At 34.7% G+C, this 144,179-nt stretch overlaps 2 protein-coding genes across 3 annotated transcripts; one reads left to right on the top strand and one right to left on the bottom strand.

Moving 5' to 3' along the window:
* Positions 1–53,578: 53,578 nt before the first annotated feature.
* On the bottom strand, positions 53,579–65,499 carry LOC124367998 (apolipoprotein D-like). Its single transcript, XM_046825263.1, has 6 exons — positions 65,393–65,499; positions 62,210–62,348; positions 57,946–58,085; positions 56,828–56,919; positions 55,050–55,152; positions 53,579–53,763 (listed from the first exon to the last, which is right to left on the bottom strand). The coding sequence occupies exons 1-6, from the start codon at positions 65,395–65,397 to the stop codon at positions 53,742–53,744; spliced, it is 501 nt and encodes a 166-aa protein (XP_046681219.1). The 5' UTR covers positions 65,398–65,499; the 3' UTR covers positions 53,579–53,741.
* A 4,360-nt stretch (positions 65,500–69,859) lies between these two features.
* LOC124367997 (septin-4) lies at positions 69,860–116,304 on the top strand. 2 transcript variants are annotated; one of them, XM_046825262.1, is made up of 9 exons: positions 69,860–69,964; positions 96,936–97,116; positions 97,215–97,307; positions 99,886–100,051; positions 101,674–101,824; positions 104,266–104,431; positions 109,449–109,602; positions 111,692–111,773; positions 113,636–116,304. In XM_046825262.1, exons 2-9 carry the CDS (start codon positions 97,020–97,022, stop codon positions 113,717–113,719), a joined length of 993 nt encoding a protein of 330 aa, XP_046681218.1. In that variant the 5' UTR covers positions 69,860–69,964; positions 96,936–97,019; the 3' UTR covers positions 113,720–116,304. The 2 variants fall into 2 exon arrangements, with proteins under 2 accessions (XP_046681218.1, XP_046681217.1); XM_046825261.1 differs by having other exon boundaries at positions 69,867–69,964; positions 96,940–97,116.
* Positions 116,305–144,179: the final 27,875 nt, after the last annotated feature.

Below are 144,179 nucleotides of genomic sequence, written 5' to 3'. Positions count from 1 at the left end.
GGGAAAGGTGTGTATGAAAGTTGTAAAATTTGAAGATAAATATTATGAAAAGGAACATTTAATTGATGACACAACAGAGAGATTTGTTATTAGTTTGAATGACTCATCTGACGGCAGCAACAGTGAACAGGATGCCAGCGAAGAATCGGAAACGGGTGGTGAGGATGGAAATAACTCGCCATTGGCAACTCTATTATAGGTAAGATCAGCTTTGTAAACAAAGTAAAATCTAGGGAAAATACTGTTCACCACGCCGATTTTAAAATAACGGATTCTACATTTATGAGTTGAGAATTTAAATTCTTAATTTGTATTGTTAGACGTTTAGTAATTTTACGATTTTTAATCACTAATAGATTTATGACATTTTATTTCTTATCTGTCAGAAAGTCAATTAATATACAATGTATTGCTAGGGTAGTATTCGAATTTTGAATTGAATGCTATAATGTAATACGGTTTAATCCATATATGCCTCTATGTATAGTGTATTCGTAGAAATGCTAACAAAATAATTTATTGTCATGCCACATAATTAATAATTAAGTTTTTCATATTTCATAACAGGATTCTTTATAAAACAGTATTTCGTATTAATTCATCTGTCATAAAATTAGTTTATAAACAATACACCCCAAAACATAATTTCATTAAAGTTTAAAACTTTTAGTTTATCACAGATCACCATTATGGCCTAAAGTGTTTTTTTCTTTTTTTCAGAAATAAACTGTTGCAAAGTGATTCAATGTTAAACTTTAAAATGGTATTGCCTTGTTGCATTTACGTGAATGGGCAATAAACTGTAGGGCAGCGGTGTCGGTGATACATTCCACTTCAGACTAAGTTACGGCTAACCTAAACTATGTATCTGAAAAAAGTTAAATCTAAAATTAACTTCAGTTCATTCAGAAAAACTTTCCCGCTGGTGAAAGTTTCCTGACCAAATAATAAAAAAAATTCTCACATACAAACTTTTTTGTATCACAATTTTGGCACAGTTAATTTTAAAATATATTTAATTGAAGAAAAGTAGTAAGACATTGAAACTTAATACATCCATTAGCATTGGCATAAACAGGAAAATAGATCTGCGAAGTTTCAGAATTTTATTTATACAGGAAGTTGGTCTAACCATAAGTTGATTGTCGAGCGAGAATTAAACATTGCCGTCCGTGACGGATCATTGGAGAGTCAATGTTTTTATTTGGTTAGTAGGGCAACGACAGGGCCGAACCTTCAGCGCGCGTACTGTAGAAGTTGGGATCTGGTTCAATCATCAATGCAAAACAATTAATCAACGATGCATTTAAATGGTGGTTTACTAATAATAATATGCTGTTAAGTGCAGAGAAAACCAAGTACATAAATTTTAATGTAAAGAAGAACATTATTTTTTATATTAATCTGGAATACAAATGTGCTAACTGTCTTATTTACCAGGGAGTTTGTGGGACGGGTAAATGTGCTGTTGTAGAAAGAGCGGAATACGTTAAATATTTAGGAATTCATCTTGACGAAAGAATAAACTGGAAACTCATATTAATAAATTAAAAAACAAGTAAAACAATATTTTGAGATACTTTTATTTTTTACGAGAAATGTGTAATGAGACATTGTTACGAATGTTATATTTTGCTTTGGTCCAAAGTAGATTAGAGTATGGAATAATTTTTTGGGGAGAGACATATTTTTCAAACATTAAGCCATTATACATTCCACAAAAACATTTCATAAGATTAATATCCTCTAAAAATAGAACTGAGTTTTCACGTCCTCTTTTTGAACATTTAAAAATACTTCCATTACAGTATATGTTTGTCTACAGTGTAATGAAACATTTCTATAAAAAGAATGGTAGCATGCCTCGTGATAATAATGCATGCAAGCATAGACTTAGGGATAGAAATGGATTTTCTGTCCCAAAACCTTGTACAACTTTTTTTACAAAATCCTATATTTTTGTTGCACCTAGAATTTATAATAGATTACCAGATTGTATTAAAACTTCTAAAAATGTAAATATATTCGTAAAAAGACTTATAAATTGGTTATTTATTATGAAAGAGATTGAAACACTGCTAGAGATTCCTGGATGAAGTAAATTAAAGTTGTAGTACCAAAAATTGCAGCAGGGTATTCTTAATTAATTGTTTGATTTCTTATATTTCAATATTCGTAGTAGCTGTATTAATATTATTTTATTGTTATATGTATATATGTATGTATGTGTGTATGTATGTACATATGGATATGTGTGTGAATGTATATTTTACAAGGAGTTATTTTATTTTACATTATATGGCACAATTTAACCATATTAAATAAATGCGTGTTTTGTTTTGATTTTTTGACCGAGAAGTTGAATTTAATGTTTTTGTAACTCTAAAGCTGGATTCTTGTAAACCATTTCTCAAAATACATTGAAAAATACATTGATGGAACCTCCAAACAGGCCCTATTATTTCCTCAAACACATTAATACCATATTTTTATTTAGTTTTAAAACTATAAATTAAACTGGAATTTAATTGAATTTAAGTTTATTTTTAAGTAGGACTACATTAGACTACATAGCCTAAAAATCCGGCAACAAGACATTTGAGTTTAGTTTTAATTTTTTCTATGTAAAAATGAATAACTTGTAAATGTTTATATATTAAATGTAATGTTTATGTATAGGAAATAAATACACTCTATTTTATTCTGTTCTAAGAAAAATTGATGATGGTGCATGTCACACTATTGGATTTTGCTGAGCAGTAGAGAATATATTTATTTACATTGGTATCATGATATGAACCATGATGGAACGAAAAAGTAGTAGTATAAATCAAGCTGTAAACAAAATGAGGTCACATGAGACTGTAATATATAACTTCTTATTCGTGGAGCAAAATGTAAAAATAATACAGTAAAATTCGGTGATTATATTTGATTTTAGACCACTTTGGTGTTGTAGTAACCTCGTTAGGTCACCGGAGCAACATTTATTATTACTTTATTGTTATTATTACTGCCATGAAAACTAAATTAATGAACAAAACTGTGAATGTATGACAGGATATTTCAAGAAAGACATCATCTGCAGACGTTAAATTTTCTATGAAACTTCATTTTTACAATTGACAAGAATGGGTTTTATGATGGAGCATGTAAATTGGCTGAGCGTCATTGAAGCCTATTACGCAATAGGCTGACAATTTACGTTTTGTCTGCCGGAGGGATGTGAAAATTTCTTTTCTGTATGATGTTTATCTGTCCGCAGAACAACTCTGGAATTAAATAAGCTATAGTCGTAAGTGTTGCAGCCTCCGGGAAGCCTTTTACGAGACACACGCCATGGCTCTTCTTACCGTGTTAATAATAATATTTATACTTTTTTTGCAAATCAAATACTAAAATTGCTCATTTTAAAGCGAAATAATAACGGTTACATTTTTTGGTAATGTTTTTTCAAACACTGAGTACCTCTGCAATGTGATAAAATTAATTCTCGATTGAGTTAATAGTTTATTAGTCGAATAGTCTATTCGATGTAATATTATTACGAAGTATTACAAGGGAAATAGAATAAAGTTAAGTTGTCTGACCGTAAATTGGTTCGCTTGTTACTTAAACAAGTTACACAATATAATTAACCCAACTATAACGTGTTCATAGTAATATTAAAATTTGATCCTAGAGCTCCACCCTAATTCTCAATGAGCGCAGAAAACCCGTCCTTAGTTCCAATAACAAAACTTATATAGTAGTTCTACTAGTAGAGCTATTTTAGCTATTATTTGCTCTATACAAGGTACCTGTAATTTTTTTGTTAAAATGCATCCAACTACAATATGTGTGTGAGTCCTCCTCCGTAGACTAATGGATATAGTCTCGGCTCTCTAACTGAGAGATCACGGGTTCAAATCCCGGGGAGGGCTAATCAGGAATAGACATGATAACCAGTGTTCAATGAAGCCGTCATAGCTTAGAGCTGAGGCTTAAAAAAGAGGAAAAAATACAATGTGTGTACTCTAACTGTTTATGAAATGTTGTTAACCTGCCCCTAAGCTCTGCCCCTTTTTCTCACATGTGCGATGAAATCCCGTCCTGGATTAACATCTATTACATAGTACGTCCATTCCAATTTTAATTACAAAATATGACCAACCGCAAGGTATCTGGGTAAGTTGTGAAGAAAAAGGTTGTGTTTCTGACTTCGCCCCCATCAGACCAATTGGCGCCAAAAACAAACTTGGCCTTGAACTTACTTATATAACCTCCAAATCAAACTTTGAAGAATTGCGGCCGTAATTAAAATTATAAATTATAAATCTACTTAAAATTGAGTATTATAACTAAAAATATAGATTCATTAATCTGGAAGAGGGTTTTTGCTCTTGGTGTTGAAAGTTCTTGATCAATATAAGAGACACAAAAAGCCAATAAGCGATTAGCGATTAGAGCTAAACGATCCGGCACCCCGCCAGGTTCTGGGTCCTCAATGAATCTGAACCTGATCATAGACAGTAAATAATTATACACAATGAAAAACAGGCCATTGGACAGATATGTGGAGTACGGTATAATATAAGATAACTCGAAAAGGAGAAATCAGGGTTGTATATCGATTAGTACAATCATCGATTCTTAATACTCATTTATCGAATACGCGTTTATAAATCATATCAACATATATAGTCATAATCACAATCACATTTTAAATTAAAATGATTAATATAATCTTATAAATAATTAATGAGCTCTAACAATCAAACAAACAATTATAACTGGAAATAGGAAAAATTCATAAATAATTATAACATGAAAAACATGTATAACAGGAAATACGAAATATTCGTAATTATTTATATGTGTCCTCCTAGATAGCAATGATTAACCGCTTTAGAGAAGTTGTTGCAGCATCCTCTCTGGAAAACTGTACTTCTCTTCTGCACAAATACTCACAGAGATGATCTGCAAGCAGGTCGGCTGATATTCCACTTTTTAAACTTTGTTTCGGGGCCCTCCACGAGCTTACGACTGTATGTTATTATCTTTAAAAGAAAATAATTTTATTATATGAAAACATGTTTATAATTGATACAAGTTAGTTATTGTTCAGAAATCAGAATCTGTTGGTTATATCGAAAGTTATAATTGAGTAATATCGTTTGTCAATATTGATATTAAAAATCAGGTCCGTTTATTGTACCCTACCTCAAATAGTATTAAACTACGTAATAAACTATACCGATATGTTTAATGAAAACTGAGACAATAGTTTTCGTGCTTGGTTAAATGCACTATTGCTTATATAAAATTTAAAATATTTTCTTGAACTCATAGGTAAAGAGATAAATAAATATGACTGCGGTAATTGTTGTGAGGTCTCTAAAAAGCTATCTTTTTCACTTACCTACATGATACATGATACAGCTATGATGGTCATTATGCATTAAATTTTACGAGTATATTAATCTTAATACTTTATTCATCAAACTAAGATTTGATTATTGAACGTTCCAAAATACTATCCTTTTATAATACTTATGAAATTACTCACACAACGGTTGAATATATGTCAAAGCGTATGATTTCCTCAACATAATATAGGCTCTTATTCTTAAACAAATAAGAATTTTTATATAAGAATAAAAACTTTCACATTTTTTTGTATAAGAAATTTGCAATGATATATAGAAATGTTCAATAGTAATAATTGTAAAGTTGGCAGCCTTGCATAATTTTTATTTTGACTGAAAAGTAAGTGAAATTCTCTTTTTACACTTCCCTGTATATTTAGTTGTTTTCAACACTCCCATTGAGACACAGATAAAATGGACACCCTTTATATTCCGTCAGCGATCGTAATAGTACAATGAATAGTTACAGTTATTATTTTTTTAACTTAAACTATTAAATTTCATTCATATTTCCTTTAGAAATGGCTCATTTCCGGAACTTTAAAGAAATACATATAATAATATAATAAGAATATATTATATCTCCTAATACTAAAGTGCTTACTCCGATGTTTACAATGTTTTCTCTTTCAAAGATGTCCATTAAGTCTAGAATATCTCATTAAAACAGAACATATTTAAAAAATAAAGTAAAAGTAAAGTAAATATGTCTTATTTTACCAGGCGAAGTGAGAGCTACGCAGCCCTCTCTAACACTAAATAAATATAAACTTTATACAGTATGCTTATCATTGCTTCTAATTCTATGAACCCTAAACGTATTATTGAACCCGGGACTGAAAGGAAGTAATTGAGCAACTATATAAAGCCCCAGACTGAACACATGAAAGGCGGAATAATTACACTTCTGTGTGGGCTTTGACAATTACAATTACCGACTCTATAGAGAGATTCATTCATCCAATCCATTCAACCACCCTTTCGGCAACGTCAATTTATTACGTCAATTCACTCCGTGAGCAAACTGTTTAATTGGCCACTTATATGTAAAACTCCCTGTTTTGTGTATTTGGTCAATGATCGGCTAGGGGCCACCCCTGTATACCAACTCCGGCTTAGTTTACTCGCGTAAACATTTTTCTGATGTTAAAATTATAAAATTATGTTGGCAAAATGTGGTATGCATATGTACATGAGTATTGAAGAATTATATTTATTTTGCAGATTTATCACTAACTACGTTAATAGTTAGTAAGCAAATAAAACAAAACACAGTCTTTAAAAATATTAATTAATAACATGCAATGATGACTATTCTTGATGTACAGCGGTACATCGAAATGAAGCATAAAACTACCTATTCAGATTTTATTCGCAGTGTTTTAGTAAATATAAGTTTATGTTTTAGTTTAAATGTGCAATGGCCTATATGTTCAGAGGCTTTCTCGAATATGTGCCATATAGGATTGGCAACACTGATTGCCTGAAGAATACAATCATAATTATGTGTCTGAAATTTTATTGATTAAGAGTGGTTTTTTACTCACTGTTGGGTGTTGTATTCGTGCTGTCTGGAACTGGTTATTTATGCACGATCGAAATCTGCTTGAACGTCGATCGGAGGAACTGTGAGTAGTTGGTGCATATTGACTTTGCTGATGGTTGTCTTACGACATTATCATCGATCTGCATGCAGTAGACGGTAGCTGGTCTGTTGATCGGCGAAACTGATCTGTGGCGCATGCGCCGCGGTGAACCACTGCTGCCACGCGCACGGGCCTGACCTGTACCTGCTCATCTCACGGCTGGCGGAACGGAGCATTTACTGCTGCGCCTGCCGCTGACTGAATACGTCCCAGCCTGACATCGCTGCCTGCGCCGTGCATCGCTCCGCATCGGGCGACATGGTGATTCATACCCGTTCAACTTTAGCGCAGCTTTCATTAATTGAGGCTGTTCTAAATGACGCAACGGGTTTTGACGACGCTACTGAGTGCGTGATTACTCGTATATGTACGCAATTAAAAGATTGCGAGTAAATTTTCCCAACGTAGATTTTGATGAGCTCGAAACTGATTTTTGCGAATTATTAAAAAAAGCTGAATGACTCAAATATTTTGAGTCAAACCTTACATTCTGAAAATGAACATTTAAAGTTGCATACTGGTGCCTTGGAAAAAAAACTCCAAGATGAGAAATGTCAAAGACGTTTCTGAGCTGAATGACTCCTTGAACGCTCAAGATGTGATTTTAGATGAAAAGACGCTATTTTAAGTGAAGAACTTAATGTTAAAAACTTAGTTCTAGTAAACTTAGGTCTAAGTTAGATGAACTTATGAATGATTATTCATGTGTAAATGCATTGCAGTCCGAAAAAGATATGTTAATTAAACAACTTAATTGTAACATTGATGAGTTAAACAGGAAAGCACGCAGATTTATCCTCTTTGGTAAATACATTGAAAAATCAACTAAAATCGGCAGAAGCCGGGACGTGGCTAATGAATAGATGGGTAGACGATAGAGTCCTTAGACTCATACTTTGAAACATTTGCAAAAGCCTTTCTGATCTACCTTGTTAAAATCTTATTTTTGGGCCCAACTCTTGTTCAGATGGTAAAATTGGGGGCAGAAGATGATGCTAAGGCGCTTCTGTCGCAGGTGTCCCTTTCATCTTCGCATTATGTTTTCTGTTGTGTTAGTAACAACGTCGCGACCCTGAAAGACGACTCAGGACGCACTGGAGTTTGTTATTTGTGGATGTTGCTGAAGGGAGCAGCTTATCATTTTGATTCCCTAAACCAGTCAAATAATTTATCTGCTAAGTTAACGGCCCCAAAGTTGGGGGTGGAAGAATGTAACTTTACTGAAATTAGCTGTATGCAACAAAAGAACAGTTTTGAATGCGGTATAAAGTGTGCTAGTGAACACTAGACTTGTAACTGAGGGTTTTGTGCTCGGGGGCCCACGTCTCAATGTTCTTTCATGGATGGTACAGGAATACTTCTTTAACGCCGGACTTTACTGCTGACGAGGAGTCTAGTGACAGACTGTCTGATGGTTCTTTAGTGCTACCCCTGCTGAGTGTTGTGCAAGCCCTAGCAAGGTTGAATCATTGCCTGTAAATAATGTAAATAGAACTGTAGATTTAAGTAAAAACACAACCTGAATGTAAAATAGCCAAAACTATGAGTCATACAATTTAGATCCCAGTGAATGGAATGTTGTCAAACGAAAAGCGAAATAAGACTACTAGTCATAAATCCCAAACATACTGTGTAAAAAAGAGGCCTGGGCCGCTATTTAGAAATCGTTTTATCATGTTTTAGATGGTTCAAATAATATAACATGTGGAAAATGATATTAGAGTTATTAAAAAATGTATCAGGTGTATGTAGGAGAGAAAAACCTAAACAGAAATCGCAGTCTAGAAATAGTTTTAAGCGAATAAAACGAATGAGGGCAAATGTAGTAACAGAGTCAGCCGAAAAGCCGGCTTCACCCTATGCATGTTCTGTAATGGGATCAAACGGTGAAACACCAACAATTACTTGTAAGTGAGGGTTGTATTCCTGAGCGGTCGTGGGGTACTGATCGCAGGTTGGCGGTGGGACATTAAAGAATGTCTTGGTCATCGGTGACTCATTGTTTGCGATATGCTGGGAATCTCTGCTTGAAAAATGGGGCCACCTTAGATATCAATCCAGGTGCAAAAATTGAGCATATTAAGCAAAAGCTTTTGAAGTATGTGTGCCCAAACCAGCCAAAAATTATTTATATTCATGTTGGCACCAATAATCTTGGTTGATGGTTATAAAACGGACGACCTGGGTACAATGGGCGGTTGGGGGAAGCGCGCGGCACTTCATAGCATGGCGGACCTGTTGAGTACCGCAAAAAAAACACTTTCCAATTTCTGACATTATGTTGAGTAGTGTTTTAACTAGGCGAGACATTGCACCACTACCACTATTGTAATTTTATGAACAGCTAGAAGTTATGTTGCATTAATTTTAATGTCACTTATGTTGACGCGAACCGCCTGGTGAGGGGGTAATCACCTTGCTCGTGATGGTCGTCACTTAAATAGGGCAGGAAATTTCTGGTTCGGGAATTTTATTTTCAGGTGTTTGCACGAGAAAGGAACTTTTCCGGGTGGATGTTCGCCGGTTTCCGCAGTTCCTGGCGACTTTAGAGCTGTTCCTGAGGTGTCACAGGCTTCTGTTCAGCAACAGGAGTCGGGAAACGGCATCAGAGGGGCGAGTTGTTTTCCAGAGTAGGGCACTTAAATGTGAGATCAATGAACACAGGTTTCCAGGAGCTGTGTTCGGTTATTGATGATTTTCAAATTTGACATTCTTGGTCTCTCGGAGACGTGGTTGACTCCAGATGTTTCCTCAGATTGTTTCATTGTAGATGGCTACTCTTTATGGCGCAAGGACAGACAGGGCGCTGAGGGTCTCCCGGGAGCCGCTGGTGGAGAGTGGCACTCCTGGTTGCAAATCAATCTGCAAATGACGCAGGTTTTATTTGAACAATGTTGATAGTCGCTTAGAATATATCTGTGGCAGTTTAGTTTGAGAAACAAGAAGCTGGTGTGTGCGTGGTATATTAACCACCCTGTGTTATATATTCCACCCTGAGTTCTATTTTGTATTCCTTGTTTATTGATCAGATGTTGGATGTTGATGATGTTGTTTTGTTGGGTGACATTAATGTAAATCTTATGGATACTGGTAAGGCCGATTGTAGATTCCTGAAAAACCTGTATGAATCGTTAGGGTTGGTACAACTCATAACAGAGCCCACTCGTGTCACCGAGAGCTCTTCGACATTGATCGACCATATTGTTTGTGAATAAAGGTCTAGACATAGTCAAAAGTTGGTTTAGTAGATACGTCCAAAATTCTTGATTCAAGACGTAAACAAATTACGGACCACCACCTGGTATATTTGTGATCTCAGGTATGGCAACTATAGGCCAAAGGAGAAAATTTTATAAACTTATCGAAATTTTTCCAATTTTCGATGTGTCTCTTTATGTTTCTTTATTGTCACGTATTGATTGGGATGATATTGAGACAAAGACCTCGGTCGAGGAAGTTAGTCAATTGTTAACTACCTACAACCTGCTTGACACCTGCGTACCGTTAACAAGAAAGCGAGTCACCAAGAAGAAAGCCCCATGGCGGAGTGACGAGATAAGAGAGCTCACAAAAGAAAAAAAATTATTTCAAACACAGACTGCATGATAGTGATGTTTCGGCTGCTAGAACGTTGTACTGTAAGTCACGAAATAAATTGAACTGCGCCATCAGAAGAGCAAAAACGAAATTACTTTCACGACAAGCTGAATAGTAAGGACTCTAAATCATTCTTGGGTGTTTTACGGTCCGCGGTGGAGTGCTGGAAAATGACCGTAATAGTGACGATATAAGATTCTCAGCTGATGACCTCAACAGGTACTTTGCAGGCATGGGTGGTGGAAGCAGGATTAGCCTCGAGAAAACTGAATTTCTACAGAAACAATGTTTGTGAGGATCTAGCGCATGGTTTCAGTTTTGTGCCAGTTACTGAGGGTGAGATCAAATGCATAATGAATAACATTTACGTCAGTGGCTGTGGGGACTGATGGAATATCTATCAGGCTAGTGAAAGCCATGAGCCCATATTTGCTTGGGAGCTATTACGGCATTTGGTTAACCTGTCCCTTGCTTCCTGGGTGTTTTCCATCATGCTGGAAGCAAAGTCTTGTCACGCCCCATACCCAAAATAAAGAATCCAAGTGTGATTTCCCAATTTAGGCCGATATCGATCCTTTCGGCCATGTCAAAAATCCTTGAGAAGGTAGTGGTGAATCAGTTGACAGCTTTCATTGAGGCTGAAAATATTCTTCCTGTACATCAGTCTGGTTTTAGGAAGTCTTTCAGCACTACCTCCGCCTTGATAAACATTATGGATGAGCTGCATGTAGCGAAAGATAAAGGGTTTGGAAGTATTTTGGCGACGCTTGATTTCTCTGAAGCGTTCGACTCAGTGAAATTATGAACTGTTTTTTGCAAAAATTAAATTTCTATAGGTTTAATGAAATCGCTATAAAATATGGTTTGGCTCATATTTGAGCGGACGGAGTCAGGTGACGAAGGTAAAAGAAAACTGCTCTTCCTCGCTGTCGAAAGGATACAGGGGTTCCTCAAGGGTCATGTTTAGGGCCTGTTATGTTCATTTTATATACTGCTGATCTTGAACTTGCATTGTCCTCGTGTTCACTCTACTCCTATGCGGATGACTCTCAGATGCTTCTAACATATCCCCCTCCAGGTGTCCATGAAGCGGTGCAGTGTTTCAATGCTGATCTGCGTAGGGTTAAAGAGTGGTCGGAGGGACATGGCCTAATGTTGAATGCAGATAAGTGTTTCTGTAGTGCATTTTTTGCTCACCATCCATTAAAGCGACCATGAACATGAGTATTCTCTCTGTTTCTGTTGAGGGTATTTGTTTGGAAGATCGTGTTTTTGTTAAAGTCCTGGGAGTTATAATTGACAATCAGCTAAACTTTCTTAAACATGTTGAATTGATTTCTCAACATGCAATGTGTAAATTGAGAGTTTTTGAATAGATACAGAGCGTTAATTCCAATGCTTTCAAAGCTGCATATTGTAAATTCTCTGGTATTTCCATCAATATATTACGCCCTTCCAGTGTTTGGTAGCTGCTTAACTCAAGAGGCAAATGTCATCCTTGCACGGATACAGAACAGTGCGCTGAGGATTTGTTTATAATCTAAAAAAATTTGACCACATCTCACCTTATCGCAAAAGAGAAAATTTACACTCTGTTCAAGATATTTGTAGGCTCCAAAACTGTGACATTGGTGCATAAGGTTTTGGTAACTGGTGAACCCTCTTACCTGAGACAGAAACTAGTGGCGCGAGCGACTCTAAGAGAACGGCTCACTCGGACAGGACGACAAGCTGCAACTGCCGCGTGTGCGGTTGGAGGCTACAAAAAGGTCCTTCTCGTACTTTGGACCCCAGGAGTACAATGCCTTACCACCAGTTATAAAGACTTTGTCTGTTAAAACTTTCAAAAAGGAAGTTAAAACTGTATATGTACCTTAATGATGTATTGTTGTTTAAGTATGAATTTTCTATGTAAATTACCCAGCACGCAATATTTGGGTGTCACAGTTTTAAAATACGAATTGTACTGTTATGATTAGTTTGACGTGAGTCGATTTGTAAAACAGATTGTAAACTGAAATCCGCTCAAGAAATAAAGGCCTTATTTATTTATTTATTTATTTAATATCAGCGCAAATTGCCTTACAAATTTACCCTTACATTATCTAATTTAAACTTATCCAATCTAACCCGGTATATATAGTTTTTGTTTGAGACCTTCAGGCAAGTTAAGGTAGAAAAATAAAGATGGGAACTTACTCTTAATAAATTGAAAATAAAATAACACTAGTAGGTAACTGCTTTTTAACAACAATACATTGGTTTTGGCAACGTTAGGTTTTATAAGCTAATCCTAATTTAAGATCTACATCCATTTATAACTACAAGGATCACAAATACGCACAATCTCTTAATTACGTAAGACACGATATCGGAAATTTGGATGATGTCTTTTTAATACAATATACAGTCTCTCAATAAAATGTTTTATTCCGTTAACTTATTTTATTGCAATTTATTACTCTTTCAATTGATCAGAAAGAGCAAAGATAAAATGAAATGGAAGTATATAAAGCTGCCTTCTTTTCCCTCTAGGATATATTTTCATAGTTTGGTTCCGATAAAGTTTGCGATCAGTTGGTAAACTTTACTCAATGTTTTCCCAGCACGAGATCACCGGCGGGTGTACGAGTACATCTGGGGAGTTCTCACACTTGCGGGGTTCCGTTTTCTTTCGTTCCTCTGTTACAGATTTGTCCTCATCAGACTTAAAATGTTAAAATCTCACCACTCCCTGTTGACTTTCAGCAGAATAGAGCCTCCAAAACATGTTTCCATACACTTGGTCAGCAAATTGGTTTATCTTTCAATTACCAACAGATATTTTCATGATTCTTTATTATTCCATTTAAAAAGGATAAGCCAACTACGTGTCTGTTTTTTCAATACAAACTCGATTACAAAGCCACAGGTAATTACTAGTGTAAATATAAATGCAAAGTATTTCACAGAAGTTCCGATCAAAATTTGGCTTCAGAAAAGGGGAGCAGTAACTTTAATGTTATATGTAGTGACTGGATATAAACGCTTACTTTGAGATTTTTTTACTTTCTTGTAGACACAGAGTAAGAGTAAAGTCCTAACCAGAATTAGAGTCAAAAGTTGTTATTTATCCTTTCTATGGTCCATAAAATCCTCAAAACTTTGAGATAAAAACTTCTGGATTTAAGAAGTTTTGTTAATTGGTCTGGAAATGCGTTAATTAGCACTGAACACATTAACATTAATTTTATTTCTACATATTGATATAATACGGTGATTAAGGCCTTTTAACAAAATAAAATAATATTTCGCTGAACGATTACATCTATTAGTTTGAAACTTACGATTTACAAAAATATATCCGATGATCAGGCAACACCCAGTTATATTAACCGCTACGTTTAAGTGAACACAATTTTCAAGCAAAGGAAATTTACCATCCCTAAAACATAGTATTTTTTCATATTTTAATTTTAATTTTCTTATAGTTTTTAATTTATAAATACAGTTGTAACCTTGTTGTAACATGTTATTTTTGTCACTGACGGTTTGAAAGAAACGTGCAGACCGAACTTGTAATCGTTCATTTATCAACCCCACTCGCTTACCATTGAACATGTCCTCCTCCGTAAGCTAATGTATATGTATAGAGAAAGATTAGAGGGGAGGAGAGAGGGAGAGAGAGAGATAGATAGAGAGAGGGGGGGGTGAGAGATGGAGAGAAACATTTATCTGATATTATCAGGCTAAATATTTTATTAGAAATAAAACAGTGCATTCAAATTCCTAATGCGAAATCAATAATCCATTTCTTATTCATTTATCACGCTATACACAATTTACTACTACAAACCATTTACAGAAACATATCAGAACACTACCAAGAAAATACTTGTTAAGTGAGATTAGAAAGGCCTTGCATTTCTTATGCCAATAATAAAAACATCTCGTTTTATTAGGCTACAGTTTTATAGTAGACAAATTTTGTCATTAAGTATTAGCAATAAGCTGTTCCCAGTTGTGTACGACAGCGATCAGACGAGACGACTACAGAACAAATGACATTTTAACTCAGTTACTGCCACTTCAAATTATTTCCTGACTCTTCTAACGAAACTTTGTTATTAAACTTTGCTGTCCAGACCTATCCATACTGAGTTTAGATTTAAAACGTTAATACCATTGTAGATATATAGGACCTATTCTACTGTCCTTGGTCAGTCTTGTTGAGAAAGAGAGAAAAGTAGTTCCGTCGTGTAATTGTTTGAGAAATACTACTCCGTTTCAGGCGAAGCTTTAGTTCCGTTTTTTATTAGCCCTAACTTTAATATTTTAAAATCTTACTTTAGATTTTATACTTGATTTTTATTTTTTTCAAAATTATTACTGGAACTTCCTAAAAACATGGGAGAACCAATGGCAGAACGGTGTAAGATGTGACTTCGAATCTTGTGAGGGTTTTTTAGAATTAATGATTCCATCATCAGGCATCTTGCCTTGAATGTGAAAGTCCTCACAAGAATAAAATTAATACTGGAAAATGTACTTTTATTTACTAGTTATATCAAATCGTGCAAGGAGTTTACTTATATTTACGTAAATATAGGTTGTAAAATACAAAAAAGACCTCATATCCGGCTTCTGCATAACTAACTGACTCTACGGAATATCCGGCCTACAGTCCGACCGTCCGCTTGTTTCCGGTATCAGGCGATAACGTCAAGCGCTTCTGTATTTTCGGACTTCCTGCATACAGTAGGTATATACTTACATTCTTATCTAAATATTATTTCACTAATACTGCATACATTTCATAAATTACTGCTTGAGTATTGTTTGTCAATTTGTGTCATACTTTGCTTAGAAAAGGGTTGTTTACTTCTCGAGTTATTTAAATTATTTCCGTTCTGACCACGGCCCGGTACCATTAAAAAAAGATATAATCATTTCTTTTGTTGACTTTCAAAAACAGGAATTAGGCAATAATCTTTGGCCACTCTGTAAAACAGATAGTCAGTTACTTTTCGCCAAACCTATAGTACTAGGTAGGATACAGGCGTACAAGTCTCGTCTCTATATTTTGCAGAACAACAGTACCATCATCAAATCATTAAAATATATATAAAACCACCATTAACGTCATCTATTAAAAATTTGATACCGGTATTTTTTTTAGTTTTAAATCTTACATAAGTTTACATTTTAATAAATGAACGTTAATTTTTAAATTATTGCTAATTAGGTTAAGCTTTCAATCAGCCCTGTAAAAGGGGTTTTATTTTCACGCACCAGGAGACCAGAGATGAATAGAGCAACTATTTCACCTCCCGTAGTACTCCGGCACAACCGCCGTTTGTCTGATAAATTCGTGAAATTGGGCCTTTTGTCAGACAACTCGCTATTCACCCGAAACTGTGCGCTCCACTGGCTTCTCTCTGGCTTTTGCTCTCGGCTTTTACTACAGTCTGAGTAATGGTTGATACACTTATACAATCAGAAAGATGTTAGACATGTTCAATTTCATACAATTGCAAGGGATTTTACCTACACATCATTCTACCCGAAAAATCTAGACAACTTTTGTGGCTATTTTTAAATACCATAGTATTAAAATTCTAGTAGGAGAATCTTCTTTACCAATATTAAAAGATTATCACAACCAATTTCTAAAAACTGCGTGCTCTATTATTGGCTATTGCTTGTTTAGTTTTTTGTTTTTTTTGTTTTTTTTTTTTTTTTTTTAATTTTAATAGCAATCCTCTTGAAGTGACTAAAGACGTCGGAACTTTGGTGCAATTTATTGCATTGGAAACCTAAATGACCATCATCTACAGTAAGTTTCACACCTAAATATTTCAAAAACTTCAACGTCCCAATTTTTTCACATGGTATGAACTTAGCACACAACATCGCCGTTAACGCTTGTCATTACGTAACTTGTTAGTTCAATATCGAACTCAGTTTTATTTTATACAGTATCAATGGGTGCTTTCCCGTATAGACAAGACGCTGAAAATTCGGACTCTTGTTATATTCTATAGCGGACACCACCAAGTTTTGTCTCAAAAATCACAGTAACATTATTTGAATGTTGGGTGTCGAAGGAAATAACATTACCTCAATTATATTTGGATACTCTTCCGTTCGATCATCTCGCGTTTTGTGCTTATCAGAATGCTTGAAGTATATAGGGTTGTCACCTACTGCCGCTGAACAAATTTAAATACGAAAAAGTTGCTTGGTGCCAAAGTGGGGTTTAATTTGTTGAAATTTGATGTTTTTAACTATAAGTGGTAGGTGGCTTAAACCACACAATGTCACCTTTGAACTGTGAGATAAATTCATCTAACATCGTTTTATTTATTCATGCTGATAGTTATATTTCAATTACTGATGTATATGAATCTGGTAATAAGTGAATTATTTGCAATATTGTTATGTTATAAGTGCATAATATGAGGGAAATGTCATCATTCGTCAACTTCTACTTTGTTACTACGTACCACTTGATAGAATGGAGTGCTTCTAGTCCAATTCCTTTCAGAAATAATTTCATTACTTAGCTTTGAAAATAAATAGCGACCTAGTAAATGGACAGTAAGTGAAGCAAATGCCAGTAAGAGATACGCATAACAAACTGGTAGTATTGCTAGGATTTTAGAAACCTTTGGTAGTATATTTCCCTCAAGATAAGGCTACTTTTCAGTTTTATTTAAATCTCCAAAAATTTCAGATGTTACATATATTGAAAGGTGAAGTCAGGAGTAGATGTAACAAAATATAAAATACATTAAACAAAAATTTTACGTCGTTTACTTAATATCATAACTTATTTTGTCGAGTAAGGTTGCACTCGACGTAACTCCAAAAGTTACATAATTATAACAACTTACGTTTCCGACTACGTATTGAAATATTTTTAAATTTATAATTTAGGATTTTTACTTTTTTACTCAAACAGCTATTAACCAAGCAACTTAAGATGCTTTTGATGTAAAAACAAACCTTGGAACTAATATTTAATCCGTCAAGCATCAGTTTTTGATAAACATTCAGAATTAAAATATACAGGGTGTCCAGGAACTCCCTACTAACTCTTTAAGGTGTTGTTTCTGAATCAAAGACAAACCAAAATAGCATATTCATAATCCAGTGCACAATCCATGCTACTAGGTGCTGTAACGTTGGCCACAACCACAGCTTGCTGTACCATGCGAGGGTGAAGCCTTCCTTCCTGTTAGTGCAGGAACAGCTTCCTCTGTTTATAATTTCATAATTTATTTTATCCCTTTGTGATCCAGCCCGATTTTGAATAACATTTTAATAAGTGGTTTGTGACGATCCGCTTGAGCCTGGTTTAACTCAGCACATTCATTAATTTGTCAATTTAGCTATTCAAATAGCTCCCAGTATAATGTGTTATAATAATATAATGTGTTTCCAGGTTAAGTGTTAGAGAGGGCTTCTTAGCCCTAACTTCGCCTGGTAAAATAAGACATTCTTTACTGTTTTGTTTTTAATATATTTTAAAGGACATAATTTACTTATTTGTAATACTAGAACTATAAAAGTGTGTTACATGATCTGTGATTTGTTTGAATTAAACATTTACAAGTTTAACGTATTTTCTTTAAATTCAAGTCCTTATTACAGATTAACAATAAATTATTTGAAATTATTAATTATAAAGTTATAGACGTTTTTCCTAAATTCAGATTTACTAAAACATTCTCTGAATAAACTTTTTATTTCTGGGAAACTTTCAAGCAGACCTGCTAATGTTGTCAGACGAGTATAAGCAGTGGCAAAACTAATATGGTCCAGATTGCAGGCCTGGGGCGTACGGCACAAATAAGAAAACATTTTGGGACGACGAATGTCAGTATTAACTTTAAAATGTATTTCTAACATAAAATGTGCATAAAATGATTTCTTTTAAATACTTCTGTTTTAATTTAAAATGTTTCTATTTCCTTTCTACAATTGTTAAAAACACGATCCATTATTGTATTTTCTTTATTAAATAGATAGATATCGTATATGTGAAGTAATTATACTCCATTAGTAAACGTTGAGTTTTTCACACTGACAGGTCTCAGCAGTGTTTAAACTTGGAAATGTAACTTTCCAACATCGGTCGCATTTCGCTAACTGCTAACGTACACTGGTTTTTTTTTAAGGAGAAGCCGATCTCCTTTTTGCCTTATTCTGCCCGTCCTCATGGGCCACTGGCCTGTGCGAGGATCTTATCAAACAGAATAATGGGGAGAGTCGATACAGTACAAGGTCGATGGTACTGATAAAAAGTTCAACGGTCACAGACAGGATTCGAACCTGCGCTATCTCTAACTCAGACTCACAGTCCAGCGTCTTAGACCACTCGGCCATCGGCACTCCCTGGTATGACGTCAGTCACGAGACGTGGTGCACCCGTTTAAACAAGTAGTTTTTAATGACGCAATAGTTAAATCTTAAGCAATTTCTTGCTAGTGCACACGATACATTTTCTGGTATATAGAATTTACAAAAGGTGTAACAATTATATGTTATTTTGTCCATGTAGAAATGAAGGTTTCAAGTCTACAAACTATATCTTTCCCGGAATTCCTTTCCCCATTAACATTTTAGTCCATTAAATTGGGTTTCACATCGGTGCATGGTAAAAGTCTACTACACATCTTCACCATAAAATGGTGTTGGATGTTGTGTTGGCTATTATTAGACTACATATTTCAGTGACGTGTTGAAATCTCTTACGATTATACTGAGTTTGTTTACAGATTTATTTGCAAAACCAATTAAAAAATATTCGATAGCACTCAGCCAAATTCTATGGAGTTACATGCACCATAGTAAACACAATATTCCTCGTATAAATATCAAGGTTCATATAAAAATTCAAGTCTAGGGCAGTATGTTTTCGTAATATCGTGCGGAAAGACTTACAGATGAAAGATATGAAATTTTCAGCCTTACGAGAAATAGGCTTCGCTTACACTCATCCAACAAACCTTAGTTACACATATTTCATTTTTCATTGTACTAAGCTATAAGTCCTAGAAAACTGACTCGCAAGCTTTGATTCGAAGATACTGGAAATTGCTTAGCAACAAAAATGTCAATAACTGTCATATATATACATTTCATATACTTTCTGTGCTTCATAAACATCCATTTGCAGAGAAATATCAGTCAGGTTTACCAAACATATGAATAGTATAATAATAATTCCCCTAAGAACAATCATACTAAAAACAAGTTTTTATTAATTATTTGACGAATCACAGAAAAAATAAAGCATATATGGTATTTTTGAAAATCAGTAAAAAATTTCCTTTCTCTAAGTTGAAGAAAATATGCTCCTTGCATTCAAAAATTAACTTGAACGCTTTATGATCTGCTTACTTGTTTTGAAAAGTTTTCATTAAAGTATTTACAAACTATAAAGTATTGCATACAGGTTCATGAAAAAGTCGTTTTATTTCAGGTACTAATAAGAGAGCTGTGACAGTTTGAATATTTAGACCAAAACAGTTTTTGAGCGTAGCGAGTAATTGACGCAACCAATAATTAATCTAACCACGTTGATTTACTGGTTTTTTATAGTTTCCAAAATCCTTACAGTGTGCATAAAATTTTGAACAAAGTGTATATTGTTTATAAGTTTAAGATTTGATAAGTGCAAAAATCACGAATTTTATTCTTATAAATCTACATGAATATTAAAAAGATATAATCTTTAAAATAAAATTATACATATAAATATCCACCATACACTAAGTAATTTTTTGAATATCAAATTAATACAATCTCCTCTAAGTATACAGAAAAGTAGTTTTTTTACCTATGTACTTGAAATTTTCCAGAAATTTTTTTTATATAGACACCATATGCCCCTCCATGAGATATGTCTGTCCGTAGGATATATCGAGATTGAATTGAGCATGTATACTTTAAGTACTATGCAATTAATACTCATGTGGCTGCCAAATTTATCTTGTCTGTTAGCTCTCTTAGTGTCTCTGCCTTCTGCAGGATATTTCCAGAATCCGTTGAACTATAAAATTTAAATTTATCATAAAACTCCAACGAAGCTTGTTACGCTAAATGTGGTGTACCTTAGTACCCCAGTTTTTTTCTCTCTTAGGACAAGAAGCTTAGAAAATTCCACCTAGTCCTATAAGAACCTTTGCGCTGCTTCCGGAGTGACAGGATATTTTTGATGGGTAAGTTTGGGAGTAGGGGCCAACTCCTATTCATGAGGAAAAGTTTAGGGCACTCATCTTAAGTCATGTCCCCTAGGAAGAATGAAAAGCCAGCTCTGAACCAGCCTCTCCAGTCAAAGCAGGCAGGGGGTGGCACACCCTTATGTCTAGGCTAATAAGAACCTTTGACTCTTATTGAACCCCACCAACTCCAACAGCCTTCTCTCGCAGTAGACTAGACCTATCGAATTGCCCTTGAACCACAGAATCTCGACATTTTCGGTTAGTGATGTACCGGTCCTGGACATCCGTAAGATTTCCCAGATTTAAGTGACATCGGTTTTTACTGTACCCACTGTGGGTCCAACTGGAAGGTATAAACCTGCCAGAAGTGAGCCTTCCTAGGGAATTGGTACCCAAGTTGTACTCGTACAGTGTAACAGTATAGCTGTGACAGACGTCTTAGGGCGTTCTTTTTGAATGTAGTACTCAAGATTACTCAGTATAGACCAGCAGTGGATGTGTAATTCCACTACCTTTGGTTGGTTGACAAAACAACTTTAAAGTTATTCACAACCTTGAAGGCTAAAATGTACGAGTACAATCAACAAATTTCCGCAATTTGAATTTATCTTTAGGTAGTGTAATAATAAAAGAACAGAAAATATAATACAGAAAACAAGTGAGTTATATTTTATGTACTCCAGTAACTCCAACCATATTTAGATATCATTTATCACAGCCTGTTCGGCTGTTATCTGTCAGAGGAAATGGCTCCTTTTACAGCCCATAATCTGCACCTATACTGCTTATCTCTCTCTACCTTAGAGTTTCAGGACTAGACATAATAACAGATAAGAAACTCGTGAAAAGGGTTCGGGTAGTGAGGTTTGTTATTAAATATAATAATTAATTAACAAAATTATTGTAGAAATTTGTGCAGATTGATTGTATGGTTGATGCTTGCAAACTTATCCTAGCAGTTAAGAATTTAGGCAGAAAGAAACTCAACGTATTTATATTATCCTTATACATTCCGAATTCGAAATTTTCCAGACAGTTTGTGTTAGATTGTTTAACGGTAATAAACATGAGACAATACTATGTACTTCTCAATAACACTGTTTTATTGTACATTTATAACATGTAGACCATATTTTCTTAACAATAAATTTTCATAAATATGATAAATAGAAATTATGGTGGGTATTTTTGTAGGTGTGCTTCACCCTCTTAAAGTTTTATAATGATGCCAAGTTTCGGCACATACAAATATATAAATTATATCAAATATTATAACAAATATATCAGGAATTACATACATACAGTAAAATTAAAACTGTTTCAAAATAATTACGTTTACAAGGTTGCCTACAAAAAACGTTTTACTCATATGGCAACGTTTAAAAATGAGAGACGACAAATTTTAAGTTGTTGGTTTTTACAGTGAGGAAAGTGTATTTTTTCGACAATTAAAAAATGTAGATGTCAAAATACTGAGTATCATCGTTTGCGCTATAGTGATGTAGTATTGTAAAATAATCACTGATTCGTTGTTTAAAATATCGCAAATTGGCTAAGATCCAATCTTTAACTAATCAGATCAATCTTTAGAGTGGTTATTGTAAAAATGTTATATCGGCTATATGAAACATTGAGGTTTAACAAAGCCTCAATGTTTTAATAACGTCCCCTTTACAGGTAGTGGGAGTGATAGTGTTAGCAGGGGGGAGGTGAAATATAAATTTCCATAATCGTGCCATGCGAGGTATTATTGGACAGGTCTAATGAGCTCTGTAATTAACACTGATTAGCTAATAATTGGACAAATTAAAACTTTGGGGGTGCCCGAGGAGAGTTGAAAATAAAAATCCCTATCTCGGTTTGTACTGGCATTGTGGCAACTTTCCATGAGCAGATTACAATTTACATATGTATTATTGAATAACAGCCACAATTGAGGGGTAGCTATGGAAAATAGAAATCAATATTTTCAGAATCGCACCTATTAGTGGTTTCGGCTGTCACTAATAGGTCTTTACTGGGTATATTTTTTGCATCGGAAATGGTTGAAAATGAGTCATTGATTTATTTCCCAGGTTATAAAATGATAATTCATAAAATTTCTTATCCTAGTTATTTACTAAATATAAAACATTATAAATAAATATTGTCTACTCAGATAATAGTTGTTCGATGCAAAACTGGTAAAATAAAATAAAATGTTTAAACAATATTTTATCCAGAATGTTTGGGATAAAAATACAACTTTTATTCTTTGTTTGTAAGTTTTTTTGAAGGATGGAAGGATTGTGAAGGAAACATAAGTTCTATTTGGTGGCCGGTGAGTGCAGACAGTTCTTTAGTTCAGTTTTAATAATTATTCTTTACTTTTATTACGTGAGTGTTTTAGAGTTAGTGTGCGTGGAACTGGCACACAACATGATGGTTGTGGTTCCAAACTTACGCGTGCCACAACGCTCTGGTATGTTTTGTTTACTTTAATCTAAGGTTGTAGACATGTATTAATTTAGTTATGCGCCCGAGGAAGAGGTCAGATTACAGACACACATATTATACTGGCCTAGCTTAAAGATGTTGCTTATTATACCAAATAGAAATTGCTATTAAAAAATACACAAACTAAAATATAATATGCTATATATTGCATACCAGTATTGTTTTGTTACCATTATTTTAAGAAACCAAATTTATACATAAATGTCACAGTTTTCAATTGAAAGCAAGATTTCCTAACTTTCATTCATGTCACTTTCATTTCAGTACAAAAATTGCGAAAGTTCTGATGTAAAAAGGTCCCTGCTATTTTCAACTTCCACCACTAGGAAGTTTTATAAATTGTTATATTTAATAGCTGATTTAAATTTTAAAAAATTATTAAATAACAAAAATAAATTAATTATGGTAAACAAAAAAGTTAAGAAAAGCACAAGAAAAATGTATGATAAATATAATTTTGATCTGTATTTTTGTCAGAAAATTAGCTACAAATATTTGTTTTCGTTCAATTCACTTAGTACATAATACAAATTACAATTAGAACACTAAAATTAAATGTAAAATTAAATGAACGTAACTTTAGCAAATTTCCTTATTAAAAATATGCAATGCTAATAAAAATGTACAATAAATAATTACAAAAATGTGTAATAATAAACTAGTGTGTGTCTAATTAGATCTATTAGTTATGTAAAAGCAATGCAAACAACACTTTAGATTGTTACAAACAAGACTTTATATTTTACCAAACCTAATTTAAATCTAACTTTTTATTTGTGTAATGTTAAAAAGTGAGCCTGATTCTCAAACAACATTACTGCGTAAAATATACAGTACAAAACAATTAATGAATAATTCATTTTGTTTTAGTCAATATACTTGCCTCACACATAATAATTCATATTTTAATTAACTTTCAAGTGAACCAATGTTTGATTTAGTAAATTTCTGTCAAATTGGTTTTGTATGTAAATATTTATAACCACGTACTAATATGCAATGTGTCCGAATACAATTATTGGCAATCATATTTATTCTTTTATTTATTTTAACCTTTATTTTACCATATTTTAATTATAAATTATTATAAATAAAAATTGATTCAATGTAAATTAATGCCCATAGTTGACTTAAATTCCATAGTGTATTTTAAAATTCGACCTCGTTACATTTTTAATTGGCTGAGTATTATAGCGAAGCCTATCACACAAGGGGCTAGAAAAATTTCATCTCAGTCTGACGTCTCAAGTCTGCCTAAAGAAACCTAAAAAAAAGTCGGTGGCGTCGACGTTCTCTTTCCATTGTTTCGTCAGCAGATAATAAAAAAGGACTCTGACTGGATTACTCAGCAGTCTTCCAGTGTAATGTGGATGAATCTGCTGAACTGAGTGCATTACGATATTTCAGACCCTGCCTATTTATCCTTACGGAGTTGGACTCCAGATTACAGAAATATGACAGCGTCGGATTTCAGACGCTTCTTTAAGTGGAAGGTGAACTGAACCTAAACTTAACATTCGGAAGAGGTTTATGTTAAGGACTGCGTAATTTTATGTCGTTTTGGTTTTAGTTTATTGCGTACGGTTCTGGTAAACTATTGTAAAACGATTTAAGAAATATGTTTTATTACTAAAATACAAAGGGGTCCAATTCTCTACTAGAGTATTATTTGATTATAATAAAAAAAGTTCTAAGACGCTTATAAAACGAATTTGAGAATAGAGGATGAAAATAATTTAGTAAACAATGGATATTTTAAAAAATCACTGTTACTAGTGTGTTTTAAATTACACATTAAATATATTTTCATTTGAAAAATATACTTCCTAGTAATTTTTAATTATGCGTCTCCATTTATTTACATATATGACTTTGCTTGTGTTAATAATCTACGTCAACCATTCTGTGTTTAGTTATGTAGATCTGATTGTCGGTGTTTGAGAGCAAAAGGCTAAAAAATTAAATAAACAATATTAGGCCAGGTTTAATTTTTTAATTAATAAATAAAAATTAAATTAAAACACACATGTATCTCGCTTTTTTTCCTCCATATGTCTGTTTTTTACCTCAAATTTATTTAGAACTTTAGTTAAATTATTCTGAACTTTCAGAAATAGGGACGGTTTCGTTTTTAATTACGCAAATAATAATACTATACAATTTATTTGTAGTTTTTAACTCTCTGTATTTAATAATAGATATTATGTACACATTTACGTACATTACGTACTAAAACGCATTGTCATTCATGCCTCAGATATACCGGATGTAGGACAAACTTAACTTTACGAGTGACTACTTACTTCCAAGGCGATATTGCCAAAGTTGAAATGAACGCTCTCCACGGCTCGTGCCAAGTGCCAAACACACATGAAACCCAGCCGATATAAACATTCTATATTGACTTGCTGCCAAGCATAAGTACATAAGTAATCCAACAACTTTCTAGCAAGATAATAGCATTAATAAAATTAATATTGGAAAATTTGTATTCATTTACCAGTAATAGTAAATTAAATCTTTTTCCAATACTCAAAGATTCTTCATTCAAGATAATTCCGGTTCACTCTGTACATTTCTAACTTTATGGAGTTTTCCAACACAAATTGGGGAGAGTCAAAAGATTAAGGTTCGGATCTTAAGTTTAACACGGGCACCTAACGTTCATCATAACCGAAAATAAATAACCTTATCGAACTTTGTTATCGTCTGATATACCTGAACCCAAGTTTTCGTGAGTGGAAGCTTTGCCTTAAATATACTTTTTGAAATTTTAAGCAATGGACAACGGAGTCCAGGCACACTCTAAAAATTAATAATCATTCAAGTCAAGACAAATTTTAAGGTCAGATAATGATATTGATCATTTATAACATTAGTCAGAATTAGCAACTGATCAGTAACTGAATAGACGATTATAGCTACTCTGTTATTCCAATCTGTTTTTAAATCTTTTCATTTTTTTCTTTAATATAGTACTTTTAATAATGATTACTAGTTCACCATGTTTACTACACAATTATTTCAACTTCAGTGTTAACGCACGTACAAGAGTAACGTAGGCTTAATCTAAAATAGTCCAGGAACTAAAAGCCATTTTGCATTGAAAAGAACACAAACTAGTTTTCCTTGTAATCGATAACGACATTTTCCATAGAGAAGAAGTTGATCGTGAGTCATCTGTTTTGGTTTTGGTTGAGGCCGAAATTGTAAGGTATCGAAAGGGTTAAAATATGAAATAATGTTTTTAAGTTTAGGTAATGTTTATTTGAAATAATATTTTTCTTGGCACGCTTAAAGGTTATCATTGGACACTTAATTAAGTGTTAAATAAACACTACTAACCATATATAAACCCTAGAGAAAACTTTCAATCTTTTTATTTAATTGTTTGTCAACGGATAATAATTTTTATTGCCTGACGACTCATTTTAAGCGTATCATACTAGGAAAATTATTTCGCTAATTTTAATTACATTTTTAAAATAATACATTTATTTCTTGATAGTATCATTTTCATTCGAAATATAAATTGTATATATGAAAGGCGTGTATTATCCAAAGCATAATGTAAATGAAAAGAGCTTTGTAAATGAGAAAGTTCTGACTTAAACAAGCACGTGAGTCTGAAAAGAGAAATAATTTGTTTCAAATTAGTACCTCCGTCGCTGCAGACAGGATCAAACTTTCTCAATTAAAACTTTTTTGCCTAATCAGGATGCAAGAGTAATCCAGTAAATTTGTGTTCATCATTTATTAATTAATAGACACCCTCACAAGGACATGGTTAACGTAACGACTTAACTTTCATTTATGTCAATCAAGTTTAAAATAAAAAATGGTAGTTAGCTACCTGATTACTAGACTGTATGAATAATTTATTTTAAACGCCGTAGTATTCATAATATGATATTTTAATGCTACGTAAAGTATATATCGATAAATTACGTTACGAAACTGAACAGCTATCTAGTGGTAGCTAATTTGATGAGGAACCACTCTTGGAAATTATCCATATAGGATTCTGTATTTTATGATCTAATGCATACTTCAGTTCGATCGAACGTTTTTATTTATCAACAAGGTAGAAGTACGCCATACCATATGTCCTAGCAGGCTTCGGTGAGATTAAATAAACAATTTCAAATGTATAGTTCATTTCATTCTGTAAATGTCCTGCGGAAAGATAGACAGACATACAATCATAAAACAATTTACACGAAAATGACGCATCATAACACGTTCTCTAAGACTTGCATAGATTGTATAAGACTACATATGAAATCTTTCTCAACACTCCTTGCCATATACCACATTCAAATTTTTAATCGTTGAATTGGGTGTTCAAATAATAAATGTCTATAAGCCTATAAAGTCTACTATACACTTTTTGTATGCATTGGGCTAGTTAGGCTACATGTGTTATTATATCAAATAATATTTTTAAATCTCTTATGGTTGTATTGTTTGTTTACAAATTTATTTATTCTATGATTTTTCCTTTGTCACCATATCCACCCATAATACCAATGCAAAAATATTCAATAACGCTCAGCCAAATCTCGTGGACTGACACGCACCATAATCGAACTCAGAGTTCCTCATAAATAAATGAAGCCTCATGCACAGTTTGGTGTCTATAGGTCAGTTCGTCTTCGAGATATCGTGTGTACAGAACACATACAGACAGATAAACGGACAGAAATGAAAATACAGCCCCACAAGTGATAAGCGTTAGTCAATTCGATAAAGGTCAGCCAATTAGACATTTTTAGTATGAAGCTATTCAGGTACCCGAGTCTCCGTTAAGAGGATCATTATAAGTCGTTGCTGCTGAACTTCCTGTGCGATCAAGGATCGATCATTAAGTCCTAGACATTCTAGGACTCTGAAGGCCTAAAAGCTACAAGATGCTTGTTTAGGAATTGTCTTGTCCTTCAAGTAAGATACTAAGGTAAATCCACCCGCAACTGTACTAGGAGTGTTAGATATCCCGTTACTCTCCTTAGGGTTGAAGGATCTGTTCGTCTGAAACTGAAGAGCGTGTCCTCAACCTCAAGGATCAGTTTAATTCCCGCCATTTTCTGGTTTAACACCGCCGTTATGGCAAGCATCATAGGTTAGTACTTATCATATCCTGTCAAAAATTGATAATCCAAAAACATCTGTCAAAAGTGTATGTTTATAGCCAATATACACGTACATGTACTTTATTTTAAAGTGGCCTAACACTCAAGCTTTAAGTTCAACCAGAAATGTATTTTAAAGACAAATATACATAATAACTTAGCGCCTTCACATAGTGTTTGGCTATTTAATATTCTTAACTGTCGCGTATTTGCAGTTTATAATGTGCAGGTGCTTTGAAAAGTATCTTTTGCAGCGCCGCTTGGTAGTGAGTTACATAGATGGGCATAGTATATAAACCTTATCCGTAAAAAAATACATAAATCAAAATTCAAAATTTTCACAATGATCGGTCTAATAGTTTTTGATTCTATAAAGGACATGCAGAAAAACATTCACTTATATATATATATATATATATATATATATATATATATATATATAAAATCCAATTTAGGTTGAAATTTATGGATCTCTAGGGCATACAGAGTATTTCTGTAACGGTGTTGAATTAAAATCAATCCTAGAAAAATATATAAAACGTATCTTTACTAATATTATTACAATTATAAACCTTATAAATTATAAATTTTTCAAAGTTATTAAATTCGAAGAATTTTATCTTTGTGTCTGAAGAAATTAAAAATGTATTTATATACATAACTCGACGTCTTAAGTAACGTGTTTATTTCTTTTAAATATCCTCTAATATGTCAAAAAAGAAGGTTAAAACAAATTTGGACTGTCCAAATTTGAATATAAAGGTCCATTTGTATATTCCAATATAAGTATAAGGTATAAGTATCTCCAATATTATATTTTCCTAGTAATCTATTTCACTTGTGTGTTTGTAAATCCTCGTCTCTTTCGAAATAAATTTCTGAGATAATTAGATCGTTACAACTTGAAACTTATTGTTACTCTCAAAATAATCAAAAGTAATTAATAATCTCTGCAGTTAATTACAACGTTATTTACCAGCTCCGGCAATTTTAGTAATGCTGAGAACAGGCCCTAAAGAACAAATATCACCAACTAAGTGCCCTCTTAAGTATTTCCGGCCTCTTCAAGCAGAACTTCGTTATTAAACTTCGTTGTCGAGATTGTTCTTTATTGCGCTGACAGTTCTAAACTTAATAACTCTCGAGACATTTCAGATATTGCTGAGTTGGTGGAGTCATTTTGCCGGGAAGAGGTCAATCGTTTTAGAAATACTAACAGTTTTTAGTTGTTGTGTTTTTTAAGTAACTAGCAGTTTATCTGGTGTTGCCCCGGTTACTTCTTAGTAAAGGAGGTAGACCAAAGTGGATCTATACATTGGAATTGCATTGTAGTATTAATTTGATATAAAAAATCCCTAAATATATTTTGAGAAATAATAGTATTAAATAATTTGAGCTCATTTTTCCGGGGTTAGGGATGGGGTTACATCCTGTGCGAAAAGAGGAAGTCAATATATCCAATTGCACTAAACGGTACATACTGAAGTTTTAATGGATTATCTTGTATTTAATATTTCTAAATGATCACTATGTAAGTAAGTAATTTGAGTGTGGGTTCGATTCTCATTCCGTAGATGTAGAAAAAATAAATATGAATAAACAGCAGATTTCAAATGACATAAAACTATTCCAAAGCTAGCTGTTTAATATTCAAAAGTAGGAAAGCATTTGGAATCTACGTTTAGAAACATTTATTAAAAGACCTTCGGAAGACAAAGAACGCATAAGTAAAATAAATAACCTGACACTGACGCAAAACAAATTGTCGGGATCTGCTTAGCTTCCAACGTTGCCCTACTTCGTACAGTTCTCTTGGTGATGTAGTAGATACGTGGTTTATTGTAACTGACACAAATAGCGGAGCTATACAAGAATATTTATTTATTTATTCTTCCAACGGAATTAAACCAGTAGTACAATTAAATAAGTTCAAAAGAATGTAAACGATTAATAACATTAATAATATTTACTTATTTCATTATATAAAAAACCGTGTGAAAAATAAATAATAAAAAAGCAGTGAATAAGTCAGAAATATATGCTAGTTAACAAACAATTAACAAGAAGGTAAAAAAGTTAAACCTGTAATAGCTAGCTAAATATCAAACTAGCGACATTAATAAATTTGTGATGTGATAAGAAACAAAACGAAGTGATACAACAATTTGACAAATAAACATATAAAAAATTACAACATTTAACCTGCAACATGCAAGAAAAAATAAATAGTCAGAAATATGCGTAAACATAACAATTAATTTAAATAAACACGAACCCTTGTGAATACGCTATTACATCCGCTATAGGCATATTACAGAGGTGTTTTGCATTAGTCGTTGAAACAAATGAAATGAAGATTAGAAGGAAATTAATTCATCGCAATAGATTACTTTAATGTTTAATTGTCATTATTACACGCAGGACATAAATAATTAATATGGACAATGTATGTTGAAATCTGGTGGATTAGTTCAGTTAGTTCTGAGGTCCGACGCTAGGTCTGAGCTACGATCCTGCCCTTCATGCCTGGTCGGTCGTCAGTAGCGCTTTACTTGGAAATCCGACCGCAAAAAATCCGAAAAGTAGCATCAGCCCATCATTTGCTAAGCTATCATCTGAGTGAATAACAGAAGCGATAAGTTCACTTAATTGCAGCTAGGGCGCACCACAGCATCACTTCTCACACCACAGAAACTGTCTGAGCAATCACTTTTGCCAAGCTTCAACTTATAGCATTGAATGGGTTATTTCTTGTGTAACTAGTGAAAGTTTAAAATATTTTTGTATTCTCTTGGGTTCTAAGAGTAATATTTAATGTAATATGTAAGTTTGTGTGTGTAGATAATATGTAAACATGTACGTTCTTAATTGTGTACGTCTTGAATGAAAACTAGTCTTTCTAGGTGGTGGGATTTGATAACTATGAGTCCTCTGGTCACAGAAAACTTTGGATGTGATTGGGGGTTAAGTGTAAGCTGAAGTGGTAACTTTCCACGCTGCAAGCAAGTCTTAACTGATCGGTTGTCGCTTTCAAATAAGTAACAAAGAGTATCACTAAAAGGTGTAAACACTCTTCCCTCTTTTTACAATGCTAGTTACCCCTCTTGGAAATTTCCTCTTTAAGTTAATAGACATTTATAAATGCAGAAAAATTTTAGTCATATTTTTCGGTGAGCACACTCTAATAATTTTATACAAAAACTTTCTCTATAAATCGCATGTTCTTGAGATAAATACGTAGTACGTGGAAAGAAAGGTGGGGGTCCATAAATTTCTATTATCCAGCCAATTTGTTTTGCGTCTGCGTTATTTATTTGTTTTACTTAGAGAGACAAAGCTGGTACTCGGAATAGTCATCTCGTATTCTTCAATACAGACAATACATGTATTAGCTGAAATTCTAAAACCTAGCCCATTGTTAAGAATATAATAAACTAAACTTGTTGAAAAACTTTAGATAATTATGTTTAATACATTGTTATTTATCATTATCCTCCACTTTGTAATTCAATATTCTGTATTTTGTTTCCTGCTGTGATAATCTCCAAGTTCCTGCAAGAGGTTTAATATTGCGTTTTTTATTGCAATGTATCGACAATACATTGTTATTTATCGATTATCCTCCACTTTGTAATTCAATATCCTGTATTTTGTTTCCTGCTGTGATGAGCTCCAAGTTCTTGCAGGAGGTTTGATATTGCGTTTTTATTACAATGTATCGACAATACATTGTTATTTATCGATTATTCTCCACTTTGTAATTCAATATCCTGTATTTTGTTTCCTGCTGTGATAATCTCCAAGTTCTTGCAGGAGGTTTAATATTGCGTCCGGTGAATCAGGCAGTATAAATATTGTACATTGATTTTCATAATAAAAAACAAATTATTTTTGTAATTTGAAGGGGGAAATCACTTTTACCACATAACTTCACCCTTATTGATCTAGATTCATGTACAATTCATAATGAATATTCTCTGGATATATACCATTATAAAATACCAAGAGGGTTTACTTCTGATGGTTGATACACTCCAGTAATGGCCTACAGCAAAGACCGATGTGTCTCTTAAATATGGAAAACCATATAGATGTCCAGAAGCAACACTAACCGCAAATGTGTAGATATTACAATAAAAAGGATTAATCGATAGGTATAGTTTACTGTGGAGGATTACTGTTGGAGTTGGAGACCTCCACTAATCTGAAAGGTTTTAAAAAAATCTAAACATGAGAACAATAAGTATTTTTAAAACAATTCTTCTATTCATAAAGTTATTTTCTTTTTGTAACAATATAGTTGTTATAGATTGTTTATTGTTATTCATTGTTTCGACAGTTTTTCTATACAGAAAGAAATGAGGAAACTTGGCTTTGTTCTGACTTGTCTAAAGCACCATTAACTCCTGAAATTTCAGAGAATAAAGGCCAATTGTATCAACAAAGTTTAATGATAAAGTTTCCAAACTTGTAGAAATTGAAAAGAAATTCAGGGGAAACACTTAGTGAAAGTGTTATTTGTTCTTCTTGCCTTGCTTAGAACAATTTCTGTAAATAAATTAAAATATAAAATAATTATCTTTTCAGCTCAATCGTAAAGAAGGTAGATTTCACATGTTGACGTCATCTCTAAATGTCAAATGCATTATTAGTTTAGATGTTAATTATTACAACACTGATAGGACAACAACCAGCCATATCCAAATATTGCCGTTGTATCAAGTTTGGTCTGAATCTATTAGGAACTATGGTAATTAGCGCAATATTATATATTGATTTAAATTTTGTACATCCAATATCTGGAAATCTTAAAAGAAATAAAAAATATATTATTGGAAAATATTAGAATTCGAAAGGAAGATTTACACTAAAACGCATAATAGCTTATACATAACCATTCCTTTTCCAAACTTTGAATGGCCACCATCTTGAAACCTTAGGAGGCATCGGAAATTTCAAGCCACAAATGTTTTTTATAATTACTTAATAAATTTAAAAAAATGTAGCGTTTAGCTCTATGTTAGAATTAGTCGATTTAATATTTTTGATCGAATGTGATTGGCCGAAACATATTAATCTTTGGATAAAGGTGGTTTTAGATTCTGGGTGACACTATCGGAGATAATGCAACAAATCTTCCAAAAATTCTGTTGTGAGGGCGATTGTGATGTGCACATTTCCATGAAATCTACCTAAAAAACCTCTCAGCTACGTGTTGGAAAAGATGTTTTTTATATAAAATGTTTACAATTCAAAACTACGTGTGATTAATTTAAAACTTATCAACAAATGGATTACAAGTTACATAAAATTATCAAAGGAAAGAATGAATATCGAATTACGGATAAAATACATTGAGATTGGTCAACTGCTATACAGACCTTTGTCACACATTTTGAAAATAAATTAGCTGATAAACTGCATTGTAATTAAAAGTTAATCCTGATTACAATAATTTCAATTAGCTGATACTCGCGGCTTGGTTCATAACATTTGTGACAACTAGCTTTTGTTTTTAAATTATTTCATGTTTATTTATGTCTGCTAAATTTAAATAACCAAAGTAACATTATACTGGAAGCCCAAATACAATTAAAACGACTGTCATAACATTTGTATAGGTGTCAACAACATAATATTTTTGGTAAATAAAATTTAAATTATCAATACAATTTAAAATATCAATATCGCCTGCCACATTTTGTATTTACTGATACTAATTTGACTTTTACCACACAATATTAATGTATTTATGTTAAATGAATTCTTAATTTTAAATTCAAGACATTACATTGTGCACTCGTTTAACTTTAAATACAACATGAAGTGTATCTTTTTTATACCTCAATCAATACATAATTATGATTATGTGCAACAAAAAAAACATATATATATATATATATATACAATTTCAATAAACTGTGTATTCAACTGGGAAAGTGTGCTACCACTACACCACAGGGCCCTTACTTGTTACTATTCAATTTCTTTTGTATTTGGGAATTTCTATCACATATATGTTTAAAGACCATTTTTATATTTAAAGACATACTGTTATAAGACCAGTTCTTCTTTGTGGAGCAGAGACATGGATTATAGATAAACAGGCAGAAAAGAAATTGGTTACATTCGAGAATAAAATTTTGAGGAAAATTTTCGGACCTATTAGAGATGGAGATGGATGGAGAATCAGGCACAACCAAGAAATCAGAGAGATGTTTCAATCTCCAGACGTTGTAGGAGAAGCAAAGAGCAGGAGACTTCGGTGGGCAGGCTATGTGATGAGGAGGGAGGATGATAAATTGATTAAAGAGGTTTGGAAACACAATCCAGTTGGAAGAAGACCTCGAGGTAGACCCAAAAATCGCTGGAAGGACCAGGTGGAGAAGGACTTGCGGAAATTGAGAGCGGGTCAGGGGGATTGTGAAGACAGGGAGAGATGGAGGCAGCTGGTTGGCGAGGCCAAATACCACCTAGGGTATCCATGGCCATGGGAGAAAGTAAGTAAGTATATGTTTAAATAACCAAACTAACATATGATCGGAAGCATAAAACATACACCTTGAAGTAGATAAAACACAAAAAAGGACAGACAGAAGAAACAAATTGATATTGCGATGGCAGTAAATTGCTGGCCATTGGATTAATTTCCATGGAGTTGGTACGATGCCTTTCATGTGTTCAGTCTAGGGCTTGATATGATTGCTAAATTACTATTGTAACGCTATATTGATGATTATAGCAGATAAATGTCACCATGTAGGTGGTACAGAGTTTTAATTATTCCATCTTCTATTTCTTCAGTCTTGGAACTGATATAGTCTCTCAATTACTTCCCTATTTCTGTAGCAGTAAATTATTGGATATAGTAAATAAATTTTTCCACGGAGTTAGTACAGAGCTGTTTTTATTTCGTCTTTCAAGTGAACACTTTGGGGCTTGATATAGTTACTCAATTACTCCCTTTCATAACGTTTAAATACACACACATATAATTTTACCTTCTATTTCTAACATAAATAACAGCACAGCAGTTGTAAGACACCAGTGTTGAAGTTGCTAATGAACGTTTCGTGTTACCTTGTTTGTACGCACGTTCCAAAGTTACTAACCGAATGTAAATTTCCCACAAGTAGAGCTCAGTTACATGTTTGCTGGAAGCACCATGATATACTAATTGCTACCCCATGTGAGAATTTCGTTCTCAAGTTAGTTAAATTAATTACGCAACGAATTCCAAGATGTAACTGGATATAAATTACATTACGAAATTTTTCCATTTTACTAAAGTAGTTTTAATATTGCTTTAAATTACAATGTGTTTTGGATATATTTTTTCTCTCTACCTACCTGCGTACTATCAACCCATCTCTATCATCGTATCAACCTAATAACGCAGGGAATTTTCAACCGATGTATATTAAAATTGGCTTAGACATATTACAATTAGATTATAACGTTCGTCATAGGGATCAATCAGACCAAATCCAAATCAGAACACAACTACAACAAGAGTGCATCAAACAAGACACTTGAGAGCGTGGCCCAAAGGTCCTAGGATCTTGAAATCTGAAACAAGGGTTCCTATTGGGGCCACACATGAAGCCTATTTATTTTTAAATAATAAGATCAAAGGGTGTTACGTCTGTCTATATGTCTATCCGTTAACCTGTAAGGTCAATACTTCTTTATAGAAAGATCCTAGGATCTTAAAATCTGAAACAAGGGTTTTCTATTGGTCCACACAAGAAGCCTATTGATGTTGAGGTGAAAAGGTCAAAGGTTTATTCTGTATGTCTCTCTGTGTATCTGTCTACCTGTCTGTGATGATAACTCTGAGAGGACAGTTCTTGGAGGACTTCAAATTTTGTACCATACTCGTGTGTATTTATTGCCCCAAGGGCTCTATTGATTCTAAGAATGAAAATTAAAGGGGACAGTCCCTTCGTTCGTTTGTTCACTGCTCGCTACGTTTTGAATCCTCCCTCGATATTCTGTTGTATCAGTGTTTCCTGACATACAATTCCTTAAATATTTTATTTTATTTTCATCGTCCCCATTTCAGAGGAATAGAATCAATTGCTTTCTATTCTGAATATAATCTGATAAAGAATTAATTTAAGGCTAATCAAAAATAGTTTACGAACAAGATACATAAAGAGTAAAAGTAAGTGGGGTCTGTATATTCCATAGAAAGTTTCACGCTGCAACAGTTTAACCAAGAAAAGTCTCTCAAAGAACGAAATTTCATTTTGTAACAAGGAGATGCAATTGTCTCGCATCTCACATAGCTTGACGTGAGACTGTTTTATTGGATAAAACTGCCACACCAACACACCTCCACTTTGTCTGTCTCCAGTTGCACATGTGAGCCCCTTAATCCGAATATATTAAACTTCTTTGCACATTGAAGACTCTTGGAACAATTGCCTCGCATCTCACATAGCTTGACGTGAGACTGTTTTATTGGATTAAAATGCCACACCGACACACCTCCACTTTGTCTGTCTCCAGTTGCACATGTGAGGCCTTAATCCGAATATATTAAACTTCTTTACATATTGAAGACTCTTTGAACAATTGTCTCGCATCACACATAGCTTGACGTGAGGACTGTTTTATTGGATAAAACTGCCACACCGACACACCTCCACTTTGTCTGTCTCCAGTTGCACATGTAAGGCCCTTAATCGAATATATTAAACTTCTTTACATATTGAAGACTCTTTTGAAACAATTGTCTCGCATCACACATAGCTTGACGTGAGGACTGTTTTATTTGATAAAACTGCCACACCGACACACTCCACTTTTCTGTCTCCAGTTGCACATGTGAGGCCCCTTAATCCGAATATATTAAACTTCTTTACATATTGAAGACTCTTTGAACAATTGTCTCGCATCACACATAGCTTGACGTGAGACTGTTTTATTTGATAAAACTGCCACACCGACACACCTCCACTTTGTCTGTCTCCAGTTGCACATGTGAGGCCCTTAATCCGAATATATTAAACTTCTTTACATATTGATGACTCTTTGAACAATTGTCTCGCATCACACATAGCTTGACGTGAGATGTTTTATTTGATAAAACTGCCACACCGACACACCTCCACTTTGTCTGTCTTCCAGTTGCACATGTGAGGCCCTTAATCCGAATATATTAAACTTCTTTACTATTTGAAGACTCTTTTGAACAATTGTCTCGCATCACACATAGCTTGACGTGAGACTGTTTTATTGGATAAAACTGCCACACCGACACACCTCCACTTTGTCTGTCTTCCAGTTGCACATGTGAGGCCCTTAATCCGAATATATTAAACTTCTTTACATATTGAAGAATCTTTGAACAATTGTCTCGCATCACACATAGCTTGACGTGAGACTGTTTTATTTGATAAAACTGCCACACCGACACACCTCCACTTTGTCTGTCTCCAGTTGCACATGTGAGGCCCTTAATCCGAATATATTAAACTTCTTTACATATTGAAGAATCTTTGAACAATTGTCTCGCATCACACATAGCTTGACGTGAGACTGTTTTATTTTGATAAAAACTTGCCACACCGACACACCTCCACTTTGTCTGTCTCCAGTTGCACATGTGAGGCCCTTAATCCGAATATATTAAACTTCTTTACATATTGAAGACTCTTTGGAACAATTGTCTCGCATCACACATAGCTTGACGTGAGACTGTTTTATTTGATAAAACTGCCACACCGACACACCTCCACTTTGTCTGTCTCCAGTTGCACATGTGAGGCCCTTAATCCGAATATATTAAACTTCTTTACATATTGAAGACTCTTTGAAACAATTGCCTCGCATCTCACATAGCTTGACGTGAGACTGTTTTATTGGATAAAAACTGCCACACCGACACACCTTCACTTTTGTCTGTCTCCAGTTGCACATGTGAGGCCCTTAATCCGAATATATTAAACTTCTTTACATATTGAAGACTCTTTGAACAATTGCCTCGCATCTCACATAGCTTGACGTGAGACTGTTTTTATTGGATAAAACTGCCACCACCGACACACCTTCACTTTGTCTGTCTCCAGTTGCACATGTGAGGCCCTTAATCCGAATATATTAAACTTCTTTTACATATTGAAGACTCTTTGAACAATTGTCTCGCATCACACATAGCTTGACGTGAGGACTGTTTTATTTGATAAAACTGCCACACCGACACACCTCCACTTTGTCTGTCTCCAGTTGCCACATGTGAGGCCCTTAATCCGAATATATTAAACTTCTTTACATATTGAAGACTCTTTGAACAATTGTCTCGCATCACACATAGCTTGACGTGAGACTGTTTATTGGATATAAAACTGCCACACCGACACACCTCCAACTTTTCTGTCTCCAGTTGCACATGTGAGCCCCTTAATCCGAATATATTAAACTTCTTTACATATTGAAGACTCTTTGAACAATTGCCTCGCATCACACATAGCTTGACGTGAGACTGTTTTATTGGATAAAAACTGCCACACCGACACACACTCCACTTTGTCTGTCTCCAGTTGCACGTGTGAGCCCCTTAATCCGAATATATTAAACTTCTTTACATATTGAAGACTCTTGGAGCAATTGTCTCGCAATCACACATAGCTTGACGTAAATCTCCGGTTTTGTTTACGCACTTCGAGCAAATCGGTATTGGACAAGATACTTCGCGAACCTTTTGTAGGCATAATGAATTCCAACCAACCTTCAAAGTTTGCTTTCTATAACAAAGTTTTTCTCTCAGCTTCTCAAAAGGTCTGTGTTGAGTCTATGAAAGAGGCTGTTGAAGAAGCGGTGGATGAAAACGATGGTTGTCGTGACATTGCAGCTGCGTTCGATGGCAGTTGGCAAAGGCGTGGGTTTTCCTCGCTGAATGGTGTTTTGACAGCGACCAGTATATCAACTGGCCAAGTTCTTGATTGTGCTATTTTCTCTAAATATTGTACCTGCAAATTAAGGTTTGAAGGCAAACACAATAAGATCTGTATAGCCAACTACGCAGGAACTAGCCGTGGGATGGAGGTAGAGGGCGTGCGGCAGATCTTCAACCGATCGGAAGAGAACTACAGTATACGCTATAAGTATTACCTCGGGGACGGAGACTCAAAGTGATTTAGTGTTATCTGTGCAGAAAAAACTCTATGGTGACCAGCTTGAAGTCGAAAAGTTGGAATGTTTAGCCCATGTTCAAAAAAGAATTTGTTCACGTCTTCGAGCCTTCAAACAGAAAATTTCGAAGGTCGTGTTGTCCGATGGAAAGACTGTCGGTGGTAAAGGTAGACTAACCCTGGCTGCAATAAATACCATCCAGCTATACTACGGGCTAGCTATAAGAAGAAACAAGGACCAAGGTGTAGAAAAAATGCAAATGTGAAAGCCATATGGACCACTTACTTCCACCTCTGTTCTACAAACGAATAACCGCAACACAATTTGTGTCCCAAAGTAGAAATTACCTGGTGCAAGTATCAGAAGTCGGTCCTGGAAGGTTCTCCATACGATCATGAAGAGCACACTCACCTGCCAGAAGTTTTGATGATGCAATTAAAACACCATTTCAGAGACCTATCGAATATGTTGCTCTTAGCAAAGTGCACGCATGGTGGTACCCAAAACGTTAGTGAATCGCTGAACAATATAATATGGAGCCCAATCCCTAAGAAAGTGTTTGTTCGAGTTGATACTCTGAAAATCGGTGTTTATGAAGCAGTGTCCAGCTACAACAAGGGAAATGTGTCCAAGTGTCTTGTTTAAAAGTGCTAGGCCTAGAACCGGGCCAAAGTTGCGTCACGGCACCAAAGAAAAGTGACGCGGTACGAATTCAAAAAGCCGAAAAAGCCGTCAACGAAATAGCAAAGAAATGCCGAAAAGACTCAACATTGAAAAGGATGCTGTTAGAGGAAGGTGAGGAAGAAGGTGAAGACCCTGACAGCCAATCCTATGCTCCAGGACAGTACTAAAATGTAAAATTCCTACAAACTTCAATTACATTTATTTTCATTAGCGATTTTGAAAATTATGTGTTTTTTCCCTTCAGGTACATTTTTTCGGAAAGTATAATAGATAGAGGCCTGAAACTTTTAAAACATACTTTAAAAAGTACATTGAGTATTTAGATGAGAGATTATTAACAAAGTACTATTAGAACCCTATTTAAAAAAATCAAAAATCTGAAACTTTTAAGTTATGAAAGCTTTTTTTAAAAAAATTATAAAATGGTTGCCAATCTACTTAGAACAAAACAAGCTCATACAAGTGTGTACTAAGTACTGTACAATAAGTATACAAAGTTTCAGCCTTGTATCTCTAAAGGGTTTCGTGTAAAGTGTACCTAAGTTAACATTGAGAAGTATAGGAGGGTGACTCCCCTTAAGAAATTTTTCCATTTTACTAAGTTTTGGATATATTTTTATCTCCATTTAACTGTGTACTATCAACCCATCTCTATCATCGTATCAATCTAATAACGCAGGGAATTTTCAACCGATGTATATGAAAATTGGCTGGGACATATTACAATTAGATTATAACGTTCGTCATAGGGATCAATCAGTCCAAATCCAAATCAGAACAAAATTACAACGAGAGTGCATCAAAGAAGACACTTGAGAGCGTGGCCCAAAGGTCCTAGGATCTTGAAATCTGAAACAAGGGTTCCTATTGGGCCACACATGAAGCCTATTTATTTTTAAATAATAAGGTCAAAGGGTGTTACGTCTGTCTATATGTCTATCCGGTAACCTGTAAGGTCAATATTTCTTTATATAAAGGTCCTAGGATCTTAAAATCTGAAACAAGGGTTTTCTATTGGGCCACACAAGAAGCCTATTGATGTTGAGGTAAAAAGGTCAAAGGTTATTCTGTATGTCTCTCTGTGTATCTGTCTACTTGTCTGTGTGATAACTCTGAGAGACAGTTCTTGGAGACTTCAAATTTTGTACATACTCGTGTGTATTTATTGCCCCAAGGGCTCTATTGATTCTAAGAATGAAAATTAAAGGGACAGTCCCTTCGTTCGCTTGTTCACTGCTCGCTACGTTTTGAATCCTCCCTCGATACTCTGTTGTATTAGTGTTTCCTGACATACAATTCCTTAAATATTTTATTTTATGTTCATCGTCTCCATTTTTAAGATCAATAGAATCAATTGCTTTCTATTCTGAATATTATCTGATAAAGAATTAATTAAGACTAATCAAAAATAGTTTACGAACAAGATACATAAAGAGTAAAAGTAAGCGGGGTGTATATTCCATAGAAAGTTTCACGCTGCAACAGTTTAACCAAGAAAGTCTCTCAAAGAACGAAATTTCATTTGTAACAAGGAGATGCAATTGTCTCGCATCTCACATAGCTTGACGTGAGACTGTTTTATTGAATAAAACTGCCACACGGACACACCTGCACTTTGTCTGTCTCCAGTTGCACATGTGAGCCCCTTAATCCGAATATATTAAACTTCTTTACATATTGAAGACTCTTGGAACAATTGCCTCGCATCTCACATAGCTTGACGTGAGACTGTTTTATTGGATAAAACTGCCACACCGACACACCTCCACTTTGTCTGTCTCCAGTTGTACATGTGAGCCTCTTTAATCCGAATATATTAAACTTCTTTACATATTGAAGACTCTTGGAACAATTGCCTCGCATCTCACATAGCTTGACGTGAGACTGTTTTATTGGATAAAACTGCCACACCGACACACCTTCCACTTTGTCTGTCTCCAGTTGCACATGTGAGCCCCTTAAATCCGAATATATTAAACTTCTTTACATATTGAAGACTCTTGGAACAATTGCCTCGCATCTCACATAGCTTGACGTGAGACTGTTTTTATTGGATAAAACTGCCACACCGACACTTTGTCTGTCTCCAGTTGCACATGTGAGCCCCTTAATCCGAATATATTAAACTTCTTATACATATTGAAGACTCTTGGAGCAATTGCCTCGCATCTCACATAGCTTGACGTGAGACTGTTTTTATTGGATAAAACTGCCACACCGACACACCTCCACTTTGTCTGTCTCCAGTTGCACATGTGAGCCCCTTAATCCGAATATATTAAACTTCTTTACATATTGAAGACTCTTGGAACAATTGCCTCGCATCTCACATAGCTTGACGTGAGACTGTTTTATTGGATAAAACTGCCAAACCGACACTTTGTCTGTCTCCAGTTTGCACATGTGAGCCCCTTAATCCGAATATATTAAACTTCTTTACATATTGAAGACTCTTGGAGCAATTGTCTCGCATCTCACATAGCTTGACGTGAGACTGTTTTATTGGATAAAACTGCCACACCCCCACTTTGTCTGTCTCCAGTTTGCACATGTGAGCCCCTTAATCCGAAATATATTAAACTTCTTTGCATATTGAAGACTCTTGGAGCAATTGTCCTCGCATCTCACATAGCTTGACGTGAGACTGTTTTTATTGGATAAAACTGCCACACCCGACACACCTCCACTTTGTCTGTCTCCAGTTGCACATGTGAGCCACCTTAATCCGAATATATTAAACTTCTTTTGCATATTGAAGACTCTTGTAGCAATTGTCTCGCATCTCACATAGCTTGACGTGAGACTGTTTTATTGTATAGAACTGCCACACTGACACACCTCCACTTTGTCTGTCTAAAGTTGCACATGTGAGCCCCCTTAATCCGAATATATTAAATTTCTTTGCATATTGAAGACTCTTGGAGCAATAGTCTCGCAACTCACATAGCTCGACGTGAGACTGTTTTTATTGGATAAAACTGCCACAAACCTCCACTTTGTCTGTCTCCAGTTGCACGTGTGAGCCCCTTAATCCGAATATATTAAACTTCTTTACATGTTGAAGACCTCTTGGAGCAATTGTCTCGCATCTCCAATAGCTTGACGTGAGGACTGTTTTATTGGATAAAACTGCCACACACCGACACACCTCCACTTTGTCTGTCTCCAGTTGCACATGTGAGCCCCTTAATCCGAACATATTAAACTTCTTTACATATTGAAGACTCTTGGAGCAATTGTCTCGCATCTCCCATAGCTTGACGTGAGACTGTTTTTATTGGATAAAACTGCCACACCGACACACACCTCCACTTTGTCTGTCTCCAGTTGCACATGTGAGCCCCTTAATCCGAATATATTAAACTTCTTTACATATTGAAGACTCTTGGAACAATTGCCTCGCATCTCACATAGCTTGACGTGAGACTGTTTTATTGGATAAAACTGCCATACCGACACACCTCCACTTTGTCTGTCTCCAGTTGCACATGTGAGCCTCTTAATCCGAATATATTAAACTTCTTTACATATTGAAGACTCTTGGGAACAATTGCCTCGCATCTCACATAGCTTGACGTGAGACTGTTTTATTGGATAAAACTGCCAACACCGACACACCTCCACTTTGTCTGTCTCCAGTTGCACATGTGAGCCCCTTAATCCGAATATATTAAACTTCTTTACATATTGAAGACTCTTGGAACAATTGCCTCGCATCTCACATAGCTTGACGTGAGACTGTTTTATTGGATAAAACTGCCACACCGACACTTTGTCTGTCTCCAGTTGCACATGTGAGCCCTTAATCCGAATATATTAAACTTCTTTACATATTGAAGACTCTTGGAGCAATTGTCTCGCATCTCACATAGCTTGACGTGAGACTGTTTTATTGGATAAAACTGCCACACCGACACACCTCCACTTTGTCTGTCTCCAGTTGCACATGTGAGCCCCTTAATCCGAATATATTAAACTTCTTTGCATATTTGAAGACTCTTGGAGCAATTGTCTCGCATCTCACATAGCTTGACGTGAGACTGTTTTATTGGATAAAACTGCCACACCGACACACCTCCACTTTGTCTGTCTCCAGTTGCACATGTAAGCCCCTTAATCCGAATATATTAAACTTCTTTGCATATTGAAGACTCTTGGAGCAATTGTCTCGCATCTCACATAGCTTGACGTGAGACTGTTTTATTGGATAAAACTGCTATACCCGACACACCTCCACTTTGTCTGTCTCCAGTTGCACATGTGAGCCCCTTAATCCGAATATATTAAACTTCTTTGCATATTGAAGACTCTTGTAGCAATTGTCTCGCATCTCACATAGCTTGACGTGAGACTGTTTTATTGTATAGAACTGCCACACTGACACACCTCCACTTTGTCTGTCTAAAGTTTGCACATGTGAGCCCCTTAATCCGAATATATTAAATTATCTTTGCATATTGAAGACTCTTGGAGCAATAGTCTCGCAACTCACATAGCTCGACGTGAGACTGGTTTATTGGATAAAACTGCCACACCTCCACTTTGTCTGTCTCCAGTTGCACATTTGAGCCTCTTAATCCGAATATATTAAACTTCTTTGCATATTGAAGACTCTTGGAGCAATTGTCTCGCATCTCCAATAGCTTGACGTGAGACTGTTTTATTGGATAAAACTGCCACACCGACACACACTCCACTTTGTCTGTCTCCAGTTGCACATGTAAGCCCCTTAATCCGAATATATTAAACTTCTTTACGTATTAAAGACTCTTGGAGCAATTTGTCTCGCATCTCCAATAGCTTGACGTGAGACTGTTTTATTGGATAAAACTGCCACACCGACACACCTCCACTTTGTCTGTCTCCAGTTGCACATGTGAGCCCCTTAATCCGAATATATTAAACTTCTTTACATATTGAAGACTCTTGGAGCAATTGTCTCGCATCTCCCATAGCTTGAACGTGAGACTGTTTATTGGATAAAACTGCCACACCGACACCACCTCCACTTTGTCTGTCTCCAGTTGCACATGTGAGCCCCTTAATCCGAATATATTAAACTTCTTTACGTATTAAAGACTCTTGGAGCAATTGTCTCGCATCTCACATAGCTTGACGTGAGACTGTTTTAATGGATAAAACTGCCACAACCGACACACCTCCACTTTGTCTGTCTCCAGTATTGCACATTTGAGCCCTTAATCCGAATATATTAAACTTCTTTGCATATTGAAGACTCTTGGAGCAATTGTCTCGCATCTCCCATAGCTTGACGTGAGAATGTTTTATTGGATAAAACTGCCACACGCCACACCGAGACACACCTCCACTTTGTCTGTCTCCAGTTGCACATGTGAGCCTCTTAATCCGAATATATTAAATTTCTTTGCATATTGAAGACTCTTGGAGCAATTGTCTCGCATCTCCAATAGCTTGACGTGAGACTGTTTTTATTGGATAAAACTGCCACACCGACACACCTCCACTTTGTCTGCCTCCAGTTGTACATGTGAGGCCCTTAATCCGAATATATTAAACTTCTTTAACATATTGAAGACTCTTGGAACAATTGCCTCGCATCTCACATAGCTTGACGTGAGACTGTTTTATTGGATAAAACTGCCACACACCGACACACCTCCACTTTGTCTGTCTCCAGTTGTACATGTGAGGCCCTTAATCCGAATATATTAAACATCTTTTACATATTGAAGACTCTTTGAACAATTGTCTCGCATCACACATAGCTTGACGTGAGACTGTTTTATTGGATAAAAACTGCCACACCGACACACCTCTACCTTGTCTGTCTCCAGTTGCACATGGTGAGCCCCTTAATCCGAATATATTAAACTTCTTTACATATTGAAGACTCTTGGAGCAATTGTCTCGCATCTCACATAGCTTGACGTGAGACTGTTTTATTGGATAAAACTGCCACACCGACACACCTCCACTTTTGTCTGTCTCCAGTTGTACATGTGAGGCCCTTAATCCGAATATATTAAACTTCTTTACATATTGAAGACTCTTGGAGCAATTGTCTCGCATCTCACATAGCTTGACGTGAGACTGTTTTATTGGATAAAACTGCCACACCGACACACCTCCACTTTGTCTGTCTCCAGTTACACATGTGAGGCCCTTAATCCGATATATTAAACTTCTTTACATATTGAAGACTTTTGGAGCAATTAAAAAAAACTTATAATAATACTAAATGTAAGTAATACAAATCTTGGCGAAAAACATAATTCGCTTACGAAACCGTTTTTAAAACAATGGATTAGAAATATCGTTATTGCAAAAGAAACGATCATAAATTTAATACCGATACTACAAATTGTCTTTATAGTAAATATTAGAACCTACTGTCCTAATATAAGAAGAAAAGTGATGGAAAATCGAATGTAACTGTTAACAAACGTTTCTTACGTGATAATATGAAAAGCAAGTGTGGAAGATGATATGGTCATGGAAATATATGCGGGGAACTATAATTAGTTATAAAGCAGTTGTGATTTAAATAGCTTTTATTTTTTTTAAAGTCGATATTTTTATGGATTATATTATAATGACCTTTAATGGAATCATCCCTTACAAATATTGTATCAATTAAATTAAATTACAGTTTACCATGCTTCTCCACGAATGTGAAATGTAACACAGTATTGTAAAACACGTACTCTTCCCCAAGTATATTTCTGCCCAACGCTAATCGTGTTACACATTCTAGCTGGAACTTAGATAAATGCCCCAGCAAGACAAAACGCAGTCGGCAGCCCTCCAAACGTCGTGTGGGAATGATTTACGCGTCTGCCCCTGACATCGCCAAATTAGGTTTGAGGACTGAGGCACTTTATTTAAATCTTCTATATTTGTCATTGATATTACAGATCAGACCAAAGGGTTACATCTTACGTTATCGCACTTCTAATGTGGTATTCACACGTTTTAATTGGTCAAAGAGTTAATTATTGAACAGTTTTTAATTAATAGTAAAATTTTAATTCTGTTCCCCGTAAGAATTGCTGTAAGTATAATATTTTCACCGTCCTCTAGTCTCGACATAAGGTATAAATTTTAGTAAAATTGCGATAATTTTTATTATTATATTGTGTTTTTAAAGTACTTTGAAATAAAACACATATCTCTTTTTATTTTATAGGACAATTAAAGCCGTAGTACTAAACATGCTCCGAAAAATTATTTTATTTCTGTTGCCGTCCAGAATAAGAAGCTGAGAAATATCACTCAATCCTAAAAGAACCTTTGTGCTGCGTCCGGAGTGAAAATGAAAAATGAAATGAAAAATTGTTTATTTAAACAGGCAAAGTTAGGACCTCATTGCCCTTTCTTACACTTAACCTGCTTCCGGAGTGACAGGATATTCTGGATGGGTAAAGTTGGGGGTAGGAGGCACCTCCTGTCAACATCCACGGGGAAGGATTTTGGACATTAATCTCTGGCGTGTCTCCTCGGAAAAAGATAAATCCATCTGTGTGCCAGCTCCTTAGTTAAATCAGGTAGAGGATAAATTATAATGGATATCCATAAAGTTGCCCATATTTAAGTGACACGTCGGTTTTTGCTGTGCCCTGTGTAGGTTCAACTGGAAGGTATAAACCAGCTAGGAGTGAACCTTCTTGGCTAAAGTTTTTCTCACCCCGGTTGATAACTGTGTGATCGGTTTTCCCCTCTCAAAGGAAGCAATGAAGCTCACTTGGAAAACTCCTACTTTGCAGACCTTTAAAACTGTAATAGTTAGACTAATACTAGACTACTAATAGATTAATACTATAAAAAGACTTAGATCAGTGATATGCTTGTGGTGATTAGTGTTTACATAAACCTCCTTAGAGTTTCCCAACTTGTGTCACTGTTTGCAGATGCCACGTGCTAGATAATGTGAAAGAATTAGTTCAAACAAATTTAATTTAATATTATGTTATTTTTAAATCAATTTCAAGACTTATTTACTTTAAATTATACCATATAAATAAGTATAATTTTCTGGAATCTCTTGCTTGTGTATTCCAAAATATGTCGTTAAATTCAAGATTCAAGATCGTTATTCGTAAATGCAAAATACATTTTTATACTACACGTCAAATACTAAGAAATAAATCTAACCTAACAAATCTTTTGCACAGTAATAGCATTTATCAAGAAAGTGTGTCTTTAGTTTTTGTGTAAATAAACGTAAATTTACTCATTTTTAATATCCAATCGTAATTTATTGTACGCTTTTGCACCCAAGTGGTATGGACCCCTCTCAAATGCGCTGGTACTATGTGCAGCCACAGATATCAGCTCTCTTGATCTGGTCGGATACTGATGGTAGTATCCATTGCTTACAAAAAGCTTTGGATTGGCCTTAAGAAAAGTGCATAGCTCGAATCCCACCAGACCCGCCAGAGTAAGGATTTTCAATTCACCGAAAAGAGGTTTAAAAGTCTCGAACCTCCTACGTCCTGAGATGATTCGCAAACATCACTTCGGGAGGACAAGCACTATTGAAATTGACCACTCTGCATGGATCCCATAACATCAACACGTACCTCAAAATCGATTCAACGTGAGAAAAATACTATATATATATAGAATTCGATATAGTCAAATGTTGGGATTTATTAGATACAAGGAAAGAACAATCGGCAAACACCGCCGATTGAAAATTTTGAGGTCTGTTGAAATTTTTAGAAAATCATTTACATAAATGAGAAATAATACAGGACCGAGAATAGAGCCTTGAGGAACACCACAAGTAATGGCTCTATACGATGAGGAAACTTTATTTTGGCCATCGTGGATTTAGACGGTTTGATTCTATCAGAGAAATACGATTTTATGAATTGAAGAGTGACCTCTAACTCCATATGTATGTAGTTTTTGAAGGAGAATTTGTGATCAACGGAATCAAACGCTTTGCCTCCGTAAATTAAAAAAATACTTTATTTCAAACATATGCTTTATGCAAAGGCTTGCGTCACTGATTTCCAAATTATTTTTTAAGCCAAAATTTATCTTTCCTTTCAAATTAAAATCACTGGCAAGGTTTGTTACAAAGATTTCCCGAATCGGGATCTGCGTAACTTGTATGAGGTAGAGAATTTAGCAAGAGTGAAAGTTTGAAGTAAAGTCAACGGCTGCTTTAGTTTACTGCAGACGGTAAGTACTAAGATAAACTGAACTGAAGTTTACACCCAGCGTCGATAAGGTAAGTACGGGCGTCAAGCATATTCACGTGTGTGTCTTGCAAAACGATGTTTGATTTTGCCCAGGGACGTATCTAGAAACACATTTTGAGGCGGTGGGGGATACCAAAAATCGCAATTGTATATACAGGGGTAGCAAGCAAATTAGGCAAACAAGGCGACAACATGGGGGGTGGTTTAGTGGGGTGACAAAAGAGGGGGAAAATAAAAAATTACTGCACTTTCACCCGACAAAAAATGGAGATAAAACGGGCTTTTCATAGAATAATTTTTTTGTACAGTTTCCGTGTAGAGAGGGTGGGGGAGAAAGTTCCAGTTGGTAGGGAAAGGGGCAAAGGGGTAATTTGTTTGGGGCGCCAGAGTACCTTACGCCGCGCCTGGTTATATAATATGCATTTTTATTATTTATTATTAAGGTGAAGTACTATATAAAAATATTAGTAAGGACCAGAAAGATTCTTAAATTGGTTATCTATCCGGTAAATCTTGATTGAAAGGTCCCAAAGATATACTTGAAAATTTAAACATCAAGAACATCCTCTTGGTCTAAATAACTCTCGATTTTGGGGGTCAAAAGGCGTCATGGTTACGTTGGAAAGACGGTAAATACATATTCCGTGCCATGTTGGTTGACATATTTCGATATAGTTGGAATGTGTGTACTTATGAATGTATGTATGAAATAAAATCGAAAATACATTTATTCTAGCTATAATTATGTTTACAGATGGCGAGTATGTTTACGTTTTTAAAGCCTAATAATGTAAACATTAATTAAATTATGAAACTTATAAAGAATGATAAAAGTTCTATACTTTACAAACACTATAATACCTTAAACATAAAATTGCGTCAATAAATAATGTAGATATAAGTGTTTTTAATATGTGGTTAAAAATGTAACTAAGTACCGATACTGAAGCCATGTATGAATGAGAGAATGAATGTAATTTAATGTGTGTATGTATGTAATAAATGAATCTTTTTAAATTGCAAGCTTTTTAGCTTTATTTATTGACGTTTACAAATGCAATTTATCATTGTTTGAACGCAATAAAAATATGATTATTGATTATTGTGTCACAAATGCTTCGTTTACCGTCTGTTTGTATGTGATATTAAGATTCGGAAACAGATATGTGATTTATTTTAGAAAATAATATAGCAAAACGACAAATTCGGCGCAGTTATTGCTTTTGCAGTCTCAAATCAAAAATTAATACTAATCATGATTCGAGATTTAGAGTTTTTTATGTTTTTAAACCTTAATAACGTAAACATTAAAATGATTATGACACTTATAAGGAGTAATAAAAGTTCTTTGCCTTAAGTCCAAACAATTTGAACCGTTATTTAGTAGTATTTTGGATAATACATGTTTTCGCAGCCCTGCTACTTGTTACTGGTTAGTGTTAGTTACATCCGATGCTTTAGGAACTAAATTCTTGGCGGATTAATAACGAAGAAAATCAAGCGAAGAAAATCAATAATATTTCCAACGCCGATGTAGAGTTTGCCTTATTGCCACGATCAAGAAAACCTGCGTATGTTTATAGCCATTGCATACGTACATATGCTTTATTACAAAGTGGCCTAAAACTTAAGCTTTAAGTTCAACCAGAAATTTATCTAAGACAAATATACATCATAACTTAGCGCCTTCAAATATTGTTTGCCTATTTATGTACGTAACTGTCTCGTAAATGCAGTGTATAGTGTGCAGGCGCTTTTAAATATGTTATCTTTTTCAATGCCGTCTGGTTGCGAGTTACATCTATGGGCATAGTATATAAACCTTCTCCGTGGAAATATATATATATATATATATATATATATATATATATATATATATATATATATTACAAATGTTATTTATTAATGACTGTGTAAATAATTTTTTTTTTCATTGTCACTATATTTCGGTAAAAACTGTCTTCAGGTGCATAAATGGTATAAAATAGCATAATACAAACAAAAGTAAATAAACAGTGAATAAATAATAATAAATACATATGACACGAACTAAATATGTCCATGTGAAGATTTCAAATTTATACGTTTTTTGCTAAGTTACCTGTTGACCCCATGTGGAACTTTGCTCTTTAAATCCAATTAGTGGGCTTGTTCTAATGTTCTGAGGTAAATTGGGTTTGAATTTTGATTTACTTGCCGAATAGGTTTGACAGAATATGTAGGCTATTTTCAAAAGTGTCATTGTGATTTAGTCATGAGTGACGCCAGTTTTCTTTACATCTTGGTGCTTATAAACGAATCGGTATCCTGTCATTCTTGTCCTCAAGGTATTTGTAGTTGAGCCAATATAATCTGCTGGACATTTCTTACATTTAATTTGGTAAATCACATTTTTAGATTCACAAGACAAGTTGCCAATGACAGGATATTCCTTGCTTGTTTTGCTACTAGTGATTTTTGATGAATTTGGCAACACTTTACAAATCTAACATCTTGGTTTGTTACGTGGATATGAATCCTTTTTGTTTTTGTATTGGGTTTTCATTGGCGTTTGTCATTGGTAATTTAGGTTTGACAAAATAAATCTGTTAGAAAAGGAGGATAATATCATTAGTTGAACTGGAATTTTTGTAAGGTACTAAATGCTATTTTAAGAATATTATTAATTTTGTGAAGCCGAGGATGGTATTGAAATATTAATTTTGGATCACTGTTTTCAAATTTAGAATGTAGTATTTTTTTCTTTAGATTAAGTTTGTCTTTGAATAATTTCCTAGGATAACCTATTCTAAGAATGCATTCATTATATCTTCAATGTATTTTTCCAATTCAGTTGTGTTAGTACATAATTTTTGAGCTCTGCAAGTTAAACTTTTCAGTATATTTCTCTTGATGTGCAATGGATGTCATCTGTCGTTAGTTTAAATACTCTGTAGTATTCGTTTGTTTTACGTTTATTTAGCTTTTTAAATTACCATGATTAATAAATACTTCCATGTCTAAACATTTATATAATGTATTATATATTTTCGAAGATCACTATGGCGCAATCTAGCAGATAAACGAAGTAGTAGTACTAGTACAGCCAATGCTATCGTGGCAGAATCTGGAACTATATCTTGCTTACGGAAGAGGAAGATCATTATTGAAGTACTTCCAGTGAGTTATCTCTGTTAATAATAAAATATTGGCTACGTTAAAACGGCCAACCGTTGTTCGAATGTTCGCTGGAAGTTTAAGAACAGAATGCCCAGATCTAGGCTTATTTCTGTTATCCTCCAACATCTGAAACGTTTACTACTAAACTCCAATCAGGTGAACATATTTTTTTATGCTTGAATAACGAATATATACTGTATTGTGCACAGTGCTTCATACCATCACCCCTCTTATCCGATTTACAACGTCTTATTATTTTGTTACTGACAGTAAGATTCAAAATATGTTGTTAAAAGCAAGTATGGAAATAATCTTATTAATTTGACCATTTTAAGCATTGTTTTAATTAATTTAGTGGACTCTCAAAATGTATAGTACGTATTTAGCCTAAAAGTTGTCCGATTGAAATTATAGACTGATGAACTCGTTTCCCCACACACGCTGATGTCCATGTGGGGATAATTTCTTAGAAAGATATTTTTTATTTTCATTACTTTGTATGTAAATTATGGAAATTAATTAATCAATCTAATTTGCATGTTTTAGAACGTATGGCTCACTTAAAATGTTTAAACTGTACAAACTAAGTGTACTTTTTCTGTTCTAAATAAGTAATACTTTTTGCCAGACTTTACTCAATACTTTGATCATCTATTTATTTATCATATATTATTACCTATATTAATTAATCTTTTAGTTTATTTTAGAGAAGTGGTAATCGCCTCAGCCTGCCAACTTAGGGATCCGGGTTCGAATTCCGGTCTCGGACGGAATTTTCACTCTTGAATCACTATCTAACTCTGGCCTAAAATAATTTGATTTACGGTTTCGGTCGAGAAACTTCAAATCGTCCACATAAAAAACATGTAATCTTAAATTTAGATGATAAGGTTTTGTAAGACAGAATAATCTTCTAAATAATTTATTAAAAACGTTATAATTATCATCTTAGATCTATATATTACAGTTCATCTGATTGGAAAGATGCATCATAGAAGGGTCAAAGTTATGTACCTCCAAGACTTGGTTTGCTTTTCTGAAAAAGTCCGCTTGATCTTCGTCCGTAGGGAATATCTGGTATCTACCGAGAAACCAGATTGTATCTGAAAATCCAGAAGTTATTAAAGAAAACATAATTTGGTGCATGATCCAGTAAGTTCTCCTTATTGCATTCTGAATAGTGAGTTAATATCTTCACAATAACAAGTTAGAAAATACTGTGGTATCAAAAGGGGTCTCTTAAGAACATTAAAAAGAGTACTAAAACAAGGTGTGAAGAATAACTAAGAAGTATTTACTTCCAATAAAACCTGAATAAGTTTCTGTTCATTATAAAACTTATAATATGACTTATCAAAGTTGCATTACTAAATATTTTTAATAGACTACATGAATAACTATAGAAATAGGTCTACATAGACAACAGACATATTTACAAATTAAACTTCATAGAAAAAAACTATAAATGACAAAAATGTATAATATATTTTAATTGAGATCTACGTTAGTTAAGAACAATGGTGGTAAATAACTGAAGAATTATCGTAAATTATTTTCCGTATGGATTATGTTTTAGCATTAATAGGATATTTAATAACGACGATTTTTAATTACGTTAGATTTATTTTTAAAAATCGTAAATAATTTTTTATGTAGAAATTACATTTATTAATTTTTAAGACAGATCATGAGATTTCCGTGACTATACATTAATTAGTTACAATTCTTCGTGTAGTTATTAATTGTTTGGTCTTCCTGTCTTCAAAAATGGTATCTAGCGACTGCAACTAATGTGTAAAACATTTTGTATCATCCCAAACCGATTACTAACTGCACTACCTTTAAGTACAATCTACTAAAGTATATACTTGTTGTGTTTCAGATATAGGCTACAATAATTAATAAAAACCATTACCGTAATGCTGAAAATGCACAAAAATGTTATAACCAAACAATAGATTTACTGTAAGTAGTTTATATGTCCGCAGCATTGCATTTGAAAGGATAGTATGATTCCGGACATTGATGCCATCGTTTATTTGTAGTCAGTGTTCCACCTTCGTTAGTGCAGGTGTGACGTGTCTGTGCTGTTGGTTCCTGTGCAACGACATAGTTTGGTTTTTTATAGTCTGGATTTACGTTCGTCTACCACGTTCCACTTACATCTTTAGTACAGTTTACTAAAGTATTAGGGTTTTTTCGTCTGAAGAACTTTACATTCCTTTAAACGCAGGGTTACACTTTTTTGTAACATAACGATAACTAAATTCCAGAATCATACTATCCTTTGTATTCACCCATTATCAGTTACAAACTGTAAACATTTTCGTTTAATTGTAAGAAACCTAGAACTATTTTGGTTCTCACCAAAAATTAATATAATACTTACAGTATCGCCAGAAAGAATAAAAAGTTTTGACAGCTGTATACAACAGTGTAAGTATTGTAGTCGGTTCCTAACACCCAATAGGGTCCCTCCACGTGTCCGAAAACTGCAACACAATATATTTTATTTATTAAATTTAATGTACCTGTAAATTTAGGCTATTTTGGTTTATTGAAACGTTCTCTTCGGTGAACTTCAAAAACTTTTCAAATTCTGTAGTAATTTTAACTTTAAAAATATAAATTATGATTCTTAATACAATACAAACTTTAACATTATATACCAATACGAATTTATAAGGAGTGAATATACAATTTTCTTGACGAACCCTACTTCTACAAGTGCCTTCAAGCGAGTTTTAAAACAACAAAAAATCGTTTTTCTATTAAAATTTAAAAGAGTTAATAACAGCGATTTCAAGCATTTGTACCGAATGACGATAACACATGGGGGTGGTGACTTCTGAGGTCGTAGTAATAAATACTCGAATTGCAAAGTTTACTTATAAGTTAATTTAATCAGTGAAACTTACAAGCACCACTTTTAGTTGGTAAATTAAATGTATGCCTTGCCACGTTGCTGCCAATTAGAGTACAAGAACTAAAAATGTATATCTGATAGGTGGGCCTAAAATATCCAATGTTCTATGGAATTATGCCTACGATGTTTTACTTTATAAAACATTAAGATTTTACTTCCCTTCGCAATGTGTAGACTCACAACCCGGGCGTCGGCGTCTTGGCACGAGACATTGAAGCTGTAGTCTAAGAAGGGTTATTTCTAATCGGTAATTACTAGAAGAGGAGTAGAAGTTGTGAAAGTGGTAGCCATCTACTCAAATAATACGTGAGATACGTGAGCTCGCCTAAAAACAAATTCGCGACGGTATTAGCCATTTAATGAGACAAAAACTTATTACAACAACGTGCTAGTCAGAAGGACGACGCCACAACTTGTATCTATTTCAATCAAGCAAATAAAAGATCTTCAAGGGTAAGTTACTTTACTATTTACAACTTTACTTTACGTTACATTCATTTCTATATGTTTGGCATCAAAGGGCTAATTTAATAATACGGAAAGATAAATTTTACTTACAGACAAGGCGCGCGAGGTCAGATCGGTCACGTAGTTGGGCTGCTACAAAGGTTTAGAATAAAATATTCATACGCGTGCCAATTAGGTAGTTACTCCGTCGATAATTTAGTTCCGGAACATTGGATAAAAGACAATAATATTAAATTATACTGGCTGACTAGGTTGTGAAATTTACATTATATAAAATCTAACTAACTAACGGTACACATTGAATGTAAAATTTCCCAAAACATGGAATCTCCCACATCTCAAAGAAAAATTTGAAAACTTAACCTCTCTTTGCTACACACTATTGGAAAATTAATTTAAATAGAGAGCATTATGTTATAAACTGAAATTAAAATAATGTATTGTATTACATTTTCAAGTTTTAATGGTACATTTTGTACAGATTTTGTTTAATTATGTCTTGATAATTATCTTTCAAAAATATCTTACAATTAACAACATTTGCAATCAGGCTAAGAAAAACAAGACTCTTTAGAGTAAAAGTAAAGTAACTACTTTTAGTGAGTTGCTTTACTAATTAAAAATGTCTTTTATATTAAAACCTGGTGACTTCCATCAAGCATACACAGCAGAAAACAGGCATATAGTCAAAGAGTGCCTTAATTAATTCCCGCCAATTCATGCTTCCAGGAACATTTAAGCATGGTACATAAAAAGATGGGATCTGTACTTACTCCCAACTGGGAAAGAAACGATCAGTTTTCCCTCATTCTTGCTCGGGTCCGCCTCGAACGCCGTACCGTTGATTCCTTCCCATTTGTTTGTTCTGGAAATAAAGTACAATAATAAGTGGTAGACTCTTTACAAACAAAGTACCTTGCAAAGTTCTGGAAATAGTTGTTATTACCTACCGTTTATTATTATTACGATGTTTGGAAAAATGAGGAAAATTCATCTCTAAAAGGCAATTCAATTATGCAGGCAATATTGTATGTATTTACGTTCCTGTCCTATAAAATACATAATTCATTAATTTCTATTCATTAACGCGTGAACATTATATTTTCCACGACTCCACCATCTCTTAAAGATCAAGATGAGAAGGATCCATCTGGAACTGAGTACTGAATTGCATATTTCTCGATCAAAATAATAAGATAAGAATAAGTTGTGTTTTTTAATAAATACAGAGATTCATTTAGGTCCCAGGGAGAATTAATATTATGTTAACCATTACAAATCGAGCTGCAAAACTTTACACATTGTTAGTCTACATTAAAAATATTTTAATACGTGTTCTGTGGATATCTACGCTCCCAGGGGAATTAACCACAGAGTGAGAAAAAAACGTTTTAATGGGAATATAAGGCGAGTAGTACATCAAATTAAAGATAGTGAAAAAATACTGCAAACCCAATCTCAAAAAATGTACTCTAAAAAAAATGGCGGTGGCTTTCAGAAGTTTCAAAACATAGTTGGTGTATTACTTCCATATTATCTGTGTAGAGCAAGTACAACGCTAACAATACATTTTTAAATTCCAAATTAAAGGTTTTATCAGTATAGCATAATTTAATTTTCTGTATTTATATTTAAGACGCCGGAAGGCAAGGTATACTTGCAATAATGTCACATGTCTGGTCTGAAAGATGTCGTTAACAACGGTATAAAAGAGTAAACTTAAAATTTGACTTCTCAGTTTTTCATGCCTAAATTACATTGTATATTTATCTAGAAGGGTTCTTAAAATAAGGCTTTCAACAGCTCATTTATTAAACTTCCTTAAAAGACAGAATGTTCTGACCTCGGCATAGTCATGAATGGAACATTCAGTTTATGAATGAAAACTTACTTTTCCACGATGGCCCGGTTCTCCACCGTCACGACGCCATTGCCAGACGGGGTGAGACTGTATATTGTGTGGACGCACCTCGCTTTGCCTTCCACCCTCTCGTTATTGTAGGCCGCCTGCTCCCACCATTTGCCCTGGTACTGAACAGGAAGTCGTGCTTAATTATTGCATAATTGTAAAAAAAAACACACAAATGTGTGTGTGTGTTGTTTTTCTCTTAGGACAAAAGGCTTATAAATTGCACTTTGTCCTGTAAGAACGTTTGCGCTGCTCCCGGAATGACAGGGTATTCAGGATGGGTAAGGTTAGGGAGTAGGGGCCGCCTCCTATCGAGATCCATGAGGAAGTATTAGGGCACTACATCTCAGAGTCATGTCTCCCCGGAAGAAGGGGAGGCCAGCTCTAAACCAGCCTCTCCAGTCAAAGCAGCAGGGGTGTCACGCCCTTGTTGAGGCTAGCAAGAACCTCTGAGGTTAGGGAACAAACCCCACCAACTCCAACAGTCATCTCCCACAGTAGACTAGACCTATTGAATTTCCCATGAACTCAGAATCTCGACATTTGCGGTTAGTGATGTGCCACTCCTGGACATCCATAAGGTTGCCCAGATTTCAGTGACACGTCTGTTTTTGCTGTGCCCAGTGGTAGGTTCAACTGGAAGGTATAAACCAGCCAGAAGTGATCCCTGCTGGGTAAAACACACTCTATAGTAATATACTAATAATCAATTATAAGTCATTATTATTTTTTTTAATCCATAAAAACTAAATTTTAAATATAGAGAGTTGATAAAATATGAGCCAGAACGTTTTTTACTCTTTATCAAAATGCTCTTTTACTCTTTATCAATTTCTACCTTCTGATCCACAAATAAAGCGAGTAGGCCTAAACATTTTTGGTGCGCCTGAATTGGAAAACATATTGAATCTCTCCGTAAACCAATACAACGGATTATAGAAGGCCCAGACAAACGTCACGAAAGCCTGTACCGAACTGTCCCAGATTTTTGCAACTTTGGTGCCCTTTGAACTTTTAACCCCAATCAATAGATTTCTCCCTTAGACTAGAAGGATTCTATGTACAACATAGTTTCAAGTTTATATCAAGAATTACCGGACAGACGCACATAGAGACGACACGATTTTAAATAGATTAAATCAGACCCGTAATAATTTAAGTCACTTTTTGTTAAGTGACGTGGATGAAATTACAAGAAACAATTAACATCATTCTATGATACAATTTTTTAAGTACAGCCGTGTGTTTAAAGTAGCCAGAATTTATTTTTTTTAATTCTTTGTTCTGGTTATAACAACTTTCTATCAAGACCGCACAGATCTTTTTCCTGAAAAAGTGAAGAGTAGAGGATAGTTTATTACGCCTTTTGAATTTTTTAATTTGATTTGTTCAGATCTATTAAATCGCTTCTAAGTTGTCTCAAACTGCAGACTTATTTGATACGGGGGGAGGAAATATTTTTATCCTCATAAAGTCCACAAACATATTATTTTTAATAGGTATGGTGAAGATTCTCAATCCGTTTGGAATAAATCCAGGTGTATTAGGACTTTATTTACACACTTTATATGTATGTATATATATATATATTATATATATATATATATATATATATATATATATATAAAGTTTGATACGCAATTTTGTTGCAATATGGTAGATATTCGAAATTTTAAAATTGATAACTGCGGTATTTATGAAAATATCGGAAAAGTTTTCTGGAATGCTTTAAAAACAATTAATGGATTATATAACTTACATTCCATGTCGTTATATGAAAATAGGCTACCAAACACCATTGGTTAATTAATCGTAAATCAATCAATCAAAATTCCAGCAGGTAAATATTGATCAAGTGGTTTAATCGAGGCTTTTTCAATATTGATGAACATTTTCGAACGTTATCCATTCAAAAAATTATTCAAGATGGGCCATTTTGACTAAGGCTGATTAAGTTTTGGTACGGGGATGTACCACAATGTATCCCAAGAGTGACCGAACTTAATAATGTTATACTTCTTTACATATCTCTTCCAAATGTAGAGTCAATTAGATTAAAAACCATGTAATACTTATTAATTATCCACAAAATTGTTTAGTCATTTTAAGACCGATGCTGTGCCCAGTAGATATTAATGGTGTGGTCACATTGCCAAATCAGACTTTCAGGATTATTTAATCAAATTAACTATCTTGATTGAAGATCATCACGTGGGTTACTGTCCTTCTACGCATGATAAGATAAGTGTTACTATTTATCTTGTCATAGTAAGGTGTAAAGTGAACAACTAGATTAGATTAGGTCAGTTACTTCTGATTCAATAAATGTTTCAATAGAGAATTCGTCGAAACGAGTTATATTTTCAGTGGAAGTCTTACACCTAGATACGTTAAACAATTTGTTGTACCAACACTATACAATAAAACGTTATCTACTAGCTTTATTAGGTTTTTCATTAAGGACTAGCAGTTGCCCGCAGCTTCACACGCAAATAAAATAAATAAATAAATAATATAAATGTATTTATTTTCTCTTTCTGCCACAAAAACATACATAAAATATATGAAGAACTTACATGATTAAAAATCATAAACAATATAGTTATACTTGCCAAGACTGACTATATGTACTAAATGAACATGTTTTAGATTTTAAAAAAAATAACATAACGTAACTTAAAAAATAACTTAACATAAATTTTTTCAGTCTCCTTACATATAATATTGTTATAAAAATAACTTGTAAATGTACTAGATTATATAAATATCAGAAGAGAAAATTTAGGGCCTCCAAGGCACGTGGCCTGTTCGGAGGTTCCAAATATTAAACATTAAACTTGTTTTACAGCGTCCAGATTGTGAAAGAATGAATATTTTATTTAAACTTTTTCGGTCAATTTTCTTCTTACTATCAGTGCCTCTTTTTCTTTGTTGCATGATAAATTATTGAAACAAAAATAATAGAAAATATGTCATATAGAAAATATATATATATATATATGTTTTTTTTTAGTTTACTCTATGTAAAAAGAGCATCTAAGCGAAAAAGATGGAAAAATATTTATGGTATACAAACATAAATGTTATTGTTAATGCAATTTTGTAAATCGAATGCCATAGCTTTCTTAGTGAAAGCATTTATTATATAATATAATGGAGACCTACAATTTTGTAGACATAAGTAGACTTATTATGTAGCCTACATATTATTTCAGTATCCAAGACAGAAATTCACAACGTAAATAAAATTATGAATAGATCTATTTTAGGTTTTGTTGTAAGAATAAATATATACATATAAGTCACGAAACCTATTTTTTCAATTTTCCGTTTGTTTAGATAATTTTTATCAAAGGTCTTTCAAGTGCCATAGTTAATTTTAACACGTGTCCCAATCAAGAATATATATACCAACAATATTAAACTTTGCTTAAAAAGCGTCTACTTTTGGCTCTTTTAATTTAATTCCTGTCTAAAACTTTTCTAGTGCCATAGTGATAGTTTGCTCTTTTGTTCCGATACAGCAAATATAATTATAACTTACGTACAACTGAAAAGTTACTGCGGTCCAAAAGAGTCAGATACGACCAATTAAATTCACTTCCGCTCTAATTTATTTACGTTTCCACATTTGAGTTTATGTTGTTACACTGACCAAGAAAATAAATAAATATGTAGGATTTGGAATCCAACTTAGCGTTAAAAGCGTTTACTTGTGGTCTGTGGTGTTTCTGGTTGGTACTATAAGAAATATTAAATATTACCCCATACGTAAGCTTAGAAAAATACTTTAGCAAAAATGCGTCTACATCGTCGCTTGTGTTCTGATTCTGATATAAAAAGGAAGAAAATTCTATCCCTTTTCCTTTAACTACAGTAAAATTTGTAAGGGAGACTACCAATTTTTATAACAAATATATTTTTATGTGCAAAACGTTAACAGCTTTGTTCATCAAGGTGGGTTTTAGAACACGTTTAAGTATTATTGTTAATGCATTAGACGGTTTATTCGTCATTGATGCAATCTAAAATAAAAATTAGTCCTTATAAACCTTTCGTTTTCACTTATAAAAATACTACATTCTCGCGTTTGAGTGAGACTAATAAACGTCATTTAATTTATATATATTAAGATAACTGAGTTCGATACGGGAGTAGCCCAAAGGTAATAAGATATTAATCAAACCTTTTTAAATTTAACTATGCTTATTTATAGGCTTCAGAGTTTTAATGCATCTTTACTTACGTTAACAACATTAAAATCCTGTTGGACAGCAAGGTCCGGGCATCTACCCCACTCTGGCCACTCTAATGTAAATGTGAGTGCCTCCCCAAACAAGATGGCGCTCAGCACGAACCATGTCCAGAATAAAGAACTCCCTTCCCTGAAAGTCAACACATTGCCCGTTAAATTTTAATTTATTTTCAAGAATTTCCATCTAAATTGTCTTTTAAATCAGCCTTCTATCAGTTCATACTCATCGAAGAAACATGTGCACGGATGTCTATAGTGACATTTTTGGAATATCAATTTTCTGGCCATCCACATCCATGTGATAAACGCTGGCGGTCTGCCAACTATATACTTTTTAATTTTATTACATTCTAATGCAAACCATTTCATGAATATTATTTTCAATAAGCAAAATTACCAGTAGGCTAATCTATATTCCAAAACAAATACAGGTGTTCCAGAACTCTTTGCCAACCTTTTCAAGTATTATTGTTGGTCCACACAAAACAAATTCTAGTTCTCAAACTTTGGTAAACTTTATAATTATCTAAACAGCCACCTTTTTTCCTAACTAATTTTTTATTTGAGAACGGTCTGTTAAAATTAGTTGAAATTTATTTGTTTTATAGCTTTATAACTCAAATATCAATTTTAAAATAGCTAAGTCAAGACAAAATGGTGTCTGTGTGGTTAATTGATACGTTCTTGAAAGTTTGAATAAGATACTTTCATTTACCTTTGATCTATAAGTAATACGTGAAAAGATTGGTAGAGAGTTCTGAGACACCTTGTATATTAAACTAATTATTGTTAACAATTACAGTGGTATCCTTACGCTAACAAACCTACCCTTTTATCATATTGTGCTTCTTGTTTTAAAATCAACATTACTTTCCTCTTTTTTACTACACTTATTATATCAGAAAGAAAGCACTTCTTCAAGTATCAATCAAACTTTCATTTGTACAACAAATTAAACTCTTTATCCAAGTTACATTATAAACATCAATAAGCTCAGTATGTTTGAATGCATGTTGAGGGAGGTTTTGGCTGGAATTGTGTTCTGTGGTATTAAAGAGGTCTTTGAGGAGCTTAAGGGGAAGGGGACAGTAACTATTTTAGATATAATGTAATTTTCAATTAATTTACAATTTTTTGTGTCTGAGGATGCCACAACTGTTGTTTATGTGCCTGATTATGGCACAACTGTTGTTTATGTGTCTGACGATGTACAACTGTTGTTTATGTGCCTGACTATGGCACAACTGTTGTTTATGTCTTTAACGATGCCACAACTGTTGTTTATGTGTCTGACTATGGCACAACTGTTGTTTATGTGTCTGACGATGTCACAACGGTTGTTTATGTGCCTGACTATGGCACAACTGTTGTTTATGTGTCTGACGATGCCACAACTGTTGTTTATGTGCCTGACGATGGCACAACTGTTGTTTATGTGCCTGACGATGGCACAACTGTTTTTATGTGCCTGACGATGGCACAACTGTTGTTTATGTGCCTGGCTATGGCAAAACTGTTGTTTATGTGTCTGACTATGGCACAACTGTTGTTTATGTGTCTGACGATGCCACAACTGTTGTTTATGTGTCTGACTATGGCACAACTGTTGTTTATGTGCCTGACTATGGAACAACTGTTGTTTATGTGCCTGACGATGGCACAACTGTTGTTTATGTGTCTGACTATGGCACAACTGTTGTTTATGTGCCTGACGATGGCACAACTGTTGTTTATGTGCCTGACTATGGCACAACTGTTGTTTATGTGCCTGACTATGGCAAAACTGTTGTTTATGTGTCTGACGATGGCACAACTGTTGTTTATGTGTCTGACTATGGCACAACTGTTGTTTATGTGTCTGGCGATAGTACAACTGTTGTTTATGTGCCTGACTATGGCACAACTGTTGTTTATGTGTCTGACGATGGCACAACTGTTGTTTATGTGCCTGACTATGGCACAACTGTTGTTTATGTGCCTGACGATGGCACAACTGTTGTTTATGTGTCTGACGATGGCACAACTGTTGTTTATGTGTCTGACGATGGCACAACTGTTGTTTATGTGTCTGACGATGCCACAACAATTGTTTTTATGTGTCTGACGATGGCACAACTGTTTTTTTATGTGTCTGACGATGGCACAACTATTGTTTTTTATGTGTCTGGCGATAGCACAACTGTTGTTTATGTGTCTGACGATTGTACAACTGTTGTTTATGTGTCTGACGGTCAGTTTTAAGTGTTTAAACCTAGAAAAAATACAATGGAGAAAATATCGTTTTTTATATCACGATCACCCTTTTGACCTCTCATTTCGACCTCCACTTGCCATTGTTCTTACAGACAGCAAATTTTTCTAGGATCCAGGACTAATATTGGTTGCTATGACTGCAAATTTTCAAAAATGTGCCTGCCTAAATCAAGGAACGAAACTGTTACATTAACATACATAGAACATGGCATGTAACAATTAGTTCTTAAATTGAAACAGATCTAAAGCTTAGACATGGCTAATTCTTACACTCACTAAGTTGCTTAAAATATGTATTAAAGCAGTATTTTCTAAACATAAAAAATGATGTTCCACATGAGGGAGGAGGAAATGCTGAAGCGTTGCCTTCTAAGATCTAAACTGTAGTTTTAAAGATACTCAGGGCTTTCTATGACCTCATAGAGGGAGGCTGTGTTTGAATAAATTATTTATTAATTGGCAATTATTTCAACTATACAAATAAAAACAAATATTTTCGCTATGAACTTTAAATACAAATTTTCAATCACGTCAGTTTTTCAGCATCTGACACACTGTTGCATAACTTATCGAACTGAATCTTAAATAATTATTGGACAAACTCTATTGTGCTATTTTAAGTGGAAACACTGAAAGATTATATAATCGTTTCATCTTGTACTACTCTTATAGTCTAACTCACGTGTAAGTCTATGATAAATAAAGTTTATTTTCAGTTGAATAAATTGGTAACTACGTTTATCACACACATCATCAATTAATATCCCTAACTATAGTACACAATACAAAATTAGTCTGCCGTGCTTTCTTAGTCATATACTTTTAGAATTATTTTTAAATAAATTAGAATTTAAAACTGTAAAATCAGTATATTTTTAATACAAGTATACGATTTTCAAAAATGAAAATATATTTTCTTACCTCATGTTAGCAGTTCCGAATACCGTGTGAGTATTGGGAAATCAGGCCTTCACTGATACTATTTAAGAACGCTTTATCACTGAATTTATAAGTGTAGTTGTTGAGTATACTTCTCGTCTTATTACATAAACAATTACATAAGTACCTTTGCCGATTACATAACAAGGTAGTTAATTTAATTGGTTTATTATTTTATAAATATGATGTACGATTGCTTACATTTCAGGGCCTATGTTTAGGGTTCATACGTCACAAAATGGTGGGAAACAACTATTTTTTTCATACTTTTTTAATAATTTGGAATTATTTCAGGTACAGATTTGAAAATTGACAATCATGTTATGCAATAATGTGAGATATAGTTGAAAAAAATATTCATTCATACATTTTTCTGCAAAAGGAATTCAGCTTTGACATAATTGTTTTCCATGTAATACAACGCTTTTGGAATTCAAATTGCTCAAATTAACAATAATTTTGATCGTTTTAAAAACCCCGAGTTATTCAATTTGTGTAAACAATTAATGTAAAATTAAATTAATATTAAATTTTTTATGCATCTTAGCTAATTATACTATGGACTTTTATGAAAAATTTAAACAGCGATATTTTTAAATATTACAATTAATCTGTACAGTTACAGATAGTACAGTTACAGGTTTAATTGCTGTCATAACTACATATGAGTGATATACTACAATTACAATATTAAACTAATTAATTAATAAATTTATATTGAACTAAGTATTTGTGGTTTTATATACATACAATTATTTTTAACCTAAACATGATCTCATTAAATACAAATAACCAAAAATTAAAGTTGGATTGAAAGCGTCATTTTCTTACTTTTTGATCTACTTGTATTCATGAAAAATTTATAAAGTCAATGCATTTAACGCTAAAAGCAAAGCAAAACAGTATGGTGTTAGAAGTACAATACATTGCCAATATTGGGCTGAGCGTCAGCCCCTTTTACTAGAAGGGCTGGAAATATTTAATTTCTATGTGTATGTCTGCCTGTCAGCATTAAATCGATCCAGCTGTATAACTTGGGTAAAAGACTATCTTGGTCTTTTAACTTCATTTTATTTGGCCTCTTATTCTGTCTTTCCTTTTCCTTATAGTCAATTAGCTCCTCGAAGTAAATCATATAACCTATACTTGTGTGCTAGTTGCATAGCTCCTTCTGTATTTTTCCCAACATCGATCCCAGTTCGCTAAGCATTTGGCACAAAAATAGCTACAGCGTTATAAACGCTAAAGTGTAAGATTTTCATTACGACAAACCCAGTTCTGGGTTCTGGATTTGTCCATGACGACACTCTTCTAGTAACTCTGTTTCAGACAAGTTTCTGAACACAGGCTTTATAAATTCCATTATAGGCCTAGGGATGATGCTGATTCTATGTATACTTTTATTAACTGCAATGTATGATTTCGCCACACCACATTACGATTTACGAGATCATTTCTTTCCCGAGGTGTTCTGGGGACAGGTACACGGTCAGACATATAAAACATAAATCTTTACATTTCCCTAGCAGACAAGAATAGCTTCGATTACGCTCAGTAAATTTCCTCGATTGGACATGCACTATCGTAGAATTCTTGTCTATGTAGAAATGAAGTTTAATGCAAAATTGATAGTCTACAGCTGAATTTATTTTTCAAAATATCTTACCATATTTACATATTTTTCAGTTAAATAAGCTGGCTCTCATGATAGTATTCAAATAATAAATTATCACAACGCAAAAGTGCTCTGAAATCATACACTTTCACCGAATTTTCACATTTATTTTCCACTCTAATTGTTTTTCTTACTCTATGAATAAAAATGTCACGTGTTCAAATCTCATATGATAACACTAAGTTTGTTTACAATTTATATTTTTTTGTTCTACTTTCTCGTTGTAAAAATATTTACTAACACTCAACCAAATCCCTTATTTAGAGATGTATTTTCTTGTAAATGTTCAAGTCTAGAGGTAAGTTCGATATGTATTATGTATCAAAAGAATTCAGAAAGAAGCCTTTCCAAAACAAATATATAAAAGTATTTTTTACCTCTCTGGTACACTTTATAATAACACACTTTATATTGTCTATTAACAATGAACATAATATGTAATACATAATATGTAATCAACAAGATAAGGTTTACATAGGGTTAAAAATTGTGTAAAAGTTATACATGTGCACTCAGATAATATTTTTAAATGTACAAATCATGGTTTGAAACACGGTTTTATGCCTTGTGCTGGACATAGCATTTCAAGAACCATGTCGAGGACTCAGTGCTCTTGTATACTTTCCCGTTTTGTTTACCTTTAGCGAATCGTATTACGTAAGGGACTGGAAAAATGTCATTCCGTCCGATACCCCCCCGAACTGACGTATAGTTTTAAAATCAGTGTGGAGCTTCCAACAGATTTTCATAATTTTGTTGCTGTTTTTTTTTCTAATGAAAGAATATGAGACATATCGTTAAAAACATAATTTGCTTTCTAAAAATATAAAAATGTTATTTTTTTACAACAAAAGGGTTTAACATTTTTATAAAATGATAAGTTTGAACCTAATTTGAGTGTATACGGAATGTTTTCAGAAGTTTTCCTTTATACCATGCTAAAGGCCATAAAATTCTAAATAAAACCAATGTATAATATATAACTCTGCAATAAAAACAAACATGTAATTATATGTATAAACAAAATGCTGCCCGGTACCAACTAAGATGGACAATATTTTAGTCACAAGAAATGTTACCGTATCAATTGTCATGCAAATACAAGGTTCTGTGATTTAAAATACACATAGAACAATCTCAATGAAGTGAAAGTAGTTCGTTGAGTTGTTCATACGCAGCAGCACTATCCGCGATTACGTCGATAAGGAAGTTTCTCTTCTAGGAAGGTTGGCGTATAAACCGTTAGGTAGCGTCTGCGTTAACATTTTAAAGCATTTGAATTTACAGATACATCAATTTGTGAATAATATATTGTTCTACAGGTATCATTATTGATCGTAGTTTAATAATAGAATATTTACGTAAACAATATTTTATCAGAAATCAAATATTACGTTTACATACCGTATTGTGGTACTTTTCAGGACTCAAATATATAATTAATATTAATTAATAATGTGTTTTGTGTTTTATTAATATTTATTGTTTTTAACACAAAAAAGTTACGTGACGTAAAAATTGCCATAGAAATAAATCCGAATCCCATTTCCGATTAAATACTAATTCCAATCCAAAGGAGTTCAACGACCTCGTTTTTGGTGAATAAGCCATTAATCTCGCTTCTGCGCATGTACATCGTAGCCAAGACAACGCGTTTGAGTTAGTATCTGTGAATCGCGGCTATCATAATTATTGTCCCGTTTTCGAAAACTATTTCAATATTGTTTATTGTAAGCAAAATTTTCCTCGTTTTTAAAATCAGTAAAAACTTTTTTCTGATCAATCGGTGTCCTGTCTGGGGGCATTAAAATGTACTTTTCTATATTTTTTATAAAATTTAAATTGAAAAAGATAAAAACAGAAAACTTGGAAAATACTTACACGCCCAAACCCACTTTTTTGTACCGCTGAAGAAGAGAACAGATACGAGGTTTCGAAACGTATTTCTGTTGTCCCACATAACAATATTTAAAAACATACTCCACTTATCGTTCCAAGTGATCCTTCGTCAATAAAGAACTTTTAAACCACAAGCCAGTCAAAAGTAAGCCAAAGGTTTTCTTAGACTTGTTCAAACTTAATTCAATTCAAAAACTGTAATTTAATTATCTTTTGTACGAAATACCATAACCGAGGATTAATGAAAATAAAATTATTAGTTTATTAAGTGCAATTTAGCTGCAGGTACTTGAATGGCTTGCTATGAACTTAAACTTTTTGACGCCCTAAAGAATTATTTAGCAGTGGACTTGAAACTTTGTCAAACTTAATAATAGCCTTTGATTTGGTGGGAGGGAAAAGGGGAGCTATAAGTTCAACTTGGCGTACATTAATGACTTTTGAATTAAATATGGTAACTAGATAAAGCCATAATTTATCACGTTTTAAAGTAGAAAATTAGCAATGAGTTCCATAATACACACTGTTTAGCCTGATGTAAATTTTCCAAAAGTCTACAATACACATGAAAGGTTTACAATTTCTATGGCGATTCAAAAAGTTTAACTCTTTATATATGAGATACTCTAGAAACTTCAAAAATGATTCATTTGTTGATATAATGTGAATGGATACTGAAGTAAAGTAATACTCCATTGTCATTTCATCACTCCACTCATTCCGAATTCTCCACTGCCTTATCGATATCTCGATTCGGCGGTCGCACATCGATGTGTGACTATCAGCTGGAGCGCTCGCTCGACCATGACTCAGAGATAACAAAGCTATTGATCTAAGCGGCCAGGAGTGCGGGGAGTGAGGGAGGGAGTGGGGGAGGGACGGTCGATAGGCAGTCGCGCGCGAACTTCCAGCAGTGTCAGTGCCAGTGGACTGGGCATGTTCTGTGATTCGTAGGCCGTTAAAGGTTACTGAAATGTCAGGTGGGTTCCCTTATCATTTCTTTATTGTGTAAACTCAGTAAGTCCCAAACGTAGCAACCGTGTCTGTACTTCACAGTTAGTTGATTGTGCTTATTGCGTCCGTTAGTGTGTCACCTGCATATTTCAAAGAGTCGCATATGGATAAGGATAAGATAGTTGCAACATAATTACACTCTCTTTGAACTTCCCCTGTTTCCACTGTACATAACATCCAAGATAAAATTATCCCCTGATCGATCTCGTAGTTAAATACGATATGTAAATCGGTTAGTTTTTATTCTTTTCAAATCAAAATCGGTGCTTTCTTACATTAGCGTTTTTTATAATAAAATTAATGTTATTGTCATGTTTAAATTTAAATTCAAGTGTTTGATCGGTAATTTTTCTCCATGTATGTAGATACGTCTAGGGAATAAGTACAATGATAGTCGTCCCAGAATTGATGGGATTAAGGGTCTGTTTCGCTAAATCTCGCCCCAGAGCAAGCGCATGCGCCAGGATACGGCCTTTGATTGATTCATTCAGTGATGTTTTGTTTACATCAAGCGCTTGGCCATTTTCATATCTCGTTATTTGCAACGAAGCGATGTTTGTTTACATCTTGGCAGTACTGTCATTTACTTCACTTATTTAATAGTTTTATCATGGTTTGGATGGAAAAATGGTAGTTACATTTTATATTAGGTAACAATTATTTTGTATATTTAACTTTATGCAGTGTTTATATAAATATTTTTCGTGACCAGTTTTTGCAAAAGTACTCTCTGCAAGAAGAGTGTACAAAGTTTTAGTTTAGGCTATATGGGATTCATTTTTACTACATACATTTAAAATTAATTTAATAATCAAATTTTTATTTACAAATGAATTCGGGATATTCCACGATATGAAAAGTCCAAAGTGGGATAAAATCCTAAAGTAGGGGCCCTGAACACTGAAGCCACAGTGAAATTCCCGAAGCAGGGTGGACTTGGTGATTGGGGAATTTCAAGGCAAAGGAGATTAAAAGAAAAGGAATCTTCATGTTGGAATTTCTGAACTTTTAAGACTCTTTTGATTTTAGGGTCAAATAAAGCTCATGCTGTGACTTAGTGTGCAGTTTATTATTGACGAAAGATGAATTGAAAGAATAACATGATCTCGGACATGTAACACTAAGTTTCGAGTGTTGGAATCTATCCTCTTCTTCAGGTGTCAAAACCTCTTAAGAGGGTAATCAACACTGTTCTGTATTTTTTTATAACATTGTTGAACCGTCTTCACATTTAATGGGGGGGGGGGAGACTTCAGAATGTTCTGCAAATATAAACATTTTTAGAGTAATTTTGTAACATTATTCATCTCACCCAAAAGCAATAGATTAATTTTTCTAATTAGATATACTGTATCTATTACTAAATATAAACAAACGGGCACACACCTATAAGAAAAGAACACTTGGCATAAAGTGATGATACATCAAAACCCTGCTTAATCGAATGATAGTTCTATTCTATATTATGTCATCAGAACCGTTATTGTGCCATCAGTCATCATGGCAAAGTGACAGTATTGTGTTACGTATGACATCATCGATGCAGTCATCTACCTAGGTCAGTGACGTATCAAGAGAAAAGGCCCCCTCCAAGAAAATTTGAGACGGTCTTAGTCTCAAACTTTAATAATCAAACATATTCTACGTATGTTCAATGGCAAAACTAAAATGTGTTTACTTTGAAATGATACCTTTGCAGTGCTCAATAGGCTACCATGGCATTCTAGACCAAGGTGAAAATATGTTGCCTTTAGTCTTTTCCACCGGGAGGCCATATGTAGTCTTAAGTTTAAAAAATTGAAGTCCAGTAATATTTAAAAATACAACCTATATTTTTGTTACATTAATAATAAGACATTTTCCGACAGAGGAATTGGTTGTCCCACCAATTTTGGGATGATCGAAATGGAAATTTAGTAATACATATACGTTTTATCATTAGGCCTATTCTAACTTTAAATTCGTTGGCCAACAAAAATTGTGAATAAAGTGGTCATTTTCATTATTATCAATTTTAGAGTTCTAATTTATTGTTTATTTTTTATTATTCACTATAAAATTCAATTTTCTCCATTTTTCTGATTGTTTATGCAAATATTCAGTAAGTGACCTTAACTATTATTGTTTTCAGTAGTGTTTTGGTTTCGATTATTTTAATGTCAATATTTCCAGAAGTTGTGTGCTTTAATATGTGAGATTCTGCTGTAAAATATGTTAGTTTTAATGGAATTAACAGAAACCACGCATCCGAGAGTTAACTCGATATTTTGTTCAGAAGCGGATACGGAAGACTTTCAGATTAATTTGCACCAAATATGACGAGGTGTCAATAACCAACATAAACAAACTAGCCTAATTAGAGACAATTAGCATTGTATATGGACTCTACTTTTGTTCTCAAATAGATAGATATTTTTCCTGAGAAATTAATACATCATCAGCCGAGCTAGTTTCGATGGAGGTCGAAATATGAGAGTATTTAAAGGGTTGAAAATATAAAACGATAATTTTTTTCTCAGATTATATATTTTTTTACCGGACAAACTCAAAACCAAACCACCAGACACGTCAATAAATATTAAATTTGCGTTAGATAACCGTGAAAAGTGATGGATGACTTTGGAGGTTTTTTATTCATTTTACTTGTCTGAAGGTGATATAACTATTATTGATGTGTCTGATGGTTGTTTTTAACCCTTACGTACTGGTGGGGTTGTTTTGACACCAATACTGTTGTGACACAAACTCCCATTTTAGTAACATTTTAATCAACATACCAAAATACTTTGTTAAATATTACGGTGATTTTTATCATAATGTTGACTTTATTTAATTATTGCAACACTATTTGAAGTATTTTTATCAATTTTTAAAAATATTTTACTCGCATTCCTTAAAATCATTCAAAGTTTATGTAAAAAGTAACAGTTTTTAATAAATTGGTTTATAAAATGAAGATGACACCAATGAAGCTTTTTAATGTATAAAAATGTAAAGTAACATGTAAAATGTATTTTAAATATATTTTCTTCTGGTCTACATTGATATAATTTTGTACTTTGCTTACTTCAAAATACCTAAGTGTTCGAAACTTACAACGTTTACACTTATTACATATTTACAAAAATATAACACACATTGCTTATATACGTTGTTTCTTTTACCAAATGAGTATAATTAAGAGCAAAATATAAATTTTAAAAGTACGCAGAATTACCAGGGTATATTAATAAATTACTTATCCAGAAAATGTGTACAATTAGTCCTTTTCTGCTTCAGGTTCGGGTTTCAAACACTTTTCATGTACTTTACCCACAATGGTTTTCTACATTTTGCACAGAAAGTATTTATTTTTACGCCCCTGTTCCTTGGGCACACTACGCATTGAACTTTCCTTCTTGCACAAATGTTCTGTTCATGTTTCCTTCCTCCAATGGAACTTGTGCAATCTTCCTGTTCAAACTGCAATTCTTTGCAATGATATGTTGCCTTACAGCTTATGGTTTTACCATTGCAAATCCAATTTACTTCCTAATTGCCATACGTATTAGAGTTGTGGTCAGAATCACTGATATGGTCCGTTTCATTACTTTTAAATTACTTATTCCGCCTGAATAAGTAATTTATCAAATTCATTCCAAATCTACAGATTGCCTAATTTTGGCTTAATTTCTTTTCTTCTGAATTCTTTATGAAAAGTTTAAACTCTGAAGGAAATAGCAAATGAAGTACGAGAACTTAACAATGATAAATAATTACATGGAAAAGATCCAAAATCAACAACACACACATACCTGCGCAGGGGTTGACGAACCCCAAGGGCATTTAGAACCCTCTTTTTACTGCAGCAGAATGACGTGAAATGACTAAACCCACTTTAACAGATCGCACATGAGTTAACTTGAAACCGCTGAGCAGCACAGTATTGCAGCTAACCCCTTCCGGTTGATGGATCTAGATTGAACAAGGTGGGGGTGTCAAGGTAAGACACAGGTAATGTGAGAAAAAAAATATATATTCATATATTTAACCCTTTTTTATATTTTATTTCCATTTCGAAATCCATCAAAACTAGCGTGGCTGACAATTAATATCTTTCTTGGAAGTGATTCCTTTATCTATTTCAAGAAAAACCAGATTGTGTGCTTATACTGTAAATCGGCTCGGTTCTGGAGGAACTATGACGTAACTGACAGAAGCGTTGGAATAGATCGCTTATCACAGCCTGCTGTACATTAGCTCGGTTCTGGAGGAACTATGACGTAACTGACAGAAGCGTTGGAATAGACCGCTTATCACAGCCTGCTGTACATTAGTTCGGTTCTGGAGGAACTATGACGTAACTGACAGAAGCGTTGGAATAGATCGCTTATCACAGCCTGCTGTACATTAGCTCGGTTCTGGAGGAACTATGACGTAACTGACAGAAGCGTTGGAATAGATCGCTCATCGCAGCTTACTGTACGTGCCCTATTGGTTCGGTTCTGGAGGAACTATGACGTAACTGACAGAAGCGTTGGAATAGATCGCTTATCGCAGCTTACTGTACGTGCCCTATTAGCTCGGTTCTGGAGGAACTATGACGTAACTGACAGAAGCGTTGGAATAGATCGCTTATCGCAGCTTACTGTACGTGCCCTATTAGCTCGGTTCTGGAGGAACTATGACGTAACTGACAGAAGCGTTGGAATAGATCGCTTATCGCAGCCTGCTGTACATTAGCTCGGTTCTGGAGGAACTATGACGTAACTGACAGAAGCGTTGGAATAGACCGCTTATCACAGCCTGCTGTACATTAGCTCGGTTCTGGAGGAACTATGACGTAACTGACAGAAGCGTTGGAATAGATCGCTTATCACAGCCTGCTGTACATTAGCTCGGTTCTGGAGGAACTATGACGTAACTGACAGAAGCGTTGGAATAGATCGCTTATCGCAGCCTGCTGTACATTAGCTCGGTTCTGGAGGAACTATGACGTAACTGACAGAAGCGTTGGAATAGATCGCTTATCACAGCCTGCTGTACATTAGCTCGGTTCTGGAGGAACTATGACGTAACTGACAGAAGCGTTGGAATATACCGCTTATCACAGCCTGCTGCTGATTGGTCCAGTTCTGGAGGAACTATGACGTAACTGACAGAAGCGTTGGAATAGACCGCTTATCACAGCCTGCTGCTGATTGGTCCGGTTCTGGAGGAACTATGACGTAACTGACAGAAGCGTTGGAATAGACCGCTTATCACAGCCTGCTGTACTGATTAGCTCGGTTCGGAGGAACTATGACGTAAATGACAGAAGCGTTGGAATATACCGCTTATCGCAGCCTGCTGCTGATTGGTCCAGTTCTGGAGGAACTATGACGTAACTGACAGAAGCGTTGGAATAGACCGCTTATCGCACAGCCTGCTGCTGATTGGTCCAGTTCCTGGAGGAACTATGACGTAACTGACAGAAGCGTTGGAATAGACCGCTTATCACAGCCTGCTGCTGATTGGTCCAGTTCTGGAGGAACTATGACGTAACTGACAGAAGCGTTGGAATAGATCGCTTATCGCAGCCTGCTGTACATTGGTCGGTTCTGGAGGAACTATGACGTAACTGACAGAAGCGTTGGAATAGACCGCTTATCACAGCCTGCTGCTGATTGGTCCAGTTCTGGAGGAACTATGACGTAACTGACAGAAGCGTTGGAATAGACCGCTTATCGCTGCCTGCTGTTGATTGGTCCGTGCTGGAATGCGCATCGTTGAAGCTACAATTGCCTTGCATTATAGAAACACGTTTGTTCTTGGAAGGTTTCTGAGGCAAGTGGAACGTGTGCGAAGAGTAAACAAACGCTGGTATATTTCGGAATATGATTCTGGATATGCAAATAGTCTGTATAGAAATATTCTCCATCCTGTTTCTTTAAATGTTCATTTTTTATAGCTTATAACATCTTAAATCGGAAACTGTGTCGTTAAGTGGTCGGAGATGTAATTTCTATGGTCGCGTCATCGATTTTTAGATTTTTAAAATATTTGTTTAGTCAAATACTTAGTCCTTTAAGAAAACCGTATATACAAACATTACAACAATTCTTTCGATCTCTCGTCCTTAAATTACTGGCATTTAAAGAAAGTACCATAGGCAATTCAACCCACTTTTTAATCAGGCAGAAATAACAGTTGCTGAAGATAAAAATGGGAAATCTTTACAGTGTGTAAAGATTTCATTAGATATAGCTTCAGAAAATTATATGTTTTTTATGTATTTCGTTATGAAAAATCGCATAATTTTTAAAATATATTTAATTAAATATATGTTTTCTTTAAATTGTAAATGAATAGAATAAAATGTCTATTCCGAAGACTATAGCTCAAGTACATACTGCAATAATTTCACCTATTTTTCTTTAGCCGTTTTTATTTGGAGCAGCTTACGAAATAGTCTAATTTGTCTACTTTAATTGCTGGTGATTTCAGGTGGAGAGACAAAAACAATTTTTTTACGTGTTTGAAAAATGTATCTTAAAAGGCTATGAATTATACATAAACCAAGGGTTTTCAAACTTAAAATTATTTAAATTCCCTACAAAGTATGATACAAACTTTTTTACCTTGATACAAAATATTTAGTAGGCCTATCTAACTTTATTGCCTTTAAACAACATATTTTGCATTTACAAACTTTATTTGTTATAAAAGACAAACAATGCTCCTCCTCTCTTTTTCTCTCCCTACCGACAAACATTTATGAATAACACACCCATACATTAAATTACATTCTCATCTTCCATTCGTTATCAGTTTCTGTTAATGATAGCAGTAATCTCAGGGGCGTAACAGAAACACTTCCACAGACTAAAACACATCAGACACCAAAAGGGCTTTTAATCGAGCATTCAACTGCCTTTGATTCTCAAAAAGTTTGATGCTGCAGGGAGTCCATTAATTAGTCGATTAGTCCGACTCCAGCATGAATACTCACTCTAGACAGAACTTGATTGAATACTCGTGTTCTATTATGTACTCTATAGCTGATCATGTTTCAATACCATGGACATGGATGTGACCCAGGGCCGTACACAGCTTTTGCGGGCCCCGTCACACCGCTCCACCCCTCCCCTCCCACCAACGTTTTATCATTGACAACATCGTATTATTTTGTCTATGATCATAAGATTCAATACATGTTGCTAATAATAAGTATGGAAATCATCTTATTAATCGGAACTTCAAAAAGACGCGTAGAGTGGCTCGGGACGGGCCCTGGTAAAATTGTCCGAAAAAACGCTCTGAGTACGAGTCTAGTGTCACTATCTTACATCAATTCATGGGTGTATATAAGAGGGGCTCAGAAGGCTTAACCATCCCTCGAAAAGTTTAAGAAAAATAAACATGTAAATTGCATCCAGTAGATTGCTTTATGGTTGGACATTTTCTATTATTGTAAGCGATCTTGCCTATTAAAAAGTAAGTTTAACGAAAAAGGTTCAGTACTCTTTAGCTATTTGTTTATAAGTATCCACAGAAAACAGACAGGTTAGAGGAATTTTGTTAGCCCGCTGAATTATATGAAAATATTGTCTATATATTCGTTTTCAAAATATCGCTTTGAATGGTTGGCTCCACTAACGCTATGACAAATCTATAGAGGCACACCACCATCAACTCGATCCATAGCCACATCATGTGGGAGATATCCTGCAGACAGTTGGTTTTGCCAGTGTCCAGCCCCATGGTCGTACATGCACCGACCTCGGTGTTGCCTACGTGGATATGAATTTTCATCCGATAGTTCGTAATCGAGATATCATGCGGAAGACGGTTGGACAGTGAGACGAGCAAACAAAAGAAGGATCTTGCCTGCCTATTGAGTGATAGCAAAATATGCAAATCTTTAAAGCTCGTTGAGATCCCATGGAGGGGTGTGCACCGTCATATAATTCGATATTGCATGTATAGAAATGAAGCATCGTGCAAAAATCAAGTCTTTAGCTCAATTCGCTCTAGAGATTGACATATGGAAGATAACATTTGCCAACCCTCTGAAAGATAGAGTTCTTTAACGCTCAGCCAATTGCTGTAAAATAAATGTTTGGCCATAATAAATATAATTATTAGATTCAAAGCTAGTCTTTACTGAGTGATCTTAAGTAGAGTAAAGATCTAGTAAGCCCTAAAGAGCCTGCCGCAGTTAATAAGAGCGAAGGCATAACGCCATAAGGCAAGGCATGGCTGCTTAGGGTCAGCGGCAATAAATACCGAAAATAACGAAAAAAGTATTTAATCGCATTTTTAAACCGATTTTTAAAGTAAAAATTCTAAAATTAACAACAAATCGTTGCCTACAAAATGACTATCAAGTTTAAATAGTTCTGTTCAGTAATTTGATTGTAATGAATAAAACCATTTTTCTGCTATATTTTACACGAATTCCTTCCAATCGTTGAAAGTTTGTGTAGAAAAGTAAGTTTTTAATAAATTGATTTATAAAATTAAGATGACGCCCATGAAGCTTTTTAAAGGTATAAAGGTGTAAAGTAACATGTAAAATGTCTATATTGGTACATTCTTCTGGTCTATATTGGTACATTTTTTATTTTGCTTACTTTAAATTATCTAACTTTTGGAAGCTTACAACATACCTTCGTTATTTACAAAAATATTAAACACATGTACCAAATGAGTATAATTAAGAGCAAAATATAAAATTAAAAAGTACGCCAGAAAATGTGAACAATTAGACCTTTTCAGCTTTAGGTTCGAGTTTCAATTTTCGAAAACACTTTCATGTACTTTATCCACATTTTTCTACATTTTGCACAGAAAGCACATTTTTACGCCTCTGTTCCTTAGGCACACTACGAGTTGAACTTTCCTTCTTTCACATTTGCTCTGTTGGTGCTTCCTTCCTCCATTGGAACTTGTGCAATCTTCTTTGCAAACTGCAATTCTTTGCAATGGCATGTTGCCTTACAGCTAATGGTTTACCATTGCCCACAAAGTGACCATAAAAATTAAATAGTTCTGTTCAATAATTTTATTATAATAAATAAATTAAGTTTGAATAAGCTTGAAAATTAAGGGAAATCCCAGAAATATAAATTGTTTCATTTTGGTGCTGCTCTGTAGCGGCACAGTTTGGAACTAATCCCGGCACATTTATTTAGCCTTAAGAGTAGAATAGTTATATAAGCACTTGTGTTTCCTCCTTGATCGCTAATTAGCAGATGACTCATCCTGTAGTAATGTTTCTGTGAATGGCAAATAAATAACTAAGCGACCACATCCGCTCCGTACATGTCAGCAGATTCTGTTAACTGCGCGTTTATTTTAGTACGCCGATTATAATAGAATACCAGGAATGTCTTGCCCTTTCCTTTAACATTTCATTGAATTATATAAATAGACCTTTATTGCATATAAACCATAATTACACTGAATGTTTTTTGATGAATGGAGTGCCTATCTTTGCCTCCTTTAAAAAATACTCAAAATTTTCAACATAACCAATTAGTGAAATTTTAAGGTCTTTGAAAAGAAAACAATGTTAAGAATTAAAGATCATGTTCATATAGCAGCCGTACTTTTGAACCAGGATCAATTGACTGACCCTTATGAACCGGTTTTAATGAAAAGAATTTTTGAATTTTTCTCCATCAATTTTAAACCTCGTGCAGTTTAATGCCTTAATTTTTTATCACAACACGATGGCAAATGGCTCATTTTAAAGATGTACTTAATGCGCATCCAAGCGCTTTTTAGTTTCTCTTGTGAAGTGTGTACTTTTCGAATGTTTAAATTGTGAAGTTAAAAAAGTTTGAGATTTGTTTTCTAATTAACCAAAAAAACTAACAAATGAGTATTATTTGCTTGTATATTTTTAAATGATACATCTCCCTTAGTTCTATGACTAAATTAACGTCATAAACGTGCTTGGGATTTAACATTGTTCATAAGGGGTTAAATTAAAGATGGCCGCCTCTTCAAACCCTCTCTGAGGAAAATGCTTCTTATGTACTCGTTGAAAAGCTATGGAGGTAGGAGTCAGTCTATGAGCGAACAATCCATGGAAAGGAGGTTTTACGTCTGATCTTTTAAGATTATTCTCGTATGTGTAACCACAATATATTACATTTAATGGATTAATTATAGTTATTATGTGGTAGATAATATTTGTAGGAGGTTTTTGGTGAGAGGGCGTTCAATTTTCAGGTTCAAATTTTAACTTTTGACCCCAAAATCAATAGCGGTCTTCTTTGGACCAAGAGGAACCTGTAAACCAAGTTTCAAGTTTCTAGGATTTTTCTATCAAAAGTGATCGAACAGAAGAAAGACGGGCAGGGCGATGACAGGATTTAATAGCGTCCTGTCGGGTCCATAATAGCGGATAAAACATTGTAAAAGTTATGAGTGATACTGTTAAAATGTGTGTAAAGATGATGTTAGAATGTCATGCCAATTGTTGATTGTTTCCATAACAATTCTTTTGAATTTATTTAAACTAAGTTTTTCTTATTAAGAAATGTAACAAGTGTGTCCATGTACGAACTCTACATGTAGCAAGATGGCCTCCAGAGACTCGGAAGTTGAAGTTGGGTGAATAATACTTGACAGGAGAGTGCCAGACCACGTTCCACGTAAGAGGACATTCGCCTATTTTGAGGTTATGGATGTTATCTCAACGATATTCTGTTGGAATATAGTCCATCCCATTGCCCGAAAAGCTGTGTTTACCTATCTGCCACCAAAAAGTACTCAAAGTTACCTATTCTTAGGCTGGGAATACTGCTATCCCCTTAGACCCCGCCATTTGAACGCAATGATCATATCCTTGATGACGTACTGAACTGATAAGGGACTTCCACTGAAGGTACATGTTGAACTCAATCTTGGCTTCGTAAAAATGACGTCTCACTCAGTAATTGGCATCATTATTGTTCAGCCAAATCTCATGCATAATCATCGGACTCTTGCTTATTTAGAGATAAAAATTCATACAATTCTAAACATTGTAGCTTAATTATATCTCGAAATATCCCACTGAATAATAGGCTTTGCATCATCGAAACCGATCTTCCCTATGTAAAAGTGAAGACTCAAGCAAAATTCTTGGTCAATAGGTCAATTCTTTCAAGAGGTATATTGTAGATAGTTAAGCTTCGTTGATGCTCAGGCAACAATGCCCTTTCCGTCATTCGTTTCCCCTTCTTTTCTACAGCAACGTTTAACCATTCCTCCTGCCTGTCAATTTCCTTCTCCCCTAAAACAGTTCTCTCATATTAATTTCAAGTTCAAAAGTATACCGCAAAAATGTACTCTTGTATTTAAAATTCCGTTATTTTTTCATCAATTTCTCGCTATTAATGAGTGTTTTCAAGTTATCTTATAATACACTGCGGATTTGAAAAAAGTTATTTCCATAATTGAATGAGTCATGAGAAAACTTATGGATCTTTTTATCGAGTGCTAAATTCCTAAACATTTTAAACTCTCTTCAAACGTTAACTTTTATTGTTTAAAAATATATGATACTTTCCCTTGTTCTCAACCACTAAACCAAAAAAAAAAGAAATCTTTGGTAGCCAAAAATCATGAGTCTCCTAACAGAGTAATCTTAGATGTTTTCGCTTTGAATTTCGTGACATTCGTCGGACACTCCAAGTGATTAAGTGGTCTCATCTGAAAGGTGGGGTGTTGTTCCCTCCCTAATTATCCCCCAAACTTAATCACATTCTGCGGCGGTAGCGGCGGTGGTGGATACACCTCACAGGTCGATGGTAGGCAAATGTCAGCCTCCAAATGTCACGCCTCCGCTAGAGACAACAGTGCGGTTGTAGCTGTCGAGCAGTGCGGTTCAACCAGGTTCGCGGTTCGTGCGGTTTTATTGTTTTCACAAAATTTCTACCGAAGTGAATTCCGACTTAATCCTTTCGCTTAATCCGACTTCCAAACCCATTCTCGACTTCATTCATATGCTTGGGTTATTTTCTTCTTTACTTTTCCGATCTATAACGTTCAGTTCTGTAATTTCAACCTTACTTTGCTGTCAGGTCTATTTTCTCTGAATAGATCGTCTCTCTACATCTCAAAACGATTCTCTTGTTTCATTCCATATTCTAAAGGCAACTAAATCAGTCTATTAAATATACAAAGTTTGTTTTAAGTTGAGTTTGTTTTGTGAATTCTATTTCTTTGTTCTTGCCTGCTTGTATAAATACATAGGCCAACACATATTTACACTTTAACTTCACCTCCATTTTTCTTGTGTAAAACGTGTTGTTTCTTTTGAAATTGTACCTCTTTAATTGTCATTTCTAAATAACCCGGCCTATTTTGTTAATTCGTGTTTTCTGTGATCTGTACCGCCCTCCTCCTAATCCTGTTCCTTCTTTTTTAGACATATTATATTTCTTACTGTTTCACACCTCTTAGTACTTTCAACTGCCTTTAGTCTTATCCTTCAAATTCTCACCTTCCACTACTCTTCTCCTTACGCCACCTTCAGTGCCTGCTAGAGATGACTCTGCCACTCTATATGCGCGGTTCCCCAGCCACAGGCAAATCCTCCACCTCTGTTGCCCGCAACCCCCACTCTGGGTTCACTCTAGGGCCTGCCCCTGCTCCCCGCCATCAGCAAGTCCAGCAGCAGCAAGTCCTCCTGACTGACAACACCTTCTGTCTCTCATGCCCTCCCACCTGCCTTTCTCTCAAGGACGCCATGGCGCTCAAACCACACCTTGGAAAACCCGTAAGCATTTCATAGCATAGGATAGTCCTTGGCTGACCTTTCGTCCTGGAACACGTTCAGTTCGGCAAAATCTCCAGACTCAATTTCTTTTCGGTAAATCTTCATTTCATTTTATGTTCGTACAAAAGCAAACTACACCTTTTGAGCTGCAAAATTCACATTGGCTCGCTGAATCATTTGATTAACTTGGATTTTGATACGACGATCATTGACTAATTAGACGCCCACTCTCTATTGTTATTTGACGAATTTGCATACTATATTGCACAACATACGCAAATTTATACAAGGATTTTTCCTGTAAGACTCACTGTTTAAGTATTTTCCTTCCGATAAGACTCCACTGTACATTTATTATGATGGTAAAACGCATTCTTAAGCTGCAAAAATCATTTTTCAATCACATTTTTGGACGAGTATCGACCAAGTAGATCTACTGTACTGTAATGTTTTACTGTGTTACTCTCTAATAGAATTTGCTTAATTTGTATAATATTATACAAACATTGGCATTGCGCATCATATGCAAATTTACTAGAACCTTATTTTAAAAATTAATGTTCTGCAAAGTTTTGTTGTGATTATTTATGAATATTGTTAAAAAATGATAATTTCATTAGAGTTTTTTGGTCATTTGAAAGTAATGGACATCTCAAGTTCATTTGTATGAGATGAGAAACATTATCCTTCCTAATCGTTGAGCATTCTGCACATATCTGTTCACAATGCTTTCAAAATTTTCAGGATATTTGAAGTTTTCTCTTCGCCGACTCTTATGATAATGCGTGTCTGAACCAGCGAGTAAATAATAGTTCTGAACTGATAGCAGATAAATGTTCAAAGATCGTTAACGAGTAAGGTCGGTGTCATAGTTTTTTAATGGAATAAAGATTTTTGTTCGTGTAAATGTTCTCAAAGGTTCTAGTTATTTGTCTGTGTGTGCTATGAAATGGAAAGTGATCACATGGTTTAGTGAGTTTCAAGTATCTTCAACGAGATTTCCTCCTCCTAGGCCAGACGGTGGATGAAGCATCCTATGAAAAATTTGTAAAGTTTCGTTGTATAGCATTATCATTGTAGGTCAACTTTATCTTGCCTGGCCCCAGTAATCTTCAAATCTTCTACAAGCTTAAAGCTGGTTTAATAGGGGGTATTTATCAATCTATTGGAATTTGGAAAAATACGATGTCGATTTTGTCAACAATCTTCCAGAGAAGTTTGAAAGCACTTTACACAATCTATAAGAACGTAGAAATGACCGTAAGAAAGATCACAAATGTACGTAGAACGTGGAATAACCTTTCGGTCCTTCTCTACTGTGGTATATGTTTTTATAAGTAGTCCAATTACACTTCCCTATTGCATTTTTCCTACATCGAGAAACACCTCTTCTCCATGGTAACCTCTTGGAATAGTACGTTTGCAAGATTGTGCAAAGTTATTAGAGTTTACTTCCCACACAACACTACAAATAGCTGATAAGCATGTCCCATTCGTTTCATGAAGATTTCAGTTTTGATAAGATTGTTCAGTAAATACGAGTATGTCTAAATCTTGCGGTAGCCTATTTCAAATTGTGGCGGTGGAAAAGCGGTCTCTCAAAATTAAGTGGTTTCTAGACAAGCATCTTCTACGTAGCGTATAACTCACAATATGTGTAACTCCAAAATACGATAAACCATTTGTATTCTCCCAAAACGAGCAAAAGCTAGGCGTTGGCGTTGTGAAATTTGTTTACTACCCCAGAAGCAGTCTTCCTTCGCGCACGAGAGATATTCCGATTAAAGCTGTATACCCATTTTTCCCCTGGTAGCATAAAAATATGAACAACCTAAACCAATACAACAACCATAAAGATATCAAACAAACTAAGAACATATTAGTCCTCTGCGTCTATGTATTGAACCTGTTACATAAACAAAACGAAAAATCTCGCTCACCCTTTTTCTTTCCAAGTTTCTTAGAAAACTATCTAATATTGTCAAAACCAACTGCACCATTCGCTAAAAGTGAGTAACACACTTTGAGCAAAATCCACAGTCTCAATTTGTATACATTGCCAAATGAAGAGGAAAACTGCGATGCAACACTAAGTGTGGTTCGGTGCTGCGTGATAATTGTGCGTCGTACCAGACGTTATTCGTCCTACGTAGCTTCATGTCTGCGAGGAGGAAAATAATTTTCAAAATGAATTCCATTCTTTCCTGCAAATTATTTTATACGGACACTCATTGTTGGATAATAACAACGTAGCGGGTATAGTGGTTATTGCAAAATAACCGTGTTAATCTGTGCGCCCACTGCGTCGTCACGGCCGTCAACGGCGTTCCGCACCTTCGGCATGTCCGATAGAGAGTCTGGAGCTGCGAACTTGAGGACATTTCCGTGGCGGCGGACCGCCCGACCGATCCAGTGCGCGCACGCTTCGGGCGTTCGGGACGGTCGATACGGCATTTTCAGCGTTCTACGCAATCTGCTCTCTGTTGTGCTCGTGGTCAGTTGAAATCCTAAATGCAACAAGAATGGATGTCAGTACACTGAGAGTGCTTGTTGAAAAATATGAAGAACTACACAATATTAGGCACCCGGAATATTTTAACATTGTGAGAAGAGAAAACGTCTGGGAAGAAATTGGAGCTGCGATGAAAATACCAGGTTTTTCATTTTCTGAATACATTAGAACGTCAATAATCCGTTCTAAGTTGACAGGCATGGATACGATTAATCTCTTCTCTATATAATTCCGCTTCCAGCATCAGTAATAGTGTTTGAAACTTGTCGTGAGTCTTCCTGAAGTACTCAAAAAAACTTAATGTTGTCTTCCACAAGGTCCGAGAACAAAGTGTGAAATTCACCTCAAATCAATCTGTTTCTGTTAATATGAATCAAAACTTCATTTATCTTATTTTATCATTCTCCTCTTCTTCTATCAAGAACGCACTCATTACCGCAATGTCCTCCTCCACATCCATCTTCCAACAGATCCTCTTCCAAACTGACTTCTGTTTTGGCGGAAGGCGGGTGGAGGACAGTGCGGAACGCACTGACGTTAGATTTAAGCAACGTCAAGCGCGGCTGCTGCTTGGATGGGTGACCGCTGAGCGATCCTGTCCTTGCGAGCATCCCACCTGCCCGGCCATTGGTGATGGTTCGAAAGTCACCTTTAAGCCGTTGGTCCCCAGGTTAAGTGTTAGAGAGAGCTTCGCCTGTTAAATTAAGACATTCTTTACCTTTACTTTTTGAATGTTTAAGTGACGAAGTACAACCAAGATTGATTCTTAAAACATGCAGGAAAACTAAAAAGAGTTTGGATTCGTAATAAAATTATATATTTAAAATGAGAAATCGTCCATAATTTTAGGACTAAAAATAAGGATGGTTATGTTAGTGCATCTAGCCATCACTCGTTGGCGTTGGAGGTTTTTAGTGTGTTTTCAACTTAGCTTCTAGTAGCAAAGTATGAATTTATTTAGTAAATCTTGACATCTTTTAAATTGGAGCTTAAATAATTTAACCTTAAAATTCCATAACCAAGTTAAGTCTGCAGAAGCGGTGTCTTCATCATACATCCAGGCGATGCGATATTTCGGACGACATTTACGTCAATAGTATGAGTAAACTGATCGATCAGTTAGAAAACAAATCATTGTAAAACACTACAGATTAAGAAGAGTTTCGTTATTTTCCACATAATATATAACTTTGTATGTTATTGTGGGTTTTATTTCCCTTTTAATCGCTCCTAACAGTTTTTTCCTTAGCGTCAACTTAAGTTAGTTCAGTTTTCTCTCCGCGCAAAACATACATCCCTAGCCCGCCAAAAGAAGTCACTTTAACGAGGAGCGACAGTAACCTCTCACTAGCGCACCTGGATATCCACTGAACGGAGAAAAAACTGCCTCTCGGCATCAAAATGGCCGCGAAAGTCCCACCCCTAGCGGCTACAGAGCGAGAAAGAGTGATGTTACGTTCCGTGACGCAAAACGAAAGTTATTTCCTCCTGAAAAAATACATCCATAGACCACCAAAAGAAGTAGTCACTTCAACAAGGAGCGACAGTAACCTCTCACTAGCGCGCCTGGATAGCCACTGAACGGAGAAGACGGCCTTCCTGACATGAAAATGGCCGTGATAGTGCCGCCCCTAGCGGCTACAGAGCGAACAAGAGTGGCGTTACGTTCCGTGACGAAAAACGAAAGTTATTTCCTCTTGAAAAAAATACGTCCATAGACCACCCAAAAAAAGTAGTCACTTAGATGCGGATAGTCTCATTCAAGGCGCGGCGGCTAGGAACACTAGCGACTAAAGAGTTCAGGCAGCGCTGCTTCTTCTGGACATCCGCCCTGCAGACGGCCTGGTTCTGACGCAACAGAGCACGTGCTGCTATCTACTGGACCGTACGAACTGTGACCACGTCGACTAATACAGTGCAGGTGTGCGCAGTCTGCTGGGTTAGGGCCTGAGCGTGCCCCGCTGGTACGGCTTCCGCTAGCTGGATACTGTTACACTGCAGTCTGATTTAGTCACGCTCCGCTAGCGTGACAATCATTAGATCGCTCTGGTGAAATTTGTTGCTTCCTTCAACCTCGAGAACTTTCACCGCATTTTTTTCATTTTTCCTCGATGTTTTTATGGGCTATTCAAAGAAACATCTCAATCTTGGTTGTACTACATCATTTATATATCCAAAACGTATGGGTAAAAAGGTGCAGGATGCCTTATTTCGCCAGGCGAAGTTAGGGTTAGGAAGCCTTCTCTGATACTTAATCCGTGACAGTGGCGCACCCAAAAATCTTCTTTGGAGGGGGGTCCAACACCGGCAGTGGTGGGTTATGGAAAATGCTCCAAGTAAGTATGGGGGTCCGGGACCCTCCCCCGTAAAATTTAGAAATATCAGGTACTAAAATCGTTATTTTATAGTACTTCTGAAATCATCAAAGGAGTGAAAGATCAGATCGGAGATTGTATTGAGTTTCTAGTAAAACCACTCCACCACCAATCATCAAGAAGCTTATATAAAGGGATAATTACAATTTTCTTCAATCATAATATTGAACAACATATTGAACAAAATAGTTAAGTTTAAATAAAAAAACTAAGACACAAAAACTAAATCTTGATGTCTACTCTCGGATCAATATATATATATATATATATATATATATATATATATATATATATATATATATATATATTCTAGTTTGAAAGTGAATCACAAAGTAACTAATAAGCTACAAAAACGGGAGATATGTTGCAATTTATTTTGTTTATTTCTGCGTTTCAACATATAAAACCGTTTACTAATAATAACTTTTCATATAATAACAACGAAAAACACCGGTCATTATCGCTTTTCAACCAAACTGAAATTGTAAAAATTCATACCTCAGAAACTTGTGATCCGTTTAAGACCAAATGTTTATACAAGATAGATACAAGTGTTCTGTAAATGAAAATGTAATTTTAGAATGTGAGAACAATGAAGTTGTTATTAAATTACCATCTTAAATTTTAATTTTGACCGAATTCTCAACAACATGTTTCTATTATATTTGGCCACGTTATGGGGCTCTTAGTCAGTTTTTTATCTTTAGCGTGCAGTTTTTTAAACAAATATTTAAAAACGTTTAATTTTTAACACAGATTAAATTGTGCAGGTTTTGTTAATTTACCGTAACCGGCAACTGCTTGTTTTAAGACGCCAATCGCCAGACTGTCCAGGGTGCGGTGTTGTCCTCGTACTGACAACAAAACTAACATTGTACAGAATTTCTCAGAGGTCGGCAACTCACTCACTACTGTGACAACTGACCACGTCAGGATTACTGTACTTTGTACCGGGTACTAGTTCCTCCGCGAACCGATACTGTTACAATGGTACTTAAAAGGTATAGCTACTTTACACGTTTACCGACGTTCCTGGTACCAAGTACTCGGACTCGTTTAGCAGTACAGTAACAGTAACGTGAACATGTATCTGTACCATTTTAGAAGCACTAACTTAACGTATGATTATAAATTAGTTTGAGGATACTTACTCGGTCACTGAAAGTACCGGGTATAGGTAGAAGCCACAAGAAATACTAGAAACTAACCTCACTTTCGTAGTTTATGTGTCACGGTAAAATTTAAATATTTGGCTTTTCAACCCAAATTTAATTATTATGTGTGCAGTGCCGTGTATTTCGTAAATTAAAGTCGTTTATGAAGTTTGAATTTATATAATCCAACATAAATGTTATTTTAGATCGAAAATAAACTGTGATACGATCTTTTATTTTGAAATCATAAGAGGGGGTAGATCTATTTTGCACCCCCCCCCCCTTGTCGATACATCACTGATCTGGGATCCAACGGCTTCATCATTGGTGTGTTGAAGAAAGATCTGAAGATCTCTATAGTTGCCCGAAATTGAGGTGCCCGAAATCTAACATCGAACATTTTAGATCGATGTCAATTTTTTACAGATCCAAAATTTGCTATTGGGTAATAGCTGAAGAACCTAGCCTTTGTATAACATACGTATTTCTAATGTTGCAATTATAAATACTGTAACTGGGTTGCCGCATGACTAGGTACCTTCTTTTTAGGTTTTTAATGTTAACTTTAAGAGCCAATGCGGTACAACCATTTAATTTTTACTTAGACTTTGTTTTTAGACAACATAGAAATTATATATGCCAGAGAACAACTTCGAAGCAATCTGCATAGCCCAAATTCTGTCCAGAATTTAAATATTTTACTTCAAATGATTTGAATAAATTCTGTAAACAAATATACAGGTATGATATTTTTGCCCATCCGTGTATATCTTCACTAATGCTCAGCCAAACACGTATTTCGTTCATAAGGAGGAGATTTTATATTAAAATTATTTTTTTAAAACTTAACCAGTAACTGTTTCAACTTGGTACTTCAGTAGATTCGTACTCTGACAATGGATTTTCTATTTGATTATAAAATTTCTTTGAAATCTTACATAAAACACGAGAAAAACTAAATGTTGTTTCATTCCATATCAGTTATACTTAGATACGTGCATTCATATCTGTTGATGTTAACCAGAATCTATAGATAAGTGTAACAACAAACATGTGTATTGTTTTATACTGTTTTATCAACAAACTCATAGACACAACAAGATAAATATCCGTGATAAATCTGGCCAACAGCTACGTTATATGCGACATGGCATTTTAATTCAGAATGTACCATAGATCTTCGATCTTTTATAAATAAACTACATGTAAATGATTGGATGTGATTAATCTTTAGCCAAATCCTTTGATTAAATTTTGTTATTGACGATGTCATGGTTAGAAAGGATAACAGGATTTCGGTCATTTGCCATCGTTATATATTAAAAAAATTAATACTACGTTTCGAGGATTGAAATCTAATCTCTGCCTCAGGTGTAAAAACTTAATAAATAAACGTGTATTTAAAACCTACTTGCGCGGCAATCGATTGTCACTAAAAAATTAGAGAAACAAACCCGACAACAACTTGAAGTCCAGACGGGACAAAATGAACCCAGGCGTGTTCACTACACATAAGTCAAGTGCACAAATAACATAATACACCCGCACAAGCTTAGCTGGAACACTAACAAGAAAAACACCTGAGGAAGAGAGTAGATTTTAATCCTCGAAACGTAGCGTTATACATTTCGTAACATATAACGATAGACAAATGCCTGAAGTTCTATTATCCTTTCTTAACCAAACTGTAATACTATTTGAGTTACTTTTAAGATTATAACTGACTCACAATGAGTTTCAAATACTTAAATCACTTAAAAACTTATAGACAGATAAGCAGGAAGTCAATGTGTTGTTTGTACAGTTTTAATAAACGGCATAACTTAATCAGATACTTATAGGCCCATAGTTATTTTCCCATAATTTTCAAAAATATTTAATTTCGCTATTTAATGTATATATCTTTGCTGAGTACTTTATATTGATACGGCACATTTCGAATAGAGTTTTCAACGTTAACTGTTGTTTTATTTATCTGTAATTTCTTCTAGATATGGGATTTTGTCACGATGTAGGAATAAGTGGGCGTGGAGTATTGTATTGTGGGCAGTAAAATATAATTTAATATCGTCTAAACTAACATCACCATTCAACTTCCATAAACATAGATCTGTAGCCCGTGTTTAGATATCACGTTAAAGTAAAAGTATGGAGGAGTACAAGAGGAGGAGAAGTTCCGGAACTCTAATTGAGTTGAACTCCTACCGGCCAATTACCGGGTCGAGTAACAATGGTGAGAAACAATTCCACCACCTCTCGACTGTTTCCTGTCTCACGGTGTAATTGGTCGAGGCATCCACTCTCCGCCACATTTAGAGTAACTTACTCAAATACTTCCACGAACCAATTCAAACAGCAAGGTTTTATCAATCGATCATTTAGTACCTTTCAATTCCTCTATACCAATACATCATCTATAAAGGTTCTTATGAGTAAGATGTAACAATTTTGAGGATGGTACGGAAGAACATATTAAACAAGTTTTTGAGTATATTTGATCCTGAGTATCCCCGAACTCCACATCCCCCCATGGTCAAATTTTCAAAGTGAATAATAGTCTGTGAATAAATCCTGCCATCAATACCACGGTTTTAGAGATGCGATAGAGATCATTGATTATGAGTGGCGACCACTCACACTGCCTACGTTGTTTTGCAGAGCAAAACAATCTAAATAATTTCAATATACGATTACTTGAATATATTTTTAATTTATATTCTGGCGTTCCATAAGTAAAAGAGTTTAAAACACTAACACTATGAGGCTAAAGGGAATTTGCATTGCAAAAGTACACAACCTACGTTTTTATAAAATCGGTTGAGGAATTTCTTCTGAAAAAGAAATAAATCGTCAGCCATGTTCGTTTTGGTGGTTGTCGGAATCCAATGAGAACGATAGAGTTAAAAATATTATTCGATGATTTTGAACGAGAACTTATGTCTTTCAGCTCGATATACATAAATCCATCCGATAGATGCCTATATAACAATTTAAAATCACCAGACGGCTAGACCAACCTTATTAAGACCGAGTATTTGGCTGATAATAGCTATTTAGTAATTGATCGTCGTTGATTTATGTTGATATAACTATTATTTATGCGTAAGATAGTTGATTTTAAGTTTATCAAGCTAAAAATTACAAAAGTGGCCATTTTGTAGCCTTTTTATGTAGTCTCATCTCATACACCCACCAAACTAGCACGGCTAACGTTCAATTTCTTCTACAGACCGCGCCATCTAGCGTGAAGAGAGGGGAGGGGAGGACTATACGCCCCCCACCACCCGTAATTACATTACCCCTCTTAAGGCCCAACCGGGTACAATCCATTCCAGAGTCCACGTGCCACTGACAATACAAAGTCAGTTACAATACTTTGCCAAACAGGAGTACTTCTGACATTGACTGTACCTCGTTTGGCCTGGAGATGGGAAGGATGTCTTGTACGCATGCGCAATACACAGTTCGTGCTTGCTCGGTACGTAATGTGAAATTTCTTTGTGGATTTTCCCAACTTTGGATAAATAAATGGTTTGTGTGCTAAAAACCAAGTTCTTCTTTCTTCAAATAAACAATCTTCAGCATGACCTCGCTTTTTTAATTTTATCCATCACAGGTTTGCACATTTTGGGTTCTATGAGGTTACCGATCTAAATTACGTCTCTATCCGCGTGTTTTGGACTTCCCGGATCGCTGGAGTGACAAATCAGACACTTCGATCGTCCGCCGTCGAGACCAGTACTAAAATAACTCAGTTCGCGCCATGGCGCGCGCGTGTCCAGCGTTATCCGGCCCTCCAAGTAACAATACTCCAGGTCCAGTTCCAGCTCCAGGTACAGGAATAGTCCGCTCGCCACTTGTAATAATAGCGCCTGATGTAATGCATTCGCCACCACAGTCGTTGCTTTGTTGGTTTCTATTTGTAAACACCGAACATCCCTTGCCGTTGTTTATAAGCGGACCGCATTCGATTGACGGCGACTTCCCTGCGATTGTTTGTAGAGGCTCGCTCGATCGCCCAGTGTGCGGAGTTGTTTTAAATGGTTAATCGTCACGTATATGATCAATTGCCCTACGTCTCTATTGCCCTTGCTCATATTCAGGTGTAACTAACAGACAACAGCATGTCTACTACACTGTAGCTACGGTGGGAAGGGTTGATTCAATGCGAATGTTGAGTTCAACTCAATTTCACCTTCCGCGTCATATTCAGGCTGGACTGAGCGGAAGGTGGAACAAGCTAAACTCAACATTCGAGGATCATGATATAAGGTAACTTGCCATAACAATCCTTATTTTAGTATGTTATCTTATCTGTTTACGCCTGTCTTCGATACTATAATTCAATTAGATAACAGGCAAAAAACACTTTGAGTTCGTGATAAGAAGAAGATAGCGTAGTTTAATCCTTCCTCAAGTGGAATTAGTCTGTCTGCATGCCAGGCATCAAAAGAATAAAGTTGGGTATGGCCAACCAATGGGGTTTACAGTTTTAAATTTGGATGCATTTTTATGTTTGGGTGAGTTTTATTCAAAGCCTGTTTTGACGACTTTGCAGAGGAAATACATTTTGTATATCTTTCTACAACCTTACTGACGATAACGTTTCGACGCTCAAATCAGCCACGGAGTAAAGAGATAATATAAGAAGTATTCCTTGTTATCATATTGTACAATCCAGAGGCTAATAAACATGAATCTATGGAATATTCATGATTCAGCAATCAAAGTTGTATGAACCGACGTTTTCTAAACCATAGAACTGTCTTTGTCCCACTTTAAAATGCAAAAATATATCAAAAGTTGAGATTTTACCCCAATTACCACAAGTAAGACTGGTTTTCAAATCTTATCACCTACATTTTTATAACATCAGACGTGAATATGTCCTTTTTGCAAGAGGTAAAGAAACATGCATCCAAAATCGTGTCATTTAAAAATTCCAATGCAAGGTCAATCACAAAAGTGGGCATGGATTCTAGTTTCTTCGTCATTGTTGATATTGGAAACGATTGTTTTTGCAGGTTTATCAGGAACATTAAATCCATTACAGTTGAACACAGCACGAAAACAAGATAATACTTCAGACCTGGAATTTCCAATTGAATGTCTCGACTATACTTTTTCATAATTTCGACTTATTTATTGCATTAAAGGAATCCGAGAGATACAGCAATTGAAAAGGCGAATAAAAATGTGGAAGGCCACTCTTATACAAATTAGCGAGTTTCTTTTACAAAAAAACTGTTATATTTTTATACATATAGTAGTGACAATTTTAATTTTTACCTTTAACTGCTCATTTGGAGCTATATGACCGATACTAGATTGTGTCCTAACTTAAACGATGTTATTGTTAAGCGAGTTTCTTGAAAGCCTTCATGGATAAAAGAATTGTATTAAATAACAAATAAGATTGAGTAGGAGTATGATTGTCGTTTCAGTAAAACTGTATTGCCACATTTGGGTTCATCCAAATAGAATTCATGGAGGCGGTTAGCAAGGAATGGGTTGGTCTTATCGATAACTGATAACAGCATATACTGATAAGCCCAAGGTCACCGAGTGGTTGTGCTTTATCGCTTGCACGTAATGGGCAATCTGGGCACGCCCCGTCAACCAAACAGTCCCAACAGTTTGGAGTAATGTTGATAACCAGTGTTTATCGTAACTGGCCATTATCATCTTTAGCACGTCAAGGGTGTACCTAGTATCTCGTGGGCCCAGGGCACTGGAACCCTTCAAGGTCACCGGGAGGATCTACCTTTTCACCTTGAACTTGATGAGGTCACCTCATTAGACAAACACTCCGTCAGTTTGGAACATGGTGAGAACCAGTGTTTATTGTAATGATGGTCATTATCATTTTAGCATGTCAGGTGTAGCCTATACCTATGTTCTCGCGAGCCTAGGGCACTGTTAACCTCAGTCTTCGGGAAGATCTGCTTAACCACATAACTGTGGTGTACAGTTTTGACACGCCCACATACCCGAAGGTGTGTTATTCATGTTGTCTCAAATCAGGTTTTCTTCTGGTCCTCACAATGAAATGATCCTCATTAACATCTTTGGCACGGACTTCAAAGAACGTCATCATCATTGGTTTTTATGTTAATTAGACTGGTGATTTATGAAAATAAAGTATTGTATTATAAACTTAATTTTGGCTACCAATTCATAAAGCAGACTTTAATAGAATGAAAGGGATTCGATATTTTAAATAACAAAATGTTTCTTATTGTAAATCAATTGAGTTATGAGAGGAACAAATTATTTTGAGTCGCTGATTATAATATGTAGCTGAGAATTGACACCAAAACACAGCTTTGAGTTGGATTACCCATGAAAGTTACCTTCTTGGCTACATACAGTGTCCCACGAAGAGGTTTAAACGTTTCATTTTATATTACTTGCTCATTTATGCACCGAACAGAAATGGATCAAGCAAACTTCCAAGAAGATGGTGCTCCTCCTCATTTCGCAAATCCTGTCAAGCAATTAATAAATGTTAACCTTCATGGCCGTTGGATTGGTCATGGAAGTGATTTTTTAGATTGGCCACCCCGATCCTTAGATTTAACTGTGTGTGATTTCTTTCTATGGGGTTACTTGAAGAAAGAATTTTCTGTTATTTTATAAAAGAAAATTTACAATCATCCAAGAATATTTATATTTTCACACGAGGCCTTTCGACATCAAAGATGCCATCGGTTTAAACTCGTAACTTCATTAATGATGAGGATTTAAAACAATCAATTGAAGAGGAACTTCTCCGGATACCGAAGATTTTCTTAGTAAGAGCTTACGATTTATCTGTTGGATGGATTACAGTTCGAATAATTGTAGACCGTAATTGTAGGTTTTTTAATAGGCTATATTCTAATTTTCTGATTAAAATGCTTTATTTCTCTAGAATATGACAATAAATAATTTTACAAAACCAAAAATACTGTTTTTAAAGTATAGTTTTTCAAAATGCCACCATTTTGTTTCAACAGAGCTGAAATTTTCACAGAATGTTTTTAAACCCTATTTAATGAACTGTGTAAAGTTTTAAAATGTTTGGTGCATAAATGGGCAAGTAATATAAAATCAAATACTTAGCCTAAACCTCTTCTTGGGACACCCAGTATATTTCAATTGCGGCACCACATTTTCAGAAAACCCTAATCTATCACAGGTGTTATTATGATTTCAACAGTTCCCAGGATGACTCTACCTATACTAAACGTTTATTTTTACTTAAGTCCGACACTATATTGAATATTGCTGTAGCTTTTATTTATTGTACAAGAACAAAGTGAAGGTCCAAGGAATAGTAGCAGGTCGACAGTTGAATATTCCAGTGCAGTTGCCCGGTCAAAGGTCAAATGGGTCAGAGGCCTGTTGACTCCCGACCTTCCTGCCCGTCATGCTCATCCCATGCAGATTCAATCACGTCATGGCCTTGCTCGTTTTTTCTATTTCCTCCATTGACAATAGCGTCCTCCATTCGTTCTAGTCCATGGACACTAAACGGATATCTGAGGCACAATGAGAATTCTATTTATAAGAAAGAACCTTTCCCTCTTTTAGGGAAATCGTTAGAATATAAATACATAAATTGATCAAGATTGGAGAAGCAAATAAAGCTTTATTCACGAAAAGTACTTTATCCGCTGATCCTTTCGTAATGAAACATATTCATGTGTAGTTTGAGAACGTAACACGATTAGTTTCGTCGAAATTGAATATTCAGAAATTTTAAAAATCAGTCAATTTCGAATGTATATATACAATATGATATTGTTACTGTAGGTTAGAGATTTTATAAACATTTAAAGTGCGGTACAACTTACTTTCACTTTTAAAATTTTGATGTATTGGAAATGATGAACTAACATGACATTTAGATATCGTATATGTTATTATAATATCACTGAAAATATTTTAAAACGTTACAATACATCCTGTTTTTCGTGAACGTTATGTTTCCAAATTGTGCTCCCAAGGTCTGAAGTCTTTCCTGTTCCATTATGTTGCATAACACAGTTAAAAACTAATAAATAGTAAAGGACCCAAACCCAATCCCTGAGGTATGCCATGTCAATGAAAGTCCCGCATGCAATATCGTTTATCACCCTGTTGATGGACAATAGTGTAAGGGTGTTGTTTGTCCAGGGAGACAGGGACTACATCGGGTTTGCTACACTTCCGGAGCAGGTCCACCGGAAGTCCGTCAAGCGCGGATTCGACTTCACGTTGATGGTGGTGGGTGAGGCGGGCCTGGGGAAGTCAACACTGGTCAACAGCCTCTTCCTCAGCGATCTCTACAAGGACCGCACCATCTCTACTGCCAGTGGTCAGTATACTAGTCAATACATGCAGTATGAGAAGTGTTAGATATAAAAGTATCGCAGTATTGACATTTTCTTGTAAATGAATGTATGGATGTTATAGACAGGATAAACAAGACGACATCGATAGAGAAGAAGAGTATGGATATTGAGGAGAGAGGAGTGAAGCTGAGGCTAACCGTGGTGGATACTCCAGGTGTGTAATTACCTAGTTAGTTAACTATTTATAATTAGTTACAGTACACGGTAGACTCTCGATTAACCGCCTCTTAGTTATACTATGCCACTTATCCGGTCTCTGAGCTGCGAAAGTCTGATAATCTTTAATAAATACTACCACATCCAAGTAATATAAATAGAAAATTGAATTACTTGAGGCTGTCGCTTTTAAATTAGCTTCAGCTAGGTTGTTCTACAAGTGGAGAAAAAAATTAAAACATGTGCAAGACATGAACATGAATGTACTTCTATGTTATCAATTGTTTGATTACAATGTTTTTTTCCAAAATCTTTGTTTTGCCTTCCTAACGCTGTTAATCTAATTTTAAGAGTTTCAGACGTAACCAAAGTATTGGTTTCGTGTATACTTTTAACACGATAGCTTACTTTAAACAGAGTTTCAATGGTTTCAGTTAAAGGTTCAAGATTGTCACTCAAAAAGAACGTTGGAGGGAATGTGTTTAAAATTTACCAAATTTGAAAACAATCTTAAATAAATACTACTACACCCAAGTAGTATAAATAGAAAAAAGAATTATTTGGGGTAGTCGCTTTTAAATTAGCTTCAGCTAGGTGGTTCTACAAGTAGAAACCAATATGCAAACAGGCTTCATTTCCATAATAAAACAATTAAATTAACCTGGCACTGGCCTTTCTTCATGCAGACATGAACATGAATGTACTTCTTATCATTGTTTGATTACAACTTGTATAATTTTGTAAAAATAATTTTATTTTGCCTTCCTGGCTCTGATAATCTAACTTGAAGAGTCAGACGTAACCAAAGTATTGATTTCGTGTACACTTTTAACACGATAGCTAACTTGAAGACACGTTTCAATGGTTTCAGTTAAAGGTTCAATCAAGATTGTCACTCAAGTAAGAATGTTGGAGGAATGTGTTTAAAATTTACCAAATTTGAAAACATTGTATTGCACATTAAACACTTTTCAAAGCGTGAAGTGCTCGTACGCGTGCACGTGCAGAATCTGTAGGAGTGGCGATAATGGCACGTGTACGATGAGCGCGTGTGTGTGCGTGCGCGCGCGCCACATAATCGCATCTCGTGCCGAAGTCATTGGGTCGTAACTCACACTTTTCTAGAGCAGCTCACACCAAAATAGTCCGATGACGTTTGATGCGGTGTTGTCATATCGCTGCTGATCACCAGCTGTTCCCTGGTGTTTAGATAGATCAGTAATCAATCTTCCATTCACGTAAAAGTGGCAACCCTGTTGGATGCGGGGTGTAGAGGTGGGATTGAAACGCATCAGCCATCATTGGACTATTTTGGTGCAGGCTGCTCTATTTAATTATTATTATTTTTTTTTTTTTTTTTTTGCAAAATGGAACTAAATATTTAGTTTTCCGTATTTGTCAATATGAGAAGCAAAACATTTTTCCACAAATGGTAAATTTTCAAAGAATCCTCCACTACGTGTACTCTGTTCATGAACATTTCCTGGAATTTTGACTTAAAATCACTGGAATTAGCTACTCTTTGAGCTAGCTACATAAAATCAAGGACATGGCTAGCGAGGGAGTCCAAGGGGTCTGGATCCCCCTCATTTTAAAATTGTTCAATTACTTTTTAGTAAACGATTATTATTATTTAAATCATTTAGTATTACTGACATATACTGCTCATACTCATATGCTGACCGTTCTCAACAAAGAAACAGGCCAAGAACTTTTTTAAGGAACAAAATGGGGCCTTACTCTCTGTCCACTGCGGGAAATATCAATTGTCTCAATTCCCCCTACCCAATTTCTTTCCTGGCTTTGTTCTTGCTTAAAACTTTGCATAGAGTCAATACTGTAGTCTGACGTGGTTATGTATCGGCTACTTAAAGTACCAAATAGAATCTTGGACCTTAAAAACTCAAGAAAGTAATTAGTTGTACCTTGAAACCTCAGGCAAATGGAATTCAATTTGAAGTGCAGATAATTGAATGATATTTGAAATTTGTTTAGTTACAATAACTGAATATTATTACAAAAACTTGTTTAATACAAATTCTAGACTTACCGATTTTCAATTGCCATATGCAATGTTTCCACTTTACTTAATTGAGATTACTTTCAACTATTTTGATGGTTCTAAGGTTTAAATATAACTAATATATTGAAATTAGTAATTAAAACTAATATAGTAGCGGTTATTCGACTCTACAAGGTTTGTCTAATGTTGTGCTTCTCTTACTTTAAAAATATTTATAGACAAATGCTTCAGTGGACTGGAACGAAAAAATATTAAAGCAATAGATTGTTACATCAGTTTTCAGATTTATAGACCAGCTGTTATCAGATTTAGACTAATTGTATCAGATCAATAATAATAATTATTATCAGGATTAGATCTTATTGATTTAGAACAATTGGTATCATATATTGACCAATTCTTATCATAGTCAGACCAATTGTTATTAGATTTAGATACGGTTTAGCCAGAATTAGAGCAGTTGCTATCAAAATTAGACCAATTTTGTATGATTGAACTAAGACAAAAAGCGCAAATTTGTAGAAATGTTACAACTCAGAGATTGTTTGTCCAGGGTTTGGCGATGCAGTGAATTGTGAGGACAGTTGGAGAGCTTGCTGCAACTATATAGACGACCAGTTCCGTCAGTACTTCAACGACGAGAGTGGCCTCAACCGCAAAAACATCCAAGACAACCGTGTTCATTGCTGCCTTTACTTCATCCCTCCATATGGCCATGGGTAAGCTTAATAGACCTTTCTTCCTCCAAGACAATTCATTTCCAGTTGAACATACAGCAAAAACCGATGTGTCACTTAAATCTGGGCAACTCTATGGATGTCCAGGAGTGGCACATTACTAAACGCAAATGTCGAGATATTGGGGTGCAAGGGTAGATTGATAGCTCTAGTCTCCTACACTGGATGGCTGTTGGAGTTGGTGGATTTCCCTACATATTAAAGGCAGTTGCTAGCCTAAACATAAGAGTGTGTCACCCCTGCACACTTTGACTTGACTGGAGAGGCTGGTACAGAGCTGACTGCCACTTCTTCCAAGGAGACATGAGTGAGATTAATGCCTAAAACCCTTTCTCATGAATCTTGACAGGAAGCTGCCCCTACCCCCATCCTTACCTATCTAGAATACCCTGTCACTCCGGAAGCAGCACAAGGGTCCTTTTAGGACTAAGTGTAATTTCTAAGCTTCTTATCCTGAGAGAACAAAAACAGACATTTTCACTAGAAAATAAAGAACAAAGCAAGCTCATCAAAGTATTTTCATTTATGATGTTTGCATAAACTTTGGTATTTTTATTACACCTAGAACCTATTTCAGAGAGAGAACCCTCATAAATAAAAATATAAGGAAAGAAAATTTGTTCAGCTATTCTCACAAATATTTAGAGATAGAGCCTAATGCACACTAAGGAAATCAACTTAGGATGTGTACATCATCGCGTGGAGAACATTAATGGTGATGAAACATTTGTTTAGTCAAATCCATTCAACCAATTTTCTGAAAATTGTTTTCCCAACAAATTTTAACTTCCTGTATCATTGGAAAAGGACAAGGTCGATCAGCATCATCCATGAATGTAAATAGGTGGGTTTGTGTGGCCACAAATCCTGGATGAAAGTATGATGTCTTCATACTGTATGCGGATAATGTTTATACAGATATATTGTTGCAGTCACAAGTCACAGTGCTTTATGAAAAATATCCAAAAAATCTTGGTCGTCTTCTATTATTAGTAAACCTACTATGAGCCTCAGACTCCAATGTGATCTGTTAGATTGTTAGATTAACATCTAATTGAATTTTCCAAAGGTGTTCTTACTATATCTTTTCTAAGTGTAATAACCCAATTACTATTTTTTTAATAGCATTTAATACTTTTAAATTATCTGAATTATTGTTACTGTTAGGGAGTATTCTATTCACACTAAGCCTAGAAATTATTAATGATCACTACAACAATGCAAGAAGTGCAATTTTATGACTACTTTCACATTCTTTTCATTTCCTTCATTTCAATTAGTTGGTTTTCGTTGGTATCACAAAAACATTGATGTAGTTTAGTCCTAAGATAATCAACTTGGAAGCCTCTTAGTTTCCAATGTCAAAAAAAGATGCCAAACTAAAATTTTAAAAGATACCGTAATTGATGTTTAATAGGGTAAGGCTTTGCCACCCAAGCAAGACTCGAGGAAAAGGTACAAGGATACTTCATGTGCTTGACTTCAAAATAGTTGTATTTCACTCCTCTATGGCCTTTATGTGATCGTTTACCGACTTTTAAAACCTTATATGCTCAATAAAATGGAGTTATTGTTATACATCTCAGATTTATTGTCTTCCTCAGGCTACGACAAATAGACCTAGAATTGATGCGCCGACTACACTCCAAGGTCAACATAGTTCCGGTGATAGCCAAAGCTGACACCTTGACGGCGGCAGAGGTCAAGAGACTGAAGCAACGGATACTGCAGGACATAGAGGAGAACCAGATACAGGTAGGGTTGCATTCAAGAATCAAATCAGGTATCTTACAATTTGTATAGCAAAATCACCATAGTAGTTCTCTTAACCCTAGAATGGTAACGTGTAGTCTCTCAGACGACGCAAGCTATAAAAACCGGTCCAGGTGGCAGGTGCATGACGTGACCGACCCCCCAATACCAATACCTTCCCCCTGCCAGCCAAGGTCAATGCTGGTTAGGGTTTTATTTTGTTTCATTCACTTAGTTAATTTCAGTGAGACAATAGTAGTCTGGTAGACTACGCGTTACCGTTTATGTTACTTTTTTGTTCCTGAGTAAATATATGAAAAAAGCGAATGTAGTGTTAGTTTTTGTGATAATTTTTATCGTGGATGGTCAACTAACCATGGCTGATCCACTGAACACTAGTTTTGAAATAAGAGAAATACTATCTGAACTTGAACGAAGTGATTGTGATGAACAAGAAATTGATCATGATGAAAAGATTTTTTTGATCATTTTGATCAACTCATTTGTTATTTATGTCCATCAGGCATTATCAAAAAAGTTAAACCAATGACAAGAAGGGCATTTGCTAAAGAAATATGTGTTGAACTAACAACTCCGCACATTCAGGGAAGAAAAAAACTGCCAAATTTATCAAGGAATCTCAAACGCCACATTGAAGATGTCGTTGGCCCATCAACATCTGAGGCTCAAAAATGTTATTGAAGAAGCAGGAACAAGGAAGATTTGTGCAGTTTGCCCAGCAAAAAAATGGAGAATGACTCGATTCCAGTGCACAAAATGTTATAAGCATATTTGCTTGGAGCACCGAGGAATGCTGTGTGTAAAGTGTTCCAATAAAGACTGAAATCAACAAAAATCAGGAAACATGACCTCTAAGATGTAAATAATGTCATTTGTAAATAAATTTAATTTTTTTTTATTTTTATTAATTTTTTCCCTAAAGTAGTCTGAGAGACTACGCGTTACCATTTATGTGTGCCAAATAGGCGTTACCGTTCTAGGGTTAACATATGTCATGTTCTGCTTTCTTGGCCTAATAACACAGAGCATCCTCAAAGATCTTTAGGCGTTGACAGATCATTTATACTATCAATAAAATTGATGTTTCCTACAAGGTTTATGAAGGAAACAGGATTTTTCTGGACATTTGCCATCGTTCAGTGATAGATAGATAATAGATTTGTATCACTGAACGACGGCAAAAGATAAAAAAATTCTGTATCATTCACAAACCTTCCATCGTAAAAAACAAACTTCACACAACAAGGGTTATTCAGAAAAGAAGGACCATTTTCTTTAAATAAAATAAAGCATCAAGGTTATATATTTGATTTCTTGCAAATTGTTTTAGTTTTTTTAACCATAATGTTTTACAAGTTTTTCGTCTATGAGGATTACCAGTGTTCAACTGCCTCTTTCTCCTCTTTTCTGTGATCATGAAGCACTTGTAGCCAAGAAACTCCTCTTGGTAGTGGAAGAAGTGAAAATGCTCAGTGCCATGTTTATACTGTATGATGGGTTGGCTTCTTAAAGATATGATCTGATTTAGATTCCGAATCACAGAATAGGGTTCAGGCACTGTGATGCAGCAACAAAACCCCAGACATCTTATATTTTAGGAGCCAACATTCAATTTGTATTGTATAAGCCCACCACCTGGTCTTTTATGAAACTGATTATCAGCTGCACTAATTTTGGTAGGGGTTAAATAAGAAGGCAACAGGTGATGCAAGGGCGTATCAAACGATAATTTATTTTCAAATCATGGTGTTTCAGCATGTCATACCTAAGTATTTGAATCTGATGGTTCTAAAACCAACCATCAGATTCATAAATAATATTCATACCACCATCAGCCAACAACATAAAGAGAGTTAAAGTCGCCATTTTCAGACAAATAGTCAGACTTTGTGTTATTGGGTGACTTTTTTAATTTGACTGGTAATTCACAGATATACCAGTTTCCAGAGTGTGATAGTGATGAGGATGAGGATTTCAAGCAGCAGGACAGAGAGCTGAAGTCTTGTGTGCCTTTCGCGGTGGTGGGCAGTAACACTGTGATAGAGGTTGGAGGCTACTCTGAAGTCTTACAATACTGCTTTACTATGTTGCCAGATATACCAGTTTCCAGAGTGTGATAGTGATGAGGATGAGGAGTTCAAGCAGCAGGACAGAGAGCTGAAGTCTTGTGTGCCTTTTGCGGTGGTGGGCAGTAACACTGTGATAGAGGATGGAGGCTACTCTGAAGTCTTACAATACTGCTTAACTATGTTGCCAGATATACCAGTTTCCAGAGTGTGATGATAGTGATGAGGATGAGGAGTTCAAGCAGCAGGACAGAGAGCTGAAGTCTTGTGTGCCTTTCGCGGTGGTGGGCAGTAACACTGTGATAGAGGTTGGAGGCTACTCTGAAGTCTTACAATACTGCTTAACTATGTTGCCAGATATACCAGTTTCCAGAGTGTGATAGTGATGAGGATGAGGAGTTCAAGCAACAGGACAGAGAGCTGAAGGCCTGTGTGCCATTCGCGGTGGTGGGCAGTAACACTGTGATAGAGGTTGGAGGCTGCAAGGTGAGAGGTCGGCAGTACCCCTGGGGCGTTGTTGAAGGTAAGATCCTAGTGGCTGCATGGTATTTCGGATTTATGACATAGTATTGTTCAAATCCTTGGAGGATGATTTGAGGTTGTTTTGGAATGGGGACTTATACTGATGAAACAAGTTTATTGAAACAGTGGTATTAGACTTAAATTTAGATGGCTTTTGAGTGTGGTAGTGTATTTTTAATTATATTATGAGACTTGTTAGAAAAAAAACTAAAACAGCTTGCTCCTCAATAGTCCAATAGGCCTAGTAGCTGTATTTCGATCCCCCCCCCTCTAGACGTCGTGCCCAACATTGTTGTAATTTTGTTGTGTATGAAAGATTACTGATTCACCTGAACATCTGTTGCAATAAATAAATAAGCAGTATACCATAAAGAAATATACGCACATTTAATCTTAACTATCAGTTTTTCAGACAACATGTAAGTAAATCAAACAAATAGTAGTGACCATAGCAGGAGAAGCTGGTGGTCAACAGCGATATGGCAACACTGCCTCAAATGTCATCGGACTATTTTGGTAAAGCCTGCTGTATTAAATATTTTACTTGAACTAGTTAAAAAGGTTGATTATAACTAAAAAGTCTTCTCAAATGCTTAACTAAAAGCCAACGGCTTAACCTTTCTACGTTATTTAAATGTTTTTTAGCCATAGTATACTCAGCACTATTATGTACAGTTTTGGACATTTAGTTGTTGTTTTTTATTATAGTTCTTGCAAGGAAGTGAAGCGCTCTAGCACATATTTTGAGTAAACCAATTGTATAAGGAGTTGGCTAGTTTTACTGCTACATAATGGATTTTCTTACAACTACGATTAGAGCACATGTTATGTTTAACAAATCCTCTCCCACCATTTGATGATGAAATCAAATTTCAGTGTTTTTGTATCAGGTTGTACATATTATCCCTTTCGAACGACTTAAACTAGAGTTTAGAGAGTTTGGTGTGAACCTCCATCTCTACATTGGCATTGGAAATGGTAAATATCGGTGTATCGGTCCTTTGAGTACTGGTTCTCCAGACCAGGATGGCTTCAAGTATCATTGTAACTATAAACAGTAATTCTGATTTAAATCTTACTATTTGTGTTCTTGGATTAAGATTAATAGTTATTCATATGGCTTTTGTAGTTTCAAAATATAATCCAAATAGTTTCAAATTTTAAACAACTAGCGGTTACCTGTATCTTCGCACGCAATTTCGTAGGCTTTCACATGTATGAGCATTTCAAAAGTATATATATTTATGGCCTTTGTAATTTATTCCAGTCTTAGTATTTTTTGTGCCATATTTAGTTTTACCTTGTTTCCCTGATCACGGAAATTTATATACACACAGGTCTGAGAAACCTACTTCTGTCTAAAGACAACTAAGAGGGGTTTTATAACAATCTTTAAATTTGTAGTAAATTTTACAAAGTAAGTTTGTCTTTGATATCTGCATTACTGCATACTTAATATTTGCTATAATATTCAATTAAAAGTATATTTCTACTAAAACAACGGTGATTGTAGATAAGGTTGAACAAAAGTGTTGTTACTATTAAGCTTATTATATGCTTTCAAGACAAGAAAAGTAAACATATTTAAAATAGGAGATAAATCCAGCAAATTAGAGATCATTATAATCGGTACAGCCATTCTTGAATTATAAATGGTGTAACTAACCCAACTTTTGTATGTGTATATAATACTTATGTTTATAGTTATTTATCAAACCAACTCATTTAGCTTCAAACACAAATAATTAAAGCAAAATATTAAATTTTTCAGTGTCAGGGATCTATAATATTTTATCTTCTAGGTCAAACACAGGTTAACACCTACACCATTGTTTTATACTGACTAATCAATACTATAGTCTGTGTGCTTATACAACAAGTACTATAGTGATTGACACAATTTAATTCATGATCTTAACAATATATTCTGGTGTTGTAATGCTGCTAAGCATAGCCTAACAATTTCTGCACATCATAATAGTGATTGCAATCATATTTCCCTTTGATGACAGATTGTTGTGGATAGAAAGTACGTATCACAATCATACTATAGGATAGGCTACATTCTTATCCAAGTCCGACAACTTCGTACTCTCAGTTGGTACCGGCAGTCTGCAGTAAGCTCACAGAATGCCAACACACTGCCTGCATAGTTGTCATTGTTATTCAGGACAAAGCCTGCTATTGCGAGGACGATTGGATGAATGCCATGTAATTACACAGCATGCCAATCTGCTTTCCATATAAAAGCCTGTCCTTCATGGTTTGGTTCAGGTTAACGGTTTAAAAGTCCTTAATTAATGGTAATAAGCTTTATTTCATGTTTAAAAAACCTGTGTTTAAAACGGAAACATATCACAGACTGTCACACTGCTATGTTTACCAGTAATGTGGCAGTGAACTAAGAAAAATATTATTTTGTAATAAGAAAAGAAAAAAGTCTAGTCCTAGCACAGTATTTTCTATGTTCTGTGCTTTCCAATTCTCGTTAATAATCGTTAACGTTTAACAATAATAGTTAAAACTTACGGGTATAATAAAGACAGAGAGGATTAAATAGAAAGCATACCTAAAATCTTTATATTAAATTAGAATATTTTTTTTTAAAAATTTATGTCCTCAATAGGAAGTAACCGGTTTTTGAGAAAAGAATAAATATTTTTAGATGAACGAAACTAAATATCAAAATAATTGGGTCCAAGATAGCTAAATGAATGTCTAAAGAACAATTGATTAGCTTTGGGAATTTAAAAAGATATTTCCACATATCTTTTACAACCTTATAAACTACATTAAAAATTCCCGTCACCATTTCAGTTAAAAAAATAACCTTAAAACTTTATAGACTAAAAGGTGTTGCAATATCACAATTTTCAATTTATAGACAAAGAGAAATGAACTTTTTCTTTCATTTTTACTTAATGCAATCCGCAAAAAGTTGTTTGGTTAAATTCTTAATCTTTCACATAAGCGGACAGTTTGCAAAAGCAGACAAGTGGCATAAGCGGACAATTCACATAAGCGGACAGTTTGCAAAAGCAGTACAAGTGGCATAAGCAGACAAGTACATCAAAGTAAAAATATAAGGCTTTCAACAATTTTTCATCATAAATAACATTTTCTAATGCAACATTTTAATTCACTAAGTAAAGCATTGGGTTGCGTATTTGCCCTTGAGAAGCCTTACATCAAATTTGTTGTAATGCCAGATCAACTTAAGACAGTAGTGTTTGAATTGGATATGTGACATAAGCGTTCAAGTGGCATAATGAATGGAATAAAAAACCTTCCAAGAAAGTCGTGTACCTGCCACTTGAGTTAAGTCTAGATCAGAGAAATACATATTCAGACAGTATGGAGAAATGCTGACGGAAGGTGAAATCAGAATCTTTTGCTTTCTAAAAAATTATTGTCAGAAACAAATGGTTTCCATTCCATGTGTTTTTGAAAAGCAGTTCAATTAACATAAATATTTAACAATCTTAACATTTACTTACCATTCTGGTGAATTCTCATTTTGTTTTTTTTGTTGGTGATACTGTTGTATAAATGGACACAATTAAAATATCCATTGAGTTCCATGAGTCCACAGACAGTACTTTTTGTTCTGCAATATTTGTTAAAATTATATGAGTATATGTACATATTATATATTCCAAACATGAAATTTAGTAACGTATACACCTAAATAATTTACATTATTTAGAAAAGAAATGCTTTAATTTTAAAATAAATCTTTAGGGTTCTTCTTTCTCTAGTTCCACAATGTTTCAAATGTAATTAAGTATAAAATTCAAAACGTTATAGGAATTACCTATCAATGTAGTAAATTACTTTCAGTGATTTCCTCGTCTATAACAATGATGTAGAATAGCATATTAAAAAATTCATTTTAGATATAATTCATGACAATTTTCAAAATAACCGATTTTTTAACTTTATCTCTGACATTATAGTCCATTATTGCTTTGTTAAGATATTATTCAAATAATGGCCACATTTATTTTGATTGTTATGGTCTCAACTATTTTTCTTCCTGTGTGCATACAAATGATGTTTAGAATTTTAAAAACAAGGACAGTAATGATCAGATTTTATCTATGCAAAAGCTGCTTGGTGCAAATAACCTATACCACTTATGGAAGTCGGGTCATTTTAGACAAGCATTATCATAACCGCTTCTTCATGATTATTCTGTTTTCTTTCATAATAGACTTTACCAAAGTTGTATCAAAACTTTCAAATTTCATTTTCGAGGTGTTGGATGCAATCAGACAATCATACAGAAAGTAAATCAACACAAAAGTTATATACTCCATCCAATTCCATGGTTGGATCATAGAACTCATTCTTGTCTATGCCGAAATGAAGATTCATGTGAGATTATAAGTGTAGGGATGAAATATTTTTTTATCATCTTGCTACATGATACATTTATATTTTTGTTCATTAAAGTCACATTTCATAGCGGTGTATAAGTAATAAAAATTCTGGTGATCTAGTGAGGGTACTAGAACACAATCTTGTCACTAGCTTCCACTCTACAGTTTTTTTTACTTAATGAATAAAAATGTCATGCTAAAATCTTGTATGATTTTACAAGACCATTGTAAAAATATCAGCTAACGCTTATCCAAATCCCATGGAGTAACATACACCATCATTAAACTCAGTGTTGTCTGAAGCTATAGAAATTAAGATTCCAGCAGAATTTCTAGCTGTAGGTCAGTTTTTTTTTTAGATATTATGTGGACAGACAGACAATAAATCAACACAAAAATTATACTCAGCCAAATTCCATGGTTGGATCACATAACTCATTGTCTATGTAGAAATTTTAAGTCTACGAATGAAATCTTTCTTGGAATATCTTTCCACATGATACACTCATATTGTTTTCATTAAGTTAGGTTTCATAACAGTGTACAAATAGTAAAAGTTCTGGTGAGCTAGGGAGGGTATTCTTGTCACCAGCTTTTAACACTGACAGTGAACTAGATTGAATTGTTGTGTTGCAGTTGAAAACCCAAAGCACAGTGACTTCAGTAAGCTAAGGAACATGTTGATTACAACACATATGCAGGACCTGAAGGACATCACTGAGGACGTCCACTACGAGAACTTCCGGGCGCAGTGTATCTCCCAGATCTCTCAGGCCAGCAGGGAGAGAGGGTGAGTTGGCAACAGTGCCTTCCAAGATCAAATAGGCTCGGAATTCACACTGCCACGTTTACAAATAACGTGGCAGCAAAATAAGAAAATACAATTTTATTATTGTTAGCTAAAAATAATCTTGAAGTGAAATCATTTATCGATTTAAACTCAGGCATCGAAAATTTCTCAAAACTTAATTTGAAAACAAACAGCTCAAAATCAAACTCAATAAATTTTTGACTTCGGCATGGACAAGAACAAGAGTATCGTCCCGCGGTAATGATGGATGATGTTCTCTTGGAAGAGGCCGAATCCGTTAAGTTCCTTGGAATGTACCTTGATCGAGGGCTGACATGGGACTTTCACATTGACAGCATCTGCTCCAAGGTTGCTTCTGGCACATATGTTTTGTGTAACCTTGCAAAATTCTGTTCTATTGATGTATTAAAAATAGCCTACTTTGGCCTGATCCATCCATATTTGTCTTACGGATTGATACTGTGGGGCAGCTGTTCTAAATACAAATTGAAAAGAGTATGTAGAGTTAAAAAGAAAGCTGTCAGAATTTTTTACAAATTGAATTTCAGAGAGTCGTGAAAAGATCCCTTAAGAGAGCTTGGACTGTGGGGCAGCTGTTCTAAATGCAAATTCTAAAGAGTATTTAGAGCTCCAAAGAAAGCTGTCAGAATTCTTTACAAATTGAATTTCAGAGAGTCGTGAAAAGATGTCTTCACAGAGCTTGGATTGTTAACTTTACCCTGTCTCTATATTCTTGACGTCGTTCTATACTGTCGACTCAAATGCGAGTTGATCCAAGGCAGTGACGTACACCATAACGAGACAAGAGGCAGGGACAACTTTCGGATTATACAACGTAGAACAACGGTATTTGAACACTTGCCGCCCCAAGTTGGTGTGAAACTGATAAACAAGTTGCCTGAAGGAATTAAACTTCTCAATGATTCTAAACGATTCAAATCTCGATTAAAAAACCTCCTGGTGTCAAAGGCGTTTTACTCTGTTGAAGAGTTCATGTTGAGCTGCTGGGATGAAAATTATTGAAAACTATTGAAAACAAGAATAAAATAAAAACCCTAGTCCTGTTATACAATTGAATAGCTATAACTGCAATAGAATTAATGCAAATGTATATAATGATGAATGTACCTGACGCATGCATGCAATCTTGTAATTGTTTACGCAATAAAGATTAGTATTATTATTATTTATTGTTACTGTTATTATAAGAAAAGAAAATAAGATGTGCGAGGTTTGGCTGAATTAGTCATTGCCGTGTGTATCATCACCTTCCTCTTCTATTCAACATTCCTTCCTTTATCTATTTCTTTCCCTATATATTTTACTAGTACTGTAAAAATATGTAACATTGTTCAACCATAGAGAAATGTCCAGCTATCATCCTATGTTGTTGTGGCAGAGATGATATCAGTGGCCTGTTCTCCAATCATTTGGGTTTTAAGTCATACATTTTCTGTTACATTCAGTGGCTGGTTTAGGAAGTGGGGGATCACGAGGTCCTGGAACCTCTAAAATATTTTTCAAGTATATGTATTTTCTAATTTTTGTTTTGTAACAAGAATTAGTTTTAGACTCCAAAATGCATTAATAAATCTGTTTCTCGATGTGTATTTTTACATTTTCTGGAGAAGGCCAGATTTCATGGGGGTATTCCAAACCCCCCCCCATGATTAACCTCCCAAAATGTATGCTAAATCCACCCCTGATCGATTGTCACCATCCTTAATAATTCAGGACTAATGTTTCAAGACACATTGTTATTCTGTAACAAAATGTTATTTCCTTTTTGCTAAAGTCAGTCATTAGGTATATTTAATGGCCAGATAATGTGAATAATTATTACTTACTATGTAACTATTTAAGATTTCCAGCACTCTAAAATTGTTTTCTCCAGCTGGCACTATCCAGTATATCTTGTAATGATACTTTTTCTTATTTAAGTGTGTATACATAAATTACAGTGTTAATAGTTATGTTAATAATTAATACATAGTTATAAATTACTGTTCATTGCAAAAATATACTTTCACTATTTTTAGTTGTTTGAAATTATTTTTTTTATTTTCAGGAAATTAAAAAGAGACTCGGGCCCAGCTTTGGAAGGAGTAATCACAGAAACTGATCGTCTTCTCCTTCAAAAAGATGAGGAGGTAAGTGAAAGTTTTAAATTTTAAACATAAGAAATATGCTCATAATGAGTTCTATGCTCCGTAGTTCAATTACATGAAAATCGGTACAGACAATTCTTTTACATCTAAAATGTACATAACTATAATATTATATCATATATTTTGCAAACAAACACATGGTTTATAAATTCCGTCTGCATAAATTCTGTTACAAGAGATCCCAACTAACCAATGATGTCGTTTTTTTTTTAGTTCTTGATAGAAGTCAAAGTAAATGAAGCCCAGCTTTAATTTGCGTGAACGGATGAAAATAAAATTATGACATTTTCAGACTTGGTACTTGAAAAACTAAACTTACAAAGTAGGTTATAAGTTTTTTGAGGTAGAAAGCAGCCAATCATGACTAAGTAAAACATGATGTAAATTTATTTTGTTCACTTTAACGCCTGTACTGCTTGTGAACTCTTAATGAGATAGGGTACTCTTAACCTAGCTCTGTGCTGTAAGGTGTCTGTCGCAATCAACATTTGAATATGACATCAGATTTGTCAGTAATACTTTACAGTTGACTTTGAGATTTTGCATTGTAATCATTGATTGACTGATTATATTGACTAATGAAAGTACTGGCTTTTGTGTGTATCAAAACAGTGGCCTTTTGGCTTTGCCTATTGCTTCCATTGACAACACAAAATAGCAACCATATTGTCCTTCTCACACCATACGAAAGTAGATATTAATCCTTGCAGAGCATTTATCCAACAAAGGAGAGGACTTTATTTATCCTAAGAATGAAAGATGGATACTATAAAGATTATATACAGGGTGTAAATTAAGTCCTGATACGCCAGGATATATTCCAAACGGATTGCAATATTGATGTAAAAACTTCACCATACCCATTAAAATACTTTTATAAACTTTTAAAAGGATAAAAATATTCCCCCCCCCCCCACTTTGTCAAAGGGGAGTAGAGGAGGTGTCCCTTTAAATTTTCAAATTGCAACCCCTATCTGGTGACATATCATTTGAAAGGTGAATTCAAAAGAAACACAATGACATGACCAAAACATGTTTTTTTAAACATCTCTACGACGATCCTAGCGGAAGTTATGGGCAAACAACCCCTTACATCTAAGGGTGTAAATTAAGTCCTGATACACCTACATATACAGGTATATCAAACAGATTGAGATATCAATGTACAACCTTTACCAGACTTATTAAATTAAATTTTGTTATGTTCATGCTATTGTATTTCTAATTAATAGACCTTTGATATGATATGTCACAAGATAGGGGTTGAAATTTGAATTTTAAAGTTACACCCTTCTTACCTCCTTTTGAAAAGGGAGGTGAAATTTTTATCTTCAAAAAATCCAAAAAAGTAGTAATTAAAAAAAAATTAAATCCCCAAACCCCCATTCGTTTCCCCCCAAAGTTTTGTTGCTGACGACACATATGCAGCAATCAATATGGATTATTTATCAATGACTGCCTATTTTTTGACACAAGTATTTTTTAGGTCAAAGCTATTCTATTTCACACTTATTAAAGCTACACAAGGACACAGCAAGCAAGGGGGTCAAGGGGTCCGGACCCCCAATTTCTTTCTATTACTTTTTCATAGTAAACGATTATTATTATTTAATTAATTAATTTACTGACATGTACTGTTGAAAGATCGTTCTCAACTAAGAAACAGTTCAAGAACCTTTTAAGGAACAAAATGGGGCCTTACTCTCTGTCCACTAATAGAAAATATCAGTTGTCAGGACCCCCAAAATTTTTTCCTGGCTATGTTCTTGAAGCTAGATAAACTGAAACGAAGTAATTTTGTGTTGCCAAAGTGATAATTTAAATATTCTGCCATAATATTTCAGATCCGACGAATGCAGGACATGCTCACCCAGATGCAGGAGAAGCTGAAAGCAACAGCGTCGAGAGACAGCATCGTCAACGTCTAACTGTCTCACAGTTGTTTGTTACTCAAATCACCACAATGTTCACAAGCTGCACCGCAGCGTAGTCTAACGACCCTCACTGCTGTTTCACCGACCTCATATTCTTATAATTTTGCTGCTTCTTCCTGAATATTCAGTAGGGAAACGCCAACAGCCTACACTAGTCGTACAGGGAACAATTTTAAGGGAGGAGCCCTTTGTGGATTTTAATATTTAGGCATATTGACTGATTGATATAATCGGTACTGATTATTCTTATCAGTCATACTCCGTATTTGGTATTTATGTTTAGGAAGACAAAAAAGTATTAGGAAGTCATATTGACCTTAACTCATGTTAGCAAAAGATTTAAATATATATAGTTCCAAATATCGTTAAATAACTTTAAAGAACCCTGATTGAGTTTAAATCAAATCAAATAAGTAGCCTCCCTCATTAATTGAAATCATTAACAAATTGAAAATTTACAATGCTGTATAAAAATCACTTAATATTTTTTTTTTTTTTTTTACAACATACAGACAGACAAAATAGTAAACACTCAACAGCCATATTGAAATTGTACAATATTGTCATCATTAGCAAAAAGATCCAGAGATTTTTGGGATATCATGAAAATATATCCTTAACAATATTTTTATGATAAATTAATTAAAATCCTATTTGCTCTCTATGACAAAATTGTGGTCTCTTATATTGTACTTTTATGTGGCAAAGACGGTTCACCGGTGTTTTAAATATCATTGTTTAAAACTAAACCATAACTTTCATTGTTCATTGTTTCTCTTTATGATTCCATTGCATTTTTACCAAAAATTCAAATTTTAACTTTTGAATTATAACTTTCAAGGGAGCATTTAAGCTACTATATTGGCTATAAGTAGAAAACAGATAATTTTCCCCATTCTGAGCTTATACGAGTATATTCAAGTATTTTATCTCAGGGAGTTTTTTACAGAAACAGTAGTGAAACCGCCTACATCAAGCAAAGACTGGTGATTTAGTCAAACTTTTTACACCAATACAGTTCGTATAGGATTTTTGTTATTTTAACAATTATTGTAAAGTTGTAATTTTGCACAAACTGCAAAGGGATACGGTAGCGTTTTTAACATTGAATCGTATATGTAATGTTGTTGTCACAACCCTAAACCCCTATCTAAGTGTGATTACTTCCATTTGGTTGTGTAAAAACCAGTGGCGTAACTAGGACTTGGCTTTGGGGGGATGAATCTGTGAATTGAAGAGCAGAACATACCGGGGGCGGAGGTATGAAATAAATCTAAATTTGAATAAATTATAGGTAGGCTTGATTTGAAATAAAACAATTGACTGCTGTATTTCAAAAAAGTTAAATTATTGTTATATGTATACTACAAATTTTATAGGGCTCATGAGGGGGATACCAACCCCTTGATCCACCTCCTTAGATACGTCACTGAAAAAATAATAGTTATCGTTATAACACTTAAAAAAGTTCTATTAGTTATTATTAAGGGGAATCTTTCAATTTAATTTAATTATAAATTGTTCACGTTCATAATTAAAGCAATAATTATTTACTGACATTATTCCTACTGTGTTTGTATTTTTAAGTGTAGATATTACAATTAATATTGTTCGTTTGATTTGTTTAACTAGGCTAAACAACACGATACCATGTAGTGTAATGAAATACCATTAATTAATACTGATTTAACTTTTTTTATTCAAGGCGACATTATTCAACACTTTTTTAAATTTAAATCTCAAGAAAATAGGTCAATAAACGGTTTCAATAATATGATTTGTAAATGAACATTGTAATTGAAGTATTACGGTATATTACATTAACTAATGATTTAATATTAATAAAAATATTATTAGTGTAAACTGGACAAAAATAGTGTGATGGCGACTGAAGGGGTGTTGCCATTTTGTTACTGACAATCAGCTGTTTCCGCCATGACAGTTATGGTTACATCTGTTTGATTTACATTTAGTCTGCAAAACAGATGAATGAATTCAAAGTATGGTACGTATATTTTTTACGGTAACAGTTTATGATGCATTTTTAATACAACAGACAAGACAAATCATTAAAATTCTTTAAATGTAAATCTAGCATAATTGTTGGGCACAAGTAGAGGGGATTTTAAACAGAGCCAACATCGGACTATTTTTGTGCAGGCTACTCTAGTAATACTATTTAATTAATTAGTACAAAATACAACCTAGTTGTGTTACGTTGGGATGTTAGACATTAGTGGCACCAGCCAATAATAAAATGTTAACTATTGTAGAATTTACCTTAACCTTTTTTGTGATTTTTTCACCATACTACTAAAACAATACAATAATGACCTGTTCAAAACATGCCATTTTCATGAGTTTATATCTTCAAACGCCAAAGTTATAGTGTTCCAGGACAATTAAACACTTAATTTGGATAGTGTTCTTGATGTTCTTTACTGTTTAATGTTATAATATATAAAAACATTGAAGTCCACAAATTATCAGTATTATAAATATGTAGGTTAGATCAATTCTATTGTAGCATTTATTAGTACAAGTTATGTTGTAAATTAAAATATTAAAATTGTAAAAAAAGCCTCGAACCTTTTAATTCAGCACCATTTTCATGAACACTCACATAAAGGTAAGTAAACACCTAACCTACATAACTGCTTCAGTATAGAAATTAGGACTATGCCAGACCATATGTCGTGTAGTAGGCTTCTCAAAGCTACATGCTAAATTTCAAGTTTATAGCTCTTTTCAAGGACGTAGCCAGTGAGGGGGTCTAATGGGTCCAGACTCCCCCAATTTTTCAATCTTTTAAATTATTTTTTTAGTAAATCATTATTATTATTTAAATAATTCAGTATTACTGACATGTACTACTGAAGATCATTCTCAACATAGAAACGAGTCAAGAACTTTTTAAGGAGAAAATGGGGACTTACTCTCTGTCCACTACGGGAAAATATCAGTTGTCTGGACCCCCCAAATTTTTTCCTGGCTATGTTCTTCGCTCATTTCATTCTCGGAGAATCACCCTTTGTTCAGTCTCAGCCAAATCCCATGGAGCGGACATACACATTGAGTGCGGATATTATGCGGACAGACTTGAGTGCAGGGCTGTAGCTAGGGTTGGTGGTACCTGGAGCAAGTGTAGCCTCAGCACACCCCCCCTCACCAAAATTGACATAAATAGTAAATTTCGTTTAGTTATCACTAAGGAATCTGATTTTATTGAAATTTCATACTATACTACAAGTAGTACGCATACCTTTCTTTACATCACTTCCTGCTTCAGCTTACAATTGCGATAGCGCAACAGGCAGCTTGCACTGGTTGCTTTCCCATCCCTTCGAATCAAGTAATATCTTTCACTAAAGTTCAGCAAAAACAATCTCAGCAATTTTAATACACTATTTATAGGTCAAAAATCTAGATGAAGTTCATACCTGAACAAAATTAGACCATGTAGGATTACCAGAATTTCCCATAATTTTCAGAAATGTATATTTCTAGTATAGGACATATTGAAAAAGTTCCCCTTAATAAATTTTAGGTTTTTAAATAAAGTATTTTGTTGTGCTACCCTCGCAATTACTGGGTGGGGGAAATGGCAATGGGTAGTGGGGATCATAAAATCAAAATTCTCAGAAGTATGTCATAGTCAAAGAGTCGTTATTAACCATTGATCACAACAAAATAGGCTTTTTCCAAAAAATTCAAAATAAAAATATATAAAACTATGTAGCCTAATTAAAATCAACAGTAATCTCACAGGCAAAGAATTCTTTAATTGTGTAGGCGCAGTTCTAGCAGACGGTGGTAATTTATTTAAAAAGTGTATACGGTACCATAGATTTTGTGTGTGTGATTGGCAGCCTTAGTTAATCTATGCATTAGGACATAAATTTTGCTTTTCCTATGTGTATTATGACTATGCATATTTTCTATGTTAACTAAATCATTAAAGTTGTTTTTTTATGTACAGCATTGTACTGAAAATATACCCTTGCTTTACAGCCATTTTCCATGGTAATTTTAAATTTTAAAATTGGAACATTCCATGGTCTTTCTAGTAACTTGTTAAATAGTTTTATTCTCAAAAACACGACTACTTTAAATTGTATGTAATCATACTGAGGGAAAGTCTAACAGGTATTTATTTCTTTCCTTTACATAAAAAATTTCCTCTACCTAAACTCAATTAGATAACTTTAGATATTTTTGTTTGTAATTCATTTACACGATTATCCGAACTAAATTTACTGTCCAGATTTACACCCAGTAATTTCACAAAATCATTACTAGGTTCGATGAAATTTTTCAGATTTCATACTCATATTCAGTTATTATATTTGACTGAAGAGTTTTATTTATAACACAATTCAATATGCAATTGCTTAATAACTGTATATCAGGATCAAAGTTATTTGGATTTAAATTTTAATTTAAATTAGGAACTGCATTAAAATAGTTATTGAAATCATTAGGGTCTATCATTCTTATCTTCTAATCTTTCAGCTTTAGAGTTTGTTTCATTTTTAATTCTACGCCAAGCAGCTGCAGCTTTACATTTATTCGTAGTATTCATAATATATCTGCCAGTGGTTAATTTCTTTTCTTCCTTAATTCTATTTTTACATTCTTTTTCGCATATATGTATGTTTCTGGTACTAATTTCAATTTATGTGCCCTTAATTAATTATACAGTGATGTTACTATATCCCTTAGTCTATACAACTAAGGTGTAAACAATTTAAACTTTGACCTGTTTCTCAATTTTATCTTAACATCCTTAATTATTCAGCATTCTTCTAGACAACTTCTTAATGTATGCATAAAAAATTAAACATATTGTGAACAGATAAAAGCAATGTTAGTTGGCACCTTTTTGCTTGCTTCAATTTACATTTCAAGTTTTGAATGGAGGCTGGAGATGCACATTATTGTTATAAAACTAATTTTAAAAACCAAACCCATACAATAAATTACTCTGTTAATACTTTAAGGAACAAGGGGCGACAATGCTCCAGAGGACCAGCAACATATTGTAAGAATGGTTTTCTTAATCAATCAAATATCACTGACTGGAAATGTCCCCTCAAAATCTAACCATGACCCAAAATGTGACCCAAAGCCCAATATATGCTATTAAAAACTAAAAATTGTTCAGCAAACAAGATCACTATGGGTTTTCCAATTAAATTTTGAATCAAGTGAGTACCTTAATAGTGTTACTGATATATTTTCTATTTCTTTAATAAATCTATTAAAATTTATTTTTCTTTGTGGTTGAAAAGCAGGATATTGGCCGAAAACCAATTTACTGCATTATTAAAAGCTTATTTCGAAATCGCCTTTTAAGTTGCAATACGGTATCTCTGTGCTTGGAAAGTAATGTTGTGTCATAAGCATAGCAAACAACTGCATCAGCCATAAAACTGAATGGCAGATCATTAGCTACCACAATGAAGAAGAGCGGTCCAAGAACTGAGCCTTGCAGAACGCCCATTTTAACACAACTTAATTCTGAATTCATATTTTTGTTTTAAACAAATTGTCTTCTGTTATTCAGATTCAATTATTTTCAAAGAATCATCTGTCACTCCACAAGATTCTAATTTCATTAATGAATTGGAATACAATCAAATGCTTTGCTTAGATCGCGCAAGGAAATCAAAACCATATCTTTATTTATTAAACCATATCATTATTAAAAGTCTCTAATGTTTAACTTACAGTTTCAAGAACTGCAGAATTTGTATTTATTCCTATCCGAAATACTTACTGGCTGTTGGTTAAAATATTACGATTTTCAAAATAATAATTCAATTGGTTGTACATTAAAGATATATTGTGTGTTGGACAGGTTTTAAGAATATTACAATCTTTACTTCGTTTTTTAATAGAACAAACATTTAAGTTAATACTACTAATGGGGCACTCAATAGAGGGTTATATTTTCAAAAATTCATATTTTGGCTTATAAGGGCACTGTGAGAAACGGTTTTTGGATGAAGAAAAGTCTTTTCAACGAAGCCTTTAACAAGAACAGTCATCAATTAAGGATGAAAGCAGTGAAAATGTAGAGGAAGTGATTAAGGTAATAATTTACAGCACTATGGCATGTGGAGTGTTTTAACCACTAGAAGGCTTTAATGAGCACTAAAATTAATTGTAAATAGAACATAATACATTCAAGACTGGAAAGGTGGTAATTGATACAGTAGAGTACAGCATAACAAAATCTGATTATCCAAGTTTCGACTATCCAAGCTACTTGATTGACCGAGACTGTTCTTCTTTTTAATTAATAATCCTTCAAGAACTGTGTCAAGATTTACACTATAGATACAAGATTTGTTTTTGTTCTGCAGGGCGACAGAATTTGCATGTCAGTTGGTTTGGTTGGTTGTTAATTCAAGCAATGACAGTACAGAGTTAGAACCACCTAGCTGTGGGGGGGAGGGTTATGGGTTGGTTGCAGCTAGGTACTTTACTTACTTTTACTTATTACCCAATGAATACATCATGAGTTACTCAATTACAACCTACATAACCAGATGACAGATGAAGACATTGCGAGTATGGTCAGCCATCAACAAAATAGAACAGAAGAAATTGTTGTCATGGAAGAAGCTAAAGGTAATATCAGACAGCAAGAGTAGAGCACAGCTCACTATTATGTTAATTCTGTATTGGCGGAACATTGCATCGGAGAAAAAGGCGAGAGCTTCTAAAACAAATATTTCATAGCGTTTCTTGAAATGTAGTAATATTTAAAATTATTTGTGTTCTATGTAAAGGAAAGTAATTCTCATTCTGGAACGCAAGTTGATGTTAGATCATTAAAACTTAATCAACCTTAAATAAGAACGTAGTCAGGAAAAAAATTGGGTGAAGGGGGTCAAGATGACCAATATTTTCCTGTAGTGGACAGAAAGTAAGGCAAGTGTAGTCAACTGCTCATTCCCGATTTTGTTCCTTACAAAGTTCTTGACCTGTTTCAATCTTGAGAATGTTCTTTCAGCGGCACAGGTCAGTAAAACGAATTATTTAAAAATAATAATAATCGTTTGCTAAAAAAATAATTGAAAAAAATGAAAATTTGGGAGGTTCCGGACCCCTTAGATCCCTTGCTGGATACGTCCTTGACCTTAAACCATCTTGTTTTGGCATAAGCCAACTTATCTTTTAGGAGTGTATACATATTCTTCTTACACTTCTAATTTCATCTAATAATCCAGTCATGTAGGATGACATAAATGCTGGAGAAACTTTAATTTTTCTTAATTCCGAGATAATAAAGTTCTTTAGTTAATTTTCACCAATTTAAACAAGAACAGGATAATGTTTCTGTCTAAAATTTTATTTTATTTCTGAGCGCGCGCGCGCGCGTGTGTGTGTGTGTGTGTGTGTGTGTGTGTGTGTGTGCGCGCGCGCGCGCGCGTAAGCGCGTGTGGTTTACGCAATCACGTAAAAACTACTGGACCGATTGTAATGGAATTTTATATGGATATTTTTCGGGTCCCTGGTTAACATATGCCTATTCCTATTTCAAAACTCAGTCCGGGTTTACGTCTCACTGGTCTCTAAAATTGTGAAAAATCTCATCTCGGTCTCTATAGTTGCATTACAGCAAACACGTGTTATATTAATTTGAACGTGCCTGTTAAAAATGCAATGAAGTGTTTATGTGTAAACACTGTTTTGTGAAAGCACAACCATATGTTTAATGAATTTAACAATTATTTTCAATTTGTTTACGTTTAGACTCTTAAAAACATAGAGTAAGCGTTATAATAATAATATTCTTTATTGCAGGAAACAATTAACAATAATTGTATTGCAAGCGTCATATAGAAATAAAAGTCCTAATCTAATAACTAACACAATTAATTTTAATTCTGAGTAAAAAAAATATTCGAGTAAATTTAAAATAAAAATTACTTTTTGGGTATGTGCCACCTGCCGCCGTTTTCTCGATAGTGGCCAAATTTTCTTGGATATCAGAAGGGGAGTTGGAATTGTTTTTAAATGTTAGTGGAAAGACTATCCCAGCGACCCATCGCAAACTCGTCAACTGAGTAAAAATGCTTTGGACACTAAGAAGTGTTTTAATCGAGATTTAAATTGTTTGTGGTTATTGACGCGTTTGATCTCTTCAGGGAGCCTATTGATTAGCTCACACCAACCTGAGATGGCAAGCGATCAAAAACAGTAGTTCTGTGCTGTGCCATACGAAAGTTGTCCCGGCCTCTAGTTCCGTATTGGTGTACGTCGCTACCCCGAAGTGAGACGCACTTGAATCGGCAGTATAGCACGACGTCGAGAATGTAGAGGCTAGGCAAAGTGAGTAATCCAAGCTCCCGAAGGCTAATTTACACGACTCTCTCTGATTTAATTTGTAAATGATTCTGACAGCTTTCAAGATCTGGTTTGGTTTTTGATCTAATGCAGAGAGTCGTATCGTCAACATACTGAATCATCTTTCCATTATGGATTGATGAACTTCAATCTGTTGACGTAGACGAGGAAAAAGGACAGGCCCTAGAATCGATCCTTGTGGGACTCCATAGGGCATTTTAACTTTTCCTGAGAGGGTATTCGCGATCTGCACACTCTCTATCATTTAGGTATGACGAGAGCCATTTTGTGAGGCAAACCACGAACACCGCTTGACCATAACTGGTGCAACAGTATTTCATGATGCACACAGTCAAAGGCTTTTGAGAGGTCGAGAAATATGCTAAGCACATGTTTCACGCCTCTCCAAACCATCGACAACAGAATCAATGAGACTCGTGACAGCATCAATAGTCGATTTGTTTTTTTCTAAAATCCAAATTGTTCATTACAAATAACTTCAAAGCGATTGAAGAAATCTTCTAATCGTCGAAGGAAGGCTTTTTCGAAAAATTTTGCTGAGGACCGGAAGAATGGAAATTGGACGATAGTTACTTGCGACATAAGGATCGTCCTTTTTTAAAAATTGGATTGACTTTTGCTGTCTTCAAGGTGGACGGGAAAACGCCTTGGGCGAACGACAGGTTAATCAATTTTGTGAGTGGTACTGAAATGTGCTTAAATCAGTAACCACACAGACATCCCATTGATGTCACCAGACTTTTTCGGCTTCAGCTCCCGCACCACACGGACCAACTCCACCTCGCTCACAGGAGACAGGACCATGGACGAGACCGGTCCCATAAATGAGTCCTCTCGGGTGCTGTTCCCACTAAAACATGGGTCCGGCCAGCAACCGTGGAGAAAAAGTTATTAAACTCACTTGCCACTTCAAGCGGATTTTTTGTTATTTTTACCTTGTATTTTAAGGTTAGGTTTGAAATGTTTTAGGACTTGTGTTTGAGTTGTATTTTTAATTATATTTCCACGCACTTTTTGAAAAATTTTCAGTATTCATTAGTCTATTTTCGATATCCCGAGCCTTGGCGGCTTTTATTTCTTTGTGGTAATTTAGCTTGTATGCTCGAAAGAAATTTTTGAATTCTTCATTTGTCGATTCTATGTAAATTGAATGATAAAATTTTAATGTTTTTCTTAAATTGAGAATGTTTTGATTTATCCAAGTGTTGTGTTTTTTTGTCTAATCGCTCTTTGAATGACTTATAAGGGCAAGTGATGTTCAAATAAAAATTAAAACTGTCTGTAAACGCAGAAAACGCTTCCTCCGCATTATCAAAATTATCAATAAAAAACCAGGATTCTTCTTGGAGAAATCTGTTAAGAATTTGGATATTTTGAATTTTAAGATCTCTTCTTATATTTTACCGAAAGAGGTTCAATCTTCGGACCTGAGATTCACGATCACGGCCTCCTGCGCGAAGTGGTCGGAGACACCCGCGTCCAGAACGGAAACCGAAAACGTCTAATACGTTTGTAATGACGTTGTCGATGGCCGTACTCGATGTAGCACTCACTCGTGTTGGCGTGTTCACGGACCAAACTAAGCCGAAAGAGGTGAGAATATCGCGTAGCCGCTGGGTCAGGGGGGTTGGTGTGGTCCAAAACATTCGATGTTAAAGTCACCTGAAATGATAAACTTCAAACGAATTAGAACAGAGAAAATTTAGAATTGATTCAAATTTTTTCAAAAAATTTATTGAGCACCATTTGGGGATCTGTATAAGCCAATGATTGTAATTTTTTCCTACGAAATTTAGATTGACTTTTATACCTCCCACTTCAAAGTCTAGATCACAACTGTAATCAACCTTGAAGGGTTGGAATATCAGTCTTTTCTTAACGAAAATTGCCACACCTCCGCCTTTGCAATGTTTTCGGCGAAATATTGCTGCCAATTGAAAATTGTCAATTTTAAACACAATATCCGCTTCAGGTGAGAAGCTATGCTCAGTGACTATGAAAAACGTCCGGATGGAGCTCCCCAGCCATGAGCGACAGCTCATCAACTTTATTAGAAGCTTTTTGTGCGTTTTGGTGCACAACAGAAAATTTTGATTGTGAAAAACGGAATTTTGTTATTTTGTTTTTGTTTAAAATTTAGGTTATTCTTTTGTACATCCGATGCTGATATCCTTGATTTTAAGTCAACATTTGATGTCACTAGAATTAAAGAGTTTTTTTTCGTTGTAGCCACTCTTGTTGTTGAGCTTCACTACGTCCGCAAACGTCTCAAAGGACAACGTCGAGGCTCCACTGCAGCCGGTGTCTTGCAGGCAACTGACTTCTTCGACAATATATATAATAATTGAAGTTCTTATTTCAATCTTTTCTGCGCTGTTGAGCACAGAGTAAAAAAATATCCAGATACGAAAATTACAAGTTTTGGTACAAATATACTTTTAACTGTACTTTTTAGTAAATATTAAGTAAGCAGGGATTGGTCAGTACTGAAATTGCAGATATCAAAGACAAATTTTAGATTTTACTATAAATTTTAAGACTGTTATAAAACCTATCTTAGTTGTCCTTTGACAGAAGAAGGCTTTACAGGCCCTCGGAAATAAATAAATAAATAAATAAATATATATATATATATATATATATATATATTTATATAGGCCTAATAATTATATATTATATATATATATATATATATACTTCAATAAACATTGAATCGCAAAAAGTACTTGCTCCGCCGGGACTCGAACCGGGATCTCGCCGGGTAGGTGTGCTACCATTACACCACAGATCCCTAACTTTTTACGATTCAATTACATTGCATTTGGCCGTATCTGTCACATATGCATTTAAATAACTAAACTAACATATGATCGGAAGACCAAATACCTCTCAAACGACTTTAGTTTACATCGATTAAATTTCTATAAATGGCAATAGCCGAATTTAATTTCAATTAAAATTGAATTACAATTAAATTATTTGTACTCGGCCGATTCAATGTTTACTAAAACTAGATTGGGCTATTGCCATTTATACAAATTTTACGAATGTGATTGTAAATTACAATACCCATAAATATGCACTTTTTACATGGTTTTCTTGATCGTGGCAACAAGTCAAACTCAACATTGGAGTCGGAAATAAAATTCACTCGAACTAGAAGTACCCATACACGTGAAAAACCTACAAAATTGCGTAAGGGATTAAATAAAACAAGTGAAACCGATCAAAAATCAATACAGAAAGCAGCAGGGGTTTAAACCCATAATTAACCAAGCTAACTTTTGTACTTGCAGAGGATTACGTAACTTGTCCCAGAGGAGAAAGAGTCCTAACGTGTTGTGTATTCAATATTAACTACGGTACTACAGAGCACAATGTCTCACTTGCGAAGAGGTGTAGGACGCTGAAGTGGCCTCTCCTCGGCCATCCCACCCCCCACACCTCACCCGAGTTTGTAACTCGGAGACAGCATCCAGGACCTCGGTCATTAACGAGGGAGTCTAAAAGTAGAGCAGCACACTTTTAAATGTCACCTCTGCAGAACTGTCCATTAATTATTTCTAAGTCATAGAATAGAGATTCAGAAGAAACTCCTGAAAACGTGCAATATCATTAACGCGGCCAACCCACGACGAGTATTTTCAGCTTGATTATGAATAGCCAACCTTACTTCGTGACTTAAAGAACTTCATATTTGACCTTTTTCAAAGAAAAGCTATTTGTATGGCATTGCTTTGGATGCTGTAAAGATCGTCACGCTATACAATGTACGGATACGTTTAACACATACTATAGGATTGCAATTTTGATATATAGTGAATGATTCTGAGGTAATGATTGAAAATGAGCGAAATAATTGTTGTTAAATTGCCGAGACCTCTTGCTTTGGAACATATGAAATTAAAAGACAAGATTCAAGATAATTCATTTACCTTTAGACCTGCAACGTAAGCAGTGGATATCTTTGACACATTCCAAACATTCAATGATTGGTCCATATTAGGTCACTTCATATCATCCGTTATTCAGTCGTAGTAACAGCGTACGTATGGCTCTTTGACACATTCCAAACATTCAATGATTGGTCCATATTAGGTCACTTCATAACATCCGTTATTCAGTCGTAGTAACAGCGTACGTATGGCTCTTTGACACATTCCAAACATTCAATGATTGGTCCATATTAGGTCACTTCATATCATCCGTTATTCAGTCGTAGTAAAAGCGTACGTAGGGATCATTGACATATTCCAAACATTCAATGATTGGTCCATATCAGGTCACGTCATCATCCGTATTCTTTATACTTGTATAACAGCATACGTAGCAATCTTTGACACATGTAACAGCATACGTATTCACATTCAGATTGGTCCATATCAGGTTTCTTCATATCATCCGGTATTCAGTCTTTGTACTTGTAGTACAGCATATGTAGCATAATTTTGACACATTCAAACATTCAATGATTGGTCCATATTAGGTTACTTCATATCATCGGTATTCAGTCCTTTATACTTGTAGTAACAGCATATGTAGCATTATTTGACACATTCAAACATTTCAATGATTGGTCCATATTAGGTTACTTCATATCATCCGGTATTCAGTCTTTATATTTGTAGCAACAGCGTACGTAGCATTCTTTGGCACATTCAAACATTCAATGATTGGTCCATATTAGGTCACTTCGTAGCATCCGATTAGTGCATAATAAAATCAAATAAACTAAAAATGCAACGTCTGGTTCGTATTTAGCCTCAATGGAACATCAAGTTATTCGGTGCGTTATTCTAAAAGCATGGCGTGTGTAAGTCGCATATACCGTATTAAAACCATTGCATGAGTAAAAAGAGTAACTTCTTTTATTTTTCAACCACTCTAGATCTAATAAAATACACTATTACAACAGCATCAATATAAGGATTGTTAACTAACAATCATTTTTTTATGCTGAGGAATATTTTATCTCACCATTAGGACTCACTACTGTCAGGGTATGTACAAAGATGCCAATTAAATCTTCAGAGAACACATTTTTTACACCTGTTCCATCGGGAGCCGTAGTAATTTTATTTTTATTTTATTTTAATTTTCGAACTCTTTATACATTTATAAAATGATTCAGACCCTATATAAATGTATTTATAGAATACTTGGAGTTTGGTTATTAAACAAAAATATGGTGTTGGTGACGATAAATCTGACAATGCAAATTAAATGGACACGCCTTTACTATTATTATTTAGTGTTTGGTGTGCCGCTCACGTATAAACCTTCCTTCTGTACATAACGCTGAATTCCTTTTATCCATTCAAATAAAAATAAATCAGTATTGTATAAAAGGGGCTTAGCCTTCTTTCTTCTTGTCACTTCTGCAGGAGAACACGTAGTTTGCGTCACACCGTTTACTCCGTAAGGGACTAATCGAAACTTAAATGAGAGTTACAATCACCAAGGTCATTGAAATACCTAGATTGAGACCTGGCGTTGGACTATGACATCGAAAGGACCTGACAACAATTTTGTTCCAGAATGTTATGCACTGTGCAATCTTGTAAAATTGGGCACATAGGAAGAAACCTGATTCGGCGTGAAAGTCCACATTTGTTACATTTGGTATTGAGGGACAAAAATCTTTTGGACTATTCCAGACAAAAATTTTAACGAAAACCTATTTTAGGAAACAAAATGCGTTATATATTGTTCAAAGTCAAATCCCGCAGTCGTGCAAGAAAGTCTCCAGGGAGATCATAAGGATACATAACATACAGTGATGTATGGTACGGTACTGTAGATTTTTTAGAAGTCTTTGAAATTATTAATTAACTTCAGTTAGCCAGTATGTGTGTAATAACATCAATGTTTATTGCGTTGCAGATTATATGAATGTATACAATATGTATTCTACAGGTTACATATTGTAATTAGATTAGTTAGTCTTCCGACAAGAACGTAGCCAGGAAAAAATCTTTTTGAGTGGTCAAGACGACTGATATTTTCCTGTAGTGGACAGAAAGTAAGAAAAGTGCAGTCAACCTCTCATTCCCCATTTTGTTCCATGAAAGGTTCTTGATCATTTTCAATGTTGAGAACGATCTTTCAGCAGTACATGTCACGAGTACTGAGTTATAATAATAATAATAATCGTTTGCTAATAAAATAATTTCAAAATTAAAAATTTGGGTGGGGGTTCCGGGCCCCTTGGACTCTCTCGGTGGCTACGTCCTTGTCTTCCGGGATTATCAAGCAAAGTGATCGAACTTTTTAGCGTACATAATTTTTAGTTGTTATCCATGACTTCTGTGGTTTGATCGCTACCTATTTATCAGCGTTTATAGTGTTGTTGTGTATACTTCAAGGTTTTGTTAACACCTGATAAAGAGGGGTGATGCCAATCCTCGAATCGTTGGTTTTGAAACATATAACGGTGGCAAATATCCGAAAATTTATTCTTTCAAATAATTCAATCGTCTTACGTCGGAAACTTTAAGGGGACCACGTAACCTCTATTCTTCCCATGTTAATTTTGCCAACTTTATGTACCTTTTTCTCAAAAACTATAAAAAATGTGTGCTTGAAATTTTTACCCTATGTACTATACACCTTTTTGTACACATTTATAACTTTTTGTAATAATTTGTTCATAGTAGGAGTTTTGTTAATTTTTTTGTAAGTGTAAACAAAATTATTTTAAAAAAATATGTTTTAATTTTGTAAAAAATGCTTAGGTATAATTTATAACAACCAAAAGTTATAAAAAATGTAGAAGGCTATAAGACAAACAAAACAAAAAAAACTGTATCTTGAATGGTTCCTGAGAAAAAGGTACATACATAATAAAAAAGTAAACTTTCGGAAAACGCAAAAGAAAGAAAACAAAGAGAATTTTTGACATTACCTATTTATTTAATACGATCCAGATGCATATGATGGTTGGTCTGGCCCCTCTTCCTCAGCATACAACTCCTCCAGTTTCTTTTTAGATAGTTGTTTTGACTGTCTGGCTTTTTTTTTAATTTCTGCATTTAGTCGATCCGCTCTCCATATGCGCTGGTCATCAAAGGTTTTGAATACTTTTGCAGAGTGTTTTCCAACTTGAAGGCCCAAATTATTCAGAACCAAGCACTTGCTGATGTTTCCTTTGTTGAAGGCACTAACTGCATCATAAGCTCCCAGTTGAAGTGTTTTTAGTTGAACAAATGTATTCTTCGGAATTCGGTTCCATACTACATTGTTGAAGGATTCATTGGGGTTCTGGCTTTTTCCATGCAAGCATCTTTTTAGTAAATCAGGTGCAGCTATATCCTTGTATATAGGCTTTACAACCTCCATGATAGCTTCAGGCAGATGAAAATGTGAAGTATGGTCATATTTTTCTTTATTTTGCTGATATTTACACCATGATGATTCTCCTCAATGGAAAATTTCTCAGTGTATAGCAAAATTCAAAAAATTGTTTCAAGCATTTATACTTATCATATTTTTATAATTTATACATAATTTTAAACAGGAAAAAGAGTAGAATTATTTTAAATTATAACCTGAAAATTGAAAATTTTGCGATTTTTTTTGGTTACACGGTTCCCTTAAACAAAGAATTTGATCGCTACTAAAGCTAACATAGCTTAAACATATAATTGTTTTACTTGTTCAAACTATTTTTATAAATATAAATAAATTATGATTTATAACCAAAATGACCTAGACTTGAAATTTTGCATGAAGCTTCATTTCTATATAGTCAACGCTGAGTTCGATTATAGTACATATTACTTCGTGTGATTTGGCTGAGCGTTAGTGAATGAGTTAAAAACTGAGTACAATCATACATTTTAATCTGTGGAGTAGTAGAGACATGTAGGTATGTAGAGACTTGAAATTTTTCATTAACATCAGGAAAGCCTGGTACGCAATACTTGGTGTGAATACTTTAATTACTTAAAACCGTGTAATTACTTGGTTTTACATTCAAACGGTGTATGTATATCATAAGATCATTTTATTTCCTTTTTCCAATTCCGATATCTCTACAAGTCCATTAAGTATCTCAGTTTTATAGTAGTTTGAAAATGTCTACCTGTATTCCTTAATGGCTTTGGTAAATTCACCTCCGGTTCTCTCCGGAGATACTCTGTATTTAGGAAAATACGAGTTAAAAATTTATAAATACGAAATTTGACTTCAACTAGAGTAATTGTATAAATATGTTCTCTTAGTTTCAGGGAAAGTCACACCAGGTTCAGTAGTAAAATCTGCGTTACGTCTTATCAGAGTTGTTCGCAAATGGATGTACGATAATGTCCCAACGCATACGATGATTTCGACGCAAATGGGAAACTCGGTGTCGGAAGGGTGGCAGCAGTGGGGTCAGCCTGGAGCTCAGTAGCAGACCAGCACGGCTGGGGGCTGGAGGTGTGAGGTTAGCTGAGAGAGAGATGCCATCCCTTCCACTAGACGAGGTAAATTCAACATCCCTCTTATCACTGTACCAGTCCAATTATCGACTGTAATTGCCAATTATTGTAAATCCTAAATCACGAAAAATATTTTAGGATTAAATCAATCCTAACTACAAGGATTTCCTATTAATCGCAATGCTCCTGTTGCTCCTCAAAATACCACGGTGCTGATTTGTTTTATTACACCAGGAAAATTCTGACGACTAAATGAATTTAGCAATCATTTGTGGTTTGCAATTGTAACACATCATTAGTAACATTTTAAAAATTTAACCTACACATCAATGAACTGATGAATTCTCAATTTACGATGGTTAATTATCAGATCAATTTAAAAGCAATACATTGGCGTAGAGGTAAGCAATTTGTAAAATGTAATTACTTTTATGGATGATCAAATGAAAATCAACATTCCATACCAAACATTGTACAAAAGTATGTCAGTGTTGCTTATTATTCAAGAAAATAAGATGATTTGATTCTCATTATTGATATTAACATGCCATACCAAACATTGTACAAAAGTATGTCAGTTTTGATTATTATTTAGTAAAATTATATTATGTGATTCTCATTATAGATGATAACGATGAATGTTTGCAGCAGACTAGCAAGATGTGTACGTTAAGGTGGTCTATGAATTATATTCGTACGTTTTATAGACTCTTTTTTGGACAGATTTGTCAAAATTTAAGGAATTTTCCGAAAAAGTTTTGTAATAAACTATAAAGAATAAATTAGACAAAAATGTCCTTCTATTATTATGTTACTTTTGCTTTATGTTAATACAATAATAATTTTAAAGGATGATAGGATTTCAGACATTTCCCATCCTTATATGTAAAAAATATATAAAACGACGTTTCGAAGTTTGAAATCCATCCTCTTCGTCAGGCGAGAAGAATGCCACTATTAAAAGAAAGAAAACACGTCACACCAAATTCGATACTCAGTTTTTTAACAAGATGATTTGACTCTCATTGTAGACGATGTTTTAAATACAGTTTAATCTCTTTTCTTTCTTTGTTTCTTCCCTCTTTCTCTTATTCTTTCTTTTTTAGGGACAGTTCTTTGCGTCACGTTCTATCTTTTATGTACTAATTGTCTTTTCACCTGACAAAGAGAGTAGATTTCAATCCTCGAAATGTCGTTATACATTTTATAACATATAACGATACCACATTATGTCCCAAAATCCTATTCGAAACCTATCGTCTATAACAAACTTTAATCGAGTAATCATAATTTCTTCCGCCATGTCTGACACATTCTTATGGAGTTTAAAAGCAGAAATAAAAAGCCTTATGCTCATTTATAAATACACTTGTTTATTCTCAGATATAAATATTTTTTTTACTCTACATAAAGGCATTTACGTAAAACATAAAACGGGGTTTGGACATAATTATTGCTACTTTGATAAAGTAATTGATCAGAACGTATATTTTAGGGAAATGGCGTATATTTTTGTACGATGTCTAAAATAGGCGAAAGAATAATGAAGCCTTGTTATCAGTTAGAAGAATTAAGTTCTTGGTAGACGATGGTGAACAACAGACGATGACGACATACATGAGGATCCTGCCGTCTTGTGGGGACCTGTCTGTTATCATACCCCACAGATCCTTTATATTAACAAACAGAGTATATCGATACAACTGAGAAAGATAATCTAATGACTCTTATGACGTGACGAAGGAGTTATCGCAGGCCAGAGTGACTTTCTTTTTTCCTTTAAAGCCCAAAATCAATAGTTCTTCTTTGGACCAAGAGAAACACGAGTACAGAGTTTCAAGTATCGACGACTGTTCTATCAAGAATGTTCTATCGCACGCATGGAGTGACAGGCGAATAGATTCACCTTTTGATTCAAAAATAAAAGGATTATTCCTTGGCCCAAGAGGAACCTATGTACCAACTTTCAAGACCTCGGACTGTTCGATAGAGTTATATCACAGACAGACATATTGCTCTTTGACCTTTAGATCCAAAAATCAGTAGGATTATTCTTTGGACTAACAGGAACCTATGTACCAACTTTCAAGACTTACGACTTCTCTATAAAGTTACAGCACAGACGGCCAGAAGGGTCTTTAACCTTTTTGAAGCAAAAATCAGGAGGATTTTTCCTTAGACTAAGAGGAACCTATATACCAACTTTCAAGACCTAGGACTTTTCTATAAAGAGTTATATCACAGACGGACAGAAGGCTCTTTGACCTTCTTCAAGCAAAAATCAGTAGGATTATTCTTTGGACCAGGAAGGACCTATGTACCAACTTTCAACACCTAGGACTTTTCTATAAAAAGTGATAGCACAGACGGACAGAAGGCTCTTTGACCGTTTTGAAGCAAAAATCAGGAGGATTTTTCCTTAGACTTAGAGGAATCTATGTACCAACTTTCAAGACCTTGGACTTTTCTATAAAGAGTGATAGCACAGACGGACAGAAGGCTCTTTGACCGTTTTGAAGCAAAAATCAGTAGGATTACTCTTTGGACCAAGAGGGACCTATGTTCCAACTTTCATGATCTAGGACTTTTCTATAAAGGGTTATAGCACAGTCGGACAGATTGTTCGTTGACCTTTTGATAAAGCAATGTGTAGGATTAGTCCTTAGACCAAGATGAACCTATGTATGTACCAACTTTTAAGAGCTAGTACTGTTCTATAGAGTTATAGCATAGACGGACAGAGACCATTTTAAGAGGATCTACTGGATCCCAAATATTCGATTGAGTCTGCACTGTATAAGGTCGTTAATGCTGACAAGTTCTATGATCACTGATCGGAACCTAAACTTTCTTTTACTAAGTCGTCACTATGTTTTGCCCAAACAATTTGAAATATTTATTTTTAATGATTTTAAATTTGTATTATTTGTATAATATCGTCCACTAAGTCATTTTCTCTAGTCGTGCCCATGTCATCATCACGCAAATGCTGCCAATTGTCTATTTGTGTTTCGGACACATGGTACAATAAAGACTAGAAATAAAACCATAACGTACTGCAGGACGGTTGAAATGCAACAACAACGCGCGATAGCTGTCAGCACTATGCGACTGTAGCGAACACCAAAGTGCTTGGACTCATGACAGAGAACCCAGAAAGTGCTGAGATCTAGTAGAAAACGTCGGAACTACTTGCACGACGCGTGGTTGTCATAGAAATGCTTGTTGCGCAAAATTACGTCAGTATCTCCCTGTTACGCGCTCACTATAAACGTAAAATTACGTCAAAATCTTTACAACGAACATATAATAAATTGATGTAATTAAAATATTTTAAGCAGTATAATCACCGATTTACTGCTTGTTTTAGCTATCTCAAACCTAGTGGTCTGACCGATGGTCTGCGTTCTTATGTACTATATTCGAACATAATGCGGGCCAAGAGTATGAAAGACGTTTGCGTGTTAGAAGCAACGCATTTAACCTATCTGTCTTGTAGCTTCGACAAATCACAACCTGTTTCTTCTTCAGGATTTGTACGCTATTTCTAGTAGCTTTCGATTTTACAAATATTGAAACAGTACGATAATTTGGCATTATTTCGATAGTGCGTTCTTATACAAGTGCGACAAGCATAAACGAAGTCTTGGAACTTAAGCGATTCGTTAGATATGTGAAAGTGGGTATCCTGAATGTAAATTTACACATATACTAGTATAATATAGTAGCTTTTTACCCAGCAGGGATCACTTCTGGCTGGTTTATACCTACCAATTGAACCCACCACTGGGCACAGCAAAAACCGATGTGCCACTTCAATCTGGGCAACCTTATGGTGTCCAGTAGCGGCACATCACTAACCGCAAATGTTGGGATTCTGGGGTTCATGGGCAATTCGATAGGTCTAGTCTACTGTGGAAGATGACTGTTGGAGTTGGTGGGGTTTGTTCCCTTACCTCAGAGGTTCTTGTTAACCTCAACAAGGGTGTGCCACCCCCTGCCTACTTTGACTGGAGAGGCTGGTTCAGAGCTGGCCTCCCCTTCTTCCGGGATGACTTTGAGATGTAGTGCCCTAATTCTTCCTCATGGATCTCGATAGGAGGCGGCCCCTACTCCCTAACCTTACCCATCCTGAATATCCTATCACTCCGGACGCAGCGCAAAGGTTCTTACAGGACTAAGTGCAATTTATAAGCTTCTTGTCCTAAGAAAAAAAAAAAAAAAAAAAAAAAAAAAAAAAAAAAAAAAAAAAAAACTATATTTTAACACTTCGCGATCGAATACATTGGATTAAATATCACGTATATAAAAAACCAGGTTTAAATTTTACTGTCCTTTCAATGAATCGTTATTGTGACAATCTAATAACTCCACTTACCTACAGGAAAAAATCTAAACAAGGTTATGCTCCTCGTAATTTTTCTCATATACTTTTAATCTGATTACTTGATACGTTTACCATTCATGACATGGCGTCACAAACACACTCTTGTTGAATCATGATTTTACGGTACGTGTATAGTGGAACTCGAACTACGTGCTAGGCTGGAATTTCTGTCATTATATTTTAAATGTGATTAAAGGAATATTTGGGAACATTGCACAATTTACATCATGATATTATAAATACGCTTCTGCTGAAGTCATGAACTAACGGTTCGCGAGAAGTGGAATATAAACTTGATGCATTCATGCCATCGAGTTCAAGCACGTCCTTGATGTCTAAGTTCTTAAGGTCTCGTGTAAGAGAACATAAATTAGATGCATGGTTGGACTATTTGGCGCTATTTCAAACTCAGACCCAAAGTCTGACGTCTTAGACCGTGCGGCCATCTGACCTCCAGTGATCAACGTTTCGAAGACAACCATAGTTATATGTTCTCTTGAAGCAAAAAAGAAGATATTAATTTTACTTTGTTATCGTACCGACACACCATCCTTGCTGTTTTCACCATTATTATAATGTCTTGCTGTGATGGCGATTGTGAGATGCTTGGGATGATTGTGGTAAAGCAATTAATTAGGCCCAGAGTAATGCAGAATATCTTAATGGTTTTTGATGATAATCCAGATGGAAGACTCAACTTCCACGTGTAGTGGCATGAAACGCATATATACATTATAACTACGATTAGGCCTACGTATGTCAAAAATGTATTGAGACATCGGCTTGCAACTCTGGTACAGTACCTAGAGCAAAATGTCGCAGTTGTGGGAATTTTCATTAATCGTGATTAGGATTTGAAATATGCTATGACAATCCAACAAAATATCTTTGTTGGCTGCATAAGCGTTCAACGATAAGGATAAAGATTGAGAGGGGAATGCTTCTAATTTTTTTCGATTTGACGTTGCCTCATCGTTGCAGGTAAAATGTTAGATTTCGCTTCTACTTAAGGCCTGGTGTAAAGATGATAACTTTGAGAATTAGATGATTTCTCTGGAGAAGTGCTGTCAAAGAACTCACCCTCCAATGAAGGTTTCCGATGATGACGATCGGAGTTTAAGCTTCCGGGTCTAGACCACTAGTCACTAGTGCAGATGGCCAAGATTAGCATATCAGCATATTTCTTTACTTTCAGGAGCTAGTGTCAATAATTTGAATACTTATCATGTTTATAGTGTAATTATTTGTTAACGAGACGAAAGTGTTTCTCTCAAATCCAAGCAAGGCAGGAGTACGCCATACGAAGTTACGCGTAATGAGCTTCGCTGAGTTATGCACAATTTTAAGTCTCTAGCTCATTTCATTATAGGCATAACCTACGGTCAAACAGACAATATAAAAACATAAATATATTGTATTAACCTACTGAGTTATATGCTTCAATGACTCTCAGCCAAATGCCGTTGTTGGAGATGTACCATTATAGAACTCACTCTTGTCTATGTAGAAATAAAGTGTTATGCCAAATTTAAAGTCTACAGAAGACATTTTTCTCGAGATCTAATGCCACCTATTTTCATATTGTCCATTAAGTTGGGTTTCTCAACAGTGTTTAAATAATAAAACTCTACGCACTTAGTTATCAAAGATGATGTGTTGGGGTAGTTAGGCCAAATGTGTTAATGTGTCAAATTTTAAAATCTCATAAGATGCTACTTAATTTGTTTACTTTTTTTAATTCTGATATTGTCTCGTTGCCATCAAGGTTTCCCATAAGGCTACCCATAATCTAGGTTACCCATAAGGTAACGAAAGGCCAAATTGACATGCATCATCATCGAACTCAGAATGCCCTATATAAAATAGGGTTATTGGAAATTTCAATTCTACAAGTCAGTTCATTTTCGGGATATAGTGGCGAAAGATATTTTCCAACCCCTCGAATAACAAGCTTCGCAAACGTTTAACCAATTAAATGTCATACACACTCACTTACTATACTTACTCGCGAGCTGTACTGAATTCTAAGTATAGTTGAATATGTAAGTAGAACCGGAATGAGGAAAACGCGGCTGGTTAGGAACATGAAAGGGTGAAGTGGAAAAATAATTGGTTCGTTCTGCAAAGGTTACACCGGCGTCTATATGAGTGTTGAGGGATAGAAATACTGTTCAGCGACATACGAAAAAGGTTACAGACTAGTTTAGCTGAACACTCCAAACTAAAACTCGTAAATTTATTAATTTAAGGTTTCAAATGTAAAACTTGAAGTGTACTTTCAAAATCTTTGGCGTACGACCATAAATCTTTGGGTGTGAAAACATAAACTTGCTACAGTTATGTCACTTAAATTAAATATTCGAATCGTTCTGTTGAACGCGAAAAACATTTTCTTTAGTAAATAACTTTCCGTATAAACCTTAAAATTAAATTTGATCTTTTATATTCCAACAATCATACAATAAGCGAGTATAAAACAATTTTTTTATCTCATTTAAGCCTCAGCGTCTTAGCTATGCCGGCTTCGATGTTCACTGGTTTTTTATTGTCAAAGTACACATGTCTGTACATGATTGGACCTCCCCGGGATTTGAACCCGTGATTTCTCGGTTAGAGAGCCGAGACTATAACTATTAGTCTACGGCGGAAGACATAAAACAGTTGTTAAGTGTGAATTTGCTTTAATAACATAGATTAATCTTGATAATCTGGTAGTTATAAACAAAAAACAAACAATAGGTTTTTGTAGCCTTTCCAATTCTTACAGAAATTGGATCCTATAGTTCTTGCAAATTTATATATTCAACCAGAGAAGAAGTTTGTACCGAATGAACGAAACACACATTGGGAATCTGTGAGGTTGTAATAATAAATACTCGGTATTGGAAACTTTACTTATATGTTTAATTATAACAAATAAAACATAAAAGCACCACATTTACGTATTAAAATGAAATTATGACTTGCCATGTTGCTGCCAAAACAGAGTAATAATTAACTAAAATGATACCTTTTGGGTGGGACTGGTGGTTACAATGTACATTGGAATTTTGCCTACGAACTTAATCACTTAATAAAACTTTAAAATGACTTCCCTTCACATTGGCGTCGAATTACACACGCGGCGTCAGCGTCTTGGCTCGACATCGCAGCTTTAGTCACGAACAGAGAGATTGAATCAAAGTAATCCTCAAAGGAGAATCATTAAAGAACTCGATGATGAACTCAAAGTTGGACTCAAACTCGCCTAAAACACAATGGCGACGTTATTAGCCATTTATCGAGACAGCTTATAATCATGACAATGTGGTCTCGTCAGAAGGACATCTCCACAAATATATCTGTATTAATCTGGTAAACAAAACATCATAATAATAGGTAAGTTACTGAATTATTTACAAATTTAATTTTTAATACTTTCAAAATAGTAATCTCGCATAAAAAGGCTAATTTATAATGTGAAAACTGTAAATTTTGCTTAAGGACAAGGCGCGCGATGTGGTGAGCTGTCGAACGGCAAAGTTCAAGAGAGAAACAATACCACGCGTGCAGATTAGGTTATTATTTCACCAATAATTTAGTACCAGGAACATCTGAGAAAATAATACTAACCAGTAATGTGTAACAGGGTTACAATATATATATAACATTTAATTTAACTAAAGAACGGTACAAGTTATTAAACAACTTAAAATTACTTAATAGACTGCTAAAACGGCAGCTATCTCGGTTTTAGGCCCATAAAAATGTTTGACATCATTAACTTATTTTTAGTTGTAAGGTTATGGTTGAATCTCATTTTAAAGATATAATTAATACTTATCCAATAGTGTATATTTTTGGTTATTATGATATCTTTCATCAAACAATGTCTCAAACTTCTTTTTACTTTTATATATTCGAAAATAAAATATAACATATTTCTTGTGTATAAAATTTAAACAAGAAAAACAAAAAAACGATCGTATGCATATTAATTATGTTTAAAATGAGACAATTCCCACAAAGCTACGTTTGAAATTCGGGTATAAAAGTTTACATGAGAATTATCCTTGTTGGGGTGGCGAGGGGTGGGGACTCGAAGTAGATACACTAAAGCAGGCGACATACCAACTGAAATAAAACTCATAAATCATAAGATTCTCGTAGCGCCTGCACTTTTTATTCCTACTCTTTCTACTCTGGCGTGTTTAAAATAGTGGAACAAACTTTTTCAGGCGTTCTAGGCAAATATAATTAATTTACTTCATTGCGCGTTAACAAATTGCCTTAGACATTTGCTTACCTCATTAGTAATATTATATACTTTTGTGGGATATAAAGATTTGAAATGTTTTTGACGGTTCAAAATGCTGCTGATATAAAATCAAGTACCGTAGAATTACACAAGAGACTATAAAGATGAAATGGTGCAAATTATTCGTTGCATCATTAACTGTAAATACTCGTATATGTGTGTAATCAAGCCGCTTTCAAGAATTTCAGTATAGTAACGTAGCCTACTTACTAAACCCCCTTTGTGATCCGGTTCACGATGGTCTATTATAATTGATTACGTCCGCTTTTTTTGTTGATTTACATGTTTTTCACTTATTAGGGAAACGCTGCTTAAGAGGTTACATCCTCCATACAACGTGACATTTGGTACAAATTTTAGTTATCTATTGCAAAGAGGTAAATATGTAGATTAAATAATTACCTACTACTCGTCCTAAACGAACAATTAAGTACATAAAACTTAATCACAGTAAATGACAAAGTACACTGTGCAACATGATACTGGTTTCAGATGTCGATAATCAATTGCAGCCTCTTTTTTGATCACCTTTGTTATTTTTTATTATTAGGTAGACTTTGCATTTAAAAAAAAAACAGCCTTTTGCATTCCTTATTGAAGCATAGAAAATGTCCTCTTAAGTTCGTCGAAAATAAGCCTACGTTCTAAAGTTGCATATGCGTTATATAACGTGGCTTGTGGGGACAATAACTGCCTCAAAAAGCCCAAAAAAGTTTAAACTAGGTACAAAAATCGATGTTATAAATATATCGGCTAAATCGTTGACCAGATTTGTACACCATATCGCTCGATTACAGCGACCGTTAAACATTTTTAAATTCCTAATTTCGTTATATATGAAACCTAGATAAAAACTCAACATTTATCTGAAATGCTAATAATATATTCTGAACTTTTTTGTAATCAGCAATGCTTTTGTCACGAACTGTTTTCGAAATACCGATTTCTCTAAATCCCATAAGACTTTTTCGGTCACCAAGAACTGGTGAATTAAATGCTAAAAACAAGTTCAAACACGGTACAAAGATTTATCTCATAGATATCTCGCTCATTGGGTTCCTCCAACATGGTGGCCAATTAATCTTTTTTTAATTCAAAACTCTGTTGTTTTTGGACCCCGAGAAAAATATACAAAGCGTTCTGATATTTATATAATATTTTCCATCCCTATTTTAATCTACTTTTTTGTATCTCTAACCGGTTTCGAGAGACTGATTACACATTTTAATCCCATGAGAAATAGACTATTAATATATCTGTTGTCACAACATCTACCTAGTTGTTCCGACTTAGCTGGAAGGGCTATTTTAGTTATCTCATAAATTTCTACATTGACTATCAATGGTCAAATTTATTCACGCTTGCGACCATATCTGGTTTCGAACTATGACAAACGAACTGCTTCTCTTTCGTTTCCTACTTTCTCCTTCTTCTTCTTTCGTCCACTTTTTGCCTCACTTTTACTTCTGCGGGGATTTAATACCGCAAAGCGTGGTTTTGCGGTTGACTATTCTCGTTTCTTCACTCACTTCTACTCCTCCAGCGGTTTGCTAGACAAGGTCAAGGCTATTCGCACTTCATTTTATCTTCTTTCATCTAACTGTTCTTCTACTTCTTGTTTGTATTTGGGCCTGACAGATCCTTCTCAAAAACGTGTCGTCTGTAAGTCAGTCTGGTCGATAAATTTGTCGGATAGAAAGGTCGTAGAGACTTGAAACTTGGGACGTGGGTTCCTCTTGGTCCAAGAAATACTACAACACCATGATTGGTCTATCGATTTTTCGGTCAAAAATTTGAAGGGCAGCAAAGCGATGATCGTTAACTTCACTAATTCGACAAAAAAGAAAAAGAACTGTCCTTAAGACTTTTGTGACGTTCTGTCTGGTTATTCGATATTCCCTTTTCTTTCATACTAACAATTTTGAATTAATTATATTCAGTTGAGAATAAAAATTCAGAAAGAAGAAATTAGTTTACTCTGACCTAAAGGCTAGATAACTCCGCCAACAGTGTTATAAATTTACGTTATCTAATACCTATTTATAATGGAGGTAAACATAACCTTCAAAATCCTTGAGTGATTAACCTAATCAATTGAGGGTCACTTAGGTATCCTTGTTTGCAGTCTATTAGACTAATAGATTAGGCGAAGTTACAAACTCGGATCACTACTTTTCGCAGAAAACGTTCTTTGAAATATCAAATACATGCTTTAAGGGAGAAAAGGTGATATAAATTGAGTAAAGATAAGGTATAACAGGACTTGTTTCTCCATCATATTTAATTAACATCACATAATACCATTCATGAATTCAATAACAGTTGCTTAACTGTTGTTACCTGTTATTTTCACACTTGCCTGTAAGAACCGAAGGTGTTGAGGATTACAGAGCACGAAGGGGCGGACACTTTTAAGAGTTAATGATGTAATGACTTCTAATAAGATCCAGTTTTAAGGTTTCCCCCATCGAGTGTACAGAGACGTCAGTAAGGCTGTGAACCTTTCTCTGCGTTATCAGTGCTTTTATTTATAATAAGGTATGTGTATTAATAATATATCATTCGCTTTTCAGAAAATTTTTACTCGCTCACTTCACTATTATTAAAACGTATTTATTAGTTCGCTTTCATATCTGTCACTTATGTAAAAGTGTAGAAAACTGATTAAAAATCTTGATATTGCGAAAATATTGGAACTTAAAGTGTTTGACACTGCTCAGAACTGTATGAAAATATACCATTATACAATAATAATGTTAGATGTACATGTAAGTGAATCGTTTATTTCAGAAACCCCCTAACTAACAAAAAGTAAATTTTAGGAAAACAATAAAAAACTCTCCTCTACAAACACATTTTTTTTTTCTTTATCTTAGGTTTTTTTACGTTGGTTCCACCTACATTTAGAAATTGCTTAGTTGTGTTTTTATCTCTCTACATATTACATTTTTGTAGAAAAAAAATTATTAAAAAAAAATCAGTTGAAGGGTTTCTGCACCAAATGGTTGTTCCATTATACACTTTTCATTGTCTTTATATTATTTATGGTATTTTTGGTGTAGTTAAAATAAATTACACACTGAACAAGTGTCAAAAATGATTATTTATTACAGAGAAAACATCTATTTGCAAATAAAAAGACAGAAGTGCAACTTATTCACACCCTTGATCCACTTCCTCAGGGTTTTCAGAGTCAGTTGTAGGCCACAGTAGGATTGCATTATAAAAATGTTCATAACCTCTCGTGTACTCAGTTAATTTTCTCAATCCTGTATCTTTTTTCTTGTTAATGGGTACCTGAAACCATTCCACTTTTTATAAAAAATGCAGTTTACTGATGAGAAATAAAATAACAAAAACTTGTTTGCTAATTTTATCATTCCTTTACATTATTCTCATGGAGTTAGTCTAAATTTTAGTGGAACAAATTTTAAGAAATAAAGTTTAGGCTTTACCTTTCCTTGGGATAGGCCGGCTGATTTGGTAGTTCTGGAGGCTTATCACATTTCAGGAAGGTGAATGTAGATGAAATCATACCATCAATAAACGGTTTCACTACTACTTTTCCCTTTGTTCTTGAGCTGAAACAAAACTGCTTATTATGTTGAAAGTTTTGAAGGCTCCTTGTCTTTTTTCGGAACATTCCTTCCTGAAGTTTCATCAGAAGCAGAAGTGGACTTTTTATAAGAAAGTGCCACCAGTCCTTGAAATTCAAGATTTCATCTGTTTTAACCATGTGAACTGAAAAGCGGCCTGTATTACTAGGCCCTCAAAATAAGTTCTCTATATTCTTCAGGGGTGTAGATCCTGTCTACCTTTCTTATGAGACGCTTTTATACAACCAAAATCCCTATCACAAGGAGAGTACGAGTGCCCTCGTACTGGGAAGTTATAAGTGATTGTCTCTAGGTTTGCAGTTGTCACACAAATTCATTAAAAACCTAATTACAGTGTTGTTCTTGTTTTGGCCGAAAGGTCCATCACTGAATAAGATCAAATGTTTTAACAGAATCTGGGATCTCCGTTTTTATATAGTCAAAAATAAAAGAACACACCTCATTGGGAGATTTTTTCCTTCCCCTTCGTGATAGACGTACATCTTGGCCTTATTTGATTTCAAATCATGAATACAAAAATTGTTTACCCATAATTGCCTCATGTAAAAATACCTCCTGTACGGGTATGTGGGGCAGGGGGAGGTTCTGCATAAAATCAAAACATATAGCAACAGTGTCATCATTTGTAATCTTCACTTGCTAACTGTAAGGAATGATAAAATTTTTTTGCTCTCCTTTTGTGAAGAATTAGCTCAGCAGCAACATTACGTTTAGCATTGTCACACATAAGGGGATCCTTTAATTTACTGGAAAAACTTTCGCACTGACAGCATACGTCAACTTGAGGACGACCAAATGAGAAATTAAAATTTTCCTTAAAGTAGCCGTAATAAAAGTTGTATTTTACAACTTTTTCTAGATCAGGATGTTTATCTATAAACATTTCATGCATTTTCTTGACAGTAAGCCGAGCATCTAAGTATTTCTTTGGCTTACCACCATAATGAGTTTTCCTTTATTTCATATGACTTTTATATGTTGATCAATAAGTATACAGATATTTCCTGGTATGGCGTTTCCACTTCGGGTTTTGCCCCTCAAGTCACGTGGACTTTTCTCCTGGAGCAAAAGCTGACAAATCCTTTTCATACGATCAGCTGAAATTCCATGGACTTTTAAAACACACTTTTGCAAACAGGTATAAGACAACCGTTAATTTTTAAATGATAAACATAAGTATGATTTCTCTTGAAACTTCTAGTGTCCTGTTCCATTAGCTCATTTGGTTCTTCACTCATTGATTCAATATTTTGTCCACATTTGGAACGCCTACCAATTTCTTTGGCCTCAACAAGTGTTTGAAGGTAGACATCTTGAGCATTTTTTGTTTCCAGGGAGTAAAAAAAGTTCCAAA

The sequence above is a fragment of the Homalodisca vitripennis genome, chromosome 8 (genome assembly GCF_021130785.1).
Source record: "Homalodisca vitripennis isolate AUS2020 chromosome 8, UT_GWSS_2.1, whole genome shotgun sequence".
In the NCBI taxonomy this organism is placed as follows: Eukaryota; Metazoa; Arthropoda; class Insecta; order Hemiptera; family Cicadellidae; genus Homalodisca; species Homalodisca vitripennis.
The sequence above is the reverse complement of the archived record's forward strand: the minus strand, read 5'-3'. Positions and strand labels throughout refer to the sequence as shown.

Excerpts from the sequence above, each read along its gene's own strand:
- LOC124367998 (XM_046825263.1), bottom strand. Across the intron at positions 58,086-62,209 it reads AGGATTTTAATGTTGTTAAC|TACCAGGGCAAATGGTGGGA; the intron begins GTAAGTAAAGAT and ends CTTCCTGTTCAG. Across the intron at positions 55,153-56,827 it reads CGTTTCTTTCCCAGTTGGGA|TTTTCGGACACGTGGAGGGA; the intron begins GTAAGTACAGAT and ends ATTGTGTTGCAG.
- LOC124367997 (XM_046825261.1), top strand. Across the intron at positions 97,308-99,885 it reads AACCGTGGTGGATACTCCAG|GGTTTGGCGATGCAGTGAAT; the intron begins GTGTGTAATTAC and ends TTGTTTGTCCAG. Across the intron at positions 104,432-109,448 it reads CCCCTGGGGCGTTGTTGAAG|TTGAAAACCCAAAGCACAGT; the intron begins GTAAGATCCTAG and ends GTTGTGTTGCAG.